General features: G+C 41.3%; 2 protein-coding genes, 1 non-coding gene and 1 pseudogene across 3 annotated transcripts; 2 read left to right on the forward strand and 2 right to left on the reverse strand.

Moving 5' to 3' along the window:
* Positions 1-4,977: 4,977 nt before the first annotated feature.
* Positions 4,978-72,301, reverse strand: SPTA1 (spectrin alpha, erythrocytic 1). The gene is made up of 51 exons (XM_059673555.1): positions 72,065-72,301; positions 71,010-71,135; positions 69,244-69,384; positions 68,327-68,473; positions 64,799-64,932; positions 64,140-64,284; positions 62,934-63,088; positions 61,852-61,987; positions 61,650-61,751; positions 60,039-60,176; positions 59,312-59,422; positions 55,384-55,461; positions 55,089-55,244; positions 53,463-53,667; positions 51,239-51,420; positions 48,360-48,603; positions 46,736-46,858; positions 43,753-43,970; positions 42,025-42,117; positions 40,917-41,054; positions 38,942-39,093; positions 37,941-38,127; positions 35,614-35,715; positions 34,535-34,626; positions 33,190-33,334; positions 31,780-31,961; positions 30,235-30,334; positions 29,952-30,149; positions 28,623-28,766; positions 27,779-27,882; positions 27,168-27,330; positions 26,773-26,904; positions 25,923-26,060; positions 25,620-25,724; positions 24,596-24,804; positions 22,820-22,940; positions 22,098-22,219; positions 21,206-21,338; positions 20,698-20,796; positions 19,618-19,780; positions 18,985-19,061; positions 15,935-16,144; positions 13,524-13,820; positions 12,583-12,695; positions 11,383-11,400; positions 10,841-10,892; positions 9,595-9,782; positions 8,397-8,450; positions 6,763-6,909; positions 5,873-6,017; positions 4,978-5,386 (listed from the first exon to the last, which is right to left on the reverse strand). The coding sequence occupies exons 1-51, from the start codon at positions 72,299-72,301 to the stop codon at positions 5,261-5,263; spliced, it is 7,227 nt and encodes a 2,408-aa protein (XP_059529538.1). The 3' UTR covers positions 4,978-5,260.
* On the reverse strand, positions 45,435-45,541 carry LOC132221419 (U6 spliceosomal RNA). Its single transcript, XR_009449973.1, has one exon. It is a non-coding gene; the product is annotated as a U6 spliceosomal RNA (small nuclear RNA).
* A 15,288-nt stretch (positions 72,302-87,589) lies between the features above and the next one.
* Positions 87,590-88,573, forward strand: LOC132221073 (olfactory receptor 6K6-like). Its single transcript, XM_059674999.1, has one exon. It carries the CDS (start codon positions 87,626-87,628, stop codon positions 88,571-88,573), a length of 948 nt encoding a protein of 315 aa, XP_059530982.1. The 5' UTR covers positions 87,590-87,625.
* Positions 88,574-101,138: 12,565 nt separating this feature from the next.
* LOC132221074 (gamma-sarcoglycan-like) lies at positions 101,139-102,031 on the forward strand (annotated as a pseudogene).
* Positions 102,032-144,179: the final 42,148 nt, after the last annotated feature.

The following is a 144,179-nucleotide window of genomic DNA, read 5'->3' on the forward strand; positions in this document are numbered from 1 at the left end:
GCTGGTCAGATGGCACAAAGGGCCGTGGTCAGGGGAGAAAGGGCATGCCCTCTAGGGTCTTTCCGCTATAAGCGGGAAGAAACCCCAATTGCCCTGAGGCTATCTGAGCAAGTTTCTTCCCAAAACCTATTCAGTTATCTAGTATAACATTCACTAAATGCACACTAAGCAAGGGTGAGTAAAGATATTCCAAGATTGCTAAGTAATACTCAAAGGTCCATCTAACTTTCAAAAGCAATGGTCTTAAAAAAGGGTATAAGATCACTTGGGGGTATTTTTCAGAAAAGATGTTTCTAGGAGTTATCTCTATAGACATTGTCACAGTTGATCGGGGTGGGGGGCAGGCAAAAATAGTTTACAAAATTTCTGTGGGTACTTAAAACTCCCTCCCTTGATTAAGAATGTAACAGTGCAGCCTGGCCAGTGTGGCTCAGTGGTTGAGTGTCAACCTATGAACCAGGAGGTCATAGGTCAGGGCACATGCCCTGGTCAGGACACATGCCCTTGTTGTGGGCCCAATCCCCAGTGTGGGACATGCAGGAGGCAGCCGATCAATGATTCTCTATCAACATTGATGTTTCTCTCTCTCTCTCTCTCCCTCTCCCTTCCTCTCTGATATCAATAAAAAATATATTTAAAAAAAATGTGACAATGTGCTTAAAAAAAGACAAATTCTTCTTTCAGGCTCACACGTACACACATGCATACACAGTGAAAGAGTAGTCCCTTTGATGTGAACATGACCACATACACCCAACTCATGGCACTTTAAAGAGCCAATTAAGACCAGAGGCTCTGTAGTCATATTTCTGTGATTAGAGTCTAATTTTGCCACTTTTTAGATGTCTGGCCTAGAACAAGTTTCTTAACATTTTGATGCCTCCATTTTCTCAACTAAAAAATATAAAATGATAGCAGCAGCTATTTATAGGGCTTTTTAGTGAAGATTAATATAAAGTCTTTAGATGCGAGCCTGCCGTACATGAGGCACTCAATCTAACCACCTGTTATTATTTAGAGTTTCTAGACAGCATCACTGTGGGCTGCATGTTTGTTGCCTAGCTGATGTTGAAAGAAGCCAGAGCCAGTGATGTCCAGCCTCTTATATGTCACTAGAGGCCTGGTGCATAAAAATTCATGCACTGGAAGAAGGGTCCCTCAGCTCGGCTGCCCCGTCTCACAGCCCGGGAGCCCTCAGGGATGGAAGGCAACCCAGTGATCAGGGGAAGGTGACATCCCCATCACACCTCTGCTGTTGCCACTGCCAGCAGCACAAGCCTGGTTATCTGAGCCTCGGGCTGCTGGGCAGTCGCCATCTGAGACTTGCCTATGCCTCGGCCGGCCCTGCTTGCCTAAGCCTCAGTCAGTGGGGGTTTCAGGAAGACCTGAGGCCCCTGGAAGGACTGAGGGGACTGGGCACCACCATCATGTGGCTGTGGGTATGGCCATCTTGTGAGGGCATGATGGTCAATTAGAATATTCCCTCTTTATTATATAGGATAATATAACCAGACAAAGAAGAGTGAAATGTGGTTACCTGGCACAGTGTCTGACTGAAGAAGGTAGAAATATGGATGTAGAGTCAGTGACTTGAGAGGATTAAGTACTGGGAAATGGTCAAGTTCCAGAAAACAAAAACGAGATGGTTCCCAGGCAAATGTTTTACATCAAACAGGTTCATACCAAGCAAAAGGCATTGTTCTCTTAAGAGTGGAAGAATTTTGAAGTCCCAACCAAGCAATAGGAATCATGAAAGACAGTCACAGCTATAACCATATGGCTGGGGCTCAGAGGCTGGCTCCAAACTATGGGTTGCATAGAAGATAATTAGTAAGAATAGTCAGGGATTCCATTTTATGGTAAGTAAATAGAAGGTCAGGAAAAGATGAGTATAAATTATAAGGAACTTAACACTGAAGTGAAGAGGTAAATTTGATCCAACTTCCAATTGTTATAATATTATAAGTTGGATATTTATAAATTATGTATGCTGATTCCAATATTACCATTTTTTGCTTGGGTGCACAGGTGGCCAAAATTGATTTCAGAAGAAGCTATATTAACTCTGACAGTGCCATCTTCTTAGGGCATTTTGTTGATTCTTTGGATAAATATTAACTTCTCTAGCCTTTATAGTACTCACCTCTCTTTTATAAGATGGTGCTAATGGTCCCTTGTCTAAAAGAACATTTCTTGACCCATCATTTGTCTAATAATCTGGTTTGGGCCTTGGCAGGTGTTGGGAGGGGAATGGAACCTGCTCACCTTTGACTTTGGTTATTACAAGCACACTTTTTAAAAAATATTCTCCATACTTGGTAAGTGTGACATTAAATAATACTGATTTTGATGGGTCATTAGGTTCTGCTTCTTTTTAACTGTAACTATTTTTGGTAACTAATAATCAGGCAATTTAGACATTTAAGAACAGTTTTGCCATATACATATTTTTCATTGTTATATTCTACTAGAGGCCTGGTGCATGAAAATTCATGCACTGATGGGGGGGGGTCCTTCAGCCTGGCCCTCTCACAGTCCAGGAGCCGTCAGGGGCAGGAGGTGATTTGGCGATCAGGGGAAGACAACACCCCCATTCACACCTCTGCTACTGCCACTGCTGGCAGTGTAAGTTTCAGCTGGCCCTGGTTATCTGAGCCTTGGAAGGCCCTGGGTGGCTAGGCCGCTGCCATCCAAGGCTTGCCTGCTCCTCGGGCTTTGGCTGGGCAGCTTCCATCAAAGGGGAAGCTGGCCCTATGTGGCTGGGGGACTGAGGGAAGGTCTGGCCACACCATGTGCCTGCCACCCCCCTTGGTGGGGCTGAAAGACTGGTGGACTCTGGCAGAGCTGAGGGGACTGGGCACAGTCATCTTGCGGCTATGGGGCCTCCATCTTTGTGACAATGTGATGGTCAATTTGCATATTCCCTCTTTATTAGATAGGATAGTATCCAAATGTTTAAACAAAAGTCAGTAACACTTCTCCCAAAAAGATGTACAAATGGCCAACATAAATATAAAAAGACGCTCAACTTCACTAGCTATTAGGAGAATGCAAATGAAAATGGCAATTAGATACCATCTCCCACCTGTTATCAATCAGGAAAATAATAACAAATGTTGGAGAGGTTGTGAAGAAAAGAAAAATATACTCATTCACTACAGATGGGAATGTAAATTGGTACAGCCACTATGGAAAACAGTATAGAGGCTCCTCAAAAAATTAAGAATACAGTTACCATATGATCCAGCAATTCCTCTTCTGGGTATCTACCCCCAAAATTTGAAAACATTTATTCACAAAGATATATGCACCCCTATGTTCATTGCAGCATGATTCATGGTGGCCAAGACACAGAAACCACTGCAGTGTCCTTCGCTAGATGACTGAATAAAGAAGAGGTGGTACATATACCCACACCCAGAGCAACAGGCCAGTGAGAGACACCTGTATACCATCTGGCTTTGAAGATAAGCACAGATTCTTTCCACCAGAGAGAGAAGAAGATCTGCCAGAGACACAGCTGCCCCCTTAAAGGGCCACACACAAAATCTCATTCATAGCACTCACCCTAGGCTCTGGAGGAGGGAGGGCAGAGTGGACTAGAATCATGTGAGGAGAGACTAGGGTTGGTGGCTCTAGGGAAAAAGCTGAAGAGATAGCCACCAGGATCCCTGTACTTCTCCTAGGGCAAGGGAAACTGAGGAGAAAATAAACAAATGGGACTACATCAATAAAAAGCTTCTGCACAGCAAAAGAAACCATCAACAAAATGAAAAGAAAGCCCACTGCATGGGAGAACATATTTGCCAATGAGACATCTGATAAGGGGTTAATACCCAAAATATATAAGGAACTCATACAACTTAACAAAAGAAAGACAAACAATCCAATTTAAAAATGGGCAAAGGATCTAAATAGGCACTTCTCCAAGGGGGCCAAGAGACATGAAATGATGTTCAAAGTCACTAATCATCTGAGAGATGCAAATTAAAATGACAATGAGGTATCACCTCACACCTGTCAGAATAAACAAATGACAAGTGTTGACAAAGATGTGGAGAAGGGGAACCCTACTACACTGCTGGTGGGAATGCAGACTGGTGGCTGCAGCCACCATGGAAAAGATTATGGAGTTTCCTCCAAAAATAAAAAATGGAACTGCCTTTTGACCCAGTGACCCCATTTCTAGGGATATTTACTAAGAAATCAGAAAAACCAATCAGAAAGAATATATGCCCCCGATGTTTATAGTGGCACACTTTTAATAGCTAAGACTTGGAAACAGCCCAAGTGCCCATCAGTAGATGAGTGGGTAAAAAAAGCTGTGGTACATTTACACCATGGAATACTATGCAGTAGTAAAAAAGAAGGATTTCTTACCCTTTGAGACTACATGGAGGGACCTGGAGAGTATCATGCTAAGTGAAATAAGTCAGTCAGAGAAAAAGGTAAATGCCACATGATCTCACTTATATGTGGAATCTAATGAACAAAATAAACTGATCAACAAAATAGATCCAGACACATAGAAGCATGGAACAAACTGAAGAGTCTCAGAAGGAAGACAGGGGTAGGAGGGTAGGTGGAGAGAGATTAACCTGGGAACTTATGTGAATATATGCTTAGCCCATGGACACAGAGAATAGTGTAGTGAAGGCCTGGGAGGGGCGAGTGCAGGGTGGAGGGTGTCAATGGGGAAGAAAGGGGCACATCTGCAATTCTTTCAACAATAAAAATGCATTTAAAAAAGATACAGAAAAAAGAAATGAAAAAACATGAAAATGAAACAAAAACTCATGCAGACAACAGTATTGTGGTTACCAGAAGGAAGTGGGAGGGAATTTATAAAATGTAAAAGGGGTCAATGTTTGGTGATGCAAGAAGATTTTACTTTGGGCAGTGGGCTTACAATGCAATATACAAATGTTGTCTCATAGAATCGCATACTTGAAATTTATACAATTTTATTAACCAATGTCACCCTAATAAATTTAATTTTTTAATTTTTTTTTTTTTTTTTAAGAAAAGAGAGAACTTGAAACCCATCAGTTGGTTTAATTAGTTTCATGCAAAATAAGCCCCTGGTCTCCTCTTCTCCAACTCTACTAATGCCTTATAGCTCCCAAGGTTGTTTCTCTTTTGGGTCCTACAATAAATGTAATACACACACACTACTATCTTTCTACCCTCTGTGTTCACCTCTTTCATTCCCCAATAATTCCATAACTAAGATTTTATATGATCTAGTATGAGTCGCTTATCAGTTGCCAAAGAAGGAATTGGTGAAGCCAACATAATCATAGCCAGCAGGGTGGCTCCGGCCCCGTGGGTCCACGTATTGCTGCATATGTGAGGCACAGAAGGACACTTGTTCTGGTGTTAGAGCCTGAAACATAAGAGGAAAAAGATGCAGTAATAAGAATTCAAAATAGCTGGTTCCTTGGGATTCCAATATTGCCCAAACTCAGCGAGTGGAGGAACTTTAGAAGAAAAAGCCAGCACTGTTCATATCACATACCTTTCACATTAATTCATAATTCCTAGTGAATAAAACCAACAATCTCTTCAAGTCAGCTGTTACCTGAAGAGTTCCATGTCACTTTGACTACGCTTCTTATCCTATTCCCTAAATTTGGCTTATTAAATAAATGGGATAAAAAGAATTCTTGAAAACGAGTTTCAGGTTTGAGCTTGATCCTGATAGTCATTAGAGTTTGACTCTGCATGTTGATCACAACATGAAATGGTGACCAAAGCAGATGATAGCTAGAGAAAAACGAAGAGGTGGGGGCTAGTAGGCAAGTCGGCCTGAGATGAGCAAAATCTAGATTGTTATGAGAGCATAATGAGGAAGGTGCCATTGGAATCGTACCTGCTTCATGTCCTCTTTGGTAATATAGTTCTTGCCCTCTGCCAAAGCTTGGAAAGCATTCTCAATTTCATCGCTGGTCTTGATGTTCTCTGATTCCTTGTCAATCAGGAATGAGGTATATTCTTCCAGTGAGACATAGCCCTTCCTGTCGGATAAAAGGATCAGGAACTGTGCCCTCTCAACACAGAGAAGAAACAGGTCCCGGTCTCATTCTACTTGGTGTCACAGGGACAGAGGAAAGCTGGATTTTCCAAGCACCTCTTCCAACTCAGCTCTCTAAGACCATGACCTATTTGACCCTCATTCTCCTCCCCTTACAGCCAAATAAACAGTTTCCCAAGATCCTGCTTCTGTTTCCACATGGGCCTGACACACTATATAGAATTTCAGAATTTCCCATCAGCACCAGTACCCTGTATCTGTACCTCAAGCTCTTCAAGTTGATTTGAGGAACTCTATTTCTGGCCTTCTTTGGGTTTGGTATTAGAAAGAATTAGTCCCTAACCATAATGTGGTGCCTCTATGATTCTACACCACCCTCACAAGCGTACAACACCCCCACTCCCACATGTTACTGATCCTCTCCTAAGACATTATACACATGAAGGGACTCTTCTGTCAAGTTCCATTCTCAGAACTAACGGAAATTCATGTCAAACGTAAAGCAGGCATTAATCAAATTGCAGGACTGGTGCCTGAGTTGCAGTTAGTGCCATGAACTTCTGAGCTAATCCTGGAAGGGCCCCCAAAGCTGCCCCGTTCACTTATTGTCTCTGCCTCTGTCACTCCTATTCTCAAGATGAGTTAATGCCTATGGATTATTTTACTCTTGGTGCTCATCCTGCAAAGCCCCAGTCCCTGGTTTGGTCTGGCCTTGGTCTTCCTCCTACCTCCCTGGATCAACGACATCCAGGAATTTCTCGAACTTGGGCTCAGGTTCACCCTCCTCCACCATGGGCAGGTAGTAATTGAGTCCTCTCAGGCAGGACCGGAAGTCTTTGTGACTCAAGCGCCCTGTCAAATTCTCATCAAAGTGTCTATAGAATAAAAACATTTTATCAAGTTCAGTAGAGAAGCATATTAACAATGGAAAAGAACAGTTTTGTTGCATCAGCTGGGACTTTATTAACATGGCATAATCTTTTTACAAATATATTGTTATTGATTTCAGAGAGGAAGGGAGAGGGAGAGAGATAGAAACATCAGTAATGAGAGAGAATCATTGATTAGCTGCCTCCTGCATGCCCCACACTGGGGATCAAGCCTACAACCAGGGCATATGCCCTGACCAGGAATCAAACTGTGACCTCCTGGTTCATAGGTCACATGACGTTCGAACACTGAGCCACGCTGGCCAGGCAACATAGCATAATCTTATCAAAGAAATGAGTGGACAGCTTGCCTGTGTTTCTACACTTTTTTTAAACCTAATGGTTGGAGAAAAAGGATAAATGTTGAACATAAAAAAAGGTATTTCTAAAATATAGAAATTTCAGAGACATATTATAAACTACAATTTAAAGCTAAATGATATATCTAGATCAGTGATGGCGAACCTATGACACGTGTGTCAGAGACACGAACTCATTTTTTTGGTTGATTTTTCTTTGTTAAATGTCATTTAGATATATACAATAAATATCAAAAGTATAAATCTTGTTTTACTATGGTTGCAAACATCAAAAAATTTCTATATGTGACACGGCACCAGAGTTAAGTTAGGGTTTTTCAAAATGCTGACATGCCGAGCTCAAAGGTTCGCCATCACTGATCTAGATCTTCATTTAAAATCCTAATAAGCCACATTGAAGGGAAAAAATTTATTTGAGATTTACTTTGAATGGTCTGAAAAACAGAACCAATCAATTATAAAGTTACTAGAGGCCTGGTGCATGAAATCGTGCACTTGGGGGAAGGGAGGTCCCTCAGCCCAGATTGCAAGAGGACACAGGCCAGGCCAAGGGACCCCCACCAGTGCATGATCAGGGCTGGGGAGGGACGCAGGAGGATGGCCAGCCAGGGAGGGATCATGGGAGGGCTCCAGGGCATGTCTGGACTGTCTTGCTCAGTCCTGATTATCCGGACCCCAGCAGCAATCTCACCTACTGGTCGGAGTATCTTCCTCCTGGTGCTCAGTGCACATCATAGCGACTGGTCAACCAGTCAACTGTCTGCCCCCTGGTGGTCAGTGCACATCATAGCGAGTGGTTGAGTGGCCTTAGCATATCATTAACATGTTACACTTTGATTGGTTAAATGGCAAACCGGACGACTCAGTCCTGATTATCCGGACCCCAGCAGCAATCTCACCTACTGGTCGGAGTATCTTCCTCCTGGTGCTCAGTGCACATCATAGCGACTGGTCAACCAGTCAACTGTCTGCCCCCTGGTGGTCAGTGCACATCATAGCGAGTGGTTGAGTGGCCTTAGCATATCATTAACATGTTACACTTTGATTGGTTAAATGGCAAACCGGACGACTGGACACTTAGCATATTAGGCTTTTATTATATAGGATACTCACTTATAGGTTGTGCTAAACTCCTTCAGTGTCTCTTCACTCACACCTATAGTATCTCTGAAAGAAAAAAAAAACTTAATTACCTCATGAAACAAAACAGAGAAAAGCAGAAGCTATGTCACATGAAATAGAAATTTTAGTGACTGTTTCAGTATTTGGGTCATCTACTTTAGGGCCAAATCCAGTCTGTCACTTGCTTTTGTACAGTCAATGAGCTAAGAATGTTTTTTATATTTTTAAATTGAAATTGGTTAATAAGTTTATATAGATTTCAAGTGTACAATTCTATAATCTGTGTATTGCATTGTGTGAAACCATGTTCATTGCAGCATTATTCATGATTTTTATATTTTTACATGGTTGAAATAATAAAAAAAGAAGAAGGCTTTGTTAAGCATACATTAATTTTAAATGTCCATAAATAATATTTTATTGGAATTGGTCCATGCTCATCCATTTATGAATTATCAATAGCTGGTTTCTCTCCACAATAGCAGAGTTTAGTAGTCACAACTGAGACTATATGAGTCACAAAATTTAATTTTTAAAATTGATGAGAGAGAGAGAGAGAGAGAGAGAGAGAGAGAGAGAGAGAGAGAGAGGCTTATTTGTACATTTGTTGGTTGATACTTGTAAGTGTCCTGGCTGGGGATTGAACCCATCAACTTGTATCAGGACAGTGCTCAAACAAAATAAGCTACCCAGCTCAGGCCTGGCACACAGAGTTTAAAATGTTTATTATCAAACTCTTTAAAGAAATCTCTGATTTAGATACTAACACTGCCAAAAAAGCTATGGAAACCTAAAGCTTCTTTAAGACAATTAATTTTTTTAGGGAAAAAATGAATTCTGCTTTTCTGCTCCATATCTTGACTATCTCTTGCATTTTAGACATTTTAGAGAAAAATTTACAAAGGGGAATGTTCTCTGAAGAGATTACATAAGATGGTGAAGGAATTCGAGAATTGACGGATGGGTATTTTTAGGACAATGAGAGCACTGTTTCCTATTGCATAATAGAATAAAGAGAAACCGTCGTTCTGTGGGGCAGTAAAGAGAATATTGTCTCTGAATACAGTGAGTGTACTAGCTCTTAAGGAGTACTTTTAACCAGTACCCCAAATTCTAGCCCTTGGAGTTAACTACCTAAAACTAGTATCATCCACACCCTTCCCTAGCCCTGCCCATAGGTTGCCAGTACTTGGCTTGGATCTGTTGTTCCAGGTTGTGTTGCATTCTCATCCCAAGCTGATAGAGCTGGTCCCACTGCTGCGCCAACCCAATGGTGCTGTATTTGATGTCCAGAACCAGAGCCTCTTCTAGGTTGTCTCCCAGATCCTCAATCTTGGTCAGCTGGCGCTTCATCAGCTGGATCTCCTTCTGCTTCCTCTGGAAAAGGAGAAGAGAGTCACCCAGGGCACCACTCCTAGGGAGGGGAGTGAAAGTAAGAAATGGATGAGTTTCCTCTAATTGCTTCCATTCAATTATTTTCAGGGATATTCCTGTCCCCCATGATAAATAAACTATTCATAAAAACTATTGGTATCTTGATAGGAATTGCATTGAATCTGTAGATTGTTTTGGGTAGTATGGATGTTTTAATGATGTTATTTCTTCAAATCCATGAACTTGGTAGATGCTGGGATTCCCTTTGCTCCTCAGTGGGGACTTCTGAAGCTGAGATATCCCACCAGATTCTCAACTGGCACACGTGGCTATGAATCCAGCCTGCTTTAAGTCTTCCCCTCTTCCTAAGATCTGGATGGTGGCTTCTTCTTTGTATCCTTAGTAATAACACCTCTGTCCGGCTAGTATTCAAATGGTTCTGCAGGTTTATTATGCTATCATTTAATTGTAGTTTTGATGTGGTCATGGCAGGAGGCCTGCACACCAATTACCTACTCACCTTCTTGACCAGAACAAGAACTCCCTATCTGACAATGTCTTATTCTTTAGTATTTAACTTCTCTCATTAGGAAGAAATAAAATGTAACTAGTTAAAATTTTCTCCTAGAGGGGTCAATAATGAAATAAGGGTAAGAAACACAGCAGTAGCCCAATGCTTCACCCAATTGTTAAGAGATCATCTAGATTCAATTGCATTATCAAATAATTGTCATTATCAAATTACAAAATTGTCAATGTTTCTAGGTGTAAGCTAGCAGCCTTGCACTTTTTCCTCTGAATCAATAACAGTAACTCTATCATAGAAATATCATTAACATTATTACATAGATACAGAAATTACAGTTTAGAGAGTTCAGAAAACACGTCCATAAAGTGGTGGCCAATGGTTAGAATAACATTTTGGCAGAGTTGGCACCAGAGCCATAGGCTCTGGACTTTCAGGCCAGGTAATTTACATAAAAGTGTTTATTTAAGAGTTTCCTTTAAGTACTCCTTATAATTCTGGAAATACCTTGACCTAATGAATAAACATTACTTACCTTATTTGCTTCCAATTGGGATTCCAGAGTTCCTGTTTCTTTGAGCAACGATCTAGTTCAGAACCAGATAAAAAAGTTACTTATAATACCAGAGGTCCATATTTCCCAAAGACAGACAAGCTCAGAGCTCCTACATTTCTCTACTGCAACTTCTTCCAAGTCACTTGGCCTCTCTAAGATAAATTTACACAGCACCACATTTTCATGAAACCAACCCTTCTGTCCATTGGCCACCTTGCCAGACATATGAGAAGGAACTCAGACCCCTTCTAGCTCTTCTCTGCCTATGAGAAGGATTCCAGGTCTTTCTCCTAGTTCTTATTCTCAAACACTCTCTTAACTTAATGTCAGCAAGACTCCACCTAACGGGCTATTGAGCCAGAATAATATATGTACTGTGCTTCTCCTTCTCACCCCACATTTTTATTGAGGCATCATCAGATTGAGATGAGATGAGATGAGATGCCCCAGTGGTAAGGTCTCCTTGTTTAATTATTCCCGAATGTGATAACAAGACAAACATGGTAACATAAAATACTGACCCATCCAGAAAATAAGCCCTGGGCATGAAGGTCCGGAACAGGAATCAGAAGAAAGAAAGGGAAATCATGTGTTAATATGGATTACTTTAACGATCTTTTTTACTTCAGATTTATAAAACATTCTAAATTCTTTTGTAGCCCAAAACATATGCACATGTTCCATCCACTGTTTCCAAAGTAGCTTTCACACCAGGAAGCTAAGAGCATTCCATGCAGCTACTTGCTGTAGTAGAGAGAGCTCAGGGGGTCAGGTGACGTGCTCAGTGGTGGGCACGTGATGCTGGAGGAGGAGGGACCAAAACCAAAGGAAGAGAAGGAAGAGCGATGTTGCTTGTGCCTTCTCTCAGGTGTTTTTGGCCATGAGACTGACTTTGCTTTTGTTAACTGTGTGATTTATTCTTGTCAGTGGTGTGTTGAAACAGTCGATATCATGGATTGTCCAAACCACTCCTTTAACTCTCAAAATTCCACAAACCTGACCCAATTACTGAGTACAGTCTACTAACTTAGACCATTTATTCTAATGTATATTACACCTTCCAAGTCTCCTCTTTTTCAAGGTCATTTGCCCCAGAAGATGTGACAAATGTTATTTTCACATATAGGACACTTTGGATTCAATCAAAGCCATTAGCATGTACTATCTCATTTGATTCTCATCACAGCTTTAGTCAGGCAACATAGAGCTTCATACTAGATGTTTACAATGTGCTCTACTCCTGCTGTGTCAATAAATACACATGTGACCACGAGCCCATCAATGCATCTACTAAACTTCTTTCCACACAGAGGTAATAAGGTCTTCTCTGTATACTTTTCCAGTGTGCTCTAAAAGTTAAGCGAGTTACTGGACAGAGAAGTACTTTGTAAAATGCAAAGATAATTTCAACATTAAAATGTTTAAGTAAGAAAGAACTGCTAATATTTTTGAACTGTAATTATAGGCAACAGGGGAAAAATGAGAATATCCAGAAGAGAATATTGAAGGGTACACAATGGGTAGAAGGCTGGAACTCTCATTTCTCGGTTTTGCAAGGATTGATTCAGAAAGTAACCAATTACCAATAGAAAGCACATGGTAATTTAGGACAGCATAAACGCTGTAGAAGTCCCTCCTCCTCCCTCCTTTATGAACTTTATCCTTGTGGGGAATGGAGTGTGTAGCATAAGGATCATAAATTTTGCGGAAACATAGCACACCTGGTTTCCAAGATCCACTGAAGGAAGGCACTGGCGTTCTGTTCAAACTCCTGGCACATCTCAAAGTTCTTGACCTGTCTTTCCTCTTCCTTTTGCAGCTCTTGCTCCCGTTCCTAGAAACCCAAATCACAGACAGCGAATTGCACGTTGAAAACCTTTCTTTGCAGTAAAAATAATTGGTTCCCAGGCTCAGCCATACATTGTAACTCTCCCAAATTTATATTCCGGAGGCATGTGCCTATGTGCTCACATTGCTTCCAGCCCACTTCTTCTCATCTTGAAAAGGTGAGGAAACTTACATCAATTCCCATAAGTATTTGCAGGTGTTTCAAAGGCAGAACTCAGTAAAAATAATAAAACAATGAAGGCAAATCTTTCTGCTTATTTTTTTCCAGGTGAAATTTCATTTAAATGAGCATAAAAACAGCCTTAAAGAGAAAGGTAGTTATAAGAGTTGCCATCTAAAATGGGTGATTTTATGGTAAATTTTTTCTTTGTTAAACTTTTAAATATTTTCCATAGCTTCTATAATGAACATCATTATAGACAGACAAAAGTTAAATGCAAGCACTTTTAAAAGGCACTTTTGGAGGTGTGTATAAAATAGAGAATGCTTTGGATGAAGGCATATAGAGACTTTAAAGATATCTGCAAGCCTCGTGAACTTTCTATAACTCATTTTCAGAGCCATGTCCTGGAGCTTGTGTTTGCTGCCTTAAATCACTGCTCAACACCCTGAAGTTAAAACTGTTCAAACTACGTTACATAGGGCTATACTTCTTGTGAACATATTTTCAGATATTTCTTAGACTATCCAATTTAAGGCTGCTTTCCCAATTTAAAATGCTCCTTTCTTTCTCAGAAGTCCCCCAGCATGGGTACTCCACTAAACTGTCATGGTCACTATAGCCAAAGGAGGTCCCTGTTGTGCCTCAGTCTACCTTGATGATGTCAGGTAGGTGGTTCCACATCCTTTCCAGCACCTCCATGGTTAACCAGGTGTAAGGGCTGGAGGGCACATTTAAGGACTTAATCTGCTGGTCTAGCTCTCGCAAATAGTTCAGATCTTCCTGGGCCTTGGCCAAGGAGGCCAAGAAAGCCTCGTGGTCCTTCTGCAGCTGGCGGATCTCATTCAGGGAGACACAGTGCACATTTTCTGACAGGTCCTCCTCAGCATTCTCACACCAGTGGTTGAAAGCTGAAGCCTTGTGTGCAAATTCCATGAATAGCTCCTCAGCCTACAGAGAAAAAAAAGACACCTTCATCTTTCCCAATAGAAAGAGAAGAGAAAAAGAGGAGAGAAGACTCAGAATAAAAATTTAAAAAAGTAATTGTCTTCAATATTTTCAGGGCAAACCCTTTACAAGGACAGAACTAAAACCAATGGGAAACCAATGGACAGACATGTGAGTTAGAAATATAAGTCCTGATCCTGGCATCTCATGGTGAACTTGGTCAAGTTTTCTATCATGTACAAATGAGAAAGTTGAATGATTTCTAGAGACATTTTAGCTCTAAGATTCCAAAAGTGACAAAGGCTGCTTTCAATGAGAAGATTTTATGATTTCTTATTCTGAAATCTGTTTCAATTCTATTTGGCACATAGTAGACATGCAAAAATAGATGTTAGATGAATGATTAAATGAATGAATCATTCATGAAATAGGCAAATCTATCCTATCCTTTATCCACTTCCTCTTTCTTCTGATCGTCTACAAACCATACCTCTCTAATGTCTCTTTGAAGACTGAGTTCTTTTCCTAACATCCTTCTAAAACTTGTGCAGCGCTCATCTCATGCTTGCAGTTCCTGTTTATTTTTATTTTCTTAATATATTTTATTGGTTTCTTAAAGAGAGGAAGGGAGAGGGATAGAGGGTTAGAAACATCGATGAGAGAGAAACATTGATCAGCTGCCTCCTGCACACCCCCTACTGGGGATGTGTCCACAACCAAGGTACATGCCCTTGATCAGAATCGAACCTGGGACCCTTCAGTCCGCAGGCCGACGCTCTATCCACTGAGCCAAACCGGTCAGGTCTTGCAGTTCCTGTTTAAATCAATTTCCTACACTCTAACCTTTATCCCTCCCCCTGCAATACTTTCTGGAGTTATCTGTATGTTCTGAATGATTGAACTTCTGAATGAGAGCAATAACATGGATTGTTCCAAATAGTATGTCATCAAAAATTTTTTAGATTTAAAATCATAAATTTGAGGTCAGCAGATAATACTTTCAGGGAGATTTGTTATGCAAATTCATTTTCATCCCCAAACATAGGCATTAAAGAGGTTGTGCACTATTATATTTTCCCTGTACTCATTTCTGCAATCTATATGCTAAAATAGATCAACACAGAGAAAACTCATATGAAGAATATAAAAACCTATGAAGTACTTCTTATTATTTTCAAAATAGTATGGATCAACTGAATATTTTACAAATATTTTACAATCAGAAAGTAAAATAATAGAATCAGATTGTGAAATATCTTTCATATCTCTCTCCATATATATGTATATGTATATATATGTGTGTGTATATATATATATTCCATTAATTGATTTATTTATTTTTTCACTAAAATTAGGTCTCATGTCTTTCAATAGAGTAAAAATTAACTAAGGGTCCAGACTATTTTTTTTTTCAAACTGACTGGTTTTTATTTGTGTGTTTGTTTTCCAATTTCCCTAACCCCTTATCTTATATGGTATAATATTTGTTATGGTCTAGGAGTGCTCAGTAATTTACTGACCATCTAACTTCCTTTCATTATTATTTTTTTATTATCAACATCTAATACCTTAGCAACCACCATTAGAAAGGACATTTTAATCACTTATATCCATATAGAACTTAGTGGTTTATACTGAATTTTTCAGATCCATTATCCTTTTTAATAGTAATAACAGAGAACAGCAAGAGGTGGTGGTAATATTATCCTATTTCATAAATGGGAGAATCAAGGTTCAGAGATGTTAAGTGACATGTCAGAACACAATATGTACTTGTCTATACTTGTCTAGGTCTTGTATTTGAACTGGAGAAAAGCATAGGGATGACCTTATCTCCTGCCTGCCAGCTGTAGGCCTGCTATACAGTAAGATCGTTCACCCTGTTGTGCCACCTACCTCTTCTATCACCTGTGCCGAGCTTTTGTCTCAAGTCAGCTGGATAACTGACAAAAGTCTAAAAAACCTCCCTAGCAACCTAAAGTCCAGAATGTCTTTCTGGTCCTTTCCAAAGTACACACTCAAATATATCCAAACAGGGTTTCCACTATTTGTTGCTAGATTCCATGGCTCATATATAATCAAGGTCTTATCGTGCCTCATCATCTTTTACCATTTACCTTCTGTAGGGGCAGCTGTTTCTCTAGCAATTTCTGCCTGTGGGCTGCACAGGCTGCCAGCAGCTGTTCCCAGCGCCTCAGCAGGGCAGCGTGGCGCTCCTCGATGGCTTTGGATTGGCTGTGCTGAGCAGCCACCAGCTGTTCCTTTAGGTCAGTTATCTTACCCAGTCTCTCTTGTTGAAAGCTCTGCACACTGGCATCCAGTGTGTCCTGAGAAAGACCAGAGAGAAGCAGTGAGCAGAGAACGAATGCAGATTCTGAAGGGTCATTTACACCTGGTTCCACCATATTTTTATCATGAACAAGGTAAGGACTAGAAAAGAGTTAGAATGATGACCAAGGAAAAGGAAATATGACTTAGAGACTTAAGTAAACATTTGGGATTGGGATTATGGCTAAATTCTGATGTAGGTTTTGAAATTAGATTTGAGCTCACATTCTGAAACTCTTTTGTATCACTTATTAGATTTTGTGTTCTAATTACCAGTAGTACGCTACTGGAGATCTTGGAAGTATGGAAATTAAAAAAAGACCTACAGATGCTATATTACACAAATGATATTTTGGGGAGATGTTGGTATCAGAATCACAAAATTAGGGATGTTCCACTTCCAGCTGGTAAAAAAAAAAAAAGGTACAAAGTTGTTTGAAAAAGATCAGAATGCAGCTCAGGTGGCTATAACTCAAGGATTAAAATCATGGAGAGGAGGGATTGGTAGTAGAGTAAGAGTAATATTCTCGGTTACTTTTGCTTTTGAAGTATGCACTGTACAGGGTAAGAGGGGAAAGCAGCTGATGAGAGCTTTAGATGGAGCTAAAACGACAAAAATTGGAGTTCTGGGGAACTGGGGCAGCCAGGATTGAGGAGCCATGAAGAGGGAACTGCAGAAAAGTAGGTCCACTATTCCCACTGCATTTTCCTCTCAAGACATTTATAGATTCCTAAACTGTAGGACACAAGTCCTAGAAGCCAAGCAGAAAACAGCAGCTGTGACATAAAATGCTACATACAGTTCTCTGGAGTCACACAGTGCTGATTTCAGGACACAGTAAGCATGGGCAGCCCCAGAGAAAGGGAGTTAGTTGAAACCCCTGAAAGGTCCCAGGTATAAAAGCAAACTGAAAAAGGACTAGTCCTCAGATAAATAAATAGATAGATAGATAAATAGATAAATAAAACTAAAAGTATGCTTTGAAGCAATTTAACCCCTAGCTAAAAAGTAGGGGTTGGATGGGGAATGGGAGGTATTAGATTACAGTTTTAAGTAAAAACTTACTAATTAATTAGTTTAAATGTAAATGAACTCACTATTCCAATAAAATGATCAAATTAGACAAAGCCATATTCATTATATAATATCTATTAAATTTTAGAAAATTTAAAGGCACTCTGCATTTCTATGTTCACTGCAGCATTATTCACAATAGCTGAGATACAGAAACAAACTAAGTGTTCACCAACAGATAATCAGGCAAAGAAGATGCAATATAGCCCCGGTTAGGTGGCACAGGTGGTTGGAGCACTGTCCCATACATCATTAAGGTTTTGAGTTCAATTCCTGGTCAGGGCACATATTTGGGTTGTGGTTCAATCCCCAGTCAGGGCATGTAGGATAGTCAACCAATTGATGTTTCACATCGATGTTTCTCGCTCTCTCGCTCTCTCCCTTCCTTTCTCTAAATCAATAAAACATATCCCAGGTGAGGATTTTAAAAAAGAAAAAGAAAATGTAATATAGAGAGGTAGATATATAGACACATACATATATACATACATGCATACATACATACAATGGAATATTATTCAGTCATGAGAAAGAAGGATACCCTGCCATTTGCAACAACTTGGATGAAATTTGAGGGCATTGTGCTAAGTGAAATAAGTCAGAGAGAGACAAACACTGCATGATGTCACTTATATGTGAATCTCAAATAGTGGTTACCAAGAACTAGGGGCTGGGAGGGGTGTAAAAGGTATAAACTTCCTTTTAACAAGTTTTGGGATGTAATATACAGCAAGGTTATTTTAGTAAATAATACTGTATTATATATTTGAAAGTTGTTACGAGAGCAAATATTAAATGTTCTTACTAAACACAAATGATAATTATGTGACAGAATGAAAGTATTATGTAGTTCTATGGTGGTAATCATTTTGCAGTTTATAAATGTATCAGCAAGAAAAATAAAATATAAAGTCACAGAAACATAAAAAACAACAGAAGATGAAAACAGATATATACTATAAACAAACAAAAAAGAATTGGTGTAGTATTCTAGTATGCAAAAAAGACTTTAAATTAAGAAATGTTATTAGAAAGATGACCATTCATAATTAAAAGTATCAATTCATCAAGATGATTGCATTATTCTAAATATCAACACAACTTTTAACCTAGCCTCAAAATATATAAAAATAATAAGTATTTAAACAACATGATTAACCAAATACAACAGGTAATATAAACCACCGAAAAAATACACATTCTTTCAATTGTACAAAAATCATTCACCAAAACAGAATAATTAGTGGGTCAAATAAAAATTAAGTTAGAAAATATTTAACTGAATAACAAAAACATAAAATTTCTGAGATGCAGTTAAGCTTTACTTAGAAATTTGTATCCTTAAATCAATATATTATAAAACAATAGCTAAATATTTGAAATCTATCTTAAAATTTTTTAAAATCAGGTAATCATAAAGAAAGTTAAAGAAAACAATAAAGATATAAAGCTATAAAAAGCTATTAATGGAATATAATATAAAGGTAGAACAGAAAAAAATTAAAAAGCCAAATGTTGATTCTCTAATAAAAATGATAAATATCAGTTGCAAATTTAATTAGAGAGAGTGGGCAGGGAGAGGCAAAGAGGGAGAAAAAAATAGCAAATGATCAATATCAGGAAGAATAAAAGGACCAATATTACAGGTCCTACAGACAATAAAACCACACGACTTAGGAGTGGCTAATCCTACGTGTTCCGCTTCTGTGCGATATGGGTCTTGGCCCTCACGGGCGTCTATTCCAAAGGCAACCCGGCTCTCACCTGCTTTGCCAGGAGAGTGAGGAAGGCAGTGAGGTCTGCACCGTTGCCATTGATCTTCAGGCTTCTTTCCTTCTCAGCTAAAGAGCAAAGATCATGAATAGGTTGAGAAAGATAGTTGCTCTTGGGTCAGACTTGATAAGGAGAAAAGGAATATGTCCTACAGTTCACAAGAGAGCCTCCTAACTCTACACGTCGGCGATTCCTGGGGCTGTGAGTAAACATTAAATTGGGGATGAATGGATTGTTCTATGAACTTATTCAGGATAAACTGACAGAAACAAAGCTAGCACGAAGGGAATGTCTGAGTGTTTCATAGAACACAAAAATTTCATATTAGACATAAATTTTAATTAAATCAAACATACATTTATTTCCTAGAAGTTTTGGCCCCGGCCCTATCTGAATATCACATGCGAAATCACCAATTCTCAAAAAGATGCTCTCTGATACTTCATTGTGTGTGTGTGTGTGTGTGTGTGTGAGTGTCATTGTAATTGCGTCCCAGAAGGACAGGAATGGGTGATGGAGGGAGCACCTCTCTTCACAAGGTAAGTGAGAAAGCCCCAGGAACCATTGCATTAAAAATGTATCGGCATTTCTCAAGCCCCAGCACCCTGGCCTTCACCATCATACCTATCCAGGCCTCTGCCACATCAGCCTTCCAGTTGAACTCCTGAAAGGCCAGATCATCTTCCAACTGCAACTTCCAGGAAGCTATGGCCTGGGCCAGAGACGGTGTCTTTGTGTTCAAAGCCTCTATCTTGGCGGAAATCTTCTCCTTGTGCCGACTTTCCTCCTGCAACGCCAACGGTGAAAGGAGGAAGAGCGAGACCAAAGCCAAACACCTGAATTCTTTGGGACTATTAGAAATCTCTCTTCTCTCTCTTTAAAAATATTTAACGGCTCTCCTCTAGGTCTAGTGAATTTATTCTGTGATTTCTCTATGTCCCAGACGGTCATTTCCACCCCAGCACTTGGATGACCTTCTCATGCTTGTTCACGCAACTGTGATTATCTGAGTGGGTGTAAGCATCTAGAAAGTATGACATCATCTCTGCTTAGGGTTCTTCGTGTAGTACTTAGTCAGTGAGGTGTTGTGAAAACAAGCATTTAAACTAAAGAATGATACTCAAGTTACAAATAAGTTTCCAACGGGTCCTCCTCCGGAGAGGCTTACAAAAAACAATTCCCCATTCTTACAAATATTCTCTGATCAAAGCAAGTCATTTGTAAAAGCTTCATAAACGCCATGTTGTGCACAGGATAAGAGTAAGTGTGTCAACAACTAATTTAAAGAATCTGAAAGGTGTATTTATAAGAGCTTGAAAAAAGAGTTTTCAGAAAACAGAAATAAATAACTATTTGCTGACAACAACAACAAGAAAAAAATGGCAGCTTAAAGAGATGGATTCAATTGGGCCACTGTGGGAAAATTTATTCCACAGAAATAATCAATTGTGACATTAATTTTTGGGGAGCAGTAGCTGGTGGTTAAATAATTACCAGCATATCCCCTCTAAATAGCCGCTGTGGCTAGGTGCCGCCATATTGGACACTGCATCCCTAGATAATAAAAATAAATACATATTTGTTAGATGTTAAAAATAGGTGATTAAAATTCTGTGTATGGTTTTAGCACTGCTCATGAGTCAATATTTGGGCCAATCCCTTTTGAAAATGAAAGTCTGGCCGGGAATTCCCGGAAGCACTCACCTTACTCAGGATGCCTTCCCCGTGAGCACACACATTTTGCACGCGGGCCTCGTGGACAGCAAAGTCATTATCCAGGCCTTCATGCTTCTTCAGCAAACTCTGCATAAACGAGTCGGTGGGAATCAAAACATCTGGGCAGCATATCCCACCCACATTGCTCCCCAGATTATTCACTTGCCCCAAAAAGGGCAAACGTACCAGGAAAAGGGTCACGGGTATATTAGTGATATTGAGTCTATCTCACCACGTGACATGACAGTTTTCTGGATTTTGGAATTAAGAGTGTTGATCAAGGCTTCCTCCATACTGAAATTTAAACAGTTCTAAGCAACACTCTATTTATCAGAAAAATATTAAGTATCAAGAACATCCTATATTAAGGGCTATTCTTAAATTTGTCTTTTCCCCACCAAGAGGGAGATTCTAATTTTAAGGTGAAATCACTGAGAATGTAAGAAGAGATTCCTCTTAAAGAGAAGACAATGGGTTCATTCCGCCCTTTGCTCACCTGAGTAGCAGCCAACGTGTCTCCAGAATCTCCCCGGGCAACCATCGCTTCCTTTTCATTGATCCAAGCTTCTTCTTCCTCGGCATTCTCCATAAATTGCAAGTATTCTAGGGACTCTTCCAACTGAAGCCCTCTACAGCAGGCCAGGAAGCCCCGGGAAGAAGAGAAAACCAGCAAGCATGGGAATGGAGCCAAAGGCACAACCTCACGAGGCAGCCACCGTTGAACTGGGCCACAGAAGAATTGAGCCTGTGTCTACTAGTCAGCGGTGGTGATCTCTGAAAAGGGGGAGACTCTTGACCCACAAGTTCCGTTTTGTAGCATCATCTACTCTCCAGGAATGTTTGTTGGGGAAAGGAAATCTTGTCCAAACAAAAGTGCTAAGACTTTGGATTCACTAATGGCAGTGAATCAGAACACTGTCGTTCATCTTAAGTGCTTTTTTTCCCCGGGAAGAAATGTCTTCCTATGCCAACCGACATGAAATTATAGCAGAAATTATTTTATTTGGCTATATGACTATATGATTCTAAATGGCTATATGGCTATAAGGGAGAAAAAAACATTTCTCTCAGTACTAACTGTTGCATACAAGGCTAAAATTGGGGCAACATCAAACAGACATGTGGCAAATAACCTGTTACAAAGAGCAGCAATGATAAAAGATGGTTGCAGGTAAGTGCAGGAGTAGAGGTCTGTGAGCACAGAGGCAGCAATGACTTCTGCCTGCCGCAAATGGGAGACTGTTTAACGGAAGACTGCGCTGGAGGAGGGCCTTAGAAGATAGAGGAGGGGTGGCCGGGGAGAAATGCTAAGCAAGCACGTGGGTGTCCTCCCCAGCCCCAGTTCCACACCTGCCACACAGGCGGCACCGGGCCTCCGCCCCACTCACCGCGCCTTGGTCAGCTCTTTGAGCTGCTCCCAGTGTTGAACAAACTGCGCCAGCCGCTCCTGGATCTCCTCTCGCCCCACCGCGGCCTTGTCTCCCAGCCCCTCCGCCATATCCAGCACGTTCTGAAAAACACACCCCTCCGTGCTGCGCCACCTCACGCCCTCTCCCGATGCAGGCGCAGTTCCCTGGCAAAGCATCTAGGTAGATTATTTCTTAGCTTCATGGCACTCGGGGTGGACTTAAAAGTCCTGGGAGGATGAAGCAAGCTGTAGCAATAGACCATGTTAAATTGACCCAAGTATCTGAGCGGACACATTGGCATCTGTGCCAGGCCGTGCACTCCATGATCTGATTTATGGATTAGTCACGGTCATAGGGTGACCCTGCTGCCAAGCCAGAACCAGAGTTGCCTTTTTTTTACCATATGGTTCGGCTCAAGCATAGCTTCTCCGAATGTCCCAACCTGCATCCTAATTGTCAAAACTGTGCCCTGGCGTGTTGAAGTGCTCCCTCCAAGGAAGAGCACGGGTCCCTGTGCAGGATTCTTCGAGTCACAGGATACAGCGTGTGGAGGAGAAAAGAACGCTTTTGAATGCTGACTGACTATGTGATCTCGGCATGCCGCCTTCACATTTTACAGAATCATCCTCCTTATCCGACACAGGGGGGCCTACTATTGGATTAGCTCTGCCCTCCCAGGCCTCAGACTCTACTGTTCCTACCTGGATGGCAGGTTCGTGTGCCATCAGCTCTCCCTCCAGCCGTCTGTGCTTCTTCAGTAAGTTCTGAACCCCCTGCAGATCCCTCCCCTGGTCCTGGGACCGCACTCGAACCAACTTCTCTCTGCAAACAAGGGAGGAACAGTTTAGGCATCTGAGGTCACCCTAGAGCAGCAGTTTTCTGAATGTGTGTGTGGCTGGGGGTGAGGTGCTGGTAACGCTCTGGAGTCAGTAATCACAAAGATAATAGTACCAAAGGCTTTCAGCTAAATTTCTGACTTAGGCTAACGCAGTTAAAATAGCAACTGATCTCCACCAGGTGGACAGCAGCTCCAGCCTTCTCTTTAGTTCCCTTGCCTGTCTCATGACCCATCTTCTCTTCTTTGCTCAAGAATGTAACTAGTGTTCTTCTTTGAGTAAAAGTGAAAATTATATGCATACACATACCCACAAACATATATACATATATGACTTCATGGCATTTGTTATGTTTGTCTACCGATACATTTAGTTAGAATGAGTTATAAAGAGCTGATATTATAGAAGTAATGGCAGCAATGGTGCTGAGTGTAAACTATTTGAATATCACTATGAAGCACAGTAAAAGATGACAAAGACAAGATTATATTACCTCACTGTTTCTAAAAGTGTTTCTAAAATGCCCTACTTGTTGCCCTATGCACAATATTTTTCTCTAATTTATTGATTACTGTGAAGAATCAGCAGATGTGTTGAAGACAAACATGATGAGGCAGGTTAAACAGAAAATAAAACAAATAATTTGATTTGCTAGTATATTCCTAATCATATTTTCCAAATAAATATGAACATTTTATTTTTTTGTTTTATTTTAAAAATCTAGTTAAATTTATTGAGGTGACATTGGTGAATAAAATTATGTAAGTTTCAAGTGTACGATTCTATGATGCATGATCCGCATATTGCACTGTGTCTTCACTACCCAACCTTCCCTCACCGTATATTGACTCCCTTTACCCTTCCACTCTCCACCCTTCCCTCTGGTAACCACATACTCTTGTATTTATCGGTGAGTTTTGTGTGTTTGTTATTTTTATTTATTTGTTGCTTTCAATATTATATCCCACATATGAGTGAAATCATATGGTTCTTGCCAATTGTATGTTTTTGCAACAAAGGTAGAATTAATTAGTAATAAAACCATGGTAGGTAGTGTGTAACATTCCCTGTCCAGTGTCCAGTTTAGTATCATATTAGATACAGAGGACACAGAAAAAAGAAAGACAATGAGCTCATCAGTTGGGTAAGTTGTAAATGTCCAGCTGTCTCATTTCGAAGGAGCATTACACATTCTATGAACTATCTAGAACTATGGTTTCTTTTTTTATTGTTTAAGGTATTACAAATAGTAGTACACGTGTCTCTTTTTTTCCCCACTGACATCCCCCCGGCCTCCCCTTGTCCCCTCGCCCCCAGTGTCTTGCGTCTGTTGGTTGTGCTTGTATGCATGCATACAAGTCCTTCGGTTGATCTCTTACCCCCGCCCCCCTTAACTTTGTTCCCAGACTACATGTGAACTATTCCCCACTCCTTCTTTTCTTATCTCCCTCTGCATGTATACAGTGAGGGAATTTGGAAAAATAAAATAAATGTTAACTTTAAGCTAAGGCCAACGTGATTAAGAAGTAATACCAACGGCAAGAAACATCACCCATTTCATTTCAGCATCAAATAGAAACATGTTGCGTGGGTTATCTACTCTCTTGAATTACCAACGCAATGTAAGCTGGCAGCACATACTCTATCCAGGCCTCCTCATCGTCCAGGTCCTGGAAGAACTGGAACAGGGCATAGGTCTCTTTCAGTTTCTCATGGTGTGCAGCTGCTAGATTCTGGACGTCCAGGAAGCGCTTGTTGACATTATCTCTTTTCTCCACAATCTGGTCAGCATTGAAAGTCCCGCTGGAGAGCAGATCAGCAGCCAACTCATTCAGGTCCTTCAGTGCATCCTAGAAAACCCAAGTGTGTTCAGTGAATAGTACAGTACACGCATTAAGCTGGTAGCAGGCTCGATCCCCAGTAGGGGGCGTGCAGGAGGCAGCCGATCAATGATTGTCATCATGGATGTTTCTGTCTTTCTCTCCTTCTCCCTTCCTCTCTGAAAAATATATATGTATACCCCCCGCACACATATACATACATATATATTTTTTAAAAAGACATGGCAGATTTATACAATGGAATACTACACAGCTGTTAAAAAGATGGAACTCTTACCCTTCACGTCAGCATGGAGGGACCTGGAGATTATTATTCTAAGTGAAACAAGCCAGTCAGAGAATGACAAATATCATAGCATCTCACTTATAATGTGGAATCTAATGAGCAAAATAAACTGACAAACAAAATAGGACCAGAAACATGGGTACATGGAACAGACTGACAGATCTCAGAGGGGAGGGGGATGGCGAGGACTGGAAGAGATTAACCAGAGACCATGTAGCATTTATACGTGGGCCACGCACACTGACAATAATGTGGCAGAGGTCTAGGGGTGGGGAACGAGGGTTGGGTGGAGGGAGACAAAAAGAGGGAAACAAGACATTTACGGCAGTGTCAACAGCAAAGAAAAAAAGATAATTAAAAAAAAGACTGTTACAACCTCTCTCTGCTGCCCATGGATATGACCTGGTTATAATGACTAGTGGTCGAGAACATTAAGGTCGGTTTTGCAAGACTGTATCTCAAATGACCTCCTATGATGGGAAACATTTCCATTCTTGGAAAGCAAGTCCCAGAGAAGTGGGGTGCCAACACTACTTACATTTCGAGCCAACATCTCCGTTTCCAACAGCTGGTGCTTCTTGAGCAGGTTTCCTGCGGAAGCCAAGTCCCTGGCCTGGTCTTTCATGGCCAGCAGTGTCTCCGCCTGGGCACAGAAGAATAAGCAAGAAAGCTGTCAGTCAAAACGATCTTTAGAAGGAACAAGATTGGCAACTGTGTCCCCAAACTTTCCCCAAGAAGAGTGAAGGGGGTTATTCAGGCATGAATCTGATGATCTGATAAGCTCCCATCCCCTCACACACACACCCCCCCCAACTCCACCCCTACTTCCAGGTGCAATTACCTCTGAGAGCCAGAACTCAAAATCCCGGATGCCTGTGTTGAACCTCTGTTGGCGACTAGCCTCATTGAGCTTCTGTCCTTTGTCAATTGTTCTCTCAAGCAGGTAGTCCCAGTGTTTCTCCAGCTCTTCCAGTTGACCCTAACCCAGAGAAATTGAGAAGGTCATTAGGATCTTTAGAATCCTGGGTCCTGTAACAACTTGAATGGATAATATAGGAAGGCTATGAAGGTAGGGACTAGCCAAAATTTTCCAATACTTGAATATCATAGGTTTTTATTGATTTCAGAGAAAGGAAGGGAGAGAGAGAGACAGAAACATCAATGATGAGAGAAAATCTTCGATTGGCTACCTCCTACTGGGGATCAATCCTGCAACCCAGGCATGTGCCTGACCAAGAATGGAACTGTGACCTTCTTGGTTCATGGGTTGACGCTCGACCACTGAGTCATCCTAGCTGGGCTGAATACCTTGTGTTAAACCAGTATGCTTAATCTGGGGAAAAGAACAGAAGGTACGAGAAGAAACTTTGAAGAAAGGGTGCTGGACTGCTTACAGGGACTGATACCTGAATGGCAATGACTCTTGGCCGTAGGGATAGAAAATGTAAAACAAGTATGATGATGCTTAGTAATTAAGTCTAAAACTTTCTTGGAGTTTTAGGTACTAAGTGTGGTAGGAGCAATCAGGTCCTAGCATCACTGTTTTCCTCCTTCCTTGTGCAACAATCAGAGAAAAGGCCACTAATCAGAAAACATATTCCATATCCCTACACATGGAAACAATAAAAGAGTAAAAAAAATTATCTTCCTGTGACTCTATAGCCCAAAACCCACGCTGGCAGCACCCCTACCTTCATGGTCTCTTCATTGCCATCGCATGCCCTTTGCTCAATCAGAGAGTTCCCCAAGTTGATGACTCCTTCTACTTGCTCAGCTCGGCCGTACACCTCATTTTCAAAGGTCTGGTGCTTCAGGTACTTCCTCTGCAGGAAAAGAAGGAACTAAGTCACCTTCTCACTTAGGGAAGCAAGAAAAGGTAACTTCTGTTGACAAGGAAGAGATCACATTTCCACCATAACCAACGTGATGATGGCTTCTGAAGAACCCACTCCACATTAGATTCTAAAGTCTCTGAGGACAGCAGGAGTGATCACAGCTGTAAGCAAATGTTCACTGTAGGGAGGTGACCATTCCTCTGACAATCTCCAGATGCTGACTTTTCCCACGGTTTTTATTTTGAGCTTGCCTGAATGTTGGTAGGGTCTTTGTAGGACTCATCACAGGCGGTGGGCAGCATCTCACTGATCCATTCTTCCAGGTCCTCGAGGTCACGGTAGAATTGTTTTAGGTCAGCATAGTTTCCCAGTTTTGTCCACTCAGCAATCAGCAGTGCTTTGAGAGCCTTCCACCTGGAAGAGGGGGCGGGATCATTTTCTGCCCTCTGCCCTCCCCTCAACCCCGAATGGCATAGCCATGACTCTTGCCATTTGCCAACCTGTCCCCCCCTCTCATTATTTATATATTTATGAGTTACATATAACAGAGTTAAAAATTATTTAGTCTCACATCATATTATTATATGTCATATTATTATCTATACACCATATGTCTATGTTATATATAACATAGTCTCATAATTTTTAGATATAAAATAGGGTGGTTAAGTCAAGTAATTGCTAAGGTAACGTCGATGTCTTTTATTCTGTGAGTGTAGATCATAAAGTTTCCCAAAGTGTCAAGGTAGTTTTAGGCACCTAGAGAGGAGAAAAGCTCAGTGTTACCCCCATGCTCAATGCTAGCAGAGGGGATGCTTTGCTACATCCTCTTGTTGCTCAAAAACAATTGCTCAGGTCTGACCTGTCCAGCACCCGCTGGAGGCGAGCAGCAATCTCTTCCTTGGCATAGTGGTCATCAGCTATGAGGCGCTCAGCAAAATGCTCTAGCTCAGTAATCTTCTTTTCCTAGTACCAGGGAGAGAGAGAGACAGAGAGAGAGAGAGAGAGAGAGAGAGAGAGAGAGAGATTAGGCCCTGGTACAATCCCAAACTCTCTCCTAGAAAAGAACAGAGATATCCTTTGTGACTTCAGGACCAAAGGGTAGATGCCTTACAGGGAGATGGGTTTTAAATAAACAAGATGAGAACTATTACTAAGAATACTTAGATGGGCTACTTGTGTGGCACCGAATTCCTGTCTTTGTTACTTCCCATGGCCATTGTGGAGGGTAATTTCTGCACTGGGTGGGATGCTGGAATAGACGGTATAAAAAATCTCTTCCAACTCCAAAATTCAGGTTGATTTTTAAAAAATCCTCAACAGAGGATATTTTTCCATTGATTTTTAGAGAGGGTGGAAGAGAGAGAAATATCCATGTGAGAGAAATGCATCGATTGATTGCAAGGAGCCTGCAACTGAGGTATGTGTCCTTGACTAGAATTGAACCCGGGACCCTTCAATCTGCAGGCTGATGCTCTATCCACTGAGCCAAAGTGGCTAGGGCTAAAATCCAGGTTTTGAAAGGTTGGACATAAAGTAAGAAAGGTCAATGCCATGTGTGTCTTGAGTTAGAATAAGCCAAAGTGTCAAACTACCTCAGGGTTTCCTATAGAAGCAAATGCGAATAATTTTAAATCATAAACCACAAACATACGTAGAGTTTCTGTTATTACTAACAGTTATTTTTTGAATTCTTATATTATTACCTGGGCAGCGATTGCTTTGTCCAAATCATCGCGTTTCTTCATCAAGGCCTCCAGACTGTCTAAGGAACCCTTATCATCTGACCTCAGGAAATTCTCACGAGCCACCATCCAGCTCTCTGCCTGGTCACAGTTGCCTTGGAACAACTATGGGAAGTCAAGTTAGAGGTACATGAGACATCAGTCCTCCCTCATCCACAGTTTCATTTTCTGCAAGGTCAACCACGTTCAGAAAATATTACATGGAAATGCCAGAGGTAAACAATTCATCAGTTTTACATGATGTGCCTTTCTGAGCAGAGGGAGAAGTCTCCAGCCATCTTGCTCTGATACGCCTTGCTCCATGCATCTGCGTTACTGTACACTCCCCAACTGTTAATCACTTAGCTGTCTTGGTAATTATACCTGCTGTATCAATATGGTTGTGTGCAAGTAGCCCCAATTCTACTTTATAATGGTCCCCAAACCATTCACATAACTTGTATTATAGTATATTGTTATGAAGGTTGTATTTTATTATTTAGTTGTTGTTGTTAATCCCTTACTGTGCCTAATATATTAATTTGCAAGCTTTACCATAGGTATATATGTAAAGAAAAAAAAATTGTATATCTAGGGTTCAGTACTGTCTGTGGTTTTAGGTATCCCGAACTCTCTCCTAGAAGAGTCTTGGAACATATCTCCAACAAACAAATGGGGGACCACTGTACGGGACCTCTTACATTTCCCTGTAACACATTTATGTTTTTACATAAGCTGTCCTTCATTCTTGGGGTGCTATTTCCCACATCTACCCCTGGTGACTACTGGCTGCTTATTTAAAGTGGGTGAACATTCTCCTTCAGGGTAACCTGGAATACTTACTCTTTTCCCTCAAAAGTATTAATCACTTCCTCTTCTTTAACCTCAAAACATTCATATGTTTTGTTTCATTAACAAGTACTAGAATGATCTGTCTACATGTCTAATTTCACTCCTTAAGAAAAGGGATGCTATCTTACTAAACGTTATGTTGCCAGGACTCTGCACACAGTAGGCTCTCAATAAAAATCAATAAATCAAAAGGTCAATGAATACATAAATTAGAATCACCCCACTTCATGCTGAGAAATGGCCCCCATTTTGTTTGGCTCTTTCAACAGGAATAAAGGCCATGAATACAACAGTCATCAGTCTACAAAGCAGAGGATACAATGTCAGGTAACCAAGAGATACCCTGGTGCTTTCAGCATGGGAAGACCAGTGAAATGAGCACCCGTACTTAACCAGATAAAACTGCACAGAAGGAACAGACAGAGGCCAATATGCTCAATGACTGTAGATTTGCTGTACCTGATACTCTAGACACTGATTTAGCATCTTCTCGCGTTGCTCCCAAGCTTTCTCCAAATCATCTCTCTCTTGTCTGACAGCTTGAAGCTTTTTTTCAATTTCAGGACTGTCTAGGTGCCCGCTGCCTATAAGTTCTGCACCAAAGTCTTCTAAGGCCTGGAAGGTCGGAGCCTCAGCCTCCATGTCAGCATGATGATCCTATGAGGAAGGAGAAGAAACTGGTGAGGCCATTGCCATCACAGCCAAGTCATGTGAACAGAAGCTATGGCTTTTGAGGCCATACCTGGTGTCGCTCTATCAATATCTCAGTACCAGTTAAGTCCTCAGCCATCTCCTGCGATGATACCATGCCATCCATGCCACTGATCCAATTCTGTAGGTCCCTGGAGAAAAAGACATATTGGGATTGACAAGAAAGCCTTGCAACTCGCTACAGGGCTGTCTGTCTTTGGGCTTTTTCCTCTCTTGAAAATGTTTCCAGATTAATACCTTTGATCTGGCTTTATCTGCCTCACAGATCTTAGGTTTTTGTTTTCACTGCATGACTAACAATAGCAACCCCTCGCATTTGAAAATCTCTTCACATATATTGTTTTCTTCAGTTCTTGTAATAATCCTGTACAGAATTCTGGAAATTCTCTTGTTTTCATTTTGGAGATGAGGAAGTCAGCTTAGAGATAATAAGTGATTTGTCCATGTTATATAAGTAAAAGAAGCATCTAGACCAGAATCCAGACACTGGAGTCCTGAAACAGTACATATTCCATCACTTCTAAGGGTTCATGTTCTTTTACAGTAGATTCTTTTTTATCATTAATAATACTATAGTGCATATTTGAAAGTTTCTAAGAATAAATCTTTTTATTTTTTAATTAAATGTTTATTGATTTTTAGAGAGAAAGGAAGGAAGAGGGAAAGAGAGATGGAAACATGGATGAGAGAGAAGCATCAGTTGGCTGCCTCCTGCATGCCCTCTGCTGGGGATCAAGCCAAAAACCTGGGCGAGTGCCCTGACAGGGAATCAAACCAGTGACCTCTTGGTTCATGGGTTGATGCTCAATCACTGAGCCACACCAGCTAAGCTAGATTTAGTTAAAAATATATCATCTTATGGAATCTCAAGGAAGGCATATATCACACAAAACAGTCTCTTCTTTTGTAAACTCATTTATTCAATTATTCAAACAATTAAAATTTGTTGGGTGCTTACTGATATGCTGAGAAAAAGTGTGGAAATTGTTCCACAGACAAAGTGTACATTTGCTAAATTGTAATAATGTCTACACGCTTCAGTCAGGCAATGATAATTCTCTAGCATTTGATCTCAACGTTTCTAAGCTTCTTTCTTGCTACTTCTCCCTATCCCTCTGAGATACAAAGCCAGTGCTCTAGCTATCCCTGCCTGTTCCATGAACAAGCTGCCCCTTTCTGAGCCTTGTGCCTTTGTTTGTATACTAGTATAGTTTCATTTACCTGTTAAGATGAGAGTTTGGGGCTGTATTGCGTTCTACCATGGTTATCTGTATTCCTCTGTGCCTTCTCAGTACAATGAAAATATCCATATCCTACAACTCCTCACATAGCACCTTATGTGTGTATAGCATACACTCTATTGAAGTTTATCTAATTTGCTTAGATAGCCTCACATTCCTTCAAACTTCAACATTTTATGGCTCAACGTATTGAACTTCAGATTTTTTGTGCCTGATCAGAAACACTATCTGGACACTGAGGTACCCTCCAGACCCGCAGTAAAGAGCACCTATACCCAGACTGCCCTCAGGTCCAAGCAGGAAATTGCCCACCCACCTGGCTGTTTGATCTTTACCTGGCCTTACTGAGGAACAGGTAGAATTTCTGGGCCTCACTTAGATTCTCCTTCCGGTCCTTTGTAAGTCCAAGCAGGTCATCCCAGGCCTCATTCAACTCCGTCCGCTGCTTCTGCAGGTCATCAGTGGCGTCTGGGTGGGACTCGCTGAGCCGCTCTGCTGTCTCTCCCAATATGATCACCTGAGGAGGTACAAGAGCTCTGATCATCATCCTAGAGTCACACCTAGATCCTCGCAAAAGAAAAGGCCCCCAGTCCTGAATGTCCTTGCTCCTCAAACAGACATCAATGAGGTACAAGAACATCTTGCTGCTTTCTCTTCTAAAATGGCAGCTCTATCGGTGACTCCCTGAAGTAGGCCACATTGACATGACCATACATATTTTTTTTCCAAAATATATTTTATTGATTTTTTACAGAGAGGAAGGGAGAGGGATAGAGAGTTAGACACATCGATGAGAGAGAAACATTGATCAGCTGCCTCCTGCACACTCCCTACTGGGGGTTTGCCTGCAACCAAGGTACATGCCCAGGAATCGAACCTGGGACCCTTGAGTCTGCAGGCTGATGCTCTATCCATTGAGCCAAACCAGTTAGGGCCCATACATCTTTTTAAAAATGTATTTTTTTTATTGATTTCAGAGAGGAAAGGGGAAGAGAGAGAGAGAGAGAGAGAGAGAGAGAGAGAGAGAGAGAGAGAGACTGAGGATCGGGCAGCAATCTGGGCATGTGCCCTGACCAGGATTTAAACCGTAAACTCCTGGTTCATAGGTCGATGCTCAGCCACTGACCCATGGTGGCTGGGCCATAGTTCTTTTAAGATAAGAAGGCGTTCGGGGAGGGTGCTTAAGTGAAAGATGGTGAGTGACAGCATCATTAGGGAACCAAGGATCCTGATTTTTATTGTGAAGATCTTCCCAATATCAAGATTTCTGGGCGTCTTTTTGCTCTGCTTGATAATGCCATGCTGTATGATGACTCTGATTTATCCCAGAGTGTATCTGGCAAGCTCCAGGGTTCACTTTTGGGTTGGAATAGAATTAAAGTCATTCTATTACTTGTGAAGGAAATGAAGCACCGTGCTCAGGCATAGGCCTGGCCATTTGGGCTGTGACCTTTCCTACTTATTTTAGGCTACTGGCTTCCAAATAGCTTCTGTACATTCTGCTCACTTGTAGCCCATTCAATAGGCACCTGGGCAGGAGGTTCATTTCCAATATATTTTCCCACCCTGCTAATGGGCCTGGGCATGTCCTTTCAGTGATCTTGCTTTAAGGACAGGATACAAGGACAAGTATGGAGTAATAGAAAGATAAATGTAAGAATATGAACTGGAAAATAAGACCACAGGAGAGGGCATTGATAAGTCAAGAAGAAAGTGTTAGAAAAGCTTGGAAGCTCCCGTCTCACCTTTTCTCCCAGGGGTGCGAGGTCTCTCTCAAACCCCTCGTGTTGTCGCTGAAGGGCCTGAACACTGAACAGGTCGGAGCCAGGATCTGCAGCACTGAGGGCCTGGCACTTCTTCTCAATCTGCTCCTTCACGTCATCTGCTTCTCTTTTCACGAGAGGAAAAGAGAGTTTATGAGTAAGAATGTGTACCAGAGGATGACTAGCTAGTCTCATAAGGAAGTCTTCCCTACCACCACATCATCATCATCATCATCATCATCACCACCACCACTATCATCATCATCATCACCATATCATCATCACCATCATACCACTATCACCACCACCACCATCACCACCACCATAATCACCATCATCATCATCACCTCCACCATCATCATCATCATCATCACCGTCATTATTATCATCATCCTCACCATCATCACCACCACCATCATCATCATCATCATCCTCACCACCACCACCACCATCATCATCACCTCCACCATCATCATCATCACCACCATCATCATTATCATCATCCTCACCACCACCACCACCATCATCATCATCATCATCACTACCACCACCACCATCATCCTTTTCAATGTGCTAGAACATATGCTCATTTCATCTTCACAACTACTTGAGGCGTAGTTACTACTACCATTCCTACTTCATTTATGAGAAAACTGAATTTTAAAGATGCTAAGTATATGTTTTCAGAGTTGCACTACTGCTAAATGCCAGCCTAAGTTTGAACCAGGTGGCCTGCCTGCGGAGCTGCATGCTTCACTGTTATACTTCATAGCATTCCACCTGAAGCCATTCTGAACAAACACAACCATCTGCACTTCACTGTTCCCTTCTCTGGATATTCAAAAATACATTTGTGCACAGAGAAGGTGTTTGGTTTTCTATTTGTTTGTTCATTTGTTTGCTTGCTTGCTTAGTTGTGTATGTGTGTTTCTTAGTATAGAAACAGAATGAAAATCATAAATAAGTTGTTGAAGCAACAGTTAATGTCACTGTGATATCTGCTGTTCTCTATTGTCTATATCTAGTTCAGAAATATAGTTACTTAAACCTCTTGCTTCTACTTAAAGTTTTATTCACTGACATGACAACACACATGGACTGCTGTTATGTACCAGGGCCCAAGCCTAGGCACTAGAAAACTGACATTGGTTGTCTGGGAGTATGCTATGTGCCAAGTGAGGAATATACTACTGAAACACCTGATCTACCATCTCTATCTTAGGGAGAAGAGCTATACTAATAGCTATGGTTCTACTATAATAATTAGACCTGGGGGCTTTTGAGTGGCTTCTAGAACAAGGCTGCCTCTTAGGGTTCAAGTGCTCACCTGTGGAACATTTGGACAGCATGGGCACTGCCCAGCAGCTGGCGCTGCTCCTCTGCAAGCCTCTGCAAGGAGCTCCAGCGGGTGTTCAGCTCCTAGAAGAGGTGGACATGTCAGACCTGAGCCAGGGAACTGACTCAGACAGCTCCATGGTGTGTGAACACTAAACAGGGTTTAATTCACATTAGTTTTCATGTTATCGCCTTCAAAAATTGGATAGGTTCATGTCTTTGTTGGGTATTTCTAGTTCGGGCCTGATTTATGCCCATGCAGTTAAGAAGGAGATCACTTTCCTTCCCAAACTGATGTTGCAGGGCGAAGCCATCCACCCTGGAGTGGCAATCGGTGTTTGCTGCCACAGAGACTATGTTGCATCCTCTGAAAAGCGAGTGGAAAGCATTGCCTTAGTGATTAGAAGCTATTGCATTTCTCTAGGAGAAATATATGCCTTTCTTCATCCTGCATTCATGAAACAAAGTAGTCTCTTAGAGTCCTACTTTCTGTAGATGGCAAGTAAATTGTTCCTGTGAACATTCCTTTTCCCTTTATTCCATATCCACCACCACAAAAAGCAGAAGAGCACTCATCCTCATTAGTTTATTACAACCCAGAGAGCTGGATGAGACATTCCATTAATGTTCATTAGACATTTTATGAAACCATAGGTCCAAATTTGAATCAGTGCTCCCTTCCCCATTCTCTACTGACCTATATTCATGTCCTTTTTTCATCAGATTTTATTAGGACCTATCTCTTCCAATATATCTTTCTTGATATATCCCTGCCATTATCATAGCTCCTTTATCTGCATTTTCATTGTATTCATACTCGATCACTGAATTTCTGTCTGTGATGATAGGGGAAAGGTGAGTATGTGTTGCAATGTGTGGACTTCAGATCAGTTCAAATGGCTGAACAAATTGGTCTATTGTCTTTAACCTTTTCGGTGGCCGGCTCCATGCTGCCGTGACCTTCTGCATGTCCTAGCTGAACTGTGGAATATGAAGTTGAGTATGTTTAAGGAATGAGGACTCCCCAAGCTCAGCCTGGTCGAGAGGAGAAATGGACGGAGCCTTAGTTACCTGCCGTATATGAGTTCCTTCTGGTGTTAGAAGCCCTTCAAAAAGCAGATCGTCAGCTACCTTGTTGATGTCCCTCAGTCGAGGCTCATTGGTCTTCAAATCCTAGATGGGAAAATGTATGCAAAGCAGTGTAGATCGCTTCTGATGAACCTTTCATACGTGCCTGCTTATCTCTGCCCTGACATGGCTAAACATTAAAAAGTATTGCTAACCTTACATTCAATACAGAACAAGCTTCCCTCCTCCAAACTGGCACTTAGTAAAGTGCCTTTAATCTCCCTGAAATCCCATGACTATCAGAAACTTGGTAAGAGAGTTGTTATTTATCTGAAGTATGGAGCACATCCATTTTCCTAGATTTCTCTTTATTTTTCATTTTCCAATATAATTGTTTAATTGCTTATTCTTATTGTTTAACAGTTTTTATTTTTTCCCTTCACTTTTTTTAGATATTTACATACAGGCATATTGGCCCTTTATAAGATATCTTGCAAATATTTTCTCCCAGTTTGTTGATTGTATTCTGATTTGGTTTATGGTGATAGTTGCTATGCTAAAGTTTATCAATCTTTTCTTTTAGTGCATTCAGTGAACCTGAATTTTGAGTCGTAGTTAGAAAGTCTTTCCTTACAAGGTATTAAAACATAATATAGAAATTCTGTAATTAAAACAGTGTGGTGTTAATGAATGAACATACAGGCTACCATAGTTTATCAAATCGTTCATAGAAAAAAACAAATAATTGACAGTAATAATTTCAAATACATATGGAACTTTGCTATATGATAAAGGTAGTAATTCAAATCACTAGGTAAAAATGGACATTTCAGTAAATGATGCTGCAAAACTTGGTTAACCATTTGGGGAAAAGATAAGATGTAGCCATCCCTTACACCAGTGATGGCGAACCTTTTGAGCTCAGCGTGTCAGCATTTTGAAAAACCCTAACTTAACTCTGGTGCCGTGTCACATATAGAAATTTTTTGATATTTGCAACCATAGTAAAACAAAAATTTATATTTTTGATATTTATTGTATATATTTAAATGCCATTTAACAAAGAAAAAACAACCAAAAAAAAGGAGTTCACATGTCACCTCTGACACGCATGTCATAGGTTCGCCATCACTGCTTTACACCATATTCGATAATAAACTCCAAATGACCAGGATCTAAATCTAAACTGAATCCATATAAGTATTAAGAGAAAACTGGGTGAATTTCTTGTTTCTAGCTTTCTTACAAATTTCTCCCTGGGTTAAATAGCACCGTCTGGGGGATCTATACCTGGCCATATACTATTCTTTTCTGCCAACACAAACTCCTCCACCTTCTATAGAATTTCATGAACTGAGTTGCAATCTGCTTCTACTAAGGTATGTTGTAAGTAACAGCCATAGGGAGCTCATTACACTGTCCACAGCGGCAATATTGTTCATTACATTATACAATAGCCTTTCAAGGAGTTTTCCTATGGAAGTCTCATTTTTGGTGTTATTTTATAATTTTATTTTTGTTTTCCTTTCTTTCACTTTTCTCTTTACATATTCCTAAAAAATGAAATATAATCTCTGTAGCTATCTATCCATCTATCAATCATCTGTCACTTTGAACTTCACTGGAATCCATCAGAAAAAAGAAAGGCCTAGCCGGGGTAGCTCAATGGTTGAGAGTCAACCTATGAACCAGAGGTCATGGTTCTATTCCTGGTGAGGGCACATGCCTGGGTTGCAGGCTCGGTCCCCAATGTGGGGCATGCAGGAGGCAACCAATCAATGATTCTCTCTCATCATTGATGTTTCTATCTCTCTCTCCCCCTCCCTTCCTCTTTGAAATCATAAAAATATATATTTAAAAAAGAAAGGAAGAAAGGGATTTAAAATAATAAAATGAGTCTGAAAGAATAAAGGAGAATGGAAGGGTTTTAAGTAGGTGGGCAATTAGAAACTGTCTAGCTTTAAAGTCAGCTTATCCTTCCTATCTGCCCACCCAGCCTCTATCTCTGGCCGTGCATCTATGTATCAGGAGCACAGCATGGTATTGGGCAAATTTAGAAGAATTCAGGGAGATCACCACTCCCAGTAGGACTTGGGAGTAGCAGGAATCGCAGGCTTCAAAGTTGGGTGACTACTTTCCTCTGCATTTCCCTTGCACCTACAATATCCAGAGAAAGATTTAAAATGTGGAACTCTCAGCAGGTTTGTGATAGATATTTATCAAATTTGAAATTAAAGAGTTGCTTAGGAGGAGGTATGGGATAAAAATAAATAATAATAACCCTCAAAAAATTGTCTAGGACTCTAGAAAAAATGGCTCCTCTTTCTCACCGTTTGGAACTCATCAAACTTTTTCTGCAGCTCCCACACGTCATCTAGTTCTATGCCAGTGTTTTCTGCCTTTTTCTCTCGGATCCAGTCCAGCATGTCGCCTGCCTCATAGGCCAGCAGAAACTCGTTGTAACGTTGCAACAGACCACGTCTGCGTTGTTCTGCCCGGTCGAGGAGAGAGTGATACCTAGGTGTATGAAGGAAGAGAATGGAAAAGGTGAAATATAAGATGGAGAAAGCACAGAAGAGAGGAGGCAGGGGGAGAGAGGGAGAGGATGAGAGGGACAAAAAAAAGAGAGAGTGAAAATCAAAAGAAAAACCGTAAAGAAGAGAAGGAAATACAGATAGAAGGAAAATAGCATTGAGAGCAGAGAAACAAACACACAGTGTTCCATTTAAAAATAATAAGTGTCAATGTTCCAGTGGTGACTGGCGACATCTAATTGAAGTGAAATTTTGAAATTCCTGCTGACAACTGGATATGAAGCAGCCTGGCAGAATGAACAAAATTCACATGGAAGCCAGCAAGCCTTTTTATAACCTTGAAAGAAGGCTAGTCAGGGAGTCAGAAGATGTGACTCTATTAGGTGTCTAACCTCGGACAATTGGCTTAATGGTACTGGGGTTCTCTGGCTTCATTGTAAAAAGGAAGTATTTGAGCCCAGCTGGTTTGGCTCCCTGGATAGTGTCGACCTGCAGACTGAAGGGTCCCAGTTTCGATTCCAGTCAAGGACACATGCCTAGGGTTGTGGGTTTGATCCCCAGTAGGGGGGCGTGCAGGAGACAGCCGATCAATGATTCTCTCTCACCATTGATGTTTATATCTTTCTTTTTCTCTCTCCCTCTCCTTTCCTCTCTGAAATCAATAAAAATATATTTTATAAATAAATAAAGTGTTTGAAAGACCCTAAGTTTACGTTTAGCTCTTATGCAGTCATGAGAAGTGCCTTCGGCCAGTAGGAAAAGTTTGGCCAAACACCCGTGCAGCCTCCAGAACTTACTGGTCCTCAATCTGCTGCTGGCGCTGGGTGATGCTGCCTGGTTCTTCCCTCCACCGCTGTGGGAGCGTAGGAAACTCATCGTGGGCCAGTTTCCTGACGTAGACAGCTGGCACGAAGCCCTGGTGATCCTCATGCTCCACCTTCCACCAGTCCTGGAGGGAGAGCAGATCCCCACTCCTGCTTTAGTTCTTGAAAAGGCCACAAACAGGAGACGGTTCAACTAAGTCCCTAAGCACAGACACCGGCTGATAGTCAAGGGAAGCGAACCATCACTTCTGGGAGGAGCATTATAATTTTCACTTATAACCAAAGAACTTACATACTTATATGCATAGCCATGGACATGGGCAACAGGGTAGTGAAGACCTAGAGGGGAGGTAGGGGCTGGGAGGATGAGGAGGGGGGATGGGAGATACCTGTAATACTATCAACAATACTAGTATATTGTAAAAAATAAAGGCTATTAATTTCATTGAGATGACAGTTAAGAAAAAAAGAATATAAATAATTAGTTTCAGTAATTAAAGAAATAAGCTTCTGAAATTAAGAAATGTGACATTTGATATTAGACCTTTAACTTTGATAAGGTTTTTAAAAACCAAAGATAGTTCTTTTTTTAAATTATTTTTATTTGGGAAAAGTGCTTCTTACAAAAGTCAGCTGTAAAATACCGAGAGCTCTGTAACAGGACTTGGTTTTTCTTAAAGGGAAAGGATGGGTGAGATCCAAGCAATCAAGGCAGTAGATGGGACAACTCAGGAGCATCTCCAGGTTATTTTCAGGAACCAGCAATAAAACGCAAGCTAACTTTTCCAATCAAGGAATCCTTCTAACAATTTAGCTTGTCTCGTGGATTACCACCCCCTCCCCCATTTAGTGGGAAAGCAAAACTTATCGCTGCAAACCAATGACTCCACGACAAGAAACACCTTAGAACACAGTTCTGAATCACATCTGTCTACCTGCAAATCACAGGGATAGAATGAGGCAAATACCTGCAAAAACATGTACAAAGACTCCACAACAAAACCCCTCAAACGAGGACGAAGGTTTGCCCAAAGGTGCCTGAACTAGAGAGGATAACAAATCATTCAGCATTAAATACAGCTGCGTATCAAAGATCCAGTTTGTGTTAAGATACGGGATAACCAGCTAGTTTTACCCTCTGTGGCTAAGCCCATTTACTTAAACGGACAAAGCTAGCTATGCTTTAGTAACAGCTACCACCACACTGCTGTGTCCTGGCAGATCTGTCTGCCACGCTGGGTTAAGAACACTGCATCCTTGCAGGGATGAGAAGCTTACCACACGCTCCCCCTCCTACAAGCCAAGTCTATCAGCTCTTGGAAGTCAACCTCAATTCTGCATCTTCTTTATGCCAGTAAACCTTTCATACGTGTTCTTTACGAATTTTCCTGTCATACTAAACACAGCAAAATTCTTAACACATTTGCACCTGGTTATGGTTACCCAGTAGTTATTACTTGCGAGTGATGAAATAAGAGACCAGAACCACAGAACAAGAGCACGGGGTGGGGAGTGCAGTAGGGAACAGAGATGAAAACACAGGTGTGCGGATTTCACCAGGAGCCTGAAGTATCTGCCTCTACGGCTGTAGCACAGGCTGCTTGCCACAGTTCAGATCCTTCTCCCATCACCCCTGCTCTCGGACCCCAGAGCAGGACCAATGCTGTTACTTTTGAACTAGAGTCCTCAGAATGAGGGTGGCCAGCCCATAGACAACACCTTCCAACTGTGTGAATCTGGTTGAAACCAGATGATGCGACAAAGCTGACAGTTAAGTTTGTGTTACCAAAAAAATAAATAAATAAATAACCTTAAGGTTTATTTGTGTAACTTTTTTAACCAGGAGAAACAACACTGGGAAAATGGTGACTGACTGAAACATGGATATCTGGCAGGGCTGTGGAGGAGCCCCTCTGTTGATGGGAAGAAGGTCAGAAGGAAAATTCACCTTGTTGATGGAACTGAGCAGAGTTAAGACATCGTCTTTCTTCATGGTGACTTCTCGGTTGCTGCGGGCCTGGAAGTCATATAAAGCCACGACCCTCTCTTCTCGAGCTGCGCCCTCCACAGGGGCAGCCTGTTGCTGCTACACAAGACCAGAAGAAGTCCATGTAAGTTACCCACTGGGATCATCTCTCTGTAGAACCTGACAGAGGGGCGGGGGGTGGGGGGCTCTCCCTGGGCCTGACAAGAGAAAGGAGCCTCTGACATGGCTGACAGTAACAAAGAGATCTCAACATGGCATTTTCAGAGATATTGCTCCATCCGAACACTTCTCGGGGGACAGGGAGGCTGGCAATGTGAACACATAGTGAGCAAGCGAGTGTGTATTGTGTTGGAAATATATTAAATGCCCTAAGCCATCAGTTCTTAAAGCAGATATTAAATCATTATACACATAATGTTTCAGAATATTATTTGAGAAATGTAAAGACCCATTATCTATCTCTCATCACCTTGTTCATTCTCTGGACCTCCACTAGCAATCCTCTAACCCTTTGACCTTTAAATTATTAGATCCCCATCCCTGGTCTGACACAACCAATTGATGTGTCTCTATCACATCGATGTTTCTCTCTCTGTGTCTCTCCCCCTCCCTTCCACTCTCTCTAAAATTCAATGGGAAAATATCCTCGGGTGAGAATTAACAACAACAAAGACTACAATTTTCCTAAAAATTTGGATTGTTTTTATTCATGTTTGCATATGGTAGACATTTAATAAGTGTTGGTATAGGAAAAGACTAATAAAGGAAGAAAAGGAATCAAGAAGAAATATATGAGGAAGAGATGCAAACAAGAGATAATAAAAAAAAGAATAGTGAAAATATACACAGAAGGAAAGAGAAAAGTGAAAAATAACACTTTTCTAGAAATCCTTATGGTCTAAATCTTTGTAGATGCTATGAAGGTGTTAATTTTTGTATATAAGGATCATAGAACTTACTATTTTCTTTGCAATTATTTCCTGGATTATAGAAAACAAAACCCAGGAACTAAGAGAATTTCTCTTTCTTTGTTGTGGGCATTGTGACTCTTGTCACCCCTTTTCCTTACCTGGCAGGCTTCTGCCTGATCCCGTAGAGCCTGCATACTGTTTCCAAACGCATTGAGATCCACTAGGAAGGCTTCGTGCTTCTTCAGAAGAACCTGGGTTTGTTGATGAGAAGATCATGAGAAGCAATCCACAGAGGTCTGTAAGCACCCCTGGGTTATCTGATTGACCTAATTCCTGGCAAAACACATTTTCTATTTAATATAAATGTTTTAACCCTAAATTAGCAAGTACAAGAAAATAGAAATTAAAAAATAAATAACTCCAAAGAGGACACACACATGGCCAAGAGACATATGGAAAGATGCTCAAAGTCACTGATCACCAGGGAGATGCAAATTAAAACGACAAAGAGATATCGCCTCACACCTGTAGCATCAATAAAACAACAAACAAGTGTTGGCGAGGATGTGAAGAAAAGGGAACCCTCGTGCACTGCTGGTGGGAATGCAGACTGGTGCAGCCACTATGGAAAACAGTATGGAATTTACTAAAAAAATTAAAAATGGAACTACAGTTTGACCCAGTGATCCTGCTTCTAGGAATATATTCTAAGAAGCCTGAAACACCAATCACATCAGTAAGAACATATGCACCCCTATATTCATAGCTGCACTATTTATAATAGCTAAGATATGGAAATAACCTAAGTCCCAATCAGTAGATGAGTGGATAAAAAGCTGTGGTGCATTTACACCAAGGAATACTATGCAGCTGTAAAAAAGAAGGATTTCTTACCCTTTGCAACAGCATGGAGGGACCTGGAGAGTATTAAGCTGAGTGAAATAAACCATCAAAAAAGCCAAATGTCACATGACCTCACTTATAAGTGGAATCTAGTGAACATAATAAACTGATGAACAAAAGAGGTCCAGAGACATGAAGACATGGAACAGACAACTTCTGGCATGTCCCAGAGAGTGGAGAGGGGAGACAGGAAGAGATTAACCGAAGAACTCATATATATATATGCATAACTAATGGACACAAACAATAGTGTGGTGAAGGCCTGGGGTGGAGCAGGGCCTGGGAGGAGGGGGTAAAAGTGGGGGAATTCAGGGGACAACTGTAATACTGTCAAAAATAAATAAATAAGTAAGTAAATAAATAACAATTTCAATGTATTTGCTTCAATCAACATGAAGTCAAAAGTTCACAAGCATTTTATCAACACACATCATAGCTAAAAGAGGATGCTGCTGATACTGCTACTTTGTAGGATTAAACACTCATAAATTTAGATGCTCATTTTAACCACTTCTTGTCCTAAATGTTTATGAAATACTATATTGTATTCCCACAGGACAATGAGCAAGGCAAAGAAATTGATATAAAAGTTAACATGATCTTTGATTTTTTTTTTCTTGTCCCGAGATGTCTGTCTGATTGTATTTCAAAAAAACTATTTAAGGTGACTAATGCTTAAAACTATGGTTGATTTGTGAAATCTGAAGGTTACTCTGGGAAACTGAAGCTGGGATGAAGACAGGCAGGGATCTCTAGTCATGCCTTTTTGACTTTAAATTATCTCTAGGGAATCCACAGCTTTCTGTGGGATTAGGAAAATGTAAAGTATCTTTTAGGATCTCTGCCAGCTCTGAGGGTATCAGGTGAAACCCAAAAGCTATCATATCACTCTGAAATACCTGAATAACCTAATAAAACCTGTAAATGTCCCACAAATCAACTTGGTGAACACGAGACAACGTCCATCCCCATGCCTGCCTTACCCCAGCTGCTTCTTCATCCGCCCCATAGTTAGTGTTGTCTACAATGGGCTCCTTCTCTCTGATCCATGCCTCTGCCTCATGCAGGTCGGCCAGGTACTGCTGGAACTGGACATTGGCCTCAAGATCGTTCTGCCGTCTAGCAGCTCGACCTTGGAGAGACTCCATGTTCTCATTCAAGCTCTTGACCCGGGAGGCCACATCTTCTGCAGCGAAGTGTCCTATGGAGCAGATAGAAAAGGTTAGTGTGACCCTCGTTGCCATTCACTACAATTCAATCCTTTTGGTGATCTTGGGGAGAGAAAGGGAGGTGTGAGGATTATGCTTGATGTACTCAATCTGCCATTTTACTTAAATTTCTGGAAATTAGAATGCTGGATGCTAATGCGGGATAGATGTGTATGTGTGGTGGTGTAAGTGTGTTTACATGGTGGTTAATTGGGTGCTATGTTCTGTTATACAGACCTGAAAACAAAATACCTGTGTGTGGGTGCTACTCAAGGTTGCAAAAACATGTATTCTCTAGACTAAACAGAAAATTCAACATATTTCCATTTATGTCTATAAAGAATGTATTACTACAGGAATTGTTCTGCACCTAAACAATTAGAAAACAGGACAGAAAACTATAAAATGCAATGATTTTCAGACAATAGGGGGAGGATTGTGACTCCTGAGAGAAGGAGAAGAAAGGAGGCATGACTTATGACTGCCATAGTGTATGCCTGGGTTTCTAGACTGTAGCATTGGGGGTGGGAGGGGATGGAAGGGGGAGGGGTAACCCAGACAGAACTAGTGATCACACTGAGTGGAGGAGACAGAAATGAGTTATGGGAAGACAAGACAGGTAGAGCCTGTGGAACCCAGTGCTGAACTGAAGAGAAAAGCGCTGCCCAGAGAGGTCCCTTAGGGCAGGGGTGGGAACATTTTTTCTACCAAGGGCCATGTGGATATTTCTAACATCATTCGAGGGCCATACTAAACTATCAAATTAAAAATGAGCCTGCTGTATTTGGTCAAACATTTAATTAACTCACCCCTGATGCCTTGGCAGGGCCAGACCAAATGATTTCTTGGTCCTTATATGGCCTGCAGGCCAGATGTTCCCCACCCTTGGCCCAGAGTTGATTAGTCTTAAAATTTAATTCTAGGATTCCTTTATTATTTTAAATATTATTGGGGACCACTTTAAGTTTTTTCATATATGGTTATATGTATGGGTAATTGCCATATCAGAAATCAAAACAGAAAACATCTAAATGTATACACAAATATATATTCAATTAGCCATTAGACCCCACAAATCTTCACTGTACACTTGTGAAAGAATGATTATTAAAAAGGCAAATGTCTTAGCATGATGATGAAAACCATAAAACAAACTTAGAGAATCACTACCCTAGAATGAAACACATGAATGTACACGCACACACATACCATGGGACTACAGCTAATAAACAAAGAGAGATAGTAAATAAAATTATAATAAATATACTGCTAATCCAAAGAAAGCAGAAACTGATGGACAAAGGAAAAAATATCAAAATGTTACATTTAAATTTATCCATATTGATAATTGCTTTAAATATAAGTGGTCTAAATGTTCCAATTGAAAAAATAAATAAATAAATAAATGTTCCAATTGAAAGGAAAGATGACCAGATTGCATAAAATAAAAGCAAAATCTAAGTATATGCTGCCTATAAGTAATCTGCTTTATTCATGCACGGGACCCATGCTAATCTTCTCTGCATTGTTCCGATTTTAGTGTATGTGCTGCTGAAGCGAGCACGATAAAAACTCTGCTGTAACATAAACAGAGTGGTTCAAGCAAAAGGATGGAGAAATCCATATTATGCAAACAGGAGCCAAAGACACTTAGAGTGGCTATGCTAAAGTTTTCCTAAGTAGCCTTTAGGTCAGGGTCCTCAAACTTTTTAAACAGGGGGCCAGTTCACTGTCCCTCAGACCATTGGAGGGCCGGACTATAGTTTTAAAAAAATCTATGAACAAATTCCTATGCACACTGCACATATCTTATTTTGAAGTAAAAAAACAAAATGGGAACAAATACAATATTTGTATTTGCAGTGGCCCGCAGGCCGTAGTTTGAGGACCCCTGCTTTAGGGTAACACCGCGGATAATGAGGGCTATAACAGAATGTTAAAAATTTAAATTCATCAGGAAGACATAACAAGCTTATATACATGAATCTAATAACAGGGCTTCAAAATACATGAAACTAAAAGAAATGAAAGAGAAATAGATAAAATTCACAATTACAGCTAGAAATTAAAATAATAATAAAACAAGTCACTATAGTAAAATAGAAATACCAAACAAACATTTTTAGGTTTGAATCACTCAATTGTGCTCTAAAATTTTGCTCAGCATTCTTTTAAACTATACTTTTGATAGCTGGATACTGGCAGCAATTTATTTTTGAGTCAATAGAGGGAGAATCCTGATTTAGTCTGCATTGGTTATACCACACCTGGTGTATGATATTTGGTTCTGAACAACATTTAACCAGTAGGGGTTTGTGAAGATGGGGGACCAGGAAGAGGAAAGACATTGAGACAATTAAAGCAAAAAATGTGAAGATGTGGTGCTACTTACTATCATGACTATAAGACAGCGGGAACCTCAGACATGTCTTTGCAGACTTGGAAGTTCCCATAGGGGAAAAGTATTTGATTTGTTTTATGGGGTTTGGACCTTAAATTTTGAATTTTATAACTCTTACAGAAAATTATATTGATTATTAGGGTAATGTACTTTATTTTGATAATTTTGGCTTTACGGAACAATAGAAATGAGGTAGAGTTTCCTGTTATTAGCATATACAAACATTGTGTCTGTCAGAAATGCCCAGGGGGAACTTCTGTACTAGATGGTAAGGTGGATCTGGTGTCTTTAGGTTCCCTTAAATCCCTGGAGTTCGGCATAGGGGTGACGGTTCCACTCAGTCTGAATCATACATACCTTCCTCCACCATCTTGTTTCCCCTATCAGTTATCACTCGGATGCGTGGCTCATGGCTGGCAATGTCAGCCTGGATGACTTGGTGTCTATTCAGAAGATTCTTTGATGTAATCAGGTCCTTGCCTACAGAGAAAAAACAAGTTTAAGGTCTGGTATTGTTGTAGTGTGTGCAATAAGAAGAGGCTACCCTACTCTTGAATCTACCAGGTCTCTCCTTTGAGGTTCTAATCACTGAGTGGGCTTGTTGAAATCTATATTATTTGTCTGAGTTAACTCTGCTCAATTTTGTTATTTCCCTTGCTTCTCTGTACTAAGAAAATTCAATTCTTTCCCTAACAAAAAATGATAAATAAATCACCATTCTCTTTGGAAGATAGGAGAAAGGCAAATAACTTTCCAGATCAACTTCCAATATTATGCAACCGATTTTCTTTCAAAATATTGTGGTACAAAAATCAGGGTCTTCCGCTCCTAATTTTTATGGGTGTCAAGGAGTTATTAAATCCTCTAAATTTAGTGTGTGTTTTTTTCACCATAAAATTGGCACAATGTTAGCTGTTTTAAATTTTTGTTTGTAAGGATTAGATATAACATAAAAAATGCCTCACTCATAGCTTAACATTAATCAGATTTTTTTAAAAAAAATATGTTTTTATTGAATTCAGATAGAGGAGGGGAGAGGGAGAAAGAGATAAAAACATCAATGAAGAGAAAGAATCATTGATTGGCTGCCTTCTGTATGCCCTCTACTTGAGATTGAGCCTGCAAACCGGGTATGTGCCCTGACCAGGAATTGAACCATGACCTCCTGGTTCATGGGGTCAGACTCAACCACTGCACCACACCGTCTGGGCTCATTGCTTATCATTAAAAAGCACATAATAAATCTTATGTCTTATCAATTTCCTCCATCTTCCTAGATCCCTAGTGACTCCTCCCTGTTCCCATCCACTCTTCACCTCTTTTTCCTTAAAAATTTCCTTCCTTATACTTCACACTAAATGCCTCTCTAGAAACTTTCTATGCCCGTTCACCTTTCAAAGAGATCTTTCTCTTCTCGAAAGTTTTCCCAGACTAGCCTTCCATTGCCACCATTGTCTCTAGACCCTTATAGATGTTCCCAATATGTGCATATTAAGTTTACATTATACTTATGTCCACTTTTTTCTCTATTTCAATGCAAGTGTCCTGGCACTGACAATGGTAAACTGATAGCTTCCAGAGAAAAAGGAAATGTGTCCTTTATCTGCTATTTCACCCCTTTTATGTTTGTAACAGCTCATTTGGTTATAAAAGGGATTCATCAACAATATAGACAAAAAGTCTTGGTACCTCAAACACTCACCATGACTGCTCAGCCAAGAACCTTGGCAATAATCTACGTTAGAGCAAGTAGCCAAGAGCAGAGCACTTTAGCTTCCAAAAGACCTTAAGTTCATGGCCCTGTTCGTGTAGATTTTAGGACATAAACTTTTAAGTTCAAATTTTTCAAACAATTTCTTACGGAAGATTGGAAGGAGCTGAGAGCAAGCTTTGCCCCACCCTCTATTGTATCCCAGATCCTTCAAACAATCTGCAGGCCTGGGGGCTCGCCTCAGGCTCCACTCGCTCAGTCTGCACTAACCCAGCAAGGTGGAGGCTGCTGAGGGTTCGGTCTCTTGGATCCAGGCCTCCTCATCCTCCGTGTCCCTGCAAATCTGCTGCAGGCGAAGAATGTCAACGAGCTTTTTCTTCCGGGTGGCCAGCGGTTCCTTCAGGGCTTCAAACCGGGACACCAGGGACTCCTGCCGCGCCCGTATGTCCCCAGCATCGGGATGGCCGGTTTCTTCAAAATACGTCGCCAGGTCTGTGATGGTGTCCACTTGTTCCTAAGGAAGACATTGACTGTGTGTCAGGAAACCCTGCCGTTCAGTAGAAAGGGATGAGGGTTCGGGGAGAGGCCGTGGAGAGAATCAGCCCCATTCTGTTCTGTCTTAGGACTTCTAAGCAAATCAGTGAACTCGAGTTGCTGCTTTGAGGACCATTTCATCAATCTAAAAGAGCGATTTGTGGGAAAGTAGCTTTCAAACCCCATTTGAGAAAGGACTAAATATTGATGGTGTGTGCCAAGGAAAGCAGAGATGCCAGAGCTATAGAACCTAAACTGTGTGGGACTATTGGCAAGTTTGGTCCTAAGGAAAATGGTGCCTGGCTTTTTCAATCTCAGTTCCCCTTCTATCCTCTTCATCTCCCTTTAAAATGAGCTATACTTGTAAATAACATAGACACTTCTGAGGCTGAATTCTGTTGCATAGCAGGAATGATTCCTATGAGATGACATGTGATGTCACAAAACAAATGTCAAAACCTCAGAAAAAGAAATGTAAAGGCACGCCTTGGTCAATACCCAGTTGTGTGAAATGGAAGAAATCACAGTCCTCATTTGAGCCATTATCTAAGAAAGGAGAAATATAGAAACCGGGTTCCAAAAGATCTCCCTGGAAAGAAAATTTTAGTCGTATTTCTATATGCTATAGATACACAAGATGTGTTCCTTCTTATTAGTGAGGTCAATTATAAATGGCCTGGCAGAAGCACGTAGATAGGATTTTTGTTTGTCTGCTTGTTTTGCCTTTTTGCTGGAGTAGGGGAAAGAAGTACATAAGGAAACTTCTTCTGGTGGTTGATGGAGACTTCACTTGGGGTGGAGAATGCACAATACAGTGTACAGATAATGTGTTGTGGAATTGTGCACCTGAAATCTGTATGATTTAGTTAACCAGTGTCACCCCAATGAATTCATTAAGACATAAATAAAAATAAAAAATTACAAAAGTGCACAAAAAAAGTTCTTCAAGAGGTAAATGAACAGTAAGCGCTGGTTTTACTTATTCTATTTTGATATCCAATTCTCAACCTATAAAGGTTTTGATATATCTTGTCTCAATTTGGAACAAACCATTAACCACCAATAGCTTCTTAAAACATATACAGACTTATTCATAAAATAGTAAAAGCTCCTTAAAGAATTAAAATTAATATCTCTCACTAGCCAACTCTTTTCATCTCTTAGGATACTTTAACTTTGGAAAACATCATAGTGTAGTAGAGTGATTTTGAAACATCATAATTATCATCATCGTTATGGATCTACTGCATTATTTGAAAACCTCTAGTGTTGTTGAAGATGCCCAGACTAAGAAGATAGAAGATGTAACTTCTACTCTTGGCTGCCAGTCAGTTGCCACTTGATCTTGGAAAAGCCCTTTTACCTACTTTAATTTCAGTGTCCTCGTCTATATAATAAGGATTTGGGGCTAGAGGGCATTTAAGATCCTTTCTAACTATAATATTCCATATTTGAAATTTCTTTTGCAAGCGTATATCTTAGCCTCTTTCCCAGCCAAGAGAACCAATTCCTGGTGAGTAGATGCCCTAAATTTCCTCAAAGGGTCACATATTTATTATATTTATTATGTATTTACACATGCTGTTCTTCCTCTTTGTGTGTTTTTATTTATCTTTCATCAAATCCTTTCTAAATCTGCTCCAAACTCTCTCCCTCCATGTTAGATTTCAAGCCATCTTCACACAGTTTGTGTTTTTCTATCCCCAGCCTTTTATTTCAAGCTCCATCAAGCCATTCTTAGAGCCGTATAAATGATTGCATTTGTTTTGTATGCTCTGTCTTCTATAGATTGTTCTTTCTTTCCCATTTCACCCAAAGTGACCAAAAAGTAAATATCATAAAAGTGTATTTTAACAAGACAGATTAACCAGACCTTCTAGGAAATGGCAGAATGATTTTAAACACAAGCTAAGATTCCCAAGGTTGAAAAATTGAGTCGACTGGAATTGAATTTCCATTAACATTTCTGGAAACTCATATGTACAGTGTCTATGGTCTAGAAACTTGCTAGATACATGTATTTTAAATAACAGTCTGGGGGGACTTCAAGCGGGTGTAACTTGAAATTAAGAGCCTAGACATCTGTATGATAGTCCTGGCCCTGGTGTTAATTTTCTCTGTGAAGTCATGTTACTTGTACAGGTTTCAATTTTCTAAACTAAAACAAACAAAACTGGTAGGATGAAAGATATGTTCAAGCTTGGAATTGCAGAATGCTCAAACAAGAAGAGGCAATTTTATCTAAACCCTTATTTTATAGGTGAGGATATAGAGGTGTGAAAAGTTGAAAAGACACACCAAAGATCATATAACCAGCAATTGGCAGGCTATATATATACATAATCCATGATTCTGGATTGAGTGTGCAGTATTATATCAAGAAAAGTCAATAAAGCCTTATATCAGCCACAGTGTTCTGACAAGAGACACCAGGCAACCAGGAGAATGGCTATATAAAAGGAAATATTGGGAAGAGGCTGTTTACCAACTAAAATCTTGAATTTTTACCTTTAATTTCTTGATCTCTTTCTCTTAATAATAATCAATTGTGATGAATTTGGTCAGGGGATATACAGATGCTTTGGCCTACAACTGGTAAAGAGCTAGCAACAAACCTGACGAGCAGCCACACCAGACTCCAAGAAGTTGTGTTTCTTGAGTAGATTTTGTACATCAGCCAGGCCTTTCCCATAATCCTCCGAGGTGGCCTGCCATTCCACCTCCTCCAGCCAGCGCTTCAGGTCTTCGGCATTATTTTCAAATTGCAGCTGCTGGTTAGCTTCAAACAACTGGGTCCCTGGGGAAGGACATCAAGTATAAGACAGGTACCGTCACTGCTTCTCATGACAAATAATATCCCTTCCACCCACTTAAGCAGAAATATATTTTATAATCCAATGAAAAGAATAACTCTCATATAACATTATACAAGAAATCACCTTAAATGTGTAGAACTTCTTGGCATTTGTTTTCAAATAAAGTAATGTTCCCAAGACAAAGAAAAACAATAAATTAATCCCCAGTGAGGTACAGGGCTGCTGTGCTCGATTTTAAACAGCTTGGGTGTTTTCATATGTCATTTCTTGCTCTCCATTGAGACTTCCTTTTCAAGGGGATTTAAACCCAAACACTGCATTTTCCAAGAGAAGTATAACACTTGGGGTTGGCTCAGTTTACAATTTTTTTTTCTTATCTTATTGATTTTTTACAGAGAGGAAGGGAGAGGGATAGAGAGTTAGAAACATCAATAAGAGAGAAACATCAATCAGCTGCCTCCTGCACACTCCCTACTGGGGATGTGCCTGCAACCAAGGTACACGCCCTTGACCAGAATCGAACCTGGGACCCTTCAGTCCGCAGGCCGATGCTCTATCCACTGAACCAGACCGGTTAGGGCTCAGTTTACAATTTTGAAGTGTCTTTTAATAAATGTCTTTCTCAGAACTTTGTTGGCCCCTCTTAGTGCCTGTCCTTCATCACAAACCGTGCACCACAACTTTCTCTTCCAAAAAAAATCTTGATTATGCACACTGTTCCCTGATAAACTTTTCATTATATGAACTTATAAAAATTATTTACATTATTTCTGTGTAGCAATTACTGTATGGCTATTTCTTATTGTTACAGTCAAGTTGGATTTCCCCCCTACTTTTCAGAATGACAGCAAACAAAATCAGTATGATCCCTTCTCTAACCAGGACAGAGCCATGTCCACAGAGCATGTTCAGAACAAGGAGAATATTAATAAAAGAACCTCATTATTTGTGTTATTTATAACTGATTATAATTAACCTAGAGAAAACTGGCCTAGAGGTCACCAGGTAAATTCAATGTTAGTAGAAACATTCAAGTAGATATGTGGGAGTTTTTAAAAGAGCTCATTGCGGAGCCTGAATACTTCAAGATAGGTAAAAAACAAACAACAACAAAGTCATCAAGCCCTTTTTATAAAAATAAAATATTGTAGAAATACATTTGGCATCGACAATGTTTTGTTTTTTTTTTAATATATTTTATTGATTTTTTACAGAGAGGAAGGGAGAGAGACAGAGAGCCAGAAACATCGATGAGAGAGAAACATCGATCAGCTGCCTCCTGCACATCTCCCACTGGGGACGTGCCCGCAACCCAGGTACATGCCCCTGACCGGAATCGAACCCGGGACCCTCCAGTCCGCAGGCAGACGCTCTATCCACTGAGCCAAACCGGTTCTGGCTCGACAATCTTTTAATGTTTAATTTACCTGGGTTATAATATCTTGTCTATAGAACCAAAATCTTAATTTAAGGACACTAGTGTTAGGTTCATAGACAATACAGAATTCATGGTTGCTGAATATTTATCAAGAAAAATTTTAGCCCAAGCCAGTGTGGCTCAGGGGATAGAGTGTTGGCCTGCAGACTGAAGGGTCCAGGTTCTATTCCGGTCAAGGGCACATGCCTGGGTTGTGGTCTCCATCCCCAGTGCAGGAATGTGCAGGAGGCAGACAATCAATGATTTTCTCTCATCATTAATGCTTCTATCTCTCCCTCTACCTTCCTCTCTGAAATCAACAAAATATATATTTTAAGAAAAGAAAATATTTAAAAAGTGAATTAAAAAAAAGAAGTTTCAGTAAAAAACTACATGCATGAATAAAACATAAAATTTGTAAATATATAGTGTGATAAATTTAGGTTGGACTTTGAAAACTTCTTGACTAATGGAGGAAGACACAGGGAAGCAGATGAGTAGCATCTTTCCCATAGAGGTCACCAGGTAAATTCAAGGAGGTGAAGATGAATGTGAGAGGTTTCAGAATTTAAGAATTAGCCTTTCAACGAAACCTCTGCTTCTCACCTTTCTGCGCTGTTGATTCCAGCAATTGTTCCCACAGGCTGGCGACTTCGGCCAGCCGAGCAGCCACACTGTCAGCGGCGTAGTGGCCACCCTCAATCATCTCCTGGCCAGTCTTCTCTAGATTACTGAGTAGGATCTTATTAGCTGCCAATTCTTCTTCAAAGACTTGCTGCTTTTGAACCCGGCTCTTCAAGTTCTGTGTATCCTGAGACAAGGCAAAATATAAAATAAAATAATAAATAAAATAAAATAAAATCATTACTTAAAAAAATGAGGGGGAAACATTTTGAGGACAGGGGTTACTTCTCACTATGTCCTAGGAAGAAGAGAGAAGACAGAACTGTCCTTGTCCTAGTACAGAGTTACAGACTCAGAGACTGCTTAGGAAACTCATGTGACTAATTTTTCCTTCTATACATGTGGCAGACATAGCTAATCAATCCCTCAAATTATTTCTACTGAGCGTGGAATTGTTTTGAACATGACACCTCACACAAGAAATAACAATCAATCAGAGCTGTCATGAAGGATGAAAATTATGGTCCATTTCTGTCCTAGTATACCTACCACCCATCCTTTTGCCCCATATAGAAGAGATGTTTACCCTAAATGCACCAGAACCATAACTCCTCTAGAGAACACAAACAGATGGTGCAGAATTTTACAGAAAGAATAAAAGGTTCAGATAAGGTAGTAATTCTAATCCTATTTAATAAAAGCCCAGAGACAGAACGGCGGAATGACAGAACAACCTGTCAACCAGTCACTATGAAGCTCACTGACCACCAGGAGGCAGACCCTCAATGTAGGAGCTGCCCTCTGGTGGTCAGTGCACTCCCACAGTGGGAATGCTGCTCGGCTGACCAGGATGAGCAGTGCTCCCACAGCGGGCTGATCCCCACAGGCCACACACCCCACCAGTGCACAAATTTCATGCACCAAGCCTCTAGTAGTTCTATAAAGATATATGAACAAAAGGATCTGAGGTATACATTTAAGACTAAATGATAATATAGGATTTTTCCAAAGAAGCCCAAGTTCATCTTCTCCAAAATTCATGCCTCTAACCCCCTTATTTTAAATTGCCTTCTAAATAATTGGATAACTTTGGTCAACTGACTTCACAATTGGCTTTCTCATCTATAAAAATAGAGGTTGTTCCCTTCAAGTTATAAAACTCTATGTCTATATTATACCAAACCCTTAGGTTACTTTTGAGCTCCAAATAGCTTCCAGGAAATGTGAGTGTACATTAGGATTAAACACAATGTTTTTCTCCATTAAGGGAGCAGAGGGGAGCAGTAGAGGTGATAAAGGGACAACAAAGAGCTCAGTAAGGAGCAGTCCCTCCTTTACACCATTCTATCAAGGCCCATTGGAAATTCTGTGCCAGAAAAAAAAAGGGTGATGGGCAGCAGGGTATATGAAAACCAGAAACTAGATTCTTGGCTCTTCTCTATATGTATAGCCTCAGGGGAACCATTGCCCTTCTGTGGGACTCTGTCTCCTCATCTGTAAAGTGAGGCTTACTAACTGAACCCTGTAGTCCTTTCAGCTTTAAGACTCTAATTCCACAAAACTAACAAATCCCAATGAATATGTCCAGGGCTGGAAAACCCTGCCTACCTTATAATCTTCATCATCTGCCAGCTTTTTCTTCTTGTTGATCCAGTTCTTCAGGTCATCTGAGTCCTGATACAGTTGCTGCAGAAGCAGGGAGTCCTCCAGCAATCTGCGTCGAGTGGCAGCCCTTTCACGTAGGGCATCCCGGCGAGCCAGCAGCTGCCAAACCAGGAGCAAACTCATTGTCAACTCAACCAAATGTGGACACAGGAGACTCACTGTTCACATGGGTCACCATGCCCCCAACACTTTCCCTGACCGGGTGCACAGATAAGCACAGATGAGCCCTTGAACATACCCCATCCCGGATAGAAGCGATGTTCTCTGAATCATAATGATCATTGTCAATCAGTTTGGTTGCAGTCTTGTCTAATGTCTGAAAAACAAAACAAAAGAACACAGGATTGTTTTAACTCGGTGACCATCCATGAGTATGTGGCCACAGTTTGGGTAGCTATTTAAAGAAGGGATCATGGTAACATGGAAAGAGGCCCTAACTCTAATTTCTGTTATAAATTATATTTTTAAGTGTAAACCTTAGTTCTATTATAAATTTTCTGAAGAACCTCCATGCTGTTTTCCATAGTGGCTACACAATCTGCATTCCCACTAAAAGTGCAAGAGAGTTCCCTTTTCTCCGCATTCTCTCCAACACTTGTTTGTTGACTTATTGATGATATCCATCTGATAGGTGTGAAGTGATATCTCAATGTGGTTTTAATTTGCATATCTCTGATGATTAGTGAAGGTGAACATCTTTTTATATGCGTGTTGGTCATCTCTATATTGTCCTTGGAGAAGTGTCTATTCAGGTCCTCTGCTATTTTTTAATTGGATTGTGTGTGTGTGTGTGTGTGTGTGTGTGGTGTTTTTGTTTTGTTTTGTTTTGTTTAGTTTGTGTGTTTTTTTGTGATTCCATACAAATCTGATCTGTTGCTCTATTTCTTTAAAAAGTGCTATTGGGATTTGGTGGCATTAGCTATGTATACGGCTTTGGGAAATATTGGGCCATTTTATCTATGTTGATTTTTCCAATCCATGAACATGGAATATCTTTCCACTTCTTTGAGTCTTTTTCAATTTCTTTTAACAACGCTTTGTAGTTTTCAGTGTTTAGATCCTTCATATCCTTTGTTAAGTTCATTCTTAGTATTTCTTTTTTTTTCCTTCATTGCAATTGCGAGATTGCTTTCCCAATTTCTTTTTCTGAAATTTCATTTTTAGAATATAAGAGTGCAATAGCATTTTGTATATTGATTATGTATCCTGCAACTTTACTGCATTTGTTTATTGTTTCTACTGTGTTTTTGATGGAATTTTTATATTAAAAAATCATGCCATCTGTAAAAGTGACAATTTTACTTCTTCATTTCAATTTGGTTGCCTTTTTATTTTTTATCTTGCCTGATTGCTCTGACTGGGACTTTCAGTATTATTTTGAATTAAGAGTGGTGAGAATGAATATTTTTTCTTGATCCAAGCATTTAATTCATTTACATTTAGAGTGAATATTAATAGAGATGTAGTTATTGTCATTTTATTATTCATATTTATCTTCCTTTTCTCTTTCTTCTTCTCTTTCTCCTTCTTCTTCTTTTCTCTTCTAGATGTCCCTTAACATTTCCTGTAATACTAGTTTGGTGGTGATAAACTCATTTAGCTTTTCTTGCCTGAGAAACTCTTTATTTCTTCTTTAATTTTAAATAATAGTCTTGTTGGATAGACTAGTCTTGGTTGTAGGTTCTTGGTTTTCATCATTTTATATATTTCATGACAATCCCTCCTGGCCTGAAAAGTTTCCGTTGAGAAATCAGCAGAAAGTTTTATGGGAGCTTCCTTGTAGGTAACTAAATGCTTTTTTCTTTTCTTTTTTTTAAATATATTTTATTGATTTTTTACAGAGAGGAAGGGAGAGGGATAGAGAGTTAGAAACATCGATGAGAGAGAAACATCAATCAGCTGCCTCCTGTACACCCACTACTGGGGATGTGCCTGCAACCAAGGTACATGCCCTTGACCGGAATCGAATCTGGGACCCTTCAGTCTGTAGGCTGATGCTCTATCCACTGAGCCAAACCGGTTAGGGCCTAAATGCTTTTTTCTTGCTGCTTTTAAGATTCTCTCTTTGTTTTTAACTTTTGCCATTTTAATTATGGTGTGTTTTGGTGTGAGCCACTTTAGGTTTATCTTGTTTGAAACAGGCTATGCTTCCTGGAAATGAATATCTTCTTCCTTCACCAAGTTAGGAAAGTTTTCAGTCATCAGTTTTTCAAACAGATTCTAAGCTCTTGTTCATTCTTCTTTTTCTCACGATGCCCCTATGATGTGGATGCTGTTGTGCTTGATTTTTTTTTAGGTCTCTTAAATAATCCTCATTTTGTTTTGTTTTGTTTGTTTTTCTGATTGGGTGTTTTCTGTTACCTTGTCTTCCAAATCATTGATTTGATGCTCGGCTTCATCTAATTTAAGTTGATTTCTTCTAGTGTGTTCTCCATTTCAGTTATGGTATTCTTTGTATCTGACTAGTTCTTTTTTATGGTTTCTATGTGCTTTTTTATGCTAACTATCTCTTTGTTGAAGTTCTCACTGAATTGACCTATTTTTCCTCTAAGTTCTTTAACCATCCTTAAAATCAGCATTTTGAATTCTATATCTGATAGAGTGCTTGCATCCATTTTATTTGGTTCCTTTCCTTGAGATTTTTTTTCTGTTCTTTCATTTGGGATATGTCTCTTTATCTCCCGATTTTATCTCTCTGTGTGTTTGTTTCTATGTATTAGGTAGATCTGCTATGTCCCTCAGTCTTGCTGGGTGACCTGTGTATTTGGTTGCTCTTTGGGGCCTAGTGATACATCCTCCTCAATCACCTGAGCCAGGTACTCCAGGTTGTCCCTTGTGTGGGTTGTGTGTGCCCTTCTGTTGTAGTTGAGCCTTAATTGCTATTGGTACATCAGTGATTCAGAATGACCCTTAGACTGGCTAGCTGTTAGGAATGGCTCCTGTGCAGGGGCTGACCGCATGGAGCGGGATTTGTCCCTGTGGAATTTGGTGCCTATAAAGACCTCCTTTCAGTGTACCACTTGTAGAGCTAATTGGTGGTTTTAAACTGGTCACAAGTGTGTTGTTTCTGTGATTTCTTTGAAGGAACTGCAGTGCAGATCAGTGTTAGATGCTGCCAGTAACTGTCCCAGGGCTACCTGTTAGGAAGAACAAAGTGATCTGCAGTTGAAGGCTGCCTGTACTTGGCCTGGATGCTTATGGGAGGGGGCGCACTGCCAAGTGAGGACAGCTTCCACCAGCATCAAGCCTGAGGCAGGTCAGCCAAAGGTCCAGGGCACCAAAGCCTGCTGCCACCAGCCAGTTGCCCATATGTCTGTAGAGGTAAATTTTTACTTGTATTTATTCATGGACACACAAAAAAAAAACCTGCTAGAGTAAAAGATGGATTAATTAAATCATAATAGGAAAATAATCTAAAATAAATAATCTAAAACATTTTATGACTAATAAAATTATTTTATACCATTTGCTTTTGCCAATGAGAATAAACCAAAGAATTATATGTCTAATGATTAACAAAAGATTTATATGTCTGATGATTAACAGGGAAGACTTAGAATTTGATTGTTATTTTAGTTATTGCAATGATGGTGGCCTGTGTGCCTACATGTGACTTTCAACCAGTACCATCCTAGGAGACAGCCAAAGTACAATATATTGGACCCACAAAAACTTTCTTACATTTCTCTGGGCTCTGCTTATATATTGACCAGTTTTCCTAGATATTGTAGCTTATAGTTCACAGGAAAATTGTAGTGACATTAAGTGAGAAATACAAAGGTAAAGATATGCTTATAAAGAAAAATAAAACATTATTTACTTATTGGGTTTTTTTCCCCTACTCTATTACTAGAAAGGAAAAAAATTAAAATAATGCATTTCAAACTATGGATATAATAGTTTCTATTTATTCTGAAGAAAAAAAGGCAATCATTTACTTGATTAAAAAAATGTCATAAATACTTAAAAAATTCTAATTATTTTTTGTGGAACAAATACTGTATTGGTAGAAATTGGTATAATAATTTTTCTGGATGTTTTCTCTTAGGAATAATTCTCATGTTATATCTAATAGTTATAAAAGTGATTCTCCCTAAGGATAAGTGTTGGAGGTTATGATATATATAAACATGAAGCCAATACCTACACCAGGACCCATTTCTTACCGTGATCTTTTCTTCCTGGGCAGTGAAGGCTTCTTCAAAGTCATCGTGCTTCTGAAGAAGGGTCTCTACAGCACCCAGAGAGTTTCCCAGGTCCTCATTCTCCAGGAAAGCCTATAGGAGACAGAAAGACACACTGCACTGTACCTGATTGGTGAAAAACATGCCTTTGGAATATCTCTGAGACAAGGACTAAGGAAGGAGGTGAGGGAGTTGGAGAGCGAGGTGGGAATTAACACAAAAACTTTAGTAGTTAGAGATGAACCTCAAACAGCAGGAGCTTCAGACTTTCTTCCCAGTCCTCTCATAGAACTCATCACCTTTGTCTCTGTCTGTTCACATAGAATTGTCCCAACCAATGTAGGCACTGTTCTGAGCTCTCAAAGCTGCCTCATGAGGACCGCTCACATCCCCCAGAAAATCTCTGGTTAATCCTGCCCAACTCATCACAATTTTCGTAACCCCTTTACAATTTGATATTATTTTTTCCTTATGTTCATTTGAGATCAAACTCTCTGCTATGTATTTAGGTATTTATTTCCATACATTTGTTCATGAGGGACTAGTAAAAGCCTTGTATAGAGAGTGGTCAATCTTTTCTTTTGGCTCACTCTTCAGTTCCTAGGACAAGCTTAGGACCAAGGAAATAGTTGTGAGACTGTAGATACTCATCATGGTAAACAAGGGGTGAAAAATTGGTTCTGGACACTTGTTGAATCCTTCCTGTTACCTCTTGTCTACTCATCCAGCTGTCCACTTGCTCACTGTCACGGTAGAATAGGTGCAAGTCCAAGCACTGCTCATACTGATGCTGACGCTTGTCCCATAGGTCCAGCAGGGCAGCCCAGTTGTTGGCAAGCTTTGTCATCTTTGGAAAGGAAAAGACAATGTATCAGGAAGGTCTTTAATTAATTTATCTCAGTCTGCTAAACAGGAAGCCTACTTTACTGAGCATCTAATAAATGCAAGATATTTTGAAGGATACAAAAATGAACAGTAGATGAACTTTTCTTATAGGTTCCAACAGCTAAGTGAATAAATGTAGCATAGAAAAAATTGGGATAAATACCATAAAAGAGGAACAGCACATTTAATATGCATAAATAAACAAGAAAAGATTAATTCTGATTAGAAGACCCAAGGAGTAGAAATATGGGAAGTATATTACTAAATGAATATTTAAAGGGTGGGGAGGAGAATCAGGATTGTAGGAGGACATAATGCCACAAATAAGTAATTATTCCAAGTAATTGTTGATTATACAAAGTGCTCCAGAGAAAATAATGTGCCTTTAAAAAGTGGACATTTGATGAATTTCAAGTTCATAGAGCACTTAAGTTATCAGACTGAGAAGTTTGCATCCTATTCTGAAAGCAAATAAGAACCATCAAGGAAAGAGAAAAGTGACATTATCAAACCCATTAAAAAGCCCGTGTTTGCCCAAGCATCTACCCAAGGAAACTCCAGTTTATAACCACAGCTGCTGTGAACTCCACCAAAAGGGCAGCAAAAATTCTCCAAATCTAAGTGTAATAGGTAGGTTTTAAAAAATGTAGGGTTCTATCACCCCTTTGGTAGAAAATTGTGAATAATAAAAGCCATATTATAATGTTTCCATAGATTACTGAGGAAATTCAAGTTATGGTTATCTCAATGTCATCCATCACACAGCACTGGAGGCTGTGCTTAGAATGTAATGAAATGCAAAGAAGCCTACGGATATTATTTTAAGTACCACCCCAAAGAGTTCCTGGGACTTGGTGACTGGAGCAAAATCTCTCTGAGGGGTCAGATAGTTGAGATGAGCCCCTGGATCCAGGAAGTTAGGATGATGGCAAGCCTAGTTCTTTATTTAGTGGAATACTGAATGTTCAAAGCTTTTTGGTTAGTGTGAATTTGAAAAACACAGAAAAAGGAAAATCAGTTTGATTTGAAATTGTATTGAAGAGAAAAGAGAAAGTACATGTGCCAGGCACCTTGGGGAATCCAAAGATCAATGAGGTGCAGTCCTCACAGAATTCATAATGTAGAGATGATCATGGAAAAGTAACAAAACAGATTCTATGTGACAAGGAAAAATGATATGAAGGCTTCAAATTAGGCTGTATGTACATTGGTGAAATTAAATAGGTCTATGATACAAGGATTCAGTGGTAAGCACACATCTTGTCCTGGCAATTTCAAATTGCTCAATTTAGCTAAAGCAGTATGTGAAGGAAGCAACGTGAAAGTTGGCATCATGTTACTAATATCTTCCCATTCAGAGATCATTATATTATTATGAGATTAAGTGAGAGCTAAATATGCATCAAAATTTCACAAATCCTGGTAAATGAATTACCTTTTCCAAAATTTCACTGGAGGCTTCATGGTTGACATCCAGCAGGGCTTGACCGGTCTCATCAGCAGATTGGAATCGGTCATCATAAGAGTCAATCTCATGCTGTGGCCACAAGACACAATGCCTTAAAATGCAGCAAGGAACTTTATGGCAGTCTTAGCACCTCTCCTTTCCGCCTCTTGAGGAAGATCTTTCTCTTTACCTTATGCTGCTGATGCCTGTCCAGCAGGGCTTCCCCACCAGCCACATCTGTGGGCAGCTCGTCAGCGTTGATTAGTGCAGTCTTCTCTGTCATCCAGCCTGAGAGTTCATCATAGTCAGATAAGAAACGCTGGTACCTGTGGGAGAGGTAAGGTCAAGGCCAAGAAGGAGAAACCAGATGTAAATGGACTTTGTTGAGGGGTTAGGGTTGAGGTGAGCTAAAGGTGCAATATGCTCCTTGCCCTAATTCTACCCCTTCCCTTCCCCTGATGGACTTTCTGTTCCTTTAATGGTTCAAGTTGTAAGTCCTTGACTCCAGGTCGTGTATTTCTTGGGTAGACATGTCATTATGTGATGAGGCACATAGGTATGACATCTTGAACAGCACAAGGTCACCTACCCCAAAGGCACTTGAAGTAAAGTACCCCCAATGAGGCTGATAAATAAGCACACAATATAGAAATAAAAATAAGCACCTTGTGAGAAGGGGGGACTAGAGTTAGGGTGAGGAGGCCTCATGTATCTGAGTTCACCCTTAACCCTATTAATAAAAACAACACCCACTAAAATAGTTCAAAAAAAATTAAATGCTCACCATTTAATTTTAAATCATAACATTATGATAAGCAGTCTTTTCTGGTGATTTAATGACTCATTATAAAATTAACTACTGAAATGATACCCATGTTTTTGACAAACCAACCCACATTCAGGAAATAATTCTAGATTTACTATTAATACTCTCATCAGATTGGAAATTTCTTTCAGTTCCTTAGTTAGAACCAGGATTTTGACATTTCTTTAGCTGCTTTCCCAGTTTCATGGGTCACTTCATAGCATCTTACAACTAAACAAACAGAGGAAGAGGAAAGGTGTGCAGGTGAGCAGAGGTGTCATGCTAAGTATTCGAGAGGCCTGCAAAAAACTTCTCTTGGCAACTTAACATTTCTTCTGCCTTTACTGAGTGGGCAGGGAGTTTGAGTGCCTCGTTGTTTTACTGCTTTTGCTCTTTTATTTCTGTTTTGAGTATTATGCCTAAATTCTGTAGAGGCAAGTAGAATAATAGAAAGGAAGAATTCTCACCAAAAAGAAGCCTGCAGCTTTGCATATCGGCTGGTAGCCAAGGCACGGATGTGCTCCCAATTGGAGACCAAGTCCTCTTTCATCTGCTGGATCTGAGGTGCATCTGCTGGATGGGAAAGCTTCAGCTTGTCTGCTTTGGCACATAACTCCTTCACCTTTAGGATGAAAAAGACACCTAGTGGGAATCCCAAGCGCTCTGGGTTCTCCTGGAAGACTTATGCAACTAAACAATCATATAAGTAATAATAGTTTATGAATACGTATTTATTGACATATTTATATTAATATGCTAATGAACTATATTAATAATAATTTACTAAGCACTTTTTGTCTCTCGTGCTAAGCACTTCACATATACTTTCTTGATTTATAGTCTTTATTTAATAAAACTATAAAGTACAAACTATTCCTAGTCCCTTTATGTGATAACTGAGATGTAAATACTGTATTTTATTTGCTAAAGATCACTCAGCTAGTAACTGACAGAAGCAAGGTTTAGACTTAACTCCGTTCTTCACCAGCCTGTATACTGTTTCCATAAATATGAGTGTGGGAATCGGAAAGACATTTCTGCTTAAGAGGACAAGAAATTCCAGTAATGCCAGCTCATTTTGAGCACAATTCCTGAGGAGCAGGGTTAGCAGGCAAAACTATGGATATGGGTGACTTTCCACATGTTGCCATTAGTCCTTTATTAAAACTAACTAAAATCAGGTATTGTCTAGGGCAGTGATCTTCAACCATGTATTGCAGGGATTTTTAAAACATGCAATACCTGACTATTTAGTTAGGGGTACTGACCTCTTTTCCTTTAGATTGTCAAATAGAAAAATGACAATAGCCAACACAACAGCAGCCACCTGGTGTGACTGCCCTGTCTTGGGCCATAAATATATAGGTCATATAACAGAGCTGCATCTTATTGGTCATGTCACATAAAAAGGTTGTGTCTCATTGGCTAATTCTTGGTACCAGAAAACCTTATGTACAAATATAGGCAACTAACTTTTTTTAAAAGTTACTTGGAGCAAAATATATAAAATGAAGGATATCCAATATTCAAATACAAGTTGTGAACTCAAATGTGGAAGCACAGAATTTTGACTTTATTGAAATAGTACACTTACTGTGTTCTCTGGATGCAAGATGGTCAATAAATACCTCTTCTAGCTCAAGGGTTCAGCCACCCCTCCAATAATGGCTTACCTTGTCATCCATGACTGCAAGGTTCCGCTCAAGTCCCTTGTGACTGTGAAACAGTGCCTCAGAGCTAACGAGGTCTTTGCCATAGTCCTCAGAGGTGAGTTGGGGCTCCTTCTCCTTGATCCACTGGATGGCTTCAGTCACATCCCTGTCAGACATCCATATGAGCTCCAACAAAAGAAGACAGCAGGCATCCCAGAGCAAACAGAGCCCACAGCAAGGTCCAACCTAATTTACCCAGCTAGATAAATTACTCTATCTTCCCTCGCTCCAGCAAAAAGTAATGTAAAGAGTTCTTGCTTTTAATGGTTTCCTTTGAGATGTAGAGACCTGCTCAACCTGACCACTGAGCCTCCAGAAAATTCTCATGTCATGGTCAACACTTCATGAATGTCTTTCTTCTTCTAAGCTCCATCTTCCTCCCCCATCCAATTCTCAATCTGCTTTCCTTGCCTTCCCAGAGCTCCCATCACTAATTCCTGGTGCTGTTTTCATTGCTTTGGGCTCCAGCCACCATAAACTTGGCTATAGAGTGGGTTACAGTTTTCTTAAAACTACTTTCTCCCACATTGTCTTAAAGGCAATCCATGGCTTTCTTTGCGGTATTGGCCACTAATTGCTAACCGCAGGACATGGTGCTAATGCAGTGCCTGGACTCATACCTTTTGAATCGCTGGAGGTCTGCAGCATTGGACAGTGTTTTCCGTCGCTGGAGAGCAAGGCCATGGAGACGCTCCCAGGCGGCATTCACCTCGTCCTGCTTTGACTTAATCAAAGGCAGTTCTGGGTGGTTCTCCTTTGAGAGGAAACAAATGCTGGAGTTATGCAAAGGGGAAATTATTCCATCACTTAAACACTTGCCATTTCACACTGGCTCATACTTTGTCAGAAGTGAAGACCGACAATAGAGCCAGATACTGACATTCACAATAGCCAGGCTCCCTAGCTCTAATCTGAACTACATTACAAAATCTAGAAAGCTAACCTGCTAGATGTTGTTTCTTTCCTCACAGCACTGGTCTAGCCTACTAACACAGTTGCCCAATCATGATGTTATTTTCAGAGCTCCACCTTGTTGATTCCAGCTACACCCCCTGAACATCATTGATACAAAGAAAAAGAAGAAAAAATTCCCTTTGTGAAGCATGACTTAATTTTCCAAACTTAACACTGTAGTTCTTAAAACTTTCGGGGTCCTAACACCTTTAAAAATCAAATGAGAACAATCTTTCTCCAGAATTCTACACAAATTCACACACATTTAATTTTGCTGAAAATTAAAACTGGCTTCCCAGTTTTCTTGCATATTATTATATTTATTTACATACATTTTTGCAAATCATCTGAAGTGATGAGATTTTATGAATACCACATGAATCAGGCAACATCAGTCTGTTTGGATACTTGGAAATTTTGAGTAGCTCCTCTATGGCCATCTCCCTAGTCCTCTTGTCCCTATCTCTTCCCATTTCCATTTCCATTCCAAAGGCTCTCCAGACAGAATTTTCCACATTCTTCTTTCTGAGTGTATGGCCTTCTTTATTGCAGCTGTGTGAGCCCCACTTCCAAAGAGCAGGGGATAAACTCTGTATTGGATTAGTCCTTATAGTGGTAGATTAGAAAAAGTAGCCATGATATTTTGCCATGAGATCCTCCTGCCTCTTGAAAGGAGGATCTATTTCCTCACTCATTGGCTATGGATTGTCCTGTGAGTTGCTTACTAACAGTATGTGGCAGAAATGATACTCTATTAGCTCCAGCACTTAGGCCTCAAGAGGCATTTCAGTGTCTGCTCTCACCTGTTGAAACACTGACACAAAAACACAGGGCTACTGAAATATGAGTGCATATAGAGAAAGCTTTCATTATCCTTCCAAGACCCCAGACACTGGGCCAAAGCCATCTTAGATCTTCCACTTTAACTGAACCACCAAATAACTACAGCAACTTAAAAATACCAGGTGGGATGTGCAGAACTGCCCAGTTAAACAACTGAATCACTGAATTGTGAATCAATGAATCTGACTTATTAAATCATGAAAAAGTAATTTTAATTTTTAGCAAAATCATGTTTGTTGTTTTAAATTTTGTGGCAGTTGGTGATAGCAACAGATAAAAGTTTCCAAAACGAGAGAAATATGGTAAATTTAGGGACTGTTGGAAAGGTAGCCTTGAAAAAATTTGAGAAATGGGTCATTTTTTATACTCCATTATTTATTCATCCTGAGATCTTGGTTCTATTAACTCAGAAAAAATAATTGCCATTATAAAACTGTAGTGATAATAAAACCATAAATGGAAAAGCATAAGAACCAACTGTTAGAGTCTCTACTTTTTTTATATACATATAAAATCATACTGGCTTCCCAATTTCCTTGCATATTGTTCTATTTATTTGCTGAGATATTGAAAACATACTTAAGCATTTTCTTAACTACAGTTAAATCTGCCTCCTTTCCCTCTGCCCCTGCACAGAAGTGATCTATAATGATATCATCCTATATAATAAAAGGCTAATATGCAAATCAACCAAACGGCAGGACTACCATTTGCAATGACATGCACTGACCACCAGGGGCAGACGCTCAATGCAGGAGCTACCCCCTGGTGGTCAGTGCGCTCCCATAGGGGGAGTGCCGCTCAGCTAGAAGCTGGGCTCATGGCTGGCAAGTGAAGCAGCAGTGGCAGGAGCCTCTCCCACCTCTGCAGCAGTGCTAAGGGTGTCCGACTGCTGGCTTAGACCCTTGGGGAGTAGACCTAAGTCAGTCCAACATCCCCTAAGGTCTCCCGGACTGAGAGAGGGCACAGGCCAGGCTGAGGGACCCACTACCCCCTGAGTGCCTGAATTTCGAGCCTCTAGTATCCTATATAATAAAAGAGAAACATTCAAATTAATGTCCCTCCACTACACTCACAAGCCACACCTACAAGCCAATGAGGAGTGAGTATGCAAATTAACCCAACAAAGATGGTGGGCAATTTGCATTCACAGAGCAGAGTGGGAGAGCTGGCAGCTTAGGGGGATGTGGCTCCCTCAGTCACTCCCTTGGTCGCTCCCTTGGGGCAACATGGCTCTCTCAGTCGGGGAAAACCCAGAGCATGGGGAGCATCAGGAATTCTGGGAATAGTAGTTTTGGTGGCAACCCCAGGACCGGAAGTGGAAGTCCAGAGCACGGGGAGCACAGGAATGCTGGGAATCATAGTTCTGGTGGCAGACGGATCTCCAAGGGTGGGCAAACTTTTTGACTCGAGGGCCACAATGGGTTCTTAAACTGGACCGGAGGGCCGGAACAAAAGCATGGATGGAGTGTTTGTGTGAACTAATATAAATTCAAAGTAAACATCATTACATAAAAGGGTACGGTCTTTTTTTTTTTTTTTTTTAGTTTTATTCATTTCAAACGGGCCGGATCTGGCCCATGGGCCGTAGTTTGCCCACGGCTGTCCTAGACACTAGGGCAAAGTGAGCCTGGAGCAAGTTACTGTTGCGGTTGGGGATGTAGGGAAAGCAAAGGTGAGAGACATCATAAGTAAAATCAGAGTGTCTAGGAAAAATTAAAGGGAAGATATCCTAAAACTTCCAGGAAATCTCCATCAATGGAGCAAAGAAAAAAAAATGCCTCTATTATTCTGTGAGCAACAAACCAAACTGGGTTGGGGGTCTCAGACAATTCGCTCATATGATTGCAAAGACAGACAGGAGCTCTCAGATTGGAGAGGGCTCCCCTGAGGTCTCCCAGATTGGAGAGGGTGCAGGTCAGGCTGAGGGACTCCACCTCCACCCCCTGACCACCCCCCCCCCCGTGCATGAATCTTTGTGCACCAGGTCCCTAGTATATTATAATAGCCCACCATTATTTTATATTTTTTGCTATTTTATTCTGATACTTCTTTATGAGGAAAGAATGCTGCATAAACATGAGTAATTAGTGTAGTGCATAATGCAGTAGCTACCTCATTGTATATTTCATTTCTCTATATGCACTCACTCACACCTCCTTTCCCAAGGACTGGCAAGGGATGGATCCAGAGAGGAGAAGAAACTGATTTGGGCATGTCATTCCAGGGACATGCATCTCTATTTTCCCACAATGCCCTATGTACCCCATGTCACACCTACTAATGACCACAAGTTCTTCTTGAAGATCAGGACCCTATTTCTGGGTTGACCCTTTTGCTGTCCACCTCACCTCAGCACACTTATTAGCGTATTCGTTCACTCCATCCACTCTCCCCTTCCGAGCTGCCAGGTCTACTTGGAACTCTTCAAACTTCTTATGCAGAACCTCTGTGCGTTCCCAGTCTTCGCCCAGCTCTACGGATGTCACTATGGCCTCCTGTAGACACAGAAAAGGCTATTGAATCACCAGCAATCTTGAGGAATTCCTTTAGGTAAAATGCCTCAAATCCCTGCCTTCTTCCTAGGATAACTCAGGAGATACAGGTGGAGCCTGGAAGAACCACTTCTAGAAAGAGCCAGAAGCAGAAGCATATTTCCTAAGGTGGCATTCTGGCCCAGGGGACAGTGCTCTTTGGGCTAATACTTTAGAGTAATCAGGGGTATTGTTGGCCAGAGTCTGTGGAAGCACCCTTTATGTTTTGAATCAGAAAATGTAAATCTGGAACATAAAAATAAATTCATCCTTGTTCTATTCAGCTCAACATACTTAATATCTACAAAGTCATTAATCTTTAAGTATTAAAAAAAAAAGAAACCTTCATAATTATAGGCACTGAGAGACAAGGGACTAGGGAAAGATCTGGCAATACTGTCAGCCTAGACCTAGAGTCAGAGTGAAATTCTAGAAAAAGGAGTGAAATATCATGGAAGATAGAAGGGGACAAACCTAGATTATCTTCCAGTGCACATTTTTTGTGTAGGTCGGGTCTTCTTCATAGTCAGAGTCATAATTTAGACTTACCCTCTCCCTTACCGTGTTAACAATCTCCAGAATATCTCTAAATCTTGGCCCAAATGTCTCCTTCTTTCAAGGAACAAGTTGAGGAACAGACACCTGCCTTTTTTACGAATAGCCTATATTAAAGTGCTTTGGATGTTTGGGATAGAGCGTGGTGAGTCCTAAAGGCATACTGTTTAGCCTCATACCTTGTCTCCAATCCACTCCAGGATGTCGGCACACTCCTGTAAGTACTGCTGGAGCCTCAGGGCCTGCAGAAGGAAGGTGCCCTTCTCCTGAGTCAGCTCTATCAGCAGGTCCCACAAGCGGCGCAATTCCTCCAGATGGACCTTTGGGGAAAAGAGGCAAAACTACTGAGGCACAGAGGCTGTGGATCAGGTGCAGACTCAGAGACTTGTGCAGAGAGGGGCCTAGATAGAAATGTCTCCTCCCATTCACTTGTGCATTGATTGCTCAACAAATATTTTAAAAGGAAGATAGGATATATGTGGGAATAGCTATTAAATTAAGCCATATATTATCTTTCATAACAAAAATTTTTAGAAATGCTTTGAGGTGTTAGATTATGAAATGATTACAAACACTAAGATGGATAGAGTCAAGGATTCATGGAAGAGTGCTCATCAGAACTGGGCTTTAAGAAACAGAACTTTGACAGATAGATAATAGGCAGAGGGTGTCCTAAGCAGTGGCAAAGTCACAGAAGAAACTTAGCATGAGCTGTTCGCCAGAAAATATCAGAACTACAATTTTGCTAGCTTACAAAAAATAAAATTAATGGCACCAAAGCAATAGAATTTTGAGAACATATAGTTGAGGGCTTTGATGGCAGGTTAGCTTGGATATTATGTAATACATATCTTATGACATTGAAGTTATCATCTTTGTCATGTCTTAAAGAATCTTGTATCTTACAATTACTCCATTGTTCAAGGTAGTAGTAGACCACATTTCTCTCTAAATCTTGCATGATACAATCTGACACAGCCCTAGTGGTTCTGATGGAAGTGAAGATGTTTTAAACATTTCTCAAACTTTTTAATTAATGTAGGAACTTGGCAGCAAAACTGCGATTAATAAAGAAATGATTTTATATCAATAAATACCTTTTGAAATTGTCTTATTACCGATTCTTTCCTAATAAAGTTATATTCTGTATCACCTGACTATATTTTATTGACAGTAAAATGGGGTCGAATTTGCTAAATATGGGAAGACAAGCTCCAATTTTTAAATATGTGACACAAATGTATTAACAATTTTAAAAGGACACAAACAGTACAAACTCCACTTACAGAAAAAAGATCCTGAATGGGCTATATAATCTATGTTGGAACAGTACATAGATTAAACTAGAAAAGAGCTGATACATTAATAGTGGGTTCCAAAGTGGTGTGATCTTCAGTGTTCAGTGCGCAAGAATTTCCTGAAGAAAGGGGTTTGTAGGATTTTTTTCAGAGTGGTCAGGAGGGTTTGGGGGTCTACAGTAGTGATCATACCGTGTAGGCTGTGAAGAGAACGAGTTATTATGGACAAAGGCATAAAGATTTCAGAGAAGATTCTCAGGGAGAGCATCCCTTGTTCGAAAAGTTTAAGGGACAAGGACTCTGAGGTCTGAAGAAATAATTGGGATATTTGCGAAAGCCATTTCATCTGGGAAATGTGGAACCAGATTGAAGTGGGCTTGATCTTGAGTCCATTTATTCTGCAGTGGCATAAGGAGGGATGTGATGCCATCAACAACAGCTTTTGGATCATAGCTCTTCTCCCCACCCCCAGGAACACAAGGACAGCCCATGCCTTTTCTTACCCCAACCCCAGTAGAAGATAAGAGACAGACGCCTTAATTCCAAGCCAGCTGCATGAAAGCTCATATTCGGCATAATCCATTAAAGCCCCGATAAAGTAGCCAACAATTAGAAGCTAATCTTTGAGAGCCCTCCCACATCTTTACCTTGGTGTCCTCGTGGGCAAAATGCCCCTCAGCAAATCGGACTTTCCTGATTTCCTCCAGCTCAGGAATGACTCTCGATTTTGCTTGTACCTCTGCTTCAAAGGACTCATGCTTCTGATACTTCCCCTGAAGTTTAGAAATCACAGCTTATAGTTAAGGAAGCCCCGTCTCCCTGGACCACAAAGAGCTCCCTCTGTTCCTCTTCTTACTTTTAGTCAGAACTACTTGTTGCCCAACCTAGATTAAGTGACAGCCTATGACCATAGCTGGAGCAGTCACACCCTAAAGCAGCGGTTCTCAACCTGTGGGTCGCGACCCCTTTGGGGGTCGAACGACCCTTTCACAGGGGTCGCCTAAGACCATCAGAAAACACATATATTATTACATATTGTTTGTGTGATTAATCACTATGCTTTAATTATGTTCAATTTGTAACAATGAAAATACATCCTGCATATCAGATATTTACATGACGATTCATAACAGTAGCAACATTACAGCTCTGAAGTAGCAACGAAAATAATTTTATGGTTGGGGGTCACCACAACATGAGGAACTGTATTAAAGGGTCGCGGCATTAGGAAAGTTGAGAACCACTGCAAAGGAAATGGGGCCTCTCATTTGGACTTGACAAGGGGTATGACTAGTATTTTGTAGAAAAACCAGGAAAACTCTGGTTAACTCCTTCTTCCTGAGGAGAGTGGAAATCAGTTGTTTCAGAAGCACTGACGTCTCTTCACTCAATTCCATCCTTAACGACACAAAATATTAAAACCACACAAATAAATTGCTTAGCCTTTCAGCTACGGTTTTGCCCATAGTTTATATTTGTAGAATGTTATCTAGAATGACACTCCTTTGTAAAGAAGGTACTGCGGCTTAAAAAGTTGAAGGCATGGGCTACTTACAGGCAAAATTACTGCCCCTCACAGATAGTCTAATCTTTCTATCACATCCTCGTCCTGCAGTTAACCAAATACACACTTATTGCAAGAATATTTCCTTTTCTAGAGATCTTGTGGTCTGTTCTGGGGAAGTTCGTGGGACTGAGTGACCTGTATGTTAGTTGGGTCTTCATAGCTCTTATCTCCTGCGATCTTGAGTTTCTCCAAGATCCACTTCTCCAGGTCATCCGCATCCCGTCTGAAAACCTGGTAGTGGTATGACTCTTCAAGCTTCTGGCCCCTCTCAGCAACCAGGTCCTTGAACCTCGCGTACCGGGCCAACACCTCCTGGCGCCGCTCCTGGATCTCCTCGGCTGTTTCCAGCACCTTGGGCCCACCGCTCTCCATAGCCTGCAAGTTAGAAAGCTCTGTCCATTGCTGGCTCTCAAGTTCCTAGTATGCTGTCACTCTTATGTGTCCCAAGGCATTTGCTCAATGTTCAAATTTACTTACATTCATGTATCTTTAAGCCTGTACTAGTAAAAAGCCTGTTGTTAGTACTTTTATATAATTTTAACCATATATGGCTAAGACGAGGCTAAGAACTCTTGATCAGCCAGAACACTTTGCCAACTTTTCACATAAACCTGTGCCATTTATTGAGTTATATAAATAGAATTAATTTGGACTAATAATAAATGTTATGTTTAAGTGAGCAAAATCACTGTTTCAGATGGATAAAAATATAATTGTATTTTATTGATTTTTTACAGAGAGGAAGGGAGAGAGATAGAGAGTTAGAAACATCGATGAGAGAGAAACATCGATCAGCTGCCTCCTGCACATCTCCCACTGGGGATGTGCCCGCAACCCAGGTACATGCCCTTGACCGGAATCGGCTAAGCCGACGCTCTATCCACTGAGCCAAACCGGTTTCGGCTAAAAATATAATTTTATTGTTTTCAAAGGCTAATAAGGTTGACAAGTCCTAATCATTCTAAAGTCAATGTAATGAATGGTTAAAAATGGCTTGCAATTAACTTTACTAATGATATACACAAAAGTTTTAAAATGTTGTTTTCTTCCTTAAAAATGTAGCTCGTAGATGCTTTACTCTTTTTATTTACTTAATTCATAAGCACTACAAATTAAAAGTTCAGCCCTTCTTCCCTCCAATTTTTACAAATGTCAAATTATTAGTATCTTTGGAATTAGCTTTTGAAATACAAAACATTGTCCTCTCGCGCAACATAAAATATTGCCTTTCTGTAGCGGGAGCTAACTAATTTGTGATGATATCTTACACGTTTCCATGGAGTCCGTCTTCATTCATCTGGATGAAGGCACAGTCTCCCCTGCTGTATCTCAGCCAGAACATTCAATTTACAGTTCACATTTCTGTCTCTTTCTTTCTAAGTATAACTACTACCCTGTGGGTGTCCTTTACTAGTCCGGCTAGAGAATCAAATCATTCTGTGGAAACCTAAATCTGTATTGTGTGTTATTTTCTCCCAAGTGACTTAGTCGTCCTCTCTGGGAGCCAGGGAAGCAGGTCATGCTGGATTTTAGTGCTGTATAGCCACAAGTTCAAGGTAACTGTCCAAAGTGAGACATTCACCAAAAAAAAAGAGGATTAGAATTTAACTTTTCTACTTCCTAAGAGTCAAGGACAATTTTTAAACCTCCTGTCAAGGACAGCGCAGAAAGTTCAAAGGAGATAGCCTTTCTCATTCTACTAGGGACAAACTGCACTGTGAAGAATTCTGGCCCCGGTCAGCATGGCTCAGTGCTTGCACGTGGACCTATGAACCAGGAGGTCACAGTGCGATTCCCGGTCAGGGCACATACCCGGGTTGCGGGCTCATCCCCAGTGTGGGGTGTGCAGGAGGCATTCTCTCTTCCCGTTGATGTTTCAATCTTTCTCTCCCTCTCCCTTCCTCTCTGAAATCTATAAAAATATATTTAAAAAGAAAAGAACAGAATTCTTTACTCACCGTTTCCTTGGAAGAGTGTTCTAGTTTTCCTAAAGGTCTAGAAACTGGGCAGATAAAATGTATCCAAAAGAGAGAGGCAAAGAGGGAGAGAAAGACAGACAATTCACATGGAATTGTCTAGTCTGATTCAGATAGTGACTAGAGAAACGTTACATATGTGTCAGAGAAAGAAAAAAAACACCTTTTTCTCAGGCTCAGAATCCCGCCAGCTACCACCTCCTTATCTTAGGAGACAGAGGCAGCTTGAGGCAGCTGCAAACTTTCACAGATGCCCAGTGACTCAGCAGTTTTGGGGGGGACAGTGGCTCTTAAAGTAGGACTTCATAAAAAATAAAAGCAAGGTTTTTAGAGGAAAAATTAGGGAAAAACACACAGTTACAGATGTAAGATAAAGAAGCTGTGTTAAGATTGTATTTTGTTTCTTTAATTAGTTTCAGAGTTTAGGTCTGAGAACCATAAATTAAGAAATAATTTCATGTTGCCCATTCTTCAGACTCTGTGCAGAATTACAAGAGCTCAGGACATACAGAGGTTCCTGTTCCAACTGGTCCCAGGAAATACAACTCAATAACTTCATCCAGACCCCACTGCAGACTTCTAACAGCCTTTAATTCAGCAAGGTATCCTAATTCTTGTAGAACCGTTGCCTAAATAGAAAGAAAATTTTATTGCTGGCCTCACAGATTGGGTTGTAAAAATCTGATTTGGCTCCAAAGGAAGTAAGATGTGTGTGTCTATTTGTACTTCATGAAGCAAAATTTAAGATACCTCGTTTGACAAATGAATGGCGTCACAAAGCATTTGAGAATGGGTCAGTGATCTAAAATGTGAGATAAAGTCATCCTATTTTCAGTTTAAACGCATTTTATTTTTAATGGAGAGAAAAGGAAGCAGAAATTCTTTCTCAAAGGCATAGTTTTTTTTTTGTTTTGTTTTTTTAAGGCAACTTTACAAAAATGAAGCAAACAAAAGGAAGACAGTGGAATGGTTTCAGATCCTCCTATGAAGCAGTGGTGTTGCCAGTGGGAACGGGGTTTTTTAGAGTCACAAGGAAAGCATTCTGGGAGACCAGGTCTGGGAGGATGTGGTTTATTGAAGAAGGTGGAGCAAGCACAAAGGACTGTCCTGGATGCAGCGCTGGTGTCTCGTTTCCATCCATCCGTTCCGCCGTGGAAAAAGTCCAGCCTTGTCTCTATTAAGCCCAGAAATAGGGCTGATGTCCAGAGGGTCTGTGCCGTTTGCTCATCCACATCTGTCCCCGTGAGGCAAACAAATGGGAACAGACATTGATCGGCCGCCTCCTGTACGAGCCCACAACCCAGGCCTGTGCCAGAACCAGCAGCCTCTTGGTGGATGGGATGACCCTCAACCAACTGAGCCACACCGGCCGGGCCTGCTGCTTTTTCAAACGAAGTAATCAACTTTCCCATCTTTTGTGGGCTTTGCTGGTTCCTACCCCTAACCGATCCATTTCTCAGATCTTCCAGAGTTCTGTGCCCTTTGTCCAATCTGATCCTTCACCCGGTCTATGCAGACAGACATTTATAGTCACCGTCTTGGTTTCTACTGTGCATGCCTGATGGTAGAAGCACCTTCCCCAAGGCCATCTTGGCTTCTAGTGGGCATGCTCCTAGCAGAGGAATTGCTCCTGCTATTTTTACTCCTTCCCCCGTAGTCTGGAGGGATGGACTGGTTGTACTCTGGGAAGATTGAAAAGAGGCCCCTCCTCCCTAAGGGGTGGGAGCACTGAAGGATGCTCATCCCTTGTCAGGGCGATGCTCTGATCCCCTGGGGTACCTTTGAGTGCTGCACTTCCTAGCAAGCCGGCTTATGCTTCTTGTTTGCTTATCTGAATAATGTCTGATTCTCTTTGCTCCTTTCCTTTATTGATATCTAGCTACCTGTGTTAACAATGGCATTCTTCATGCCAAACTTCATTCTAGTATAAATCCAATTTGAATAATCGAACTTTCATGATCTACTCGATCAGCGATTCTCAACCTGTGGGTCACGACCCCTTTGGGGGTCGAACGACCCTTTCACAGGGGTCACCTAAGACCATCGGAAAACACATATATAATTACATATTGTTTTTGTGATTAATCACTATGCTTTAATTATGTGCAATTTGTAACAATGAAATTGGGGGTCACCACAACATGAGGAACTGTATTAAAGGGTCGCGGCATTAGGAAGGTTGAGAACCACTTTACTAGATTGAATCAAGGTTCTACATTTCCAGTTTTCCCTGTTCCTGGATTATGTCACCCAAAGAAACAGAGCAAGCTTAAATTCTCTTCTTGAAAGTCTAGTACTGCTTTACTTTTCCATATACTTTCATTATATTCGAATCAAATTTGACTACTAAAGGCAGGGACATAAATCTTTTATAAAAAATGCATTATACCACACACACCAAAGATACTCTGACTGAAGTTGAGGTGGAGAGGTAACATTTTTGTATCTTTATTCAAGAGATAAGATGGACCACCTTCAATTAGAATCTATCAAATCTTAATTTACATGTCAATATGATTACTTTACATTATTTTCTCATCTTTAGAAGATTTTGCAAAACAGGTATTCTAGACCCCATTTTTATGTGAGAAATCAGAGACAGTCCCTGAGAGGTAAGCTCCTCCCATGATTATCTGTTTGTATGTTTTTAAACAGAGCCGAATCCATGTGAGTATGTCCATCATGCCGCGCTGCTCCGCATCTGTGTTGGTCTACCTTCTCCCAGTCCATCAACATTGTTGAAGGTCCTATTCCAGGACTTTCGCACCAAGAATGCCAACCATGTGATAACCTGTGGCCAAACAAATAATGGGAAACCATCAGCAGGCTTGGCCATCGGGAAATCAAATAAATGTGGATAAGAACAATAGTCTTTAAAGTGTGTAGCAAGGTGGTTATGCACAGGAAACACTCAGGAAAGAGGTTTCATACTGATGAAGAAATGTTTGTTCTTTGAATTTTTAGTCACTACAAAAAAAAAAAAAAAGAGGCCCTAACCATTTTGGCTCAGTGGATAGAGCTTTGGCCCGTGGACTGAAGGGTCCCAGGTTCGATTCTGGTCAAGAGCATCTACCTTGGTGCGGGCTCTATCCCCAGAAGGGGGCGTGCAGGAAGCAGCTGATTGATGTTTCTCTCTCATCGATGTTTCTAATTCTCTATCCCACTCCTTCCTCTCTGTAAAATAAAAAATAAAAGAAAGAAACGGGTGAAATTAAAATTTTAAAAATGTAGGGTAAAAGTTTCTCTGACAGCTCTCTGGCTGTTAGTTTGGCACCCGCTGACTTTAAATTTAGTCCCACCCTAGCTTCCAAAAGGCTGACGAAGTTTTGCCATTCTCTGAGCATTAGTCACCATTATTAGTATATCATGGTGCAGCCTTGGGATTTATGGAAGGGCACGATGAGAAAATCTTCAACTCTTAACATTTGGACCTCTGACCTCTTGCCACTTTTATGGTTTTCTGAGAATGCCTATTGGCTCTGATGACATAGAGACTCTGGTTAGAGAAGCTCAGGTAAAGAATGCAGGACAGATACTGCGGACGTTTAGATTCATGTCCATCTTTAAAACTGCATGTTGTTGCACTGTGCATACAGTGCTGAGAGGTACAGAGTTCACCATGGACGTTTCCCTAAAGAGACGTCTTCAATGAAAAGTGGGAGCGATCGGAGGGCTGTTTTATTTGGTCATGGCTATCAGCCCTGAGCAGATACATTCTTCACACACTGGTTTAATCTGCCCTGCCCAGCTTGCCTGAACACTGCTCAGTTATCAGATCCTGGGCTCAGTAACACTGAGAGATGCTTTATATACACAATTTCTGAAGCCTTCTCAACTTGCATCACTAAAATTCATATGTTTACTGTAGATTTTTTGGAGGCCAACTTTCTCAACTTATTTACCAACAGGAAAAAATGTGTTAATTTTAATGTAAAACATTTTATTTTCTTAAAGGTCATGATTATGTTATTATGTTTTAAAAATAATTTTTGTTTCTTCAGAATTGGTTCTCATTTAAAAATGTCTCCAATTTTTGGTTCCTAAATGGATTAGAATATTAGACAATATTATTCAGAAAAGTAAATAAAAATATTTTTTGCAGTTTATTGTCTCCACATCAACCCTTATTGCTTCAGGTCCTCTAAAGATATTTATCTCTTAACTCTATTTGAAAAATCATATATTATTCAATTTTGCAATTCTATAATAAAAATAGAACTCCTGTTTCCCCATATTATTATCTTCTCTCACTCTACCTTTTTTATTTTATTATTTTCTGTTTTATTTATTTGGTATTAGGACAATGAATAAGAAAACCCATTATATTTTTACAATGAATTATGTAATCTATAATAATAAAAGCATAATATGCTGGAGTTGTGAGGGAAGCCCAGGTCCCAGGTGCCAGAGAGAAGCTGGTGCCAGCAGCCGGGGGAAGGAAGGCCTCCTCATGCACGAATTTTGTGCATTGGCCCTCTAGTTAAAATATAAAGAAAGCTTGAGATAATGGAAAGTATACTGCTTTTGAAAAAGAAGAATGTAATTTGAGGACTTAATTCCACCATTTAAAAATCAAGTGATGATTAGAAATTTGCTTAAATGTTATTAAGTATATACTGGGAATAGTAATGACTAATCTATCGATTCCAGCCCTGGCCGGTGTGCTCAGTGGTTGGAGTGTTAGCCCAGGCCCCTGTCTGGGTGCAAGTGGGAGGCCACCAATAGATATCTCTCTCTCACATCAATGTTTCTCTCTCTTATTCTCCCTCCCTCTCTCTCTCTCCCCTTACTCTTTCCCTTCCACCCTCTCTAAAAATCAATAAAAAATATATCCTCACTCCTCAGATGAGGCTTAAAATAATAAAATCATCATCATCATCATCATCATCATCATTGACCTATTTCAGAGAACTGTTATATGACTCAATTTAGATGGTTGATTAAAAAGCATTTTCTATTTTGCCCGGCCACCTACTTAGCTACATGACTATGAAAAAGATGCATAAGTCACTAAAACTTTAGTTTATTCATCTTTAAAGTGGGATATAACAATGACTAACTTATAACAATATTAAAAAGATAAAGTGAGATGAAATATATTAATGCCTTAGGATATTTTTGGCACATACTTAGTAAATGGCAGTTATTATGTATTATTAACCCTCTTTTTCTCCCATCCAACAATTGTGATCCTCCAGTTTCTTCTTATTCCCTACATTTTTGTTCAAGTACCTAGTGCTTCCTTATAGTTCAGTTATAATCTCTACTTAAATAACACATCTATGGCCAACTCCAGTTCTACATTTTTAGTGGCACCTGAAAATTTCTACTTAAAAGTATTCTCACATACTCAAAATAACATATCTATAACTCATTTTATATTTGCCCCTTTACTATCTCTTATTTAGCTATTCCAATATCTGTCAATAGTGGTATCTCACAAACTACCTCAAACTAAATGTCATCTTTAATGATCTTTCTAACGTGGCCTCCATGTAGTCAGTTGTCAAATCCTCTTGGTTATTCATATATACCCTCATTTCCTTTATCCTTTAGCTCCATTATTACAGAAAAGACAATTGCAGAAAAAGGTCTGATGCCTGAATAGTGTTCAAAAGTTACCAGTTAAATAAATTAATGATACTTTCTACTCCCATCATTTCTTGGCTTAAATGCATTCTACACACTATTAAGGTGCAATTTTGTGCATTAATCCCCACTCAAAATTAAATGGCTTTGGATTGCTTGCAATATACATACAGGGTGTCTCCAAAACATGTATCTACACTTTCAAAGCTGATAGCTCAACTGGTGTTTCTTTATTTTTAGCCAGACTAAGCTTTGAACAAAGGAAATTCATCCTAAAACAGACTGGAAGTTTGAAAACACAGTTGAAGTACAAACACTGCCTTTATAATTATTCAAAGTGTGTATACATGTGTACACATTTTAACAGCTGATAACTCGCTTTTTTCACTCCTTTCCAGGTTTAACTGACCTTAAATAATGGGTGAAGCCAGATTACGATTTGAACAAAGAACATTTATCCACTATGCTTTTCTATGAGGATACATAAGAGATAAAGCTTACAGCACAGAACCAGCAATAGTTGATAAATTGAGGGCACACAAATACCGAACAAAATGATTCTTGATGTTTGCCATTCTATTACTTCGCGTTATCAGAAGTCTCTGGACCAGAAGAGTCATCAGTTTGAAAATAGGTGTTGACCAAAAAAAATTACTCATTTCTGTAGATTCTTTTAAATTTTGAAAATGAACTGCATGTTAATAAACGCTGACTTTTTTTTTTCCTTTTTTTCTTTATTGATTAAGGTATTACATAAGTGTCCTTATTCCCCCATTACCTCCTCTGCCCCCGCCCTGCTCATGCCCTCATCTCCCTGGTGTCTGTGTCCATTGGTTAGGCTTATATGCATGCATACAAGTCCTTTGGTTGATCTCTCCCCCTTACCCTCACCCTCCCCTACCTTCTCTCTGAGGTTTGGAGGTCTGGTTGATGCTTCTCTGTCTCTGGATCTGTTTTTGTTCATCAGTTTATGTTGTTCATTATATTTCACAAATGAGTGAGATCATGTGACATTTATCTTTCTCTGACTGGCTTATTTTGCTTAGCATAATGCTCTCCAGGTCCATCCATGCTGTTGCAAATGGTAGGAGTTCCTTCCTTTTTTATAGCAGCATAGTATTCTATTGTGTAGATGTACCACAGTTTTTTAATCCACTCATCTGATGATGGGCACTTAGGCTGTTTCCAGATCTTAGCTATGGTAAATTGAGCTGCTATGAACATAGGGGTGCATATATCCTTTCTGATTGGTGTTTCTAGTTTCTTGGGATATATTCCTAGAAGTGGGATTATTAGGTCAAATGGGAGTTCCATTTTTAGTTTTTTGAGGAAATTCCATACTGTTCTCCACACTGGCTGCACCAGTCTGCATTCCCACCAGCAGTGCATGAGGGTTCCTTTTTTTCTGCATCCTCGCCAGCACTTGTTGTTTGTTGATTTGTTGACGATAGTCATTCTGACAGGTGTGAGATGTTACCTCATTGTCGTTTTGATTTGTATCTCTCTGATAATTAAGTGATTTTGAGCATGTTTTCATATGTCTCTCAGCCTTCCTTGTGTCCTCTTTAAACACTGACTTTTAAATCACTCAAAATGTGTATACATTTTTTTGGGACACCATATATATACATATATTTTCCTTTTTATTGAATTATTGAGGTGACACTGGTTAACGAAATTATACTGGTTTCAGGTACATAATTCCAAGACACATAATCTGAACACTGTATTGTATGTTCACCACCCCAAGTCAAGTCTCAGTCCATCACTATTTATCCCCCCTACACCCTTCTTCACCTCCCCCCACCCCACCTCCTCCCCACAATCACCACACTGCTGTCTATGTACATTAGTTTTATTCTCTCTCTTTTTTTGCTCAATCCCTCCACCCCCAGTTAGCCTCCCAACTCCTTCCCCAGCAGCTGCCAGCCTGCTCTCTATCTATGAGTCTGTCTCTATTTTGCTTATTATTTAATTTTGTTTATTAGATTTCACATATGAGTGAAATCATATGGTATTTGGCCTTCTCAGAATGGCTTATTTAAGTTAGCATAATGGTCTCCAGGTCCATCCATGTTGTCACAAAGGGTAAGTTTTCCTTCTTGCAAAATACATTTTAAAAGTCTCAATGCCTGACATTCAAAGACCTCTACATTCACCTAACAGTCAGCCGTGGGCAAACTACGGCCCGCTGGCCGGATCCAGCCTGTTTGAAATGAATAAAACTATTGAAAAAAAAGAGCGTACCCTTTTATGTAATGATGTTTACTTTGAATTTATATTAGTTCACACAAACACTCCATCCATGCTTTTGTTCCGGCCCTCCGGTCCAGTCTAAGAACCCATTGTGGCCCTCGAGTCAAAAAGTTTGCCCCACCCCCTAACCTGCCCCTTCAATGCTGTTTCTCCATACTTCACTCTATAAGCCCTCTGATTAAAACCAGACATATTTAATATCCCACAAAGTTCTTTTATTTTTGTTAGGGGCAGAAATAGAATATTGGGGACCAGCTATAATTGTAAGAAATATTAGTAATGCTCTGTTAATCATGATTGTTTTGTTCTGATTAAAGAAAGCACATTCTAACCTGGCTGGGAGTTGCACTAGGGACCTGGGAGCTCCCTTGGAAATGCGGCCCATCCTCCTCATCCAGGAGCTGCCTATGGTCATGGAAAAATTTACAACCTCCTTGCAGAAACCAGAGGCACCAGCCCTTTGAAAACCCCCAGCCCTCTGCATACCCCCAGGCCTTTGCAATGCTCCAACCCATATTACCTATAAACTGCCCATTTTGCATCTACTTCCCCATGTAATCATCATCTTTCTATCCAATATAAGCGGTTGGCATATAGTGGGGGACAAAACAGATTTTTGTGGATGACCTCCTGCTCTCCCATGCTGCTGGAATTATTGAGATAAACTCTCATATGATTCAACCCTGTATCTGCTTAATTGGCTCAAGCACTGACAGGCAGCCTGGACTTCTTGATGGTCTTATATTTATAGTTCTAGAGCGTAGTTTATCCTCTTTCAATAAACATACATTACTTGAGTTCCATGTGAGCCCCTGGTTCAAATATGAATAAATAATGATAATAATCAAGTTTCTTATAATCTGTACATATAAACAGATATATTCAACAGCATATGTATGCATTAGATGCTTTGGCAGTGCACACACACACACACACACACTCACACACCAGTTTGGTTACCAGGAAAGACTTCCTGAAAGAGAGGATACTATGCTTAACCTTAAAAGCATGTCTTTTCCCCAAGAAGAGAGATAAAACAAAATCAAGAACAATGGGTCAAACCAGCATTGTGAGAATACAGCTACAAGCAGTTTGGTTGCTGAGACTTAGAGTGTAAGGCAAGGAGTAGAGTGGGAAATGGGGCTAGAGATATAAGCAAAAGCTCAAGAATGTCCTTTATCTTCAGTTTTCTCTCTCTTAGACAAACCAAGTCCTGTTAAATGGTACTGCAAGTTAAGTAAAAGATCAAGATGAACATGTATATGGGAGTAACCAGTAGAGTTTTAATTAAAAGATAAAGTTAATGTTTACTTAGATTGGAGCTCAGAGGATCAAGATTCAAATTCTTTGCTGTCTTGTGTTGCTTATGTGAACTGGGGCAAGCCTTTAGCTTCTCTGATCTCTCCATATGCAAAATAGAAATAACTTTTCTTGTCTACTTCATACATATATAAAGCATGTAACATAAAATTTAGCATCTTAACCATGTTAAGCAAATTGAGTGATTAAAAAGTCAGTGTTTACAGAGGACATAAGAGGACATTTAAAGAATCAAATGAGGTCATGTGTATTTTTAAATTTTGAAATATATTATTACTAGAGGCCCGGTGCATGAAGGGGAGGGGTCCCTCAGCCCGGCTTACACCCTTTCCATTCCGGGACCCCTCAGGGGATGTTCGACTGCCTCTTGCAATCCAGAACAATGGCTCCTAACTGCTCGCCTGTCTGCCTGATCACCCCTAACCACCTCTTCCAGCCTGCCTGATCGCCCCTAACTGCTCTCTTACCAGCCTGATTGCCCCTAAATGCCTCTGCCTCGCCCTGCACCCAGGACCCAGGATTCCCTCCTCCGGCCAGTCGCAGGCACCTGGGACCCGGACTCCACTACCTCTGGCTGGCCGCAGGCACCCAGGACCTGAGCTGGCTTTGCCTGGGCCAGCCACAGCCACAGGGGACCATGGGTGGGGAGCTTTGTCTGGGCTGCAGCCACAGGAGCCCAGGAATGCAGGGCGGGCGGCTTGTCCCTCTCTTGGGCCACAGCCTGGTTGGTCCCCATTTCTCACTCCCCAGTGTTGAGCCGTTACAGCGTGATGGTGTGATGACCATTTGCATATTAGCTCTTTACTATATAGGATTAGTAGTAGTAACAATAGTATATCAGCAGGAGAAATGAAAAGCATATAAACAGTGAGTGAAAAGCTGAGAAGAAAGTGATGTGTACTGATCCCAGAGAAGCATGATGCCAGCTGAAGTCTATTCTGAGGCCTACAGTCAGGTACCCACCCTCTTCACCCCCAGGTACACTCTCTATGAGAGACAAGGTTGTTGAGCTGCCTGGAAACTTCTGAGATGGGACCCTGGGGAATGTCTAATTTACTACGAGACACTTTTCCCCTAATTTGTCCCTTAGAGGGGAGAGATGCACCATTTTCCTTTGATCTTGCATCATCTAAAGATGAACTCCCAGGAAAGACCATCTTTCATTCTGCATATTCCCTGACTCTCCCTCAGAGGCATTTATATCCTCATTGACCAACTAGCAGAGGGGGGCATGTTGCTGCAGAGGTTCTGAGGGGGATTCTTGTGGGCTCAGGCATGGTAAGTGCTAAGGCTATTGAAGGGACATTATCCAACCCAGAGTGTTAACCTGCCTTTTACCTTTACTATTGCCCAATACTTTCCTTAAATCCTAACTCTCTGGGCCCAGATTTTCCCTAGTCTTTCAGGATAAAACTTCCTCAATATATGGGATCAAACTTCACAATTTTGGAACTTTATTATATGAATGAATAATTCTAGAAGGAACTTTAGAAAGGATATAGTTCACCTGACAGATAAAGATACTGATATTATCTAAGGCAGTGGTTCTCAACCTTCTTAATGCCACGACCCTTTAATACAGTTCCTCATGTTGTGGTGACCCCCAACCATAAAATTATTTTCGTTGCTACTTCAGAACTGTAATTTTGCTATTGTTATGAATCATAATGTAAATATCTGATATGCAGGATGTATTTTCATTGTTACAAATTGAACATAATTAAAGCATAGTGATTAATCACAAAAACAATATGTAATTATATATGTGTTTTCCGATGGTCTTAGGTGACCCCTGTGAAAGGGTCGTTCGACCCCAAAAGGTGTCTCGACCCACAGGTTGAGAACCACTGATCTAAGGTCTTCCCAACACTACTATTTTGTTGAATCTCAAAGAATTGTGGTTCCTTGGGGAGTAACAGGAAAACTCAGTGCTTTTGTTCCAAGACTAAATCTAATTCAAGTTTCTGTTTACTATACAAGGACTATTTGTAGGCTGAGCTCCATGGCACTGCTTATTATCTGTCTTTCTAGGAAATTTAAAATGCCCTTTCAGAAGCAAGAATAATGTTGTATTCAATTTTATATAGCCCTTCAACCTGTGGCAGCTATTGGCACATAGCAGAGGATCAATCAGCATATGAATATTAATTAAATAAATGTATGAATGATGAATAATTATGCAGCCTTACTAGTGAGAAAGAAGGGCCTCACCCAGAGCCACAAAGTAGCCACTTTATTTGGCCTTTATGAGCCACTTAGCACTGAAATTTTCTGCATTTTCTCATAGTCCCCATAGTCTCTTGCTTTGTTGACCTGTTTTGAATAATGACTAATTAGCATGGTCATTCTCTGGTACTTTAAGCCGAGAAAGACAACACAGTAAAAGCACAGTAAAAGAAGTGGCTGGCTGCTTAGGTCAGAGAACCCTCAGATCTTTCCCATCTTTCCCCATGCAGGCTCTACCATTCTGCTAAGCATTATTGCTTCTTCCCTTCCTAAGCCCATCATTCCTATCCTTCTTCCTCAAGGCTTAAGGCTTAAGGCATAAGGCATCCTCTATGAATTAATTTTCTTAGTCTGCAATGCATTTATTTTCATCTATTTTTTAACCTAAAAAACAAACAAGCAAACAAACAAAAACATATCAGCTCTCTCATTTCATACCCTGCATAGTTCTAATATATAGTGGTGTTTAGAGCAAGAAACAAACAGAATGACTGAAAAATTCTGACCTAAATTTCCCACTGGGGTATAAAAAATACTAGTGGGATTCTAAAGCCCACAGACCAGACTTCTAGTTTTTGTTTTGCATCCTCGCTGTGTGAATTTGGACAAGTTATCTCTCCCCGCTGGTTCTCAATTTCTCTACCTATAAAACAGTAGTAATAATCTCTCTGCCAAAGGTAGAAATAGATGGAATAACATATGAAAATGACTAGTCTCATGACCATTGCATGGGAGCTATGCAATAACACTATTTTGTTTATCCTCTATGATTCCTCCTGAGGAGCTTTCGTTCTACTTGAGAGAGATCATGCTTATTTACATGTAAATATCTAAAATGCAAGAAGGGTGTGTTTGAAGTCACAAAAGAGGAAAATATAAAGCAGAGGAGAGCGTGTTTACTTCTGACAGTGAGGACGGATGAGACTTCCATGGTAATGGGAACATTTAATGAACATTGGCAACTAGGATTCCAACAGAAAGAGATTAAAAAAAAAAAGTGGAAGGGAAGAGTGACATGAGCAAAAAATAGAAGCGCAAGAAAATAGTCCTATTTGATTGAGCTGATAAGTAGGTAGAAATATATTTGCCTCTAAAGTTTAATTAGAACCAGATTTAAAAAAAGACAAGGAATATCAGGTTAAGATTTTTGGGTTTTATCCATAAATGTATTTGAAAAGAAGAGAAACGGTTTTTTATCCACTCATCTATTGATAGGCACTATAGTGTGGTGATGGCCAGAGGGTTGGGGGACTGGGGCTGGGTGGAGGTGTGCAAAGTGGGGAGGATATGGGACATCTGTAATGGTGTCAACAATAAAAATAAAGTTTAAAAAATGTAAAAACAGAAGAAAGACAGTAAAAGCCAAGCTTAGGAATATTCATCTGTAGAATCACTTATTGGAGGTAAGAAGACAAGTGAAAAAGATATTTAATCCCCCAAACAAAGGAGTTCATACACTTGTCTCCTGGCTCTCTTGATCACTCTCATGCTCCTGCACTCCTACATCCGCCCACATGGCCCACAGCCATGTGGACCCCACACTCCATGGTCTAATGGACTTCAACTAGCCTAATGATAACTGGGCCCATTTTCAACATGGAATGGAAACTCTAGACACTGGCTTTGCTTTTAGCTCTGCTGAATCCCCAACTGTGCTTCTTCCAGGACTGGATTAAGATAAATGGAACTTTGAAAACCCAGGGATGTAATTCCACACAAATAAAAATCACGCATCCTCCCATGCGAGTCTCAGCTATCATAAGGACCCCACACTCAGCACCCAGTGGGGAAAGGGATACCCTATTTCCATCAATAACACTACAAAATCAACAGAAAAAGGCAGAGACATAAAGATGAATACTTTAGTCAACCTCAGATTAGATAACATGGCTAAAAAAGATGGGGAGAGCAACATGAAGAACTATTGAGAGAAGGGCTTCTGAAGGTCTTCACATTTTTTAAAAACTTACTTTTCTGAAAAACAAAAGTAGAGAATAGCTGGAAAGAAATGTACATATTTTATAAAAATGACTGAACCTCCTGAAAATATTTCCAGAGAATTAAATTTGTTGGTCACTGTTTTTGTTTGTGTGTATGTTTGTTTGCTTTTGCCTCGATTGAAGTTTAATTTAGGGCTCCAAACGCAAATATTTCAGCTTTTTCTATCATGGAAGTACAACTGAGAGATAGTTCTAACTGGCCTGTTTAGGGTCCCAGAATCAGCTTAAGTAACTGATTACAGAAAGGAGTGAAGTGATTTGCAATGAATAATCACCATCCCATTTCCAGGAGTTTGTCCCCTTTCTTCCCTTCACAGATCACACAGTTTATGGCCAGTGGGAATCAGACAATGGTCACTGAGTTTCTCTTCTCTATGTTCCTGAATCTGCATGAAAGTGGTCTATTATTCTTTATTCCATTGCTTCTCATCTATGGATTTATCATAACTGGGAACCTAGTGATATTCATTGTCATCCAGGTGGACACGGCCCTGCACACCCCCATGTATTTCTTCATCAGTGTCCTCTCCTTCCTGGAGATCTGGTATACCACAACCACCATCCCTAAGATGCTATGCAGCCTCGTCAGTGAGCAGAAGACCATTTCTCTGCCTGGCTGCCTCATGCAGATGTACTTCTTCCACTCTCTTGGGATCACAGAAGGCTGTGTCCTGACAGCGATGGCCATTGACAGGTACATAGCTATCTGCAATCCTCTCCGTTACCCAACTATCATGACTTCCAACCTTTGCATCCAGCTGACAGCTGGCTCCTGCCTCTGTGGCTTCCTCCTCGTACTCCCCGAGATTGCGTGGATTGCCACCCTGCCTTTCTGTGGCTCCAATGAGATCCATCAGATCTTCTGTGACTTCACACCTGTACTGAGCTTGGCCTGCACAGACACATCCTTGGTGGTCATTGTGGATGCTATACATGCGGTGGAGATCCTGTCCTCCTTCCTGGTCATCGCCCTATCGTACGCCCGGATCATCATGGTGATTCTGCGGATACCCTCAGCCGAGGGCCGCCACAAGGCCTTCTCCACCTGTGCCTCCCACCTCGCAGTGTTCTTGCTGTTCTTTGGCAGTGTAGCTGTCATGTATTTGCGCTTCTCAGCCACCTACTCAGTATTTTGGGACACAGTTGTTGCTGTCACCTTCGTTATCCTGGCTCCCTTCCTCAACCCCATTATCTATAGCTTGAGAAACAAGGACATAAAAATTGCTATCAAGAGGCTTTTCTGCTGTCAGAAGAGAGCAGGAAGGATTGGGAGCTAGACCCAGATCCTAGAGCAGTGATGACGAACCTATGACACTCATTTTTTTGGTTGTTTTTTCTTTGTTAAATGGCATTTAAATATATAAAACAAATATCAAAAATATAAATCTTTGTTTTACTATGGTTGCAAATATCAAAAAATTTCTGTATGTGACACGGCACCAGAGTTAAGTTAGGGTTTTTCAAAATGCTGACACGCCGAGCTCAAGAGGTTCGCCATCACTGTCCTAGAGAGTGAAAATCCTTCTGGAAGTTCAGCATTTCACATTCCATGACTTGTTTATGTTTATGCTTTTTCTATTGCTACAGCTATTTGTTCTATTGTTATAAATAAAAATGTAAAACTGCTGTGTCCAGGCCATTGGTGGCCATTGCATAGCCTGTTTACGTCAATGCCCCACCATGTGTATGTTAGCTGAAGCAGTATACGTGGTTTTCCTGCTTTTATACACGGGTTAGCTTCTTCCTAACACTCCCAGCTGGGCTTCTGCCTGCTCTTCTGTGGTTCCACATGCTGGTGAGGCTAGAGAACAGGATAGAGGAGGCAATAAAGACATCATGGTTCTGAAAATTGCTCATGTTAACTTTTCTCCAGTCTTCTCTCCAGTAATAAATCTCTGCTGTCCATCATGCCACGGTAACAAACAATTCCCTGAGTCTAGAGAGGGACAATCTTAACTTTTAGCTGATTTAGTCTACAAACTCAATTCACTGGCTGTGGACTGGTGATGTACATCTTGTGTTATAGCATTTTTGGCCCAATGAAGTGATATAAAGTTAATAACAGTAACAGTACACTGTATTTCTCTAGCAATTTACTATTTTAAAGTTTCATATATATACGAATCCTCTGGAAGTTTAAAATATTCTAAAGTAAGTAGGTCAGGCATCAACTTTATTTAAATGTTGGAAATAAAGCTCAGAGACGATTAATGACTTGCCTACAGCCGTGTAGATAGTTACTGACAGAAGAAGCCGCATAGCGACTGGTAAGAAGGGTGAGACACAGAAGGGAAAGCCCCCACTCAGGTGAGGAAGCAGCTGAGAAGCTGGAAAGATATTGCAGCTGCAAAACTCCCTCCCCCGAGAAGCGTGGAGTCTCAATCTTACACAGGGATCCCCAACCCAGAGCAACAGACGGGGGAAGAGGAGACCACGTAGCATCTAGTAGTGAAAATCAGTGGGAATTCAGTGTCCCTGGGAGACTCAGACCACGCCCTCCCAGGGACCAGCACTCCTAGTGTTACAGCACCAGTCTGGGGAGTGCAAGGCCATGCTACCATGCGTGGGTGCTGCAGAGGGGTCTGCTGGTTACTCCTCCCAGTGAGTGCAAAGGGCCTCTCTTTTGCCAGAGACCCAGACAGTGACTAGACTGTGCACTGGGAGAAAGAGCTGGTCTGCCCACCTCAAGCGCACAGCTGGCTCCCATCCCTCCACCTGTTGAATCACTTAGCCAGCCTCGTCCTGTTGAGCTCAGCTGCGCAAGGACATCCAGTGCAGTGCAGAGCTGGGACTTTCCACCGTGTCCTGTGGAGCTCAGTGGCATAGGGAGACCAGAAAGCTGCCCACAGATGGGATGTTCAGATTGTGTCTCCCCGGAATCTTTGTCTGGGAACCAGACAGGTGAGTGCTGGGCTGTGTGGCTACATTGCAGGGAGGCAAATCCAAGCTCCCCTGTGAGTTCAGCCTGCACTACCCTGGGAAGGGAAGAAGTGCCTGTCCCCCTCCCACAGGTTTGCCGGCACCACCCACAGTGGGAGACTGTTTGGATCATCCCTGCCTAGTCCTGGATACACTGCCCCACTGCATGCAGTTCTGTGGGGGTAGGGGGAGGTAGAGTGGCTGAGACATTCAAAGTGTGAGATGCTTAGAGGCTGTTGTCTGAAATTGGGATGAAGTGCTTAGGCCCCGCCCCCGGGCTGGGCCAGCATCATCCCCAATTGGAGACTCTTGGTATATCCCCCTGAGCCCAGGGTGGCGGAGCTTCCCTCTAAAGGGGAAGAAGGCTGGCTGTGCCCAATCTCAACTTGCAGCGAGCCCCTCTAGCAGGAGCTAGAGTTGGAGATTCTAGAAGAGACTGAGTGGTTTGGCTTTGAAGCAGGGGCCATATCCCCCTCATTGAGTGCATGACTGCATGATCCCAAAGAAGGGCCCCAACTAGCCCTGTCCTCTGGACGCTGATTGCCCCACCCTATCAAGCTTGCAACCTGGGAAAGGGCTGTGGGTCCTGGCTACGCTGGGCTCACTCTACAGTCTTTCATCAGAAAGCTCTGGAAATAGACCAGGAAACCTCAGGAGGAGATGGAGTAGCTGAAGGGTGGATGCAGACCTCAGGGAGCCTCTGTCCTCTTACAGGTCTGCCCGCAGCTCTAAGCTGGAGAAAGCCGAGCCTTTCACACCGATTGGCCCCCTCCATGCACACCGAGGTACAGTAGATGCAGACACAAACAGTGAAATGTGTGGCCGCTCAAGACAGATGCGCAGTGCTGGTTACACACATCTGACAGTGACCTGTGCCTGAACCCCCACAAGTAAACCCAGAACCAACACAACCAGCGGTGGGCTTCAGGCCATATGAGAGTTGAACCCAACTTGCCACACAAGCGGCACATCCAAAAGAAGATTTTGTCAAAACCGGTTTGGCTCAGTGGATAAAGCATCAGTCTGTGGACTCAAGGGTCCCAGGTTCGATTCAGGTCAAGGGCATGTACCTGGGTTGCGGGAACATCCCCAGTAGGAGATGTGCCGGAGGCAGCTGATGGATGTTTCTCTCTCATTGATATTTCTAACTCTCTATCTCTCTCCCTTCCTCTCTGTAAAAAATCAATAAAATATATTTTAAAAAAAAAAAAAGAAGATTTTGGCAGGATCCATACGCTGCTGGGAACAATTCTGCCTTGGAGGGCAGGCCCTGCTCTGCGTCTCATACATAGTTATTGAGATTTATCCTCACAGTTACCCAGCCTAGAGTGGTAACTCCACCCACGCAAAGGCCAACAGCATTCAAGACTCAACTGCAGCAGCTGGTGTATGTAACTCCCGAGAAACATTCCTTGAGCACAAAGCTCAGGTGATCTGGAGGATTGTGCATCTGAGCACAAGACACCTTCATCACACTGTGTCTGTGACCATGGACTAGACCTATTTGTTCTTTGTCTAATCTCATCATCTTCTTTTATCCACTCCCCCACACTCCCTTCCCTTCCGAGATCTATCAGTCTGTTCAGTGTATCCACACCTCTGGTTCTGTTTTGTTCTTCAGTTTATTTTGTTCATTAGATTCCTTATACAAGTGAGATCATATGGTATATGTCTTTCTCTGACCGGCGTATTTCTCTCAGCATACAAATCTCCAGGTCCATCCATGCTGTCACAAGGGCAAGAGTTCCTTCATTTTTATAACCTGCATTGTCCTACATTTCCAGAAAACCAATTATATAAACACAGATTAGAAATACATAGCTGGTTTAGTGATATTTCATAGGGGAAAAGTACTGAACATTCTTTTGCTCTCAAGTACAATGTAACGCAGAAGCAAAAAGAAGAGATAAGAAAAGAACCATATAACAAAAAACATAAGCAATGTGACTTTAAATGCATAAATACCATGTACTAGTGGACCCTGCAAACAAGAAGGACATAAAGAATGAATAAGTAACTTTTTCTGGGCGGGGGGGGGGGGGGAGCTCACCACAGTGCTGACAGACTTTATAATGAGTCTGTTTTCCCCATCAATTGGGATGATCTTTGAGAGTAAATGTAGTTCTTCATTAATTATGCATATCCCCCTACCAATGCCTAAAACAATGAGAATTGTATTCTGAACTCAATATTTTTTGAAAGTACTTTTTTTCCTGTAGCCCGAATTTGTTATATTTCTCAATTGCACCTAAACACATTCTTCTTGTCCTCTCAATATCTTAAGCTCAACATCTCTAAATGAACTTAGCATCTCATATCTTGTTCTGCCTCCCTTCTTCTAATCCTGCTGAAGAACTCATAATTACTCTCACCCCGAGAAATTAAATTTAAAAACTCAGAGGAATTTAAGATCTAGAGGTCTTCAAAGTGTTCCTGACATCATTCCAGGTTTGCAAGACCTTCCTCAGCCTACACGTGCAGTTGGCTTCCTTTCCTCTGGCTGAAGAGCCTTCCGCCGATCCGCGTGTGTGCTGAACTACCTCCACATGCTGCTCCTTCTTTCTTGGATGCTTTAGTTTGTCCTTGTCACACTCCTAAAAATGGCAACAAGATTTCAAAATTTTCATATAAAAATAGAAATCGGCTAAATTCTCTAAATATTTTTATCACAATCCCCTCTTCTTGGAACACTCCTAGAATAAAATCCTGTATTGTACAACCATATCCAGGACTGCTTTCACCAAGGGACACATTCATATTCTTCTAGTCTCCATTTTTATTCTTCCGGTCTCCCTTCTTCAAACACGCCTGTTCTGACCACACGATATATATGCCCCATCGTCCAACCCTTATTCTGCTCATCCTTGCCATTTCTTTTGTAGCAAAATTTTTAATTATGTATTTAGATATTTATGTATCTCTGTTCAAAAATAGGGTCAGTGAAGACAGAGATCAACTTTGTTTAATACTATTATTCAGTGCCTAGCATTTTTCCTTGAACAAAGTAGAGACTCAATAACTATTTGTTAAATGAATTAAATGAGAAAGACTTTTCTGATACTTCCTTCACACACACACACGCACACATATTTTATTTTAAATAACATTTCTCTGTCTCTAGTTTTTTTTCCTCTGGGAAAAAAAAAGTGTGTTACAGGAAATGATTAGCAATAATAAATGAAAATCTGTTTCAAAATAATTTTATAAGTGGTTCTTCATTTTTATCTAAATACTTATATGTAATATTGTTTTCCAAGAAAAAACATGTGTCCCAAAAGTTAGAAAAGATGTTATCTAAAGTACCTTAACCAATATGAAGAGAGGGGAAATCACAGCATTTCTGTTCTTTATTCATCAAATATAATTATTAAATGCTTTCTATTTCCCACACTTATACTCTGCATCTCATACTTACCAGTAACTATGGTAAGTATGAGATGCATAAAACATAATCTCTATCTTCAAAATGCTCAATTTGGAGTGGGGGAAACACATGTCCAAATAGGTATTTATAAAACCACAGAGAATCTTAAATATGTGAAAAGATATTCAACATAACTCATAATAAGATACATGCAACTTTAATTACTTTGAGATACTTTCCTTGCCTTCAGATTCACAAAGATACAAAATTTTAAATCAAATTTTATTGGCAAGTTTGCAGAGAAGCACACATTTTTATACAGTGCTTATAGGAGTCAAGATATCATAATAGCCAAAACCGGTTTGGCTCAGTGGATAGAGCGTCGGCCTGCGGACTGAAGGGTCCCTCCGGTCAAGGGCATGTACCTGGGTTGCGGGCACATCCCCAGTAGGAGATGTGCTGGAGGCAGCTGATCGATGTTTCTCTCTCAACGATGTTTCTAACTCTCTATCTCTCTCCCTTCCTCTCTGTAAAAAATCAATAAAATATATATTAAAAAAAAGATATCATAATAAATTTGGAGGTAAATTTAGCTATACTTATGCACATTACACATTTACTTGTGCCTAGCAATCACAATTCTAAGAATTCATCTTGCTGATATGTATGTGTGTGTATACGAAACAATATATATACATCCTATATAATAAAAGGCTAATATGCAACTTGTCCCCTCAGAAGTTCAACCAACCAGCAGTTCAACTGCCCACTATTACATGCGCTGACCACCAGGGGGTGGAAGGCCCCAATGAGCCCTGATCACTGGCCAGGCCTAGGAACCCTACCCGTGCACGAATTTCATGCACCAGGCCTCTAGTATATATATAATTATTCATATCGCACAACTGTTAGAATGGCTGTTATCAACAAGACAAGTAATAATGTTGGAAAGGTTGTGAAGATAAAGGAACCCTCATTCACTGCTAGTGGAAATGTAAACTGGTATAGCCACTATGGAAAACAGTATAATGGGTCTCAAAAAATTAAGAATAGAGTTACCATATGTTCCAGCAACCCCTCTTTTGGGTTATCTATTTGAAAACATTTATTCTCAAAGATACATGAACCCTATGTTCAGTTCAGCTCTATTCATGGTGGCCAAGACTTGCAAATAACCAATGTGTCCTTTGATAGATGATTGAATAAAGAAGATGTATTCGTACATACTATGGAATACTACCCAGTCATAAGAAAAGATGAAATACTGGGAAAAACATGGATGGACCTTTAGAATATTATGCTAAGTGAAGTAAGTCAGAAAACGCTAAGAAACATACGATTTCACTCATATGTGGGATGTAAAACTGAAACGTATAGACACAGACAACAGTATGGTGGCTATCAGAGGGAAGGTGGGGTTAGTAAACAGTAAAGGGAGCCAAATATATGGTAAAAAAAAAAAAAAAAAGGTATTCATTGTATTCCAGCAAGACTGGAAGCAACCATGAACCCCTCAAAGAAACAGTTAAACACACAATGGGACACCATGGAGCTGTTTACCAAAAGTCAGTTTCTACAGCGATATGCAATGACCTCCAGAGAGCTATCGGAATATTTATCTTTATTTGTTTCTGCATGAAGAAACACTTCAAAGTTGTAGAAAACACCAATGTAAGTTGTTGCCTACTGTGGGATGTGAGCTGTCAATGAGAAGAAAGGGCACATGTGCTCTTCTACATATACCATTTGAAAGGTTCGGGGTTGGGCCGGGGTCACACAGAATTGACTCAAGCCTCAGGGTAATCAAAATGATATTTATTCCTGTCACCTGGGTCCAGAAAGAGCCAGTGGTGAATTGGGGAGGGAGCAGGCTTTTTATGCTCAGGGAGAGCTGCAGAAGGGACTTCGGCTTGACCCAGGTATCAGGACCGTGCCCCCACCATAGTTTTACAACCTTGTCCTTTGTCCTGCTGGCGCCAGACGTCCTTTCTCAGGGGGCTGTGCAGGGGTGATGGTCTTCAGGAATTTCTGTAAAATAACTACTCAAGGGGAGAATGTTTGTGCAAGGCTTCGGCTAACAGAACGAGCTTTCCCTTTGACATTTGTTAGATTTTGTAAGGCTCAAGCCTCGTGTTCTCCAGTTAACCCTTTCACCATTTATAAATTATTGTGATATTTAAAATAACATAGATATACCATCAACTAAAACATTATGTTTATTTTTAAAATACATGTCAGTATAGTGACAGAGTGTAATCACATACCCTGGTTTGCCCAAGTGAGTTCTGATTAATGTCTGTCATCCCAGGAAAATTATTAATAGTGCTGTGCATCTTTCTTAAAAAGATTTCATCTTTACTTAGATGATAAACTAAATATCATGGGTGATAGAATGTTAACTTTCATCCTGCTTTGGATGTTTGTGGTCTGAATAAGTATGTACATATTACTCTTTGAAGATTTATGCAATATATATATATATATATATATATATATATATATATATATATTACTCTAAAAGAAGAGAAATAAGCATATATATATAAATTTCATCTTAATATTCTGCATTATGGACATACTATATGTAATACTGTTTGCCAAGAAAAATGTGATTCAATGTTAAAGAAGGTGTTATTAAAAGTAGCTTATAGTGTATCCAAGGGAAAAGAAAATAGGAAGGAAAGGAGCAGTGGAAGCCGGAGACCTGGATGGTTGGATAAAAAAGAGGAAGAAAGAGAGATATATAGAAACATCAATGATGGAAACCAAGATGGCAGCATAGGTAAACACAGGAGATTGCTGCCTCGCACAACCACTTCAAAAGAACAACTAAAAGACGGAACAGACATCACCCAGAACCACAGGAAGGCTGGCTGAGTGGAAATTCTACAACTAGAAGGAAAGAGAAAAGCATACCGAGACTCAGAGGGGGCACAGGGATGAAGTAAAATACTAAGGTGCGGAGGTGCGTGCGGAGCCGGCTGGCGGCTGAAGGTGCGGTTGTCGTTTTCAATCAGGAGGGAGTCTCAGGCTCTGAGCTCCAATTCTGGGCAAGTCTCTAGGGACCCAGACTCATACGGGAGAAGAGGGACTGTCTGGCAGTGGTTGGAACTCGAGGGCAGCTTTCTCTCCGAGGGGCTTGCAGCAATTACCGGGACATTGAGAAGCAAAGCCTCTGAGGGCAAGACTGAGAGCAGCCATAACTGCTAGCCCTGCCCTTTGTATCCCGTGGGTCCCACCCCACCCAAGCCCTGCAGGGAGGATTTTGCTGGGTAGCCTCAGGCAAAGGCTAGATTAAGCACCTCCTTAGAGATCCAGGAGCCAGGAAGCCCAAAGGTCAGAGTGGGACCATCCAGTTTGCAGCTCCGTGGAAACATAAAGGACACACTCAGGGGGCAGACTCAGTGAGCCCCAAAGCCCCATTGAAGCAAGTCTTGCCCCACAGGGGTGTCTCCAGCACAGAAGTTCTCCCACTGCAGACACAGCTGATTCTCACAGCCAATTGGCCTGGAGGCCAATTACTCCCAGTGATACCTACAAGGATCAAGGCTTAACTACAACAAGACTGTGCACAAAGACCACAAGAGGGTGCACCAAGAGTGTCCTCCTCAGGTAATTGGGGAGGCTGAACCACTGGGCCCTAGAGGATACTTAGCACAGAAAAACACTGTATCAACACAAGGAAACATAAAAAATGTGGAGACCAAGAAAAAGGACACGAATGACAGAAATGGAGGAAAGCAAACTACTGGATATATAGTTCAAAACCACACTTTTAAGGTTTTTCAAGAATTTTCTAGAAACTGCTGATAAACTTAATGAGACCCTCAAGAAATCTAATGAGACCCTTGATGTTGTGATAAAGAACCAACTAGAAATTAAGCATACACTGACTGAAATAAAGAATATTATACAGACTCCCAACAGCAGACCAGAGGATTGCCAGAATCAAGTCAACGATTTGAAATACGAAGAAGCAAAAAACAATCAACCAGAAAAGCAAAATGAAAAAAGAATCCAAAAATACAAAGATAGAGTAAGGAGCCTCTGGGACAGCTTCAAGTGTACCAACATCAGAATTATAGGGGTGCCAGAAGAAGAGAGAGAGCAAGATATTGAAAACCTATTTGAAGAAATAATGACAGAAAACTTCCCCCACCTGGTGAAAGAAATAGACTTACAAGTCCAGGAAGCGCAGAGAACCCCAAACAAAAGGAATCCAAAGAGGACCACACCAAGACACATCATCATTAAAATGCCAAGAGGAAAAGACAAAGAGAGACTCTTAAAAGCAGCAAGAGAAAAACAGTTAGTTACCTACAAGGGAGTACCCATAAGATTGTCAGCTGATTTCTCAACAGAAACTTTGCAGGCCAGAAGGGAGTGGCAAGAAATATTCAAAGTGATGAATACCAAGAACCTACAACCAAGATTACTTTATCCAGCAAAGCTATCATTCAGAATTGAAGGTCAGATAAAGAACTTCACAGATAAGAAAAAGCTAAAGGAGTTCATCACCACCAAAGCAGTATTATATGAAATGCTGAAAGGTATCCTTTAAGAAGAGGAAGAAGAAAAGGTAAAGATACAAATTTTTTTTTTTAAACGAGTCTTTTTATTTTTATTTTTTTTTATATATTTTATTGATTTTTTACAGAGAGGAAGGGAGAGAGATAGAGAGTTGGGAGCATCGATGAGAGAGAAGCATCGATCAGCTGCCTCCTGCACATCTCCTACTGGGGATGTGCCCGCAGCCCGGGTGCATGCCCTTGACCGGAATCGAGCCTGGGACCTTTCAGTCCACAGGCTGACGCTCTATCCACTGAGCCAAACCAGTTTCGGCAAAGATACAAATTTTGAACAACAAATACACATCTATCAACAAGTGAATCTGAAAATCAAGTGAATAATCTGATGAACAGAATGAACTGGTGATTATAATAGAATCAGGGACATAGAAAGGGAATGGACTGACTATTCTTGGTGGGGAAAGGGGTGTGGGGGATGCGGGAATAGACTGGACAAAAATCGTGCACCTATGGATGAGGACAGTGGGTGGGGAGTGAGGGAGGAGGGTGGGGTGGGAACTGGGTGCAGGGGAGTTGTGGGAGGGAAAAAAGAGGAACAAATGTAATAATCTGAACAATAAAGATTTAATTATTAAAAAAAAAAAAAGTAGCTTATAGCCAAAACCGGTTTGGCTCAGTGGATAGAGCGTCGGCCTGTGGACTGGGGGGTCCCAGGTTCGATTCCGGTCGGGGGCATGTGCCTGGGTTGCGGGCACATCCCCAGTGGAAAATGTGCAGGAGGCGACTGATTGGTATTTCTCTCCCATCGATGTTTCTGACTCTCTATATCTCTCCCTTCCTCTCTGTAAAAAAATCAATAAAAATATATTTTTAAAAAAAGTAGCTTATATAATATGAGGAAAGGGGAAATCACAGTGATTCTGTTATAAACATTTATAACAATACTAGAGGCCTGGTGCATGAATTCCTGCATGGGTGGTGTCCCTCTGGGTGGCTTGCAGGGATCAGGCCAAAACCCCACAGTCCAACACTGCCTGCAGCTCCTACCTGCTGCTCCCACTTATCCCGGCCCCACTGTGCCTGCCACGGGCTCACGCCCAATCAGTCCTGATCAGGAGAGAGTCACACTAGCCCCCACAAGGGGAGTGGCCTGCAGGATTGTGAGAGGGCACAGGCCAGGCTGAGGGACCCCACCTGTGCACGACTGGGCCAGGGAGGGACCGAGGGAGGGCTCCAGGGTCAGCCTGGCCCATCTGGCTCAGTCCTGATCAGCCGGACCCCAGCAGCAAGCTAACCTATTGGTCAGAGCATCTGCCCCCTGGTAGTCAGTGCACATCATAGCAAGCGGTTAAGCATCCTTAGCATATCATTAGCATATTATGCTTTGATTGGTTGTTCAGTTGTTCTACCATTTGGTCTATTTGCATATTACCCTTTTATTATATAGGATACTTATATAAAGTATTTATCTATAATAATAAAAGCATAATATGCTAATTAGATTGGATGTCCTTCTGGATGACCTTCTGGACAAAGCCAGGGCTGTTAGGGAAGCCCGAGTCCCAGGTGCCTACGGGCAGCTGGAGGGAAGCCCAGGTCTGGGGTGCCAGATGGAACTGGTGCCAGCAGCCAGGGGAAGGAAGGCCTACTCTTGCACTAATTTCATGCATCAGGCCTCTAGTATAACTATAAATTATACTTAATATATATTAGATATACAGAAATAAGTATTTATATAGAATATATAGAATATAAATACAATGTATATACTTATTTCTCTCCTTCTAGAATGATTAAACTGATGTCAACATGGGGGGAAAAATGAGGCAAAGATTTGGCATTCACCTCAATGTGTCACATTGACATGATACTCTTAACTTCTTTTTACATCATAGAAAAAGAAAAACTGTGATAATATTTGTATAACATCCTGGATTAAACAGAAGGGCTGCTTGTTGACAAATGTTAACTCTCCAGGAGCTGTAATTCCTTGGGCTTTATCTTATCAAAGGGTGAAGTTCAGGGAGATCAGTAACTCAGCTCACCTGAAATCTACATTTTGGAGGAAGCTCTGTTCTAAAGAAGAACTGAGGGGGAAAGACCTCAGAAGGACTAGGGAATAAAAGAGTTTGAAGTAAAAGGGAAGATAAGTCTGGAGCGCTGAACTGATCTGCAAAAGGGAATGACTTCTGGTAAGATTATAACAAGGGGTACTTAATCTCTATGACACTCATTTGATTCTTAAGAATTCATTCACTCATTCATTCATTTGTTCATTTATTCATAAATGATGAATATGCCAGTTCTAATGACCCACATGTGACAAAATGCAAGGAATATGTAAGACTAGGCATATTTGAAGAATGACATTCCCACTGAAGAAATTTATGTAGCAAATCTGATATAATAACGACGAGTATTTATTATTCTCTATGCTTTACATGTATAAACTAATGTGACGCTCAAAGAACATTGTTTGAATCCTGTTCTTTTGTGGTCCCTGTTTTATAGAGGAGGAAATTGAAGAACGGGGGGTTAAGTACCTTGTCCAAGGTCATGCAAAAGGAAAGTGGTAGAGATAATGATTGAATTCAAGCCAGAAGAAAGGCTTCAAACTCCCTTCCCCAACCAATACCCCGCCCTGCCTCTGGAATAATAAGGCTTCTTAATATGTATGGAGCACCTCGTAAGAGTCAGGAACACTTAAAGAATTAGGCACTTTTCATGTTTTGTTTCCTTTATTGTAGGGCTGCTTGATGGAAATAATTATATATGAAAATGAATGCTCAGGGAGAGATTTCGTTTTCTTGGAATTGTAGAACCAAAAAATGGCAGCTGGAGTCCTGGTGGAGATGTGGCCTGTGGCTTGGGGAAACTGCACCCCATTCCAGGAGCGAAGGTGTTGCTGTGGTCGCTGAGGAAGGAGGAGAGGGCAAGGCCCACGCTTTCTGGAGAAAAGACAGTGGCCATCCATCTGGAATGGAGGGAAATGCAGTGGCTGTTTGTGGCCCAGACCCCAAGATGTAGCAGATGGTATGTGAACTGTGCACTACAACCACAGAAGGCACCACATAGAGAGAGAGGCCAGAGGACCAGTAAGTCTACAAAATTCTCATTTATGGCTGGAGAAAGCTCTGCCTCTGCCTATTTGTTCTTCTTTTGCTCCTCGTTCTCCTTGAGAATTTTGCTCCTATGATGTGGGTTCTTAAAGAGATGTGATTTTCCCCAACAGGCATGGGTCACTTGCTTGTTACAAAAGATGGGCTTTGCCTGGAAGAGGAGTCAGAATTTTTATTCCTATTATTGTATGCCAAAGGAATACACTCCAGAGTGGACTCATCCCTGCTTCTAACAGTCTACTCAGAATGTGACCCTAAATACTCACAACTCTCAATGAGAGGTCACAGGCAGATTAAAAGTGGGTCCCCAAAAGGTAGAAGCCCTGAGTCAACACTTTCCGACCAATTCCAAGGAAGGCAAGCCACTGTCCACTCTTGATGACAGCGAAGTTGTGTTGGTACAGACAGACTTCAAGTAACTGGGCCTGAAGGGGCTCTTTTTGGACATTCAGTGGAGACACCCCTTGTAAGGGCAGACCCACTTCGGGAGCTGAGATTGGAAAGGGTGTTCATCTGTAAGCTCATGCTGGGAAAATCAAGGCCTTTTCTCAAATGGACATACTTTTTCATGGTAGTGATGGAATCCTTGTGCTTGATGCTGAGTCTGTGTGCTTACCCCAGTTGGTTCACCCCACGGTGACTCAGGGTCCTGCTGGCAACTCACAAAGACTCTATGGAATTTGTGTGTGTCCAGATGGGAAGCTTTACCCGTCTGTGGCTGGCATAGGTACCACGTGCCACAAAAACGGTCACATCTGTCTCAAAACCACTCACGTCTTCCATGGAGCATCTGCCTTGTTGTAGGAAACTTTAAAGTACTGACCTCAAGCCTTCACACTTAGAGCAACTTGACATCCTGGAAAACTGAGATGGCGGCTAGAAATAGAAGGACACACTTTCAAAAGGAACTCAGAAAGAAAAATGTACCAATGAAAATATTCGGATGAATGATTTGTAGATGTTAGACACAAAAGTCAAAGAAATATCAAAAGACTTTCTTTATTCCACTAGGTTGATTTGCATCGAACCATGTGACTTTTATTTTTCTTTCTTGTACCTGTCAATTTACAATAAAATATTGAACTGCTGTGTGTAATTAATTCATGATCAATATGGATATCTAACTCCCCATAAAATTAGTATTGGTCGATACTAAAATGCCCCAAAGTTCTATGAAGTGTTTCCTTTATATCACTCAAAGCTGTGGGTTCTCTTATCATTTTAATGCAAGTATGTCAGACTTCAAAAAATATCTTTAGGTTTTAAAGGGACTTTGAAGTTGATCTGATTTTCAATATGTAGTCAAAGGAATAAATTATGCAAAATCAACCATGCTTTATATATACGCAATGAGCAATAAAAATCAACCTACATTTCACACACACACACACACACACACACACACACACACACACACACACGGCAACACTGGGACTTGGACCAACTCCTTTTCCTCTCAGTTCTGGATATTCAAATTTTCCATCTGGGTCTATCTAGTCCAGATCTTGCTTTCTTTCAGAAGTTGTGCAAGCATGGAATCAAAACTCCCTAAGCAAGAAGGGATGCGAGCAGTCATCCACCCCAGCCTCTCATTTGTCAGACAGAGAGAAAATGAGGCTGAGGAAGACTTACCAAGGTCAACAAACCACTAGATTGGGTCTGGGGGTGAATCCATGCTCTAAATCCAGTAATCTTTCTATTTTTATTTATACAAAAACATGATTACAAATAATTTTATGAGGAGTTTTCATGACCCAAACAGTGTCCCTGACCTATTCCAGTTCTTAGTCACCCATGAGCCACAGCATCCTTGGCAGGTCATGTGACCCCCTTGGTCCTCAATTCACTCATCTGGGTAGTCAGAATCCTAAACTAAGTCATCTCAGCAGAGGAAGTAGGTTAAAAGCCAGAGTAAAGGGGGCATAGGGAATGGCCAGCGCTTCAGGTCCCAATTTCCACTTCTATACCAATTTGTTTTCTACTTTGTAGTTATCTTCTCTCTACGTTACAGTTTTAATGCTGTTTGTTTGAAAACGTGGGATCAGATATTTCCTGCGGGTAGTCTTTGATACTTCAAGAAACTTTGGTCTGCTTCTTGCTAGTGTTATGCAGTAACTGCTGAGCTAACATGAAGAAGGAAAGAACATTCCTCATTCCAGGTTACCTGCCTACCTGTGGCAGACATAGACAAGGGTGCATTCTAAACAGCTAATATGAGTCAGTGCCCTCATGGAAAAAGCCGGTCATATAGGGCTTCAGACATATGGACTGAGATCCAGGAACCTCAGGCTGGATAATGGCCTAACAATGACAAACTCCTACTGATGGTAATTGGCAGAGACAATGGCGAAATCAGAGCAGAGTCTGTCTGAGACCCTCAGATCCCGATGAATCTTCTGGTTTTGCTAACAGAGAAACTGAGTACTCGCTTGATCGAAAATGAGTCTCTTAGTAGATCCAGGTTCCACAGGCCAGCGAAGGTAACATCAGGGTAATGATGCGCTCTAACATTCTCTGATTCTATTATCTTTTTTTAAAATATATGTTATTGATTTTTTACAGAGAGGAAGGGAGAGAGATAGAGAGTTAGAAACATCAATCAGCTGCCTCCTGCACATCTCCTACTGGGGATGTGCCCGCAACCCAGGTACATGCTCTTGACCGGAATCGAAGCTGGGACCTTTCAGTCCACAGGCCGACGCTCTATCCACTGAGCCAAACCGGTTTCGGCATGATTCTATTATCTTTCATTGTGTCTCCCATTTACTCCCCCTGGCAAGCCCTCCTCTCCATCCATTTGGAACTGTTACTAATTCATGAATTCATCTCTCTACCTATTGTTATTTCTTCACCTAAAATGTCCTCCTCCTCTCTCCCTCACCGAGGCATGAACACGGGAGCCATCATTTTTGCTGTGATCCTAGACTAGTCTGAGCCTCAGTTTTCTCATCTATTTATGTTTCCACACCCATTTCAGTGGGTGCTCCAATAGTATCACTGCTGTTGACATTAATTTCTTGGCAGTAAAAATATAGGTATCAAATTATTAATGGTTGATCTGAATGGACTAAAGATTGGTCAATTTTGCCGAAACCGGTTTGGCTCAGTGGATAGAGCGTCGCCCTGCGGACTGAAAGGTCCCAGGTTCGATTCCGGTCAAGGGCATGTACCTGGGTTGCGGGCATATCCCCAGTAGGAGATGTGCAGGAGGCAGCTGATCGATGTTTCTCTCTCATCGATGTTTCTAACTCTCTATCTCTCTCCCTTCCTCTCTGTAAAAAATCAATAAAATATATTTAAAAAAAAAAAAAGATTGGTCAATTTTAAATGTCATTTCACCTGATCTTAATAAATAAGGGCTCTGTTCTGGGCAAACCTCAGTCCTCTATTTGAAGAATAGAGAAGAGTTGTGTGTGTCCTGTTCTTGTCTCACTGGGGAGGCGCTGTACAAGTGTGAGAGTGCTTGGTGAATAATGAAGAGATGTGCCAACATACAGGGCCTGTAGGCATCCTGTACATAGGGGAGGAATCCAGACGGCCTGGGTACCTCGGCTCAGAGGTCCAACAGCACAATACGATCCTGGCAATGTTTCAGCAGTGTGTGCGAAACCAGTCTTACATGTCCACGTCCATTCTTCTCAGTTAGATCTCAGGCAATTGTATTTAACATCTACAGGTTTTTGCTTCAGATTCCCTTTGATCAAGCAGAGGAGCCTTGCACCCACTGGTGCATTATTACTGCCACACGTAGGTGTTTGAAGGGCCTGGGTTCCTAGACGAAATTCCACAGGGAGGCGGGAGAGCCAGGCCTACCCAGCTCGGGAAATCCACAAAACTTTTCTTCTGAGCGACTCAGGGGAACAGAGCAAACAAACAACTGCTTAAATTGAGCGGGGAAGCCAAGGTTGAGGCAAGGGAACTGCTCCCAGGGGCGGTCTGTGCTCCTCTAATGAAGCGCATCCTCAACTTCTGTAATTACCAGCATTTTCTCTGCAGAGACCGACCGCTGCCTGCGCTGTGGAGCAGGGCGCTTTGAAGGGACCCCGGTTTCCTCTCTGGCCCTCCTCAATTAATACTAATTAAGAACGTGTGAATGCAGACCCGGAAGGAAGCAGCCCCAGAACGCAGTCCTTCGGGGAGTCCTCCCCCCCACCCTCACCCCCCACCAGCTTTCCCTGCACCACCCACAGGAGCATCTATCTCTGCATTCACAGGAGGCCTGTGGAGGTGCAGACTGGGAATCAGGATGCCTGCGTTTCCATCTATGTTCTGCCACTAATTAATTGCCACTTAGAGTGGGTCACACACCTTCCCCCGACTCATATTTTTAAATATACAAAACGTGAAAATTGAACTTCATGAATTACATGGTTTCTTTGCATTGTAATTTATAGACTATGAAAAGCGACGTGTTTTTCCTTCTGATGCCCAGGTTAACAACATCAAGAATCAAGAGTAATAGCCACACTTTTGCTTTAAAAACAAGTTTCTGCCCTAGCCGGTTTGGCTCACTGGATAGAGCGTCGGCCTGCGGACTGAAGGGTCCCAGGTTCGATTCCGGTGTAGGGCATGTACCTTGGTTGCAGGCACATCCCCAGTAGGGAGTGTGCAGGAGGCAGCTGATCGATGCTTCTTCTCATCGATGTTTCTAACTCTCTATTCCTCTCCCTTCCTCTCTGTAAAAAATCAATAAAATATATATTTTAAAAATAAAACAAGTTTCTGAGTATGGTGATTGTGAAGGGAAAAGGAGGGAATATGAAAGTGGGGTAAATATATACCCCAAGAAGCACCCCTCCCCGAAAGGGCGGTGTCCTATCTGAGGTCAAGCACAGAAAGGTATTGCCACCCTTATTTACTCTTTCAGAACATTTCCTAAACTTTCATTTCCTTTTTAGAAAAACAAACAAACAAAGCAGTTCTGATCATCTGCCTGTCTGCATATCTCTGCTTTTCTCCCACCAATCTACACGTATATGGAACTATGTCTCATGAATCTCAGATGCTACCAAAAAATCAGTATCACAATTTCAGATTTCAGTCTTGGTAATAATACAGGGGTGGGCAAAAGTAGGGTTACCATTGTGAGTACACGAAACAGTTACTTATTTAGTTATTCTATTATTACCATACAAGTACTGTATTTTACTAATTGTAAACCTACTCTTAGCCACTGCTGTATAGAAGAATATGCAATCAGAAAAGTTTGGGCTTGAATTTCAAATTCACGAATCAGCAGCTGTAAAATTTAGTGCAATTTAGCCACCCCTCTTATTTCCTCATTTTCAACACTGAAAAAGTCGCTTCAAAACGACTTTTAAGGTTGTTGGAAGAATAAAGATAATTTATGTTTGTGGATAGCAGGTGCTACAGTACTAAAAACTAACGCTGTTGATTGCGATTATATCGTCAGCATTATAGTTAGAATCTAATACCTAATTGAGCCGGGGAGCTGATTCCTGAACCAATGAGCATCCGTTTGCTGAGGAGTTCCGCAAAGGGCTCTCATCCCAGCCAGGTCCAGTGCTGTGGAGTCACCGCATCCCGTCCGGAGCCCTGCAACCACGATCACACCGAGCTGCACAGACAAGGGGCGAGCAGAATACTTTCTGAGTCTAGAAACATGTGGGGTCTCCACTACCACAGACCAGCCCTAATGAGTAATTGGGAGACAGCAGAGAGGAGAGGGAGAAAGGGCCCTAACACAAACCTGGTACAGAGAAGACGCTCAAGTAACATGAAGTTCCTGTCTTCCTTTTAGACGTCTTCTTAAACTACATTTATTGGGGAAACAGGTTTGCAAAGCCATGCCGTTTTCAAGTACATCTCAAGAAAACGTCACCTGCACACCGCATCCTGTACCCATCGCCCCGAAAAGTATCTTTCTATCCCCTCTTCCTTCCCCGACTTGGTCCACTTCCACCTGGTCCCACCCTTTCCCTCTGGCTATTGCCACACTGTTATCGGTATCTATGTGTTATGTATACAGTGGGGCCTTGACTTACGAGTTTAATTCGTTTCGAGACCAAGCTCATTAAGGAGCTCATTAACTCAAATTACTCTATCAACTCAATGCAAAAAAATCGGTGGAGAGACAGCTGGTATCTCAAAAAACTCGTTAGTCGGGACACTCGTAAGTCAAGGCCCCACTGTATATGTTTTTTGGTTAATCCCTTCACCTTCTTTCATCCAGTCACCCAACCCCACCCCCTCACCCCCTCCCCCCCACAGCTGTATGCCTCTGTTTCTATTTTGTTCGTTGGTTTATTTTGTTCAAATGATTCCACATATCAGTGAGATGATATGGCATTTGTCTTTCTATGACTGGCTTATTTCACTCAGTATAATAACCTCCAGGTCTATCCATGCTGTTGTGAAAGGTAAGCTTTCCTTCTTTTTTATGCATAGTATTCCATGGTGTAAATGTACCACAGCTTTTTTATCCACTCATCTACTAATGGGCGCTTGGGCTGTTTCCAGAGCTTAGCTATTGTAAATAATGCTGCTATGAAAGTAGGGCTGCATATATTCTTTCTGAATGGTGTTCCGGGACTCCTCGGATATGTTCCCAGAAGTGGGATAGCTGGGTAACAGGCAGTTCCATTTTTACTATTTTTAAAATATATATATATTTCATTGATTTTTTAGAGATAGAGGAAGGGAGATGGATAGAGAGATAGAAACATCGATGAGAGAGAAACACCATCAATCAACTGCTTCCTGCACATCCCCAACAAGGGATCGAGCCTGCAACCCTGGCATGTGCCCTGACCGAGAATTGAACCTGTGGCCTCTTGGTTCCTGGCTTGAAGCTCAACCACTGAGCCACACCGGCTGGGCTCAGGCAGTTCCATTTTTTAATTTTTTCGAGTAAAATCCATAGTGTTTTCCACCATGGCTGCACCAGTCTGCATCCCCACTAACAGTGAACTAGGGTTCCCTTTTCTCCACATCCTTGCCAGCACTTGTTGTTTTTTGATTTATTGATGATGGCCATTCCGGTAGGTGTGAGGGGATAGCTCATTGTGGTTTTAATTTGTCTCTCTGATGATTAGTGACATTGAGCATTTTTTCATTTATTTATTGACCATCTGTATATCCTCTTTGAAGAAGTGTCTATTCAGGTATTTTGCCCATTTATTAATTGGGTTGTCTTCCTGGTGTTGAGTTGTACAAGTTCTTTACATATTTTGGAAATTAATCCCTATCAGATATTTCATTGGCAAATATGTTCTCCTATTCAGTGGGTTCCCTTTTCCATTGGTTGTGCAAAATCTTTTAGTTTGATGTAGTCCCATTTCTATACTTTCTCTTTATTTCCCTTGCACAAGGAGCTATAGCAGCAGAAATATTGCTATGAAAGATGACTGAGATTTTACTGCTATCTTTTCTTCTAGAATTTTTATGGTTCTGTGATTTACATTTAAGTCTTTTATCCATTTTGAGTTTATTCTTGTGTGTGGTGTAAGTTGGTGACCTAGTTTCACTTTTTTGCAAGTACTTGCTCAATTTCCCCAATCACTTTTCATCTTACCGAGTTGCATCCAGGCTCTGATCCTTCTGTGTATCCTATTGCAAAGAAATCTTCAGTTGCCTTTAAATACCTTAATACATTCTTTAAAAAAATTAAAAAAAGACTCTTTTTAAAGAACAGTTTTATTTTCACAGCAAAACTGAGCAGAAATTACAAAGCTCCCATATACCTCTTGCCTGGCCAGCATCAAGAGCATGGGAAACAGCTGTCATTTATTTAGAGCTAGTCCTACCTCAGAGGAGCATTTATTGGGCGCCTCCCTCCCATGTGCTAGGCAAGGTGCCTGGTGGCTGAATCCATCTACACTCACCCCTGCCCTCCCAGAGCTCCCCTTTGGGGCTGTGACTTGCCCTGGGCCTGGCTGGTAGCACTTTTGTAGAAGAGGAAACTGAGGACAAAGAAAGGGAGAGTGGCAGCTCCATGGGGAAAAGGGACGAGGATAAACTGTGGGTGTTGGTCAACCCTTGGTCAGTCAACAGATGTGGAGCTGAAGCTTTATTTAAAAGCCTTATTAAAAACCCTTTGTTTTAGATCTATTTATTAGTTTTTGACAACTCTATGAGATTTAAAGTCAAGCTGGAAAAAGTAAGGGAAAATACTGATTTTAAAAAACACACACACTTTTCTTTTTTAAAACATATTTTTATTGATTTCAGAGGGAAAGGGAGAGGGAGAGGAGGATAGAAGCATCAATGATGAGAAAGAATCATTGATCAGCTGCCTCCTGCATGCCCCCTATTGGGGATTGAACTCACAACCCGGGCATGTGTCCTGGCCAGGAATCGAATGGTGACCTCCTGGTTCATGGGTCGACACTCAATCACTGAGCCGCACTGGCTGGGCAATTTGTTTTTAACTCTCTGTTTTATCACCAGAACTTAAAATAGTTCTTGTTGCCTATTAGAAATTTTCAATTGGTAATTACTGAAAAGATAAATAAATGAAAGAGTGGATAACATACTGGTGCCTCCCATTGCCACCTGAATGCAACTGTGTAATCTGGCTTTGGTTACCCATGTCAATGGTCAAGTCATATTTAGTAATGAAAAGCCAATTTCTATTCTTGACTTTTAAAAGACCATGTGGCAAGGTGGCCATGCTCAGTTATTTAAAGTCCTCTCAAGAAGATGAGGGGTAAAAAAATTATTGGGTATTGTTTCTGATAGAATATAAGCAGTTCTGACCTGAGGCGAGAAGGCAATGCAATCACTTTGAATTTACTAGAAATAAGAATGATTTAGTTACTAAAACTGTTTTTGAGTAGAATGACTATCTTATGAGGTACCTTTCAAAGAGCAGAAAATGGTTGGTTCTGTCAGGGATATTATAGAGGGCCCTCTGCTTTAGGAAAAAGTAAAATGTACCTTCCAGTGGTAAGGTAGTTCCATGAAGCAAGTGTTTCAGGGAGGAATGCAGACAAAACCTCCCTTCTATGTTGCCAATATAATAGAAAAAAAAACCAGACTCAAGATATGGAATTACTATATTACCCTGCCATATCACATCACCATTTTTTATGTCACACATTGTGGTTTTATGGAAATATTTATGGATGAGTATATCTGCCTACCACGTATCTCTCATTCTCCTTAAAAATAAGGTGTACATTTTTATTTATTATTTCATTCATCATTTTCAACCTTCTATTTAAATCTTACAGGACTTTTATAGATATTGATCATATTATCTCTCAGCTTCCTTTTCCTAGGTGTTAAGTACCCTCATATTTTCCTCTATATTCTTATAAAAACCTATACCACTTACTTATTATTGACTCTGTTTGTCTTTCAATATTTTTCCAGACATCCTCTACGAACCATTAGGTAGACCTGGAAATAGAACAGTGCATAGCACTTTGTGTGTAGATATATAGGGGCTGTCAGAAAGAACATTCAACAAAGAGTAACAGATGAAACCGAGAGAAAACAAAACAAAAAATGGTTTCCTACCTAACCATCTTTAGCCTGTATTTGTCAACATTTTTAGATTTCATGTCTCTTGTCCAAGATCAGAAAAACACTGGCTGTTACTTGAAGAAGCTGTGTAGTTACTGCCACCATGCGGCCATCTCTAAGTGCTACACCTGACTTCAAACAGTAACCGAAAATAAAATGCCTAATATAAGTAGGCCTTTCTGTAAAGTGCCTTAAATACTACATAATACTTCATACCTTTTTTTAAAAAAATATATATTTTATTGATTTTTTACAGAGAGGAAGGGAGAGAGATAGAGAGTTAGAAACATCGATGGGAGAGAAACATCGATCAGCCGCCTCCTGCACATCTCCCACTGGGGATGTGCCCGCAGCCCAGGTACATGCCCTTGACCAGAATCGAACCCGGGACCCCTCAGTCCGCAGGCCGACGCTCTATCCACTGAGCCAAACCGGTTTCGGCAATACTTCATACCTTTATAGTACTTTATCATCACTTACATATTATAATTTATGTATCATAAAAATCATGTGTGAGAGATCATGTTATCCATGCTGTACACACACACACACACACACACACACATAAATCAAAAAGTAAAAGGTGTAATTTTTGCTGTTAGATTTGTACCTAACATTGTTGTATTTGGAGACTCTAATGTGTAAAACATGCTCCTTTGTTGGATCTTATTAGTCATTTAGATATAAAGCCAGGATGTATCAATTGTGAGGGAATAAAATCAGAAATGTTAACCAAATTTCGTTCAATAATTTTTTTTTAAAGTCTTTGATGTGGGAAACTTATAGTGTCATCAGTGGTAGAAGATAGAAGATAGACTCCCTGAATTCAAAAGAGAGGATCTGCCCGGCCCACTTGTCTCAGTGGTTGAGCATCGACCTATGAACTAGAAGGTCACTGGTTCGATTCCAGGTCAGGGCACATGCCCGGGTTGTAGGCTCAATCCCCAGTGGGGGCGTGCGGGAGGCAGCCAATCAATGATTGATGTTTCTGTCTTTCTCTTCCCCTCTCCTTTCTTCTCTGAAATAAATAAAAAAAATATTTAAATTTTAAAAAAATAAAAAAGAGAGGATCTGTGATCATCCGATGAAGAACACGTGGCAGGTGCAAACACTGGGGAATACAGAGAGGAGGTTGGGGTGGCGCTGGCTGCGGAGGCTGTGGCAGGAGCACATGGTGGGATCCCAGGGCTGAGACACACCACAGGGAGCAGTGCAAGCCTCCTGGCAGCACCCTGCCTGGGAAGTTTGTACCAATCTCTGTCAGCAAGCGGGGCCACGCATAGAACCTGAGGCAGCAGAGGGGTCTGGTCAGCACAACCAGCTGTGACTCTGAGGGACCTTTTTCCCTGGAATAACTTTTGGTTGAGAGTAGGACAGGGGCTGGACAGTGTGCCTGGGAAAGAGGATCAGTACTGCCCACCTAAGCATAGGGGAGGTGCCCCTTCACCTGCCCATGTGAGGCCAGGGGGAACGCTCAGGGCTGGAAATCCGTGCTGTGCTGTACAGCTGAGTCTGGCAGCGTTGGGAAATGAGACATTTGGCCTGGTTGAAAGCTCTGCCCAGTGGAAGCAAGTTGCAACGAAATATGGGAGTGCCAAGCAGGCTGATTTTTTTATCCCCTCCTGCTGGAGTGGCAGGGAAGGAGTGCCCGCGAGCCAGACAGAGCTGAGGCATTGGAAGGAGAGGAAGTGACCGCTCCCACTCCTATAAGCTAAGGGCCCCACCCCCAAAGCAAGTCTGTTTAAACCATCCTGACCAGGACCTGGGTACCCCTGCAGAGCCCAGGTCCATAGGGGAAGGGAGAGCAGCTCAGAGCAGGGATATTCAAGGTGCAATACCTGAGGCAAACCCAGCCTCTGGGCTACAGAAACCCCACTCGCCCCTGTTGTGCTTCAGTCAGGTTGCCCAGGGCCAGGCAGGGACCATGACTCACCTTGGCCTGCATTAGAGGACCTCGGTAGAGGCCTGGAACCGACACACCAAAGGGTCAGATTCAACAACATCAGAGCCAAATGCAGCGAGCTCCACAAATAGCAGATCCAAAGATTTTTTTCTTTCTTCTCTTTTTTCTTTCTGTCAGCTGATTTCTCAACAGAATCATTTCAGGCCAGAAGGGATTGGCATTAAATAAAGTGATAAAAAGCAAGGACCTACAATGAAGAATACTCTACCCAGCAAGGCTAGATTCAAAATTGAAGGTGAAATAAAGAGCTTAATTACTACTAAACTAGTATTACAGAAAATGTTAAAGGTCTTCCTTAAAAAGAGGAAGAGAAAAAAGATAGAGGATTGTAGTTAGAAAGAATAAAAGAGCAATAAATACGTATTTATCAAAAATCATGTTAAACGTAAATGGTTAAAATGCTCTAATCAAAGACATAAGGTAGCTAAATGGATAACAAAACAAGACCCATATATATATATGCTGACTACAAGAGACCCATCTCAGAACAAAAAAATACACACAGACTAAAAGTAAAGGGCCGGAAAAAGATATATTATGCAAATGGAAAGGGGGGGGAAGCTGAGATAGCACTACTTATATCAGACAAAATACTGGTAGTCTTTAAAACAAAGGCTGTAATAAGAGCTAAAGAAGAACACTGCATAATGACAAAAGGATCAATCTAACAAGATGATAAACTTTTATGTAAACATTTATGCACCCAACATAGGAGCACCTAAATATGTAAAGCAAATCTCTATGAACATAAAGGGAGAGTTTGACAATAATACAGTCATAGTAGGGGATTTTAACTCCCCATTGACATCAATGGATAGCTATTCTAGAGACAGAAGAACAACAAAGGAATGGTGGCCTTAAATGACACACTAGATCAGATGGATTTAATTGATATCTTCAGAGCACTTCAGCCCAAAGCAGCCAAATTTTTTAAGTGCACATGGAAACTTTTGTAGGATAGACCAAGTGTTAAGATACAAAACAAGTTTCAGTAAATGTAAGAAGACTGAAATTATTATCAAGCATCTTCTCTGACCAAAACAGTATGAAACTAGAAATCAATTACAAAAATGAAGCTGAAAACCCCCACAAACACAGGAGGCTAAATAACACGTTACTAAAAAAATGAAAGGATCCTAATCGGTTTGGCTCAGTGGATAGAGCATCGGCCTGCGGACTGAAAGTTCCCAGGTTCAATTCCAGTCAAGGTCATGTACCTTGGTTGCGGGCACATCACCAGTAGGGGATGTGCAGGAGGCAGCTAATCGATGTTTCTCTCTCATCAGTGTTTCTAACTCTATCCCTCTCTCTTCCTCTCTGTAAAAAATCAATAAAATATTTTTTTAAAAATGAAAGGGTGAACGAGATCAGAGAAGAAATCAGAAGTTACCTTGAGGCAAATGAAAATGAGAACACAACAACCCCAAGTGTATGAGACACAGCAAAAGCAGTCCTAAGAGGGGAATGCATATCATTACAGGCCTGATTTTTCAAGAAGCAAGAAAAATCTCAAATGATAATCTAATTTTACACTAAAGGATCTAGAAAAACAACAACAAAATGAGTAGAAGAAAGAAAATAGCAATATATTTTTTATTGATTTCAGAGAGGAAGGGAGATGAAGAGAGAGATAGGAACATCAATGATGAGACAGAATCATTGATTGGCTGCCTCCTACACATCCCCTATTGGGGATGAAGCCATGTGCCCTGACCGGGACTCAAACTGTGACCTCCTGGTTCATTGGTAGATCCTCAACCACAGAGCCACCGCAGCTGAGCAAGGACTGAATCTTCATGGGCGCTTTATTCAGATGGCCAGGAATCTGAGAAGATGGCGAATTACTTACCCTGAAGATTGTCTTACATTGTTGAGTGTTTCCTTCCCACGTCCCACGTGGATCAGGGTTCAGGACCTGGAAACAGAGCCACATACAAATGAATATGAAAAGACAAGAGATAATTGGAAATATTGGGGGACCATGTGGGCAAGTCCAACTCAAGGGAAAGGACTTCCACTGGTGCTCAGGCCTCACCAAGCTTTTATTGATTCTGGGATACACCCATAGCATAGCCCTTAGGCAGGCGACCCCTGGCAACAGGCAGACTAGCCCATCAGCAAGGATTTACATAATAATAAATGGGGGAGTAGTTTCAGCTACCACTGTCTGGACAAACAGAGGTGGCACCTAGCTCTGACCTTTGCTAGGGCTTCAAAGGCACCCAGCCTTGGGGGGGGGGGGGAGGGCGTTCTCTGTCTATGCTTATCAGATAGTCAAGACAATAAACTGTTTCCCACATTACATCTGATCTCAAGCCAACCTTTTTAATAGGGACAAGAAAAGTGTAGGTAAAGGGTTTGGAATCTAGGAAAAAGTTAATCAGATGAAAGCTGCAGTCCGGCCATTTTCCTAGCATCCCTTCATCTGCTGAGCGGTGATTCTTTATCTGCATCCTCGGAGCACGAGGGCTCAGATACCATCTTGATCACTTCAGTCCTCCTGGGGCACAAAGACCAAATTGCTTGCGAGTCTCCTGCAGTCAGGGTAAGTTCAGTCATACATTTCAGTTTCTGGAACAATAGCTTTCCACATGCATTAGTTACCAACCTATTAACTATATAACTAAAGCTAAAAATGTTTAACTTCTTGAGTTTTCCGTCCCTCCCTACTGTTAGTAGTTAAATACCTTATTTCTATGAGATTAGTGTCATGTTGAAGTGATCGTTTTGCTGTTGAGCATGTATCTTAACATTTGAAAGCCTCATAGAGGGCTTAGGAATACACTTAGTTACAGATCCACATAGGGGGGCACGCTGTGGGAAACAAGCTATGACACTGAAAGAGATGAGAAGGATGAAAATGACAAATAGTTTAGACAAATCAATACCAAAGAATACCCCTCTCCATGTTATCTTAGACACTATTTCTTTTACTTGCTTTACTTCATGCTCTGTGAGCTGTGAGTTATCAGTCAGGTTAAACAGCAAAGTCCTTTACATTCTTCCCATCCATGATTATGTCTTAAAAGGAGGTCGTTGATAGCTGTGTGATTTTCCAATGCCACTTCTCTAACTTGTCCTCATTCTTGACTGATGACACTAATGGCTTGCGAGGTAGCATTCAAAGCTTTTACCATCGTGCAAGCTAATCCACTTACTTTTGTATCCAAAGAGGCTACCATGACTGGCATTACACATATAGTCAGAGATATATACTCAGTGGGGCTACAAAGGTGCAAATCATGGTCACAATCAGGGGCAGTGAGAGCTCCCATCGAGCTCAGATGGAGTGGCGCTCCTGAAGCATAACCACCGTCCACCGTCCTAGAGAGCAAGGGCCCCCACACTGTTTGCTGGAACATAGGAAAACACAGTCCTTCCACAGACAGAAACCACCCTGCAGGCAATGTGACATGAGACACACTAGTGGTGGTGTTGCAATGTAGGGTGCGGCTGGCTATAGGGTTAAGCCTCAGACTGACCTGTTGGCAAAGCCACAAACAAGTCCCAGCTTAGAAGGCACAGTCCTCTTAGCATAATTAGGCTTGACCTTATGAGGCCCCCTGGATCTTACCTGGGTAGCTAATGGGCTGAGGGTGCAGCAAGTGCTGCCAACACAAGTGAAACTCACAAGAACATTGTAACTATGGTGACCACTACCTTGTTTACCTCTGACTATAAAATAAAGGCTCAGCTTGCCTCTGGATCTCTCTCTGTGGCCTCAGCCAGGCACAGGAAGATACACCTAGGCCCAGCTTATTCTCTTTGTCTGTCATTTCTCCATCCTTCACCGCCCTCTCTCAGGCTTGTGAACCCTTGGCGGAGCTGGCTAGGCACATTGCAATACATCCCCATGTCTGCTGAGAGAATGGAACCATTTTTAGTACAGTTGACAACAGTGCACATTTTCAGCCGGGACTACCTTAGTGGCTTTTAAGGAAAACATTTCCCTGTCCTTTAGAGCTACCACAGGTCTCCAATTATAAGTATCAGAGCAGATATGGTCTTACTGAGATGCAGAAACAGAATAATTCTGAAGGCTTTTCAGGGGGGTACAAACTCATACAGGATGTGACGTGAACGTTTGTTCAACACAGGTTCCCCCTGAAGACAGAAGTCAGAGATGTTTAGAACATTTTTTTTTGCTAAATATACCCAAATATTTTCATCTTGTTTGAAAGGAATAAGTTCTCCATAACATGGGGTTAAAGTAATAGAAAGAATATGTCATGATTTTTGAAAGCTGACTCTCAGGTCTTCTTCAGGTTCAGTGTCCATTGTTCTCCCAGGGCTCTCTTTACTCTGGCGTGATGAATCCAGGCTTTTATCCCCGCCCATTTCACAGCAATGGGGGTGGTGAGGGGTACGTCCCAAGCTCCAGTCTACTTTTCCTTTAGTTGGCTTTCTGGATTCTGTCTTCCAAGTCTTAAGTAGCTCAAAGGAATGTAGCGAACCTGTGGGGGAGAGGCCTCTAATACAAGCAAGGTCATTAACTACAGCTAAGTTCTTACTTAAATGTGGTACATAGTTCTTTACCTTCACTTCTTAATCTACATACGTGCCTCCCACTCCAATCATAGCCTGAAATGATCGCCCATAAGGACTCAATTGAATCCCACTTCAAGAAGCCACCCTTATCCTGAGCGGGGCTAAAGGTAAAACTTGATCCCAGTCGAGATGAGTTTCTTGAGACAGTTTGGCTATATTTTTTTCAAGGTGTGATTCATCCTCTTTACCTTCCCAGAAGCCTGAGGTTTCCATGCCGTGTGGACTCTCCACTTGATTCCTAAAAATTTACTAACCTTCTGTGGAATTTCTGAAACAAAAGCAGGTCCCTGATCACTCTGGATGCTGCCAGGTAGGCCAAAGTGAGGCATTATTTCCCTCAGTAAGGCTCTCAGTGTTAGGATGAACGCCCCCTAATCTCTCCTGCTTGGCCATGTTTTCTGAAATATATATGTTATAACCCTTTTCCTGTAGTTTGGAGCAGACAGCTGGCGCCTGCAGAAGAAGGGTAAGATGAAGCCCCCTTCGCTTGACCACCCTCCCACTCTCCTCCCTTAACTCCCTGGACCCACTTGTGCCCTCCCCTTCTCTTGACTGACTCATGCACCCACACCCTGACCCCACATCGCTAGCATACTTCAACCTTTTATAAGAGAACCTACCCATCCCTTGGGGCTGACACAGACACACTGGTCTCAGCCACCGTGAGAGAATGTCACATCTCTTGACCTGGCTCCCTTCGGCACAGACCTAACACTCGCTGCCTCCGAGGATTTCTCAGTTCTAGCAGGACAGGCTTCTACCCATCCTGAAAAGGCATCAACAAAGACTGATGAGTATTTCCTGCCTTGGACCCTCGGCATCTGAGTCAAGTCTATTTGCCGGTCCTCAACCAGGCACTGTCCTTGGTATTGTTCCCTTTCTCTCTTCTGATGGGGATCCGTCTTGGGTTGTTCTTCCGGCAATAGCACATCTAGCTGTTACTTTTCCTGTGGCTTTAGAGATCCCAGCACCTGTGAGCCACGGTTCAATATAGGCGGTTAATGAATCCCTTCCATAGCGAGTGGCCTCATGCGAATGCTTCATGTCTGGCTCTACTAGATGTCCAGGGAGCAGTGTGACTCCTTTCCTGTTCTTTCTGCATCCACCGTCGGGATTTTCTTCACCAAAACCCCAGCTCTTAGCTTTCTCTAAGTCTGCAGTTGAATATTCAGGATCAAATTGTGACAAGTCTAGAACAGGTACCAATGGCATTATAAATGTTACTTGAACAGCCTGTTTTTCTTTAGCCATTTCAGTGCCTGGGGCAGTGCATAACTGCCACCTGTAAAGGTACCTGGGTAGATTCTAATAATTTTAAAGTTTCTGCTGCATGATTAATGTTCTTTTTACTGGAGGTTAACAATCCCTTTTCTCTTCAGATTGAACCGTGTGTATGCAAAATTAGGAAAGAATACCTTGAGTCAGTACACATAATCACTCTCTTTTTGTGTGACAATTCTAATGCCCTGGTCAGTGCAATCAGTTCAGCTTTCTGAGCACAGGTTCCTGACAGTAAGGCTGTGGCTTCTACTGTACCTTCAAGCATCACAATTGCATAACCAGGCTTTCTGTGTCCTTTTGTTAGGGGCAGAAATAGAATATCAGGGGTCAGCTGTAATTATAAGAAATATGAATCGTGCTCTGTTAACCATGATTGTTTTGTTCTGATTAAAGAAAGCACCTTCTCACCTGGCTGGGAATTGCATATGGGACCTGGGAGCTCACCAAGAAATGTGGCCCATCCTCCACATCCCGTATCCTGGAGCTGCCTTTTATCATGGAAAGACTAACAACCTTGTTGCAGAAACCAGAGGCGCCAGCCCTTTGAAAAACCCCAGCCCTTTGCATACCCAGGCCTTTGCAAACCTCCTGCCCATTACCTATAAACTGCCCATTTTCATACCCATTCTTATCCCTTTTGCCTTCTTCCCCATGAAACCTTTATCCTTCTACCCAATATAAGCAGCTGGCTTATAATGGGGTGTGAGAGACCAGTCGGGAGCTGAAAACCAGGATTACAGGCTTTATTAGGGGAAAGAGACCTACCAGGCTGTTTTGCAAGGGGAGAACAGCAACCTGTGCAGAGGTGGGCCCTCCTTTTGAGTGGAGGAATGGGAAGGAATGGGGGCTTAGTGTACTTGGCGTATCCTGATTGGTGGGTCAATGTATAGTCCATATAAGGTACATGGTTAGGCACTCAGGTATTTGCAGGCTGCAGGTTATGTCATACTCCACCCACCAGTTGGAGGAAGAGAGGATCTGTCAGGGTGCATCAGATTTTTGTGGCTGACCTGCTGCTCTCCCATGCTGCCGGCAGTATTGGAATAAACACTCATAGATGATTCAACCCTGTCTCTGCTGAATTGGCCCATGTATCGACAGGCAGCCCGGACCCATTGATTGTCCAGGTTCACGTTGTCCAGATAACTGCTTCCATCTGCAAAGAGAGTGCAGTCTGCCTCTTCTAGAGGATAGTCCTGAAGATCAAGTCTGCTAGAATAAACTTCATCAAATTATATTACGTCAGCACGATTGTGCATCAGGCTCTGGGAGAGGCTGGCAGGACGTAACTTACAGTTTGGAGGGAGACATGATTGCTAAGAATGGCTTGGTACCCGCCATTCTTCCAGCAGTGAGCCACACATTTCCTTTTTGCCCCGGCAGGCGCAACATGTGCTGGGGTGCACAGATGGTGATGGGCTGTCCCAGGGAGAACTTTTCAGCTTCCTGGAAAAGCTGGCAGGTTGCTGCCACAGCTCTCAAGCTGGCTGGCCACCCCTGGACATTATGGTCTAGTTTCACTGACAAGTATGCAGTGGGTTTGTTGCAGAATTTACTGGTAAACACACAATGGGTGCTCAGAAGATTCAGGAAAAAAACAAAAAACCTTTGTTCAAAGCAGCACTGCTGGCTCAGGGGATTCCAAGATCCAAAGCCTGAACACCTTATACAATGAGATTACTCCTCATATATATTCCTAAAATTCTTGGTTTCCTACCTGCTGGGCTTTTGTGGCGGGCTTTTGCAGCCCTACCTACGTTAGTTAGAATGGGGAAGTGAGATTACAGCTAAAGGCCTGGCCTGGGTGGTGCCTGTGACCTCCCCTCTGGCTAAGCTGTTAAATTCTTGGTTTGTGGCCCTTGTGAACTGGGAGTATTTAGGGAAACAGATTATTGCCTAAGGAAGGGGCAGCGACTTAATTATAGGCTAAAGATGTGCATCAGGATACTGGTTACTGGCACAGATTCAGATTGCTGGCCCACCCCACCCCCCACCCCCACCACCACCACCTAGATTCCCCTTCAGGTTGTTGGGTGAGGACTGCTAGGGCAAGGCCCTGCCTTTCATGAACATGTAATTGAAAGGGCTTTAGTAGGTTTGGAAGCCCCAAGGCTGGTGCAGAAGCCAGGGGCGCCTTCAGGGACTCAGAAGCCTGAGTTTACTCCCTTGTCCTTTCTAAAGGACTCCATTCTGGTCCTTTCAGAGCTGCACACAGTGGTTTAGCAATGAGCCCAAAGTTTGGAATCCAAATGCGGCAATAGGCCACCATTCCCCGGAATCCTCTTAATGTTTCCTGGTATTGGGAACTTCCATTTGAATTCTGGCTTCTTTTCTGTTTCCAGTAAGACTCCTTTTGCCAGCTACTCAAGAGACCTTTACTACTCATTGGCAAATCTGGGCTGTCTGGGATGAGACCTTACGGCCACAAGATGCCAGATGGTTCCAGGTAGCTATAGGATTAGTTACACTTTGCTGAAATGATGTCCCGCTAATTGAGAGGTCATCTTCATGTTGTGACAGAGTTCTTCCTTTTAGTTTTAGGTCCTTTAAGTCCGGGCTCAGGGTCTCCCAAAAAAAAATCGTGGGGGAGTTCCTGAACCGTCCTGGTAAGACTGTCCAGCAGTACTGAACCCTGACCCGATTTCAGGTCCTGCCATTCAAAAGCAAACAATGGTGGAGAGTTTTGATCAACCAGAATGCAAAAGAAGGCATCCTTTTAAAAAAAAAAATATTTTAATTGATTTTTTTACAGAGAAGGAGGGAGAGGGATAGAGAGTTAGAAACATCGATCAGCTGCCTCCTGCACACCCCCTACTGTGGATGTGCCCGCAATCAAGGTGCATGCCCTTGCCCGAAATTGAACCTGGGACCCTTCAAGTCTGCAGGCCAACACTCTATCCACCGAGCCAAACCTGTTAGGACAAGAAGGCATCTTTTAAGTCCTAAACTGAATACTAGGGTCTGTCCCCAGGTATACTGCTGACCAAAGTATAAGGATTCGGGACGGTGTGATAAATGTCCTTAAATCTTGTACAAATCAATACTCATTTGCGTGCCCTTCTTAAAGGGCAATATGGGTGTATTGTATGGGGAGTGGCAGGGCCCCAAAAGTCCATATTCCTAACCTTCTGAATTACTGGGCATATTCCTTCTAGGGTATCTGTCTGCAGGGATGCTGCTTCTTATTGGGGGGTCTCTGCCCCTGGTTTGAGGTCAACTTTAACAGAGGAGGCTCCCTTAGCCCACCCTAGCTTTCCAGCAGCCCACACAATGGGGTTTACCTGATTCTCAAGTTTTTCTTCCTCCCATGGTTTCATGAGGCACTGCCACGCATGTTCTGGAGGGACCTGTAGGTGGAGCTATTGTTCTTCTGGCGAGAAAGTGATCTGCGCTCCAGTCTTGACATGAGTTCCCTTCCCAGAAGAGGAATTGGACACTCGGGAAAATATAAAAATTCATGAGTTAAAACCATATCTCCTACAGCACATTCTACGGCTTCAAGGAAAATTGGCCTTCAGGGCTTCCAGAAATTCCAGTTACAGGTACTGCCTGCTGCGAGGACTCAGTTTGAGGTCTACCAACCACAGAACATGTTACTCTGATATCAATAAAAAAGTCTACAATTTGTCCCCCCCACTGAGAGTTTTACCTGAGGTTCCTGGGGGGTGACTTTAATAGGTTGTTGTAATAATGAACCTCTGGGCCCTGTCACACATCACCAGAGCTATTTCCTTTTCCCAGCACAACGCAGAGTTCTCCAACCCTGACTCCCTTTCCCTGGCTGGAGCACTCATTCTCCCAGCGCCCCTGTCCTTTGCAGTGGGGGCATTTGTCAGTGGCAAGCGTTTTATATGGGGGTCGGGCACCCAGTGTCTGCCGATGGAATTGCCCTGAGGCCTCAGCCAAGAAAATAGTGGCCGCTTGGGCCTTTTCCTGTTCCATTATTATAAACTCTGAAGGCGATGACTACTGATTGGGAAGGATTCAGGCCTATTCCTCCCCCTCTAACTTCTGACGTTTCTTTCTACTGTCAGGTGCACTTTGAGAGATAAAGGCCATATTCTCATTCTAATGTCTGCAGGGGCATGGGGGTCCAAATCGGCATATTTTCTGCAGGCCTGGCAGATTCTTCCAAGACGCCCAGAGGGGTCCTCTGCGGGCTTTTGTTGTGCTGCCTGTACCGCGTTCAGACTTTTCTACTTCGGGACTCCTTTCTTCAGTCCCTCAAGGATGCACCTCTGATGATGCGCTGAGAGAGAAGCCATTCTCTTTAGGGTCCCAGCTGGGCTCGGTTAAAGGTATTGCCTTCATGGGGTTGGGAGCCCCATCTGGATTTCCTTGGCGCAGTCTCTGAGCCTCTTCATTTGCCTTCTCCAATACCACCCTCCACCCCTGGCAAAGTATGTCTGGCCAATTGGGATGGTGGCTGGCAAAGAAATTGACGTAACAAAATTAGCCATGTTCGTAAGATCATTCCTATAAGGAGGACTTAAGTGTTTCCCGTGTGACAGATGTGATGTAGAAAACAGAGTATGTGCCAATAATACCCAGCGGGCTGGCCCTCTGACCCTACTCCCGCTGGAAGTCTTCACAAAAGGTATTGCCCTGCCCCAGTAGGGACTTGTCCTCCACCGAATGGGGTTCCCTGGTGGGTTCGGGATGGAGAGACCAGTTCGGGCTCACCTCCTCCAGCTCCCTCAGCTGCGGGAGGAAGATCCCCCAGGGCTGGAGGGCCGTTGCACCCTGACCATGCTTCCAAAACATCCAGATCTTCCTGTCCCTCCCCTCTGAGCTTCTGCCATCTGCCACCGGCAATTCCCTTTTCTCTGAATCATTAACCTGTTGCCTTTTTACCCTGCATCTTTATTGTGTAAGGTCATGAAAGCTTGGACATAGGTATTTTGTCCAGTTTCCCCAATCTTTGGTTGAAACCACTCTAATTGCAGGAAACTACAGTAATTTAAAGACCTGTTTGGCGGCCAGCACTCTCCCGAGTCCAGATTATGCATAAACCAAGCAATACTGCAATAATTTTCTCTTTAGTCATAGGTCAACCAGTCGGACAAAACTCACCCCAAAGGGCTGTTTCCCAAAATGGAAGTCCTCCTTCCCAGCCTACCAGACAGAGCTCTGTAACATCACACAAACCAAACCACAGGCACCTAATTCCTGACCACTGACCACCACCTGGAACTGTAATCCTCAACCAGGAAGCACAGTCATTCAATCAAAAGTGAAGGGTGAAGGCGATGGGGAGTGGAGAGAAGGAGAGTTCAAGTGGAATCACTTGACAGCTGATGATAGGGAGTCTCCAAGTCTGGGGGGTGAGAGGGGTGGGGGATGAGGGGTCAGGGAGGGGGCGGGGGTAGTCCAGGCAGCCAATGGGACTCCCACCCAAATACCCAGACTTACCAGAGAGTCCCGAAGCTGTCCCACCACAGTCACCAGAATATGAAACCGGAAAAGTCAGCATTCTTGCTGCCTGTCACTCCCAGAACCAACACATAGAGACAAGGATTGAATCTTTACGGCCCTTTATTGAGATGGCCGGTGATCTGAGAAGACGGCAGGTTATTTACCCTACAGACCGCCTTACAGCTCATCTCAAGCTGAGCTTTTTTTATAAGGAGAAGGAAAGTGTAGGTAAATGATTGGGAATTCAGGAAAAAGCAGGTAAGGGGTTGGGAATTCAGGGAAAAGTTAATCAGATGAAAGCTGCAGTCGGCGATTTTCCTCGCATCCCTTCACCTGCTGCCGGGTGATTCTTTATCTGCATCCAAACTTCTCTCTCCCTGGAGCACCACAGCTCAGATACCATCTTGATCATTTCAGTCCTCCTGGGGCTCAAAGATCGAATTGCTTGTGGGTCCCCTCGGTCAGGGTAGGTTCGGCCATACATTTCAGTTCCTGGAACCATAGCTTTCTACATGCATTAGTTACCAACCTATTAGCTATACAACTAAAGCTAAAAATTTTAACTTCTTGAGTTCCCCATCATTTTCACAATAAAAAGGCATCGTTACAAAGTGATAGGTGCGTTAGTTAACTTGATTGTGCTAATCATTTCATAATGTATACGTACATCAAATCATCACATCGTACGCTTTAAATATATTACAATTTTACTTGCCAATTATACCTTACAGCGAGAAAAGAAAACATTTACTGAATACCTAATATGATATATTAGACTCGAAGGAATACAAAAATTAATGACAAGATCCTAGATATTGAGTGGCTCTGCCAAGTCATGAAAATAAACATGGAATTTAATCATTACAACACGGCACGATGATGAGTGTTATAACTTCAGCATGCTCGCAGTGCTAGAGAGCATCTACTAGTGCAGGAGGAAGAGCACTTACCCATCTCAGGTAATTATCCAAGCGCTGCGAACCTCTTCCCCTCCACACACTCCAGATGTTGGCTCAGCCAGCACTTTATTAGTGAGACCCTCTTATCAGCATGTTCTCTACCCCTTCTGTAACCCGCAATCAATGGGTCTGGGCTGGCTGTCACTACTTGAGACAATTCAGCAGAGACAGGGTTGAATCATCTATGAGTGTTTATTCCAATACTGCCAGCAGCATGGGAGAGCAGCAGGTCATCCACAAAAATCTGCTGCACCCCCCATAAGCCAGCTGCTCACGTTGGGTAGAAGGATGAAGATTACATGGGGAAGTAGGCAAAGGGCATGCCAAATGGGCAGTTTACAGGTAATGTGGGCTGTGGGTTTGCAAAGGCCTGTGGCTATGCAAAGTCTGGGGGGTCTTCATAGGGCTGGCTATACGCAAAGAGCTGGCAGCTCTGGTTTCTGCAACAAGGCTGTCCATCTTTCCATGACCATAGGCAGCTCCTGGATGTAGAGGATAGGCTGCCTTTCCAGGGGAGCTCCCAGGTCCCACATGCAACTCCCAGCCAGGTTAGAATGTGCCTTCTTAAATCAGAACAAAACAATCCCAGTTAACAGAGCATGATTCATATTTCTTACCATTATAATTGGTTCCCAATACACACACACACACACACACACACACACACACAGACCACTTATATTAGTTTTCCAAACACATAGCACCGACCATCATCTGACATACTATCTGTTTCACTTGAGTGATTTATTCTCTGACTTCCACTCATGAAGTGCAAGCCTTGTACGGGCAGGGATTTCTGTCTGTCTGCTTACTGCATCCACTGCACATGAAACAGTGCCAGGCACATGAGAGGTACTCAAAAAATATTTGTTGATTAATTGGATGAATGAAACCTACAAAAACTAAAGAGTAGCAAAGACAACAAAATATATGAATTAACACCACATTTTTTGCACAAATGAACAATCAAGCAAAACAGACAAACAAAAACTCATAGACATACCAGAGGGAAGGGGCTTGGGGGTAAGCAAAGTATAAAGGGGGTCAAATATATGGTGACGGAAGAAGATCTGACTTTGGGTGGTGGACACAAAATGCAAAACACAGGTGATGTATTACAGAATTGTACACTTGAAACCTATATAATTTGTAAACAATGTCACCCCAATAAATTTAATTAAAAAAAATAAATAAATAAAAAAGAACTGAAAATAAAAAGTATGGAAGTGGAAAGTGAATGGATGTGGGATAAATAACTTAGCAAATGGGAGGCCCCAATAAGAACCAATTATGTTCGCCCCACACAATCCCAGGGAGGGTCACACCTTCAGGTTCTGTGAATGGGGGGTTGAGGGATGAAGCCAGGAACAAGAGCGCGTATTGAAGTCTCTGTGTGGCGAGGCACACTCCGGCCCCCGGGGCAGCCAGATGAGTGCTCATCCTCCAGTTTATCCTGAAGAGACATGCCAGTCTACAGACCTCCGGGCACAGAGGGCGTTGTGAAGGCTCCATGCTGAAAAAGAGAGTTCTATGTAAAACTCTACACAGGCAAAAGTGGGATTTGCAAGCACTTTCCTCCTTGATTCTTAGAGTACTGACAGCCAGATGTGTGCAAGAAGCAGAAGACTGGAGCACCCCACAATACTAACTGGCCCAAGAGGAGAAAAATCATGATAGTTATTGACATTCTGCTCTAGGCCAGTGGTTCTCAACCTTCCCAATGCCGCGACCCTTTAATACAGTTCCTCATGTTGTGGTGACCCCCAGTTTCATTGTTACAAATTGAACATAATGAAAGCATAGTGATTAATCACAAAAACAATATGTAATTATATATGTGTTTTCCGATAGTCTTAGGTAACCCCTGTGAAAGGGTCATTCGACCCCCAAAGGGGTCACGACCCACAGGTTGAGAACCGCTGCTCTAGGCCCTTTCCTATTAATTCTATAATGAAAACAACCTCTAAGTAAACACTTGGTTCAAACACAAAGAATTCAAATCACTTTGTGTATGTGTGTGTTCTTTTTACTCTTAAATATGTGTAAACAGACACAAATCACATTCAGAAAAAGAAACTTCAAAGAAATAGAGACAAAGCAGAGGATATTTGCTAAAAGAGAATATATATATATATATATATATATATATATATACTAGAGGCCAGGTGCATGAAATTCATGCACTGGGGGGTGGGGTTCCCTCAGCCCAGCCTGCCCCTCTCACAGTCCCGGAGCCCTCAGTGGATGTCCTACTGATGGCCACAGTATAGCAGCAGAGGCTCGGAGCAGGCCCGTGTGTGTGTGTGTGTGTGTGTGTGTGTGTGTGTGTGTGTGTGTGTATGTGTCCGCTGGGGGCCTGCCCCCAGCCGCATTGGAGGCTCAGAGCAGGCGCTCTGTGTGTGTGTGTGTGTGTGTGTGTGTTTTGTGTGTGTGTGTGTGTCCCCACTGGGGGCATGCCCCAAGCTGCGTAGGAGGCTCAGAGCAGGCACTCTGTGTGTGTGTGTGTCTGCTGGGGCCTGCCACCAGCCACACCGTGGAGGCTTGGAGCAGGCGCCCCTCTGTGTTGATCTCTCAGGCTCCTGGCCTCCACTGCGTGTTTTTCTCTCCCTTGAGCTGTGGCCAGGGTGGGGTGCTGCCTGCAGGCTGCACTTTCCTGCTCATGGGTCACCGGATCACTGCAGAGACCGGGGGCAGGTCCTGCTGGGTGCTGCCTATGGGGAACTTTCCTGCTCTGGGATCATCATGGTGATCCCAGCAGCAGGCCCACCTGGGGGCTGTCCGTCCTCCGCACTTGCCTGCTCTGGGATCACCATGGGGTCCCAGCTGGCAGCGGGGCTTAGGCGGCACACGGGGGTCCTGGCTGGGGTGGGGCTTAGGTGACACAATCTTGCAGCCTAAGCCCGGCCACCCAGGGCCGCACACGGGGCCCAGATGGCGTCTGGCGCTGGCCAGCCCTGCCTGCAGGCAGCTAATTTGCATATGGTGCTGATTAGCCAATGGGAAGCGTAGTGAAGGTATTGGTAATTACCCTTTTTGTCTTTTATTAGTTAGGATATACACACACACACACACACACACACACACACCACACACACACAGGGGTGGGCAAAAGTTTACAGTTGTGAGTACACAAAACACAGTTTATTTTTGTATTTTTAGTTATTATTGTATTATTTATTTGTATTAAAACTATAAACCCACTTTTGCCCATCCCTGTATATATATGGAGAGAGTCATCAGAGAGATAAGAGACGGCATTTTATCAATGAGACAAAATGTTACTAATAAATGTGAAAAATAATATCTGGAGAATTTTTAGAGATATGTTTTCTAAATGTGATAGGAGAAAATTTAAAGTTAATAGAGTGGTAGGGGATAAAATTGAAGAGTTTTCTTTAAGAGTATACCTAGAAAACAAGGAGATGGAAAAATAAGAAATTTAGAAATTTATTGACAGAATGAATAATTACCAACTAATAGGTTCTCAAGCAAGAGTGAACTAAGAAAATTGAGGAAAGGAAGTTATCAAAGAAATAACATCTAGTTTGATGAATGAGAGGAAAACAAATACAAAAGCACATTATTTTAAAATGCCAAAGTACCAAGGGGAGAGGAGATCTTAAGTGCTTCCAGAGAAAAATTAGATCGCACCCCAAGGACTAGGAATAAGAATGACATTGGCCATCTTTTTTTTTTTTTTTTGCATTTTTAAAAAAATATATTTTTTTATTATAGATTTCAGAGAGGAAGAGAGAGAGAGAAACATCAATGATGAGAGCATGCCCCACACTGGGAATCGAGCCCACAACTGGGGTGTGTGCCCTGACCTCCTGGTTCATAGGTCGCTGGCCAGGTGACATTGGCATCTTGACAGCAGCACCAGAAGCTGGAAGACAATAGAGCAATTTCTTTAACATTTGAAGGAAAACAATTTTCAGCCTGGTATCCTGTACTCGGGTGATAATTAACTGCACATAAATGTAAGGAATAAGCAAAATTACTCAGGGAACCCCAGTGAAGGGGAGTCCCGGAACCTTGACATGTGCAGGGCTGGGAAGCAGTTTGTCCAGATTGATTAGGGGGGACAAAAAAAAACTCAAGGAAGCAAGGAGGAGTGGTTACTGATTAATTATCTGAATTTATTTTGAGGAAAATTTTACAGTTTTGGCAGTTAAGAAAGAATTTGTGATAAGGACATAACATTGAGTTTATAGCAAAAAAATTAAAAATATACAAGGAATAAAATGTAAATAGAATAGGCTACTTGGCTTAACTGTGAGTTTTATTTAAATAGTTATGGTAATATAAAACACCAAACAGTGATTTATTCAGATACTGTGAAATTGGCTATCTTGGAAAAATGGGAAGAGGGAATCATGTATATTTGGGAGATGCAGGGCTCTCACAACGCACCAAAAAAGAAGGGTAAGAAAACTTAATTTTCATCTTCTAGTGCGGAAAATCGATAGACAATGGAGTGAGTGGCTAAAACGGAAAACTAGAAAGAAAGCATCTTAGTAAAAGAGGCTGCAAGCGGTTGCATCTGGTAAGACGGGCGGGGGAAGGCAGTCAGGGTGCTCCTCTCCTTACCATCCTTGTAACACTATTTAAATTTTAATCCACAGTAATGTATTCATCCTATATAATAAAGAGCTAATATGCTAATTAGACCAAACAGCAGACTGATTGTCCAGACCTTCCAGACGAAGCTGGGGCTGCGAGGGCTGAGCTCCTTGCACGAATTTCATGCATCGGGCCTCTAGTTTGATAATAATAAAAATTAAAGCATAGGGCACTCTACTAGATGCGGACTAACGTACCTTCCCACTGGTCATCCTTAGGATCTATAACAAGATTGTAAACAGGCTCTACAATCAGTGCACCACGGTCAGGCCTCCCCCACATCCCTCTGCCCCAATACACTAAGCTCCAGGCTGCCCTGGACATGCCTCACCCTCCATTCCATCTTCCTCCTACATTTGGTTAACTCCTACTCACCTCCATGTCTCTTTTTATTTCTCTGTGTTTAAAACTATTTTCAAATTCTCCCAACCTAAGCCTGGGCTCAGGGCTTCTACTGCTCATTCCCGTGGTGCCCAGGACTTCCCCTACAGCAATACTGTGCAGAGACGCGCACGGGGCTCTGGCACTATACTACAGACCGTTAAAATCCCCACTCTGCAAACCTGTGTGACCTTGGGCAAGTCTCTTAACCTAGTGAAGGCTGTTAGTACCTAATCCATGCAGGTGGTGTAAACAGCAAAAGATTATGCAGTTAAATCGCTAAGCAAAGTAACTGAAAAAAATTTCTCAGTAAACACTGTCCATTATTATTCATATCATCAGTACTATCATTCTCATCAGATTGTTTTATGAGGCCTCAAGTCTTATCGGACTAATTCACTGAAATATAAACTCAGCAGGGACAGAAACTAAATGTATCTTGTTTTTTTTAAAAAAAAAAAAATCACCACAGGGACTGGAATAGAGTAAACCTTCAATGCAGGTTTATTAAATATGCAATTCGTTACACTACATGTAAAAACATAATTCCAAACCCAAATGGCCAAGACTCCCCGCCACCCTGCCCCCCATAGATTGCAAGGTGTGCACTCAAAATTTCACGCTAACCATTTCTACCTAGATCAGTGGTTCTCAACCTTCCTAATGCCGCGACCCTTTAATACAGTTCCTCATGTTGTGGTGACCCCCAATTTCATTGTTACAAACTGAACATAATTAAAGCATAGTGATTAATCACAAAAACAATATGTAATTATATATGTTTTCCGATAGTCTTAGGCGACCCCTGTGAAAGGGTCATTCGACCCCCAAAGGGGTCACAACCCCCAGGTTGAGAACTGCTGACCTAGATGTATAATGAAAAATTCAAATTCAACATGTCCCTAGTCAGTAATTATCTTAGGCCTCTAAGTACGTTCTCATCCTGACTCCTCTTTTACTATTAAAGGAATCACTGTTCTCCTAATAAACTAGGCCCCAAACCTTAGTCATCTCAAATCCTTTCCTATTCCTTGGCCCCTACATCTAGTCAATGTTGTTCATTTGACGATACTAGTGACAAGGCTGAGTCAGGGGTGATGGTAGGGATGATGGCCAGCAGGTGGGGTTAGGATAAAAAAAAATAGAACTGATCACTGGCCCTGACATTACGTTGACCTTTAATTATCATTGAGAAGCCTGGCTGAAGGTGGTGTCCTTGTTCTAACTGTTCTTTAAACCAAGGACAGGGGTATCGGAATGCTGATTTTGCTATTTATATCCCCAAATTTATATTAATCATTTATTAATGAATTTGTAATGATAATAATCTATCAAACCATTTGTGTGTTATTAAAACTAACCCCAGGCTTTTCATTTATTCTGGAGAGTCTAATTTTACATTTAATAGTGACAAGTAGCACAGTTGGTTATGCCAAATGGTTCTTTGATCCCTAAGGTTTTCTGCATAATAAGAAACTTTGCAGCTTACTCTTCTTTGAAAATATGATTTTAGAGAGAGAGGAAGGGAAAGGGAGAGAGAGAGGAAAAAAAATTGATGTGAGAGAGAAATGTCAATTGGCTGCCTCATGTACACACGTCGACCGGGGAAAAAACCTGTAACCTGGGCATGTGCCCTGACCGGGAATTGAACCCATGACCTTTTGGTGCATGGGATGACACTCAACCAAATGAGCCATACCAGCCAGGGCTCCAGTTTACTCTTGCTCCTTTCCTATGTCTTATTTACCAAAGTAGATGAGGGGAAAGTTGTAAAATGATGGCAAGAGTTAATGCAACCAGTGATACCCTGGGTGAGTAATCCTAATTGGGACATCAGGTGGGCACGAAGAAGGGAGGATGGAGAGAACAGGCATAGTGTTATTTTGACATTATCAGATTTAGTAGAAGTTCAGGGGTGATTGAATTGGCTCTGGTAAATGGAGTAGCGGGTGTGTGAGGCACATAAAAGCCATGTTGCTGACTACCTGGAACCTACATCTTCCTACCATGTGGCCAAGATATGCTTTCAATAAGGCAGTGGTTCTCAACCTTCTGGCCCTTTAAATACAGTTCCTCATGTTGTGACCCAACCATAAAATTATTTTCGTTGCTACCTCATCACTGTAATGTTGCTACTGTTAGGAATCGTAATGTAAATATCTGGTATGCAGGATGGTCTTAGGCGACCCCTGTGAAAGGGTCGTTCGACCACCAAAGGTTGAGAACCACTGCAATAAGGGAATGTGCCTTAGATCACGGGATGAAGGTACCCTAGAGGCTTCATGAGTCACTTGGGCCTTCTGTTTGTTGGCTTTGTCAAGGGCATGACCTACAGTTGCAGCCTGTTTTGCCCGATTAAATCCCAAAACAGATGCCTCCCTGTAGGCAAATGATGTTCCTCCACCAAGCCCCAACGTCCGTGAAACTGTGGTGCCCAAATATCAGCTCCGGCTTTTTCCCAATGTCCTGATAGCTTCAAGTGGCTGTCTCCATGCTTATCTTTCTCAAACTCGATTTTAGTCCATCATCAACCCACTACATCTACCTTCCCTCCTTGTACCTTTATTCAAAGGTAACACAACATCCTTCTTAAAAACAAAAACAAACAAACACCTGACTAAGGCTTGTCGTACAGATGAGATGGATAAGGTTTACATAGCAGCTTCTGGCCCGGGTGACCAGCTATCTCTGAGCCCCTAACCTAGGTGCTTAGCAGTATTCATTTAATTAATATTTCTAACAACCATGCAAAGTAAGAACTATTATTGTCCCCGTTTTATAATGAGGAAATAGAGGCCTAGAGGTGTTATGTGAGTAGCCCAAGATTATACAACTAATAAGTGGTAAAAATTGAGTTTGAGTTTTAGCCAGATAAAGTCATATCACGGGCCCTTAGAGATTACACACTACTGCCCCCTTCTGGCAATGTGAAGAAGTACAACTCTAACCAACAGGATTAAAAACCAAGGTGGGTCAGTCAGCACACAGAAGCACAGGAGGTAGATACAGAGCATGTTTCGCTTAAAGAGGCTGTGATTTTGAGTTGTTTGTCCAATTACACTGTGTTTAGGTTTTCTTACTCAGAGCAGTTTCACTAAGTGGCTCTTCCTTAAGAAGTTCTTTTCCTACTTTTTTTTTTAATTCTCAGGAGAGCTGAATGCAAAACAAAATACAGGCCCACTCTGCTTAGTTCTTTTTTAAAAATCTATTTTTATTTATTTCAGAGAAGGAAGGGAGTGGGAGAGAAAGATGGAAACATCAATGATGAGAGAGAGAATCATTGATTGGCTGCCTCCTGCACGCTCCCCACTGGGGATCGAACCCGCAACCTGGGCACACACCCTTGACTGGAATCGAACCTGGGACCCTTCAGCCTGCAGGCCGATGCTCTATCCACTGAGCCCAACCAGCTAGGGCTCTGCTTATTTCTTTAAGTTATGCACCAGCTCAGACAAAAATGGTCACCCAAGGACCTTTCTCTGAGCCCCAGAATCACAAGATCACTAGACTGGAGGCTGTGGAGTGCCACTCAGCTCCCCTGAACCCACAATAAGCACTCATTCCCCAGCTGCGGGAAGTGTTGGCTGCTGACAGTTGGGTTTGTTTCCTGCAATTGCTCAATTCTGGAGGAAACTGCCTTGCCCCAGGTGACATCCTCCCTAGAGGCAGCCTGCAGCCTGTCTGTAGAAAGATTCACAGTCCCAGCCGTATTACCTCACTGAGGAACAATCGAAGGTTATCCCAATTCTAGATAACAAGGCAACTGGCTGCAACCCCATTACAATTTGCATGGAAGTTCAACTCCCTCTGCCCAACCTCATTTCCTCTCACCTTTCAAGTGTCCTCAAGAACACCCTCCAATAAGTCTCCTGCAGGCAACTTTCAGAGGCTGTTTCTTAAAGAACCAATGTAAGACAATACTCAGTCTTAACTTCAGTCATTTTCACAAATACTGGCACTTTAAATAAAGTGCAGGAGTGCAGTGTGAAAATGTATACCAGGAACGCATATGGATAGAGTTCAGAAACACAGCAGAAGGTAAACATAATACATGAATTGAAGTCTCTGAGTCAGTCCTAACCTTATGTGTGTAATTGCTTCACATTTCATATTTGTAATTACCATCACGTCACTTAAATCCCCGGCCCTTCAGTTTTTTTAATCTCCAAATAAAAGGGTTTAATTAAATGTTTTCTGTGACCCCTTCAGACCGAGTCCAAAAATGGACCTTAAATCCTAAGAGTGAACTCTTAAGATCCTTCCTATAAGGCCATGTTTGAAGGTCAATTATTTATTGTTTGTTTTTACCTGGAGCTGTTTATTGAGTGTTCTCATATGGGGATTAGAGCATGAGTCTTCTTCAGTGTCAACATTAGTCATGTGTAATGCATGGTTCAACTCTAGAAAACCATTGGAACAGTAATATTTTATCCCTCTTTAGGGTAAAACTCTCTTTTAGGTTGATGAAAAATTTTTCACTAGCATCAACTCACCCTACTTAACTACATTAGCATGAAGTGTCTCAGTCTCAAATACTCAAACTCAAATCGCTCTTGCTATTCCTCTTCTTGAGTAATTTCCTACTGACTTTCCTTCCCTTTTAATTTCTTCTTCAAATAGAAATATGAGAATAAACACTCAGCCTGCAAACAGGAAAGATGAATTATTTTTAAATAAAAAACTTCATGCCAATGTTGACTTTATAGAACTTGTCTTCTGCGGTCTTATGGAAAGCTTGAACATAGGAAGGTGGCAAAAAAAAACATTTAATAAAGGATAAAGTAGGATAAATAATACAGATAGAAAAACCATGAAGAAAGCATCTCTTCACAACCAATATCCCTAATGAACTAGCTGCTAAAATCTTTAACAAAATATTAGCAAATCAGATCCAGCAATAAATTAAAAAGATTATACACAGCTCTGGTAGGAGGGAATATCGGTGGGGGATAGGTATTGAGCAATAAAAGAAAAAAAGGAAAGAACTCATGGACAACAGTGTGGTGATTGCGGCGGGGCGGGGGGGGGGGGAGTGGGGTTGGTGAAGGTGGGAGAGGGCATAGAGAGGATAAACGGTGATGGAAAAAATAAAATAAAGGAAAAAAATAAAAGTGGGAAATAATATAATGAAAATGGGGATAATTGTATAGAACTGAATGCTAGTTTGTGTGTGATTTTATTACTTCAAATTGAATGTGATGAGAAAGAGATCAGAATTTAAGATCATAATTCCTAGGGAAGCTGGGTAAAGAAAAGAGGGAACAGGTGGATCACCATACACAAGAATAAACTCCAAATGGATAAAAGACCTAAATGTAAGTCATGAAACCATAAAAATACTAGACTAAAACATAGGCAGTAAAATCACAGACATCTCACACAGCAATATTTTTGCCAATATGTCTCCAAGAGAAAGGGAAACACAGGAAAAAATAAACAAATGGGACTATATCAGACTAAAAGACTTCTTCACAGCAAAAGAAACCATCAGCAAAATGAAAAAGGAACCCACCGTATGGGATAACATATTCGCCAATGATCCATCAGATAAGAGGCTAATCTTCAAAATATCTAAAGAACTGATACAACTTAACACCAGGAAGACAAATAATCCTACAAGAAATGGGCAAAGGTGGCCAACAGACAAAGGAAAAAAATGCTCAAGGTCACTACCCACCAGAGAGATACAAATAAAAACCACAATGAGGTATCATCTCACACAGGTCAGAAATCAACAGACAACAACTGCTGGCAGGGATGTGATTTCTATTCCTTTACTCACCTGAGGTTTAGAATCAGACTATCCAAAGCTTTTTCTTTTCAGGAATATAGTCAATATTAGCCCTTTTTTCCCATCACAGAAACCCAAAACTATTGTTTTCTCCTAATCTTCTGACTAGCAACTGGTTCCCCAGAGCTTTTTCTAGAAAACTTCCCACAGCCTTTCCCCACGGATTCTCATTGCAGAGCAAACTAGTCCTTGAGTCTTCTTAGGGTAGAAAGATATATCGGTAAAGTTCATTTATTAATGATGGACATGATAAGAAAAAAAAATAACAAGGAAAACATGCTACCTGCTAGCTTCACCTGGAAATTGGACTAGCCCTTACTGTTTAACTGAGTGCAAAGCTCTGGGAAAGAGGGGAAATAAATATTAAAGAATTTTAAGGCTTCTCCCATCAAAGTTCTTAGCTTTCTGCTTCCTTTTTCAGGTAAGTAGTGGTTCTCAAAGTGTGGCCCTGCATCAGCAAAATCAGCATCACATAGAAATAAAAATTATTGGTCCCCAATCCAGACCTAATAAATAAAAAATTCTGGGGTGACACCAGTAAGCTGTGTTTTAACAAGCTCTCCAGGATGATTCTGATATGCAGTACACATATGCAACCAATATATATATTCCTATATATATCTTGGTGGACTTTAAGGGAGAGATGACAATAATACAGTCATAGTAAGAGACTTTAACACCCTACTGTCATTACTGGAGAGATCTTCCTAATTTATAAGGAAAGAGGGACCTGAAATGACATATTAGATCATATTGATTTAATTGATATTTACAAAGTATTTTCTTTAAAAGCAGCGGAATATACATTCTTCTCTAGTGCACACAAAACATTCTCAAAGACAGACTACATGTTAGGACAAAAAATAAGTCTTAACAAATTCAAGAAGAATTAAATCATATCAAGCATCTTCTCGCGTCACCATGGTATGAAACTAAAAATCAACTACAATAAAAAACACTCAAAACTATCAAACACTAGAGTGCTATTAAACAATGAATGGGTTACTAATGAGATCAAGGAAGAAATAAAAAAAGAATACCTGGATACAAATGAAAGTGAACACTCAACAACCCCAAATCTATGGGACACGGCAAAATCAGTCTGAGAGGGAAGTTGATGGCATTACAGGCCTACCTCAAGTAGTAAGAAAAATCTCAAGTAAATAACCTAAACCTATACCTAAAATAACTAGAAAAAGTAAAACAAGAAAAGCCCAGAGTAAGTATGAGGAAGGGAATAATAAAGATCAGAGTGAAAATAAATGACATAGAGACTAAAAAATCAATACAAAAGATCAATAAGACCAAGAGCTGGTTCTTTGAAAAGATAAACAAGATTAATGAACCTTTCTCCAGACTTATCAACAAACAAAGAGAGAGAACACGCCTGGGAGCCAAATAGATAAAAGAAATAAAAGAGGTAAAGTAACAACTGACATCACAGATATACAAAGGCTTGTAAGAAAATATTAAGAACAACTACATGCCAACAAATTGGACAAACTGCATGAAATGAACAAACCCCTAGAAACATGCAATCTTCTGAAACTGAATCATGGAAAAATCAAAAAATCTGGATAGACCAATAATAACTAATGAAATTGAAGGGGTAATAATAATTTAAAAACTCCCAGTAAACAGCCCTGACTGGTTTGGCTCAGTGGATAGAGCGTCAGCTTGTAGTCTGAAGGGTCCCGGGTTTGATTCCAGTCAAGGGCATGTACCTTGGTTGCAGGCACATCCCCGGTAGAGGGTGTGCAGGAGGCAGCTGATCGATTCTTCTCTCCCATCGATGTTTCTAACTCTCTTTCCCTCTCCCTTCCTCTCTGTAAAAAATCAATAAAACATATTTTAAAAAACAAAACAAAACAAAAAACCTCCCAGTAAACAAAAGTCTTGAATCGGATGGCTTCACAGGCAAATTTTACCACACAAAGAACTAGCACCTACACTTAAACTATTCCAAAAAATGCCAGAAGAGAAAAGACGTCCAAGCTTTTTTTAACAAGGCCAATATCCTCATTTGAAAATCAGATAAAGACACTACAAAGAAAAAAATTATATACCAGTATCCCTGATGAACATAGACACAAAAATCCTCAACAAAATATGAGCAAAAAGGGATCCAGCAATACATTAAAAAGATCATACACCATGATCAAGTGGGACTTATTTCAGAGATGCACTATTCACCAAACAATAAATATGAGACATCACATAAACAAAATGAAAGATAAAAATAACATGATCACATCAATACATTCAGAAAAAGCATTCAATAGCCTCCATTTATGATAAAAACTCTCAGTAAAGTGGGAATATAGGGATCATACCTCAACAAAAAAAGGCCATATATGGCCCTAACTGGTTTGGCTCAGTGGATAGAGCATTGGCCTGCGAACTGAAGGGTCCCAGGTTTGCTTCTGGTCAAGGGCATGTACCTTGGTTGCAGGTACATCCCCGGTAGGGGGTGTGCAGGAGGCAGCTGGTGGATGTTTCTCTCTCATCAATGTTTCTAACTCTCTATGTCTCTCCTTTCCTCTCTGTAAAAAAATCAATAAAATATATTAAAAAATAAAAAAGGCCATATATAAAAAACTTATAGCCAATGGACATAAACTAAAAGCATTTCTCTTAATATCAAAAACAAGATAGGAATGTTGGCTTTCACCACTCTTGTGGTGAAGTTCTCACCACAGTGATTAGAAAAGAGGAAAAAATAAAAAGTATCCAAATGGGAAAGGAGGAAGCAAAACTGTAATTATTCTCAGATGATATGATACTGTATACCGAAAATCCTAGACTCCCCCCAAAAAAACTACTAGATCTAATAAATGAGTTCAGCCAAGTAGCAGGATACAATAGCAATATCCAGAAATCGATGGCATTTTTATACACCAACAATGAGCTATCAGAAAGATAAACTAAGAAAACAATCCCACTTACTATAACAACAACAAAATTAAGGTACCTAGGAATAAATTTAACCGAGGACGTAAAAGGCCTGTACTTGGAAAACTATAGGGCATTGATGAAAGAAACTGAGGAAGATAGAAGCCAGTGGAAGTATATACTCTGTTCCTGGAATGGAAGAATTAACATCATTAAAATGTCTATGCTATCCAAAGCAATCTATAGTTTCAACAGAATTCCAATTAAAATACCAATAGCATATTTCACAGATCTAGAATGAATATTCCAAAAATTTGTATGGAACCAAAAAAGACCCCAAATAGCCTCAGCAGTCTTGAGAAAGAAGAACAAAGTTGGAGTTAACCCAATACCAGATATTGAACTATACTATAAGGCCATTATAATCAAAACAGCCTGGTACTGGCACAAGAACAGGCATATAGATCAATGGAACAGAACAGAGAGCCCAAAGGAACCCACCCCTTTATGGCCGATTAATATTTGACAAATGAGGCAAGAGCAGAAATGGAGAAAATACATTCAATAAATGGTGGTGGAAAAATTGAACAGGTACATGCCAAAAAATGAAACTAGACTACCAATTTACATCATACACAAGAATAAACTCAAAATGGGTAAAAGACTTAAATGTGAGTCACGAAACCATAAAGATCCTAGAAGAAAACATAGGCAGTGAAATCTCAGACATGTCTCATAGAAATAATTTTGCTAATATATCTTCTAAAGCAAAGGAAAAAAATAAACAATGGGATCGCACCAAACAAAAAAAGCTTCTGCACAGCAAAAGAAATCATCACAAAATGAAAAGACAGCACACTGTATGGGAGAACATACTTGCCAAAGGTGCATCTGATATGGGGTTAATTTCCAAAATATATAAAGAACTCATACAACTTAACAAAAGGAAGACAAACAATCCAAGTAAAAAATGGGCAAAGGACCTGAACAGACACTTCTCCAAAAGGGTTGTACAGATGGCCAAGAGACATATGAAAAAATGCTCAACATCACTAATCGAGATGCAAATTAAAAGTACAATGAGCTATCACTTCAAACCTGCCAGAATGGCTACTACGAAGAAATCAAGAAACAAGTGCTGGGGAGGATATGGAGGAGAGGGAACCCTAGTGCACTGCAGACTGGTGCAGCCACTGTGGAAAACAATATGAAGTTTCATTAAAAAAAAAATTTTTTTTTTAATGGAACTGTCTTTTGACCCAATGATACCACTTCTGGGAATATATCCTAAGAACCCTGAAACACTCATCAGAAAGAATATATGCACCCTTATGTTCATAGCAGTATTATTTACAATAGCCAAGATCTGGAAACAGCCCAAGAGCCCATCAGTAGATGAGTGGATAAAAAAGCTGTGGTGCATCTACCCAAAGGAATACTACTCAGCTGTATAAAAGAAGAAACTCTTACCCTTTGAAACAGCATGGATGGACATGGAGATTATTATGCTAAGTTAAATGAGCCAGTCAGAGAAAGACAAATTCCATATGATGGGCCTGTCCATTCATCTTTCTAGGCTTTGGTGCACTTAGTGTAGGAACTAAGTGCCATCTTTGCCAATGGGGAGCCTTTCTGGTGCTCCAACTAACTGTCTACAGTAACATGACCACCTTATAAATATACCAGGTTCCTGATGTATTTTTTCTTGTAGCATATGTAACGTGTTTGTTTCCTGTGTTCCTTATATATTGGAACTCTGATTAAAGTCTTGGTTAAATACAGATGAAACATTTTAGGCAGCCGTAGTTTCACACTGCATTACACCAGGAGGCACACCTTGTCACCTTGTCCCCTGTCAGTGAGGTAGAGAATAAGGATAATGGCTCTTTCTATTTTAAAGGTGCATTTAGCCTTTTGAATAGAGCAGGTAGCCCTGGCCGGTTTGGTTCAGTGGATAGAGTTGGCCCTCGGGCAGAAGGGTCTCTGGTTCAATTCAGGTTCAATTGGAGCGCATGTGGGAGGCAACCAATCGATGTGTCTCTCTCACATTGATGTTTCTCTCTCTATCTCTCTCCCTCCCTTCTACTCTCTCTAAAATCAATGGAAAAATATTCTCAGGTGAGGATGAACAAACAACAAAAAAAGAAAAACAAAAAGAAAAGAGCAAGTAACCTCAGGGTGATACTTAGGCCTCCTCCAACTATTCTATTCCCTAATAAGCTTTTATCTATGGTTCTAAAATGCATTGATAATAATTACCTGAATCAATTATGTCCCGATGGCAAAAGGTGATTCTAGTGGTTTCATTCCTTCTGCGTGTATTAGCTGGCATCTTCTGTAATATTCACAACACTTTTCCCTTTAAGAGGCATGTGGTAGTCGTTTAGGCTATTCACCAACAGCCAAGTTTTTCCTTCCTTCTAAATACACAGTGGGTGTATTATATAGCTTTTTCTTTAGTGGCTTATATCAACTAACATTCTTTGCTCACAGTTCTGTGATTTGCCTGTGTCTCAAGCGGTACCTCCATTGCGCTTTGTTTTAGGGTCTAGATCAGTGTTTCATGTCTCTCAAACCAGAAGCCTGAAGGTATTAAGAAGCACAAATTGGTAATTACAAAGTCGTCACAGGAATGTAAAGTACAGCAGAGGGAATAGAGTCAATAATGTTGTAATAACGTGTATGCGCAGATGGGTACTAGATTTCTCAAGGTGATCGCTTAGTAAGTTATGTAATGTCTAGTAACTGGGCTGGACACCGAAAATTAATTTAATATTCTATGTCTACTGTAACTGAAAAATAAAAGGGTATTTAAAGTAAAGATAGATAGATAGATAGATAGATAGATAGATAGATAGATAGATAGAAAAATAAAATTAGAAGAGGAAAAGAAGTAATGGCTGCTAGGGGCCTGCTCTTCTTTTGTGGGACACATGAGTACAAAAGAGAGTAAAATCATGAGATGCCTCTTAGAGTTCCTGCTTCAGGCCAACATGCTGTCACTTCCACCTACACTGCATCAGCCAAAGCAAGCCACAGAATCCGTACAGGGAGGAATTTTACTCTGTTCCTGCATACAAGGAAAGAAGAAAAATATTTCCTAAAAAATTATACAGCCTTCCATTGTGGGATTGAACTTTTCCACCCTCCTAACTTTGGACATGGCCACATGGCCATATAATTTGCTCAAGCCAATGAAATCTGAGCAGACACGTGGTGTATTTTCCAGCACCTTCCTTCCCATTGCCAGCAGCATTCTAAATTATTAAGTCTCTGCCACTTTGCATCCCTGCATGAGGATGATGTGAATCAAAATACCTGCTCGCCCAAGACAGAAACGTAGTAAATGTGAAACATAAATGTTTTTGTTTGAAGCCACTAAGATTTTGATGGTTGTTACTGCAGAAAAATATACCTATCTGGACTAATGCAAACAAAGTAAAGCTTAATTATTTCCTTTTTAATTTACTAATTTTCAGAATAAGGAGTTGTGTGCTAAGAATCTTCATTATGTTATTTAATAAAAGAGAAATATGTAAATTGACCATCACTTCATGACACCCCACAGCCAATAAAGAGCGACTATGCAAATTAACCCAACAAAGGTGGTGGAGGCCCTGCCTCCTGGCCGTTCCGGACCTCTGGGCAGCGTGCCTTCTCCAGGGCCTCGCTGCCACACTTCACACCTGTCAACTGTCCTTGCAGCCTCCCTGTGGCCCAGCCCCCGTCCTCAGGGGCAACCCTCTAGTGCCTGAGGTCATAGCTCCCAGTGTCTGGCTTCTCCCTGTACCCCACCTCTGCCCCGCTGCTCTAGTAAACAAAACCCTAGTGTCGGAGCAGTCCCGCAGGCGCAGATGCATGCAGGAGCTCACTTGGTGCACAGTTAGCATGCCCCAGGAGCCCAGAGCCAGCCAAGGGGTGATAGTGGCAGCCGTGGCAGCAGCGGCAGGTGGCTCAGCTTTTTTTTTGAATAGATGAAAGAGGCCACCTACACAGCAACCCAAATTATCAGATCTCCCTCCTCCCTATCTCGCCAAATCAAGAGGGGAGGGGTGGTGGGTGTGGAGGGAGGGCAGGCAGGCAGGAGGCGGAGGGCGGAGGAGGAAGAGGATGAGGAAGGGGGCCAGTTGCATCCCACCTTCACAGTGAGAAAGTGAAAGGCACTAGTGCAACCAACCTCTCCAGTCCTCCCCGCCTCTGCCGCCGCTGCACAGGCTGCCAGAGCGAGCCCACCGTGTGCTGGCAGCCAGGGGAAGGAAGGCCTATTCTTACATAAATCTTCGTGCATCGGGCTTCTAGTAGCAAATAAGGTTTTATTTCCTCTTCCTCTTTTTTGTTTTTACTGTTCTTTTCCTTTTTTTTTTTTAACTAGATGGACTCATTTTTATTGATATGATCAATCATATCAATGATTTGATGCTCATATCTTCCATTCACCTGGATCCTTTTAACAAGACCCCAGTTAGTCTTTAGTATTTTCTAGCATTCTGATATAATAATAGATCTTAAGCTCACCTTAAATTTTCCCTGCTTCAATCCTAGAACTGGCTATTTCTTTAAGGATCCTTGTTTCCTGTTAGTGAGAATAGCATTAGAAAACAGTATCTGAATGTCAAGTGTATTCATTGTTACTAAGCAAAATGGTTGCTAAGCTCTTACACTGGACAGAGCATATTCTTGCATTTGTCCTCTCTGTGTTCTCTTTACATATACATATATATGTAAATGTATTTATATATTTATACATATGCTAGAGACCTGGTGCATGAAATTTGTGCATGGGTAGGGTCCCTAGGCCTGGCCAGTGATCAGGGCTGATCCGTGGGGCAACTGGCAGAGTGATTGGGGGGCCCCTCACTGGCACCTGCCTTGGCTGGCCTAGGGCCTGCAGGCTGGGGGCAGTTCCTGTGTTGAGCGTGTCTGCCCCCTGGTGGTCAATGCATGTCATAGCGACCGGTTTTTCTGCCAATCGTTCCACAGTTCGGTTGATTTGCATATTTAGCTTTTATTATATAGGATAATATAGACACAGATTATATGCAGATAAATACATATAGATTACATAAATTATATTATATGTAGCCGTAACCGGTTTGGCTCAGTGGATAGAGCGTTGGCCTGCAGACTGGGGGGTCCCAGGTTCGATTCCGGTCAGGGGCATGTGCCTTGGTTGTGGGCGCATCCCCAGTGGGGGGTGTGCAGGAGGCAACTGATCGATGTTTCTCTCTTATCGATGTTTCTGACTCTCTATCCCTCTCCCTTCCTCTCCATAAAAAAATCAATAAAATATATTTTTTTAAAAATTATATTATATGTAATACATGCTATATTTTACATAGATTGTTTGTAGATTATATCATATAAGCCTATGCTCATATTGCTATTTGCAATTCAGATTTGATGTGATAGGGGTCCTCCCACCACATTAACTTCCTTGTTTCTATTTATTTTCTCTCTTTTCATACATTGAAAACCTTGGACCCTAAAATTATGAACAGAAATGCAAATGAAAACCACAATGAGATACCACCTCACACCAATGACTATTATCAACAGTCAACAAATAATATGTTGACAAGGATATGGAGAAAGGGGACTCTCGTGCACTAT

Source organism: Myotis daubentonii, chromosome 18, assembly GCF_963259705.1.
Source record: "Myotis daubentonii chromosome 18, mMyoDau2.1, whole genome shotgun sequence".
Lineage (NCBI taxonomy): Eukaryota > Metazoa > Chordata > Mammalia > Chiroptera > Vespertilionidae > Myotis > Myotis daubentonii.

Bases quoted from the DNA above. Each gene is read 5' to 3' on its own strand.
- SPTA1 (XM_059673555.1), bottom strand. From the start codon at position 72,301: ATGGAGAGCGGTGGGCCCAAGGTGCTGGAAACAGCCGAGGAGATCCAG. The intron at 59,423-60,038 runs GTAACAGGAAGG...TGTCTCCTATAG, and splicing joins GCTGGATGAGTAGACAAGAG to GCTTTCCTGGAGAATGAGGA. The intron at 55,245-55,383 runs GTATGTTCAAGG...CTGGTTTGGCAG, and splicing joins TCGCTTCTATCCGGGATGGG to CTGCTGGCTCGCCGGGATGC.
- LOC132221073 (XM_059674999.1), top strand. From the start codon at position 87,626: ATGGCCAGTGGGAATCAGACAATGGTCACTGAGTTTCTCTTCTCTATG.